At 36.1% G+C, this 121,896-nt stretch overlaps 3 protein-coding genes and 1 long non-coding RNA gene across 4 annotated transcripts; 1 reads left to right on the top strand and 3 right to left on the bottom strand.

Moving 5' to 3' along the window:
- The first annotated feature begins 22,414 nt into the window (after positions 1–22,414).
- LOC109104603 (prolactin-releasing peptide receptor-like) lies at positions 22,415–32,864 on the top strand. The gene is made up of 3 exons (XM_042762648.1): positions 22,415–22,544; positions 28,777–29,283; positions 32,120–32,864. Exons 2-3 carry the CDS (start codon positions 28,814–28,816, stop codon positions 32,760–32,762), a joined length of 1,113 nt encoding a protein of 370 aa, XP_042618582.1. The 5' UTR covers positions 22,415–22,544; positions 28,777–28,813; the 3' UTR covers positions 32,763–32,864.
- LOC122145944 lies at positions 32,617–35,048 on the bottom strand. The gene is made up of 3 exons (XR_006160675.1): positions 34,864–35,048; positions 32,863–33,012; positions 32,617–32,758 (listed from the first exon to the last, which is right to left on the bottom strand). It is a non-coding gene; the product is annotated as an uncharacterized LOC122145944 (long non-coding RNA).
- A 2,506-nt stretch (positions 35,049–37,554) lies between these two features.
- On the bottom strand, positions 37,555–57,988 carry LOC109095654 (rab11 family-interacting protein 1-like). Its single transcript, XM_042762649.1, has 6 exons — positions 56,923–57,988; positions 48,308–48,726; positions 46,737–47,592; positions 41,511–43,124; positions 40,116–40,224; positions 37,555–39,554 (listed from the first exon to the last, which is right to left on the bottom strand). Exons 1-6 carry the CDS (start codon positions 57,264–57,266, stop codon positions 39,366–39,368), a joined length of 3,531 nt encoding a protein of 1,176 aa, XP_042618583.1. The 5' UTR covers positions 57,267–57,988; the 3' UTR covers positions 37,555–39,365.
- Positions 57,989–58,307: 319 nt separating this feature from the next.
- Positions 58,308–119,550, bottom strand: LOC109095655 (adhesion G protein-coupled receptor A2-like). Its single transcript, XM_042762650.1, is given in 19 exon segments — positions 58,308–62,638; positions 63,414–63,503; positions 65,020–65,168; positions 65,350–65,473; positions 65,787–65,914; positions 66,616–66,824; positions 67,044–67,230; positions 67,696–67,896; positions 68,115–68,309; positions 68,386–68,535; positions 69,702–69,900; positions 69,995–70,159; positions 70,844–71,057; positions 72,636–72,799; positions 73,358–73,429; positions 73,671–73,742; positions 75,073–75,144; positions 93,370–93,441; positions 118,674–119,550. Coding segments are annotated over 19 exon segments (4,134 nt in total). The 5' UTR covers positions 118,904–119,550; the 3' UTR covers positions 58,308–61,197.
- Between the last annotated feature and the right edge of the window lie 2,346 nt (positions 119,551–121,896).

Genomic DNA, 121,896 nt, shown 5'->3' on the forward strand with positions numbered 1-121,896 from the left:
CATTGTTGGTGGTTAAATTATCACCAACATTAAAACATGTTACTACCGTTAGCAGCCAAAATAGTTTCACAGGATATGAATGTACCTGATGTGATGCACGGGCGCAGATGCGGGAATGGTGCATCATGTGGCACGTCACTGCATACTGCATTCACCGTAAGACACATTTTTTATAATTATATATATATATATGTTCATGTTTATATTTTTATTTGTATATGTATGTTAATTTCAATATTAATATAGAACGAAAGTTTTTTTAAACAACTGGGATGGTGCCGTCCCCCGGGAGTTGGTCCCCTATGCAAACTGCATACTCTGAATATAGGGAGCGGCGGTACTGCATTTGTTCTCTACTGATAATTTACTTTCTTTGAAAGTGACAGCAAGGACAGCAGCAGCAAGCCGCCCACACAGTGACAGTTCAATACAATCCAAATACATCTGGTGAAACCCAACAGTCTCTGCAGTTCTGACAGCTATTTCCTCCACATGAGTTTTACTTTCCTTGGTGGATGACTCACAGCACTTGACAAGCAAAAGCAAATCTTTTTCTGGTTAACCATATGATTTGCATTGAAAATCCAGTGTGAGAATCATAATGGCTTTGTCTTCCTGAATCAAATCTCTTTTGATCTAATATTTCACATTATACTACAGTTTATTATGATCTTTAATTTAAATTGGCTAAACGGTGCTCCAACAGTTATACAGTTCAGCAGCACTTGGATTTTGCAGTGAGTATTAACAATGGCATACGCTGCATAAAAATCACATTTTGCAATCACAAATTTGCAAAACTGTTTTATGTAGTTATTGCCAACTGAAAGTGTTTTGGAAAGATGTTTAGTTGAAAAACTGGCATGGTTTTAAACAACAGCACAACAATACATTGAACACACTGAACTTCTGTCCCTCACAGCCTCATTTTCATTCCTGTCAAAAATTAAATATGGAGATTCATGGCAGGGTTATGTTCATTAACTAAAACTAAAACCATAAAAAAGCATTTTTCATTTCATTGGATGAATGGATGGATGGATAGATAAACAATCTAATGACAAAAACTATGATAGTATATCAATAAAACTAGAATAATGCTGCTTCCCAGAGAGCAAAGGCAAAGGTATTTTTAATGAATCCTGAGAGGTTCCTATCCCTCTTGGACTAAATTAGCATCAAACTGGTTGATATGGATAAGGTTTACAATGTCTTTTTGAACTTTTTGACTGGGTGACTTTAATCTGAGGGACAGAAATCGGTCTTATTTTTTATCTACATTTGTGTTTCAAATATCAGTGAAAGTATTATGGGTTTAGGACAACATGAGGGTGAGTAATTGATGACAATTTGAATTTATGGGTCAACTAACCTAATAATAACCTTTTTTAGAATTGTTTTCTATTAAGAAATATCACACAATCACAATCATGTTCTAATTAGGTAAGAATTTAGAAATATGTTAGGTATACTTGAATCTTGCATGACATTGTTGATATGTTGACACAAACTAGTGTTAAATTAAATTTGACAACGTCAGGAAATATGACCAACATGCCTCTGCTTTTTTCTGATTTTTTTCCTCATCTGTGATAAGTTTGAAATGAACCCAATAATGTGACATAAAATGGACGGATATTAAATCGATAAGATGGTCAACAAAATAAAAGTGATGGAAAACGCTGTAGGGGGCACTAGCTTGACCTTGAGCAGAAGGACTCAGGTATTTCAATCATTTCTCTCCAGGCTGAGATATGAGTACAGAGCAACACGGTCAGGGCACTTAGAAGATCACAGAAACACTCTACTATAGTGGAAGAGCACTCTTTGCAAACCAGGCAACTAGAAACATCTACACATTTTAACCTGTGATCCATGTCTGGAGCAGAGAGGTAATATGCTTATGTCGTGAGTGGTTTATATATAAAAACATAGTGCATCATTTTCATTTTTCAGCATCAGTGTACCAGCTTTTTTGTAAAACTTAAATGAGAGTCAGTTGATATTTTGAGTCGACCTGTGTATTGAGTATTGAGTACTGAGTATTGTTTGCTCAGAATTAGATGTGTTTCATGAATGACTTGTCACAGATCTGTCAAAATGTTCCAGGCATTGTAAAGAGCATTCTGAGAACACGTTGAATTATTCAGTAGAATTGCAAGTGCAGGACCTTATTCATGGGATGATTAAACAACAAGAAATATTATTACATTGGTATACCAGTGATAATTTGTCCAAAAATAAATATTCTGTCATTATTTACGCACACTCGTGTTGTTTCAAACCTGTAAGAGTTTCTTTCTTCCATAGAACACAAAAGGGGATATTTTTAATATTGTGCTGATGGCTCTTTGCCATTCAATTATAATATTTGGGGACAGTGGCTTTCAAGGTTAAAAAAATGCACAAAACTACCATACAAGTAGTCCATTATGCATTATATTCCAAGTCTTTTGAAGCCATATGATAGTTTTGTGTAAGAAACAGACTGTACAGTACACTACTGTTCAAAAGAATGGGGATGGCAGGATATTTTTAATGCTTTTTCAAAGAAGGATCACCAAGGATTTATTTAACTAAAATATAGTTAAATCAGCAATATTGTGAAATATTATTACAATTTAAAATAACTATTTATTTGAAGTAGAAATCTTTTGTAACACTATAAATGTCTTTACTGTCCGTTTTGTTCAATGTAATGCATTTTGCTAAATAAACAACAAAAACAACAACAACAACAATAATAATAATAATTATATATATTAAAAAATAAATCCAAAACCCAGCAACCTACAGAAAGTCAAAATGTCTCTGACAACCTATTTTGACTGACAGAATATTAAAATATGACATTTACAAATACTTCACCAGTGACTAAAGAAAAGCTACAGGACGTTTAGTCAGATAGACTCCAGATCCCTGAACAGAGTAGTCTGCTCTGTGGTCTTTAACCCAGCTCTTTGACATACTGTCATACTCATGAGACTCTGTTTGTGATTCCCATACAGAGAGTGTAATTTTTGTAAAGGACAATCCAATAATCATCAGTTTGACAGAGCAAGGGGTCATTCACAGATTCACAGTCCATACAGGAAAACAAAAATCCAAAATAGAGTAATTACAATGTTTCGCTAATGGACACTCAGTTCTGCAGCCTGGCTGTTTTGAGCCAATCATCTGAGTCATGCATGTGACTAATCACTGTAGAGCAGCAGAAAAATTTCATCATGACAATGCTGATTGGCATATGGCAATACATAAATATATATATAGTCTTTATGGTGTTTTTTTAAGTTGCCTTGTTGATTTTCAATTTCAACTTTCATGGCCCCATGCATATTTTGTTTTATGAATGTTTAAACATGCAATATCTCAAAAGAAAGAACAGAGTGTGGCAAAAAAGGGACTCATTCATTAAAAAGACTAAGTCGGGTTCGGATTCAGAAAATGATCAAAACGTAGATGGAGTATATAGATCGCTTCCATAGATATGCTCTGGAGCTCTTCTTTGAAAGACATGAACACGCTGAAGAGCTCCTTTATAGTAGACAGTGAAGTTGTCATTTTAACTGAAAGCAACACTGACACTGTTTTTCGTGTCAATGTGACGTGACTTGACTGAAGTGCAGAACTGCAGAGCTCATGCAAACATTCACATCGCTATGATCTGCTGCTTGCTTAACTGCTGTTTTCCCATCACGTGTTTATTATGTGACACTGAGTAAAGTAGAATAGACATAAGTGAAGCAAAAATATTTAGCAGTCTACTAGCAGAAATGTCGGCTGGCTCTGTTACCATTAAAACTTGTCACTGAGGTGCATAATGCCTGGCAGTTCTTTTATAGCTATTTAAGGTCAGCTTTTATGGAAAAGAGCTGCCCTGACAATTCAGTCTTCACATGCGCAACAGCTGCTTGCCAGTCGATTCACACAGCTTGCACACAAAGAAAATATGAGCACTTGGACAACTTCTGCAGTTAAGAAGTTTCTAAACTGCTTCATTTAAACAGACTGAATAAATTTAACAATCTATATGGTGATATTAATGGCTTCTGATGCTCAGTGGTTTCTCAGTTCCAGACAAATTAGACACAGTGTATTAAACTTAACTCTATGATTATGTGCTGGGTGATTTATCACATCATTGTTCACCTATTACTGCACTTCTACATAAAATAAAATAATGAAGGAAAAAACAGAATAATAAAATATGTATGAATTTTTATATATGCAATCCCTCAGTGTTCAGTGTTGTCAGAAGTGGAATTACGTATTTTGGATTATTTGGATTATTTTTGTTTACCTGTTTTGACTGTTAATCTGCGAAAGATCCCTTACTCTGTCACTTTTTTTTCTTTTTTTAATTATTGGATTGTCAATTTCAAAATTAAACTCTCTGTGCATGGGTCACATACACAGTCCAAAAGAGCTGGGTTAAAAGGTTATAGTATATTACTTAATTTTATATATATACTGTATTTCCATAGTCTCCAATGGAGCAAAAAAATAAAAAAAAAAAAAAACCCTTCCACCATGAAGAAAATCAGCACATTTACTGCATATATCTGGTCATATCCAGACACTGGGCATTGCACAACACTTTACAGAGCCATTATTGAAATCATTATCATCTTCCTCTAGTATGACTACTGATGCACAGTCAAAAGCTGTGCTGAAAAATGATTGGCTGCAATATTCCAAATTTTATATTTTTAAGGCAGTGAACATGACCACCAACTTTATTCAGACACCTCCCACCCTGGTTGTTTAAAAAAAAATATATAATAATCTGCGCTCCAGAAAATTCAGTCCTAAATTAAACCTAACATATCCCACACAGCACACAGTGCTCAAACTGAGTCAGAGGTCCAGTTTCATTGCTGCAACAAATTAATTTATTCTTTTTTTAATAAATAAAGTATTATTGAACTCCATGCAAATAGCATGAGTGGGATCTCGTTTTGCTCTATTTTAAAATAAAACAATATGAAAAAGAAAGAAATTTTAGTATAAATGGTATAGTGTCCTAAGAATAAATTAAATATATGTAATTTCACTTTTATCTTGTTTTCCTTATCTCTGACTGTTGAAGAGGATTTTTCTTTTCAGATTTCCGATAAACCTGATCACCTAGATAATAGTGAGATATGAGTCATAATAGCTTCTGATTTTCCTGTCTCACCCACATTCTCTCCCTCTCTCTGTGTGTCCTGTAATTAGAGGAGCGCTAGCGGCGCTGTGTATCTGATAATACAGGCTGAGAGGGGATGTATTACGCTTCTGTGCTTCCATTTCACAGGTGCTCATTGACATGGTTAACAATGAAGAAAATTAATGACTGTCATAGTGCAAACCCATTAGAGATTTGCCCCAGCCCAACCCTTCACCTCCAGGTGCACAAAAACACAGACAGAATACGGCAGAATATGAATTGCTTGTGCAGCCCATTGTCTCTCCCGGAAGTATCTAGAGCAACAATCTGTGAACTTTAAAACCTAAGCAGAGCAAAGAACACCCTCATATGATAGTCAAAATACATTCAAAAACTTTTATTTTTCCTTCCATAGTTTAACCTAAAGCTAACAGGTGTGACTCTTGGATTGTCCTATTCAAACAACAGCTTACAGAAGCAGCCCTAATAGTCAAGACCCTCACAATATCCTTCAGTAACACCTGCAAGCAGAGCTGGGGGAAATTAATATTAAAAGTAAAGCATAACAATATTGCGTTACTCGCTAAAATGTATCAAATTGTGTTATATACGTAGTGTAGTTACTTTATGTAAAGTTACATTCATAAAACACTTTTGCATTACTTTTTCTCACCTGGGCTGGGCATGCTTGTTTCTTTTTATAATAAAAAATATATAATTTTTGGTAAATGTAAAGGCCCTTTCATTCCCTCAGGATGAATGAAATGTAAATTCACACTCAAATAAACCTTTCAGGTGTGCTGTCCTTCTGGATTGCATGAAGAATGGGATGCAGGAGAACAATGTTCATCACTTTTCAGCAATAAAAAAAACAACAACACAAATGTCATGTTTATTTATAGTAATTTTTGCTTCTTAGTATGGTTGAACTGGATCATTGAAGGTCAGCAGCAAAGACATTGGTTAATAAAATTGGATTAAATACATAAAGGATATTTGTGTTATTTAACATATTTTAAAAATGCAGGTTTGTGTCATTTTCTGAGTTTGTTTTTCACAGTTTTATTGATTTTGAGGAATTCTGAATCTGTTTTTGTGCAAATAAGTAAATGGATGTTCACATCTAGTATAGAACTATGCAACAGAGGCCAGCTGGTGAGAGCTGTGCAGGTAAACCTCTCTCTCCTCAAAACTGTTGTTTTGTTTTGTTTCGTTTCGTTTCGTTTTGCATGACCACTTTCTCTTGAGACTCAGTTCACCGACAGATGTCCTGACATTTTCTTTTAGAATTTGCTGGTATAATTCAGAGTTCATTGTTCCATCAATCGTGGCAAGCCGTCCTGGTCCAGATGCAGCACATCAGGCCCAAACTATGATACTACCACCACCATGTTTCACACATGGGATAAGGTTCTTATGCTGGATTGCAGTGTTGTCCTTATTGAAAGCAACGCTTCTCATTTAAACCAAAAATAAATGTTTTGGTCTCATCTGCCCACTAAACATTTCTCCAATAGCCCTCTGGCTTGCTACATGATCTTCAGCAAACTGCAGATGGGCAGCAATGTTCTTTTTGGAGAGCAGTGGGTTTCTTCTTGCAACTCTGCCATGCACACCACAGATGTTCAGTGTTTTCCTGATTGTAGACTCATGAACATCAGCCAATGTGAGAAAGGCCTTTAGTTGCTTAGAAGTTACCCTGGGCTCCTTTGCAAATGCACATTATCATTCTCTGCTTGAAATGTTATGAACAGCAGCTATTTACTTTTCGGTTTCTAGAGACTGTACAAGCTCCAGATTAAACACCAACTCTAAATAAATAGAAAAAAAAACTGCAAAAACTCCTTACATTATATTTATTATGATCACAACGTGCAATCATTGCCATTATCATGTTCATTGTTTATGCTTGAACATATAATATTAACTAACTGCATGATTCGTATTATCCTAAAACTGTACATTTCTGCCATATTGACATCATTTTGACATAGTCACCTCTGATTACAAATTCCTCAGTTCACTAGAGTATGTGGAAGTTGATTATGTAATACACCAAGTACCTGGACCTAAATATGCCCATGCCCTTTCTCAACATGTACCCCAAATTGCCCATCATTTTCCTCTCCGTGTCAGATTTTTATAATAACCAGATTTTTATGTCCAGTAGCTTCTCAATTTGTAGAAACATCATGAATATCCTGTAAAGCTGCTTTGAAACTATATGTATCATGAAATGCGTTATAGAAATAAACATGAATTGTATTTAATATTATGACATTTAGCTCTAGCTTCAGAGTGATAATGACAGAACTTAGTGTACAATTAAAATAAAATAAAATAGATATTATGTGCACAAATTAAGAATTAATTCCCAAGATTTATTAATTTGTGTAAAGAAGTGCACTTAATTGTATTAAATTGCATGTGTAGTGTACTTCTAATCTTAGAAGTTTATATTATATATATATATATATATATATATATATATATATATATATATATATATATATATATATATATATATAAAATATAAACTATACTTATATAACATAAGATAGATAATATTACATTAATGAAATGAAAGGACAATTTTTGTGTCAGACTAATATATATATATATTTAATGTCTTTGAAAATGCTTCAATTTGAAACTTTAATTTAATTTAATTTTTTTTTTTAATTAATCTATTTTTTTTTTCTATAATTATCTTGAAATGAAGCTAATATGAAAAACAAATCATTAATTGGGCTCTGTAATCTGGACTCGACAGCCTCAAGTCTCGCTGTCCACAGTTCACTATACAGGTTGCAGACAACAAGTCAAAGTTTTAACTGATTATCTAGAACACCAAGTGCCTGGACCTAAATGGACCTGTGCCTGTTCTCCAATTTTCCCATAATTTTCCTCTCTGTCAGATTTTTATAATATCAGCCACCAGCAGCTTTTCAACCATCATCCCAATAAATTATAATTGGAGAAGCATGCTGGAGGTGATCAAATGGCTTGATTGCGAACCAGATCTGTCCCGTCATAACCTAGTCTTTAGAAACACATGTTGGAAAGATACTCACCTAAACACAGCTACTTCTATATTGGCTTTAAAGCTAAAACCAGGAGGTAAATTGTTGGATATTGATTTGTGAAGAAGCAATCTCTCTTGTGGGAGTTCTGATTGAAATGGTCTGTGAAGCAGAAGCTAGCTATTAAAAACTGAAGGATAAACTAGAAAAAACAATGACACCTGACTATCAAACCCTACAGGGATTAAACTGCCACTCTGAGAGGGGCAAGAGCTGCACGAATCCAAGAAAAGCAACTCTTAATCCCACAAGTATCATCAAAACATTATTTAAGGGACTTTGTTCAAAGGATATTTCACTTTGATACTGGGGGTTTTCACAAAAGCCATGCAATGTATTCCTTTTGTAAGGACACGTATGAGTACAAACCATGAGAGCAAAGCAGCATTAGGGACATTAGTGATGTGCATAATAACATTTTCTGTGAGGACGTAGGACGAACCTCTGACAGAATACAGTAAATGAGGCTGGATTGCATCAGTGAATCACAGGATGGTTAAAAGGCCGATAGCAGAATATTGTCTCTTACATCCAAATGTCAAGCCACTAACCTTGGTGCTGGCTTTATCAGCGATGAATGTCAGTGAGATGAAGCGGATTTCAGTGTTTGAAATTTACAATGACAGACACCTTGTGACTAAATAAGCTTCTATCCTTAAAACAAGCAGAAACTATTGCGATTCCTTTGATCTTCTAGGTAGATTGTATCCGACATTTTCTAGGTCACATTTACCGCTGCACTTATACGCACAAACTCCATGTTCTCCATGTGTATTCACGGTTCACCGATGAAAGGTGCGCTGCTGTACAAATTCAGTTTGAACTCATGCTGAGAGGAGAATTGAACATGATGATCTTTGCACAAGAGTTTCCTGTGTAGGTGCGAAGCATATCAAACAGATGAAGCTGGTCAAATTGAGCACATACTTCAAAGAGCCAAACAGAAAAAAGGGGAAAACAACATACTCAGAGAAACACTCATCTACCAATGCACTTTGCAAATGTATTTCCCTTCCCAAGGTAAATTTGGCATTTTTCTAGCACATATGTGCTAAAAACGAACCAATGGATTATACTGGGGCTTGATGTCAGACAAAGCCATTTACAACATGAATTAGCTCTAAACAGTCATCTACATATTGATTAGCATTTCAGCCTAAGCCTGAATAAAGTAATTTTGCCAAATGAAATCATCCTTCATCCTTATCATTGCCTGTCATGGAAAACATTTACACATTTTGTTAGCGGTGAGGATTAATGGGTCTTCCGTACTTAAATCCTCAACAAAGCCCTGAGGACTGAAGCTAAGCTAATGCGCAGATTTATTCCAGTAGACTCATAAAATAATCCATTACAGTTATGTTCTCACGAACGAATAACATTTGATATTTCAGAAAGGAACTAGCTAATGATCTTTTCCAAACATTGCCCCAACTGAGATGCATTCGTTCCTTTTCAAACTTGTGCATAATTGATGACGACGGGACGTTCATTAGCAGAAAACAGCGTGGAAGCTGATTCTTTCACTGTGGGTTTGTACTGTGTTGATTAAACTGTGAGGCAAGCCGTCCGAATGTTCCTGGCACTGGCTGGACAAATTAATTAGCTCTCCTGACTCTAAACAGGGGTGAAAAAGTGAAATCTGGATAAATTATTGTGTACGTATAAGACTAAAATATATTTTACCCCACTAACTTACTAATTTATCAGTTTTGTTAATGCTATGAAGACAAAAACAATGGACTGACTATTGGAACAATTTTGATACTCTGGCAGATTGCCATGACAATAATAGACAGGAAGAACGTCATCCATCCAGACAATGAGCCTCATTCATGAAACTTATACAGGAAGAAAATTGTGTAAATAGTACCTTTTAGCAATTTGCGTGAGGACAATTCTATGAGCTGCTTCCATAGATATTCATTTTTCCTCTTTTTAATGCATGATGTCCAATATATGGGCGACTAAAGCAAGTTCAAAAAATAATATCTGAACTATTTCATATTTAAAGTATAATATCCTAAAACTTTACCCGATCTCATGAAAGTTCATATAAACAGTACACCAAATAAAAAGGAAAACTCGTGGCTCGACTTTGGCCTGCTATTTGATGGGTAGGTTTAGGGTTGTGGGGTAGATGCGTATCATATGTACGCGAAACCTGCGTATCATATGCACGCCAACAAATTTTGTATCATATACAAGCGAAAAATGCATATTATATGCACGCCAAACACCATGTGTATCATATTCACACCAAAGTCCATTTTTGCGTATCAATACAACATGATTTTGTTTTAATTTGTCCGGACGAGAACCGCACCCGTTACATGGCCATAGGGCCAGGATGCCGGGCCATCTAGTCCAGTCTAGTCAAGTGCCGTGGCCAGCAAGATGGATGCAGCCGCTGGAAGAAGCCGCCACCCCTCGCGCCCCGGACCGGAGAGGGGAGCGCGTGCAGCCACCGGATTTCACCCCTTACCTGGACCCTTCCTTCCTGAACACTACCTGCCCTTCACATACCCCGCAGCACGACGAGTACACCAGATACCATGTTTATTTTGGACATTCTTCCCCTTTGGACACTTTTATTTCCCTGTTTCCTTTTTTTCTGTTAATAAAAGCCTCTCTGAGGCCTGACGCCACACCCACTGTGTCTGTTGTTTGCTCCTCCTGCCACATGTGTTAATCATTTCATACTCTTGTGTGTATATGCTTGCACAAATCAACTGCATGTATTGAGTCCAAAACTTTTTTTTTCTTACTGGCACAAGGATATACTAAAACTATAATTTTATCTGCTTTGAGAAAGTCAGATTTATTATATTTAAACATATATATATACTGTATAATATGTATATATTTTGTGTTTTCACTTTAAATTTTAGTTAAGGTTATAGTCATTTTGTTGTGTTTTGGGCCTTTTCCTTTTATTTATTAGTTTTAGTTTATTTACTTTTATTTAGATACTTAGTACTTCAAGTTAAACTAAATTAAAATAGGAAATGGTGCTGCAACTAGCTAAAATAAAATAATTTTTTTCAGTCAACATTGATTTTGTTTCAAGTAAACTTATGGTTTTAGTTAATGATAATAACCCTGTGTTAAAGAAGATGTGCTGTTCAGATCTAGAAGTGCTCTTTGTTAACTGCAAGCCATTATATTCGCCGCGGGAGTTTTACTCGTTCATTCTGGTGAGTGTTTACATTCCTATGCAAGCGCACGTAAGCCTGGCTTTACAGAAACTCGCTGATCAGATCACAGAGACAGAACAACAACACCCGGACTCTGTTTTAATCATTCTTGGGGATATTAATAAAGCCAATCTCTCCCGTGAACTGCCAAAATACAGACAGCATGTTACATGTCCCACCAGAGACAGTAATATATTGGATCACTGTTACACCACAATAAAGAATGCATATCACTCTGTTCCATTAGCAGCTTTGGGGCTCTCTGATCACTGCCTGGTTCATCTTATACCAACCTACAAGCAGAAACTTAAATCTGCTAAACCTGTAGTAAAGACTGTGAAGAGATGGACCAATGAAACAGAGCAGGATTTACAAGCTTGTTTTGACCTCACTGATTGGAGTGTTTTTGAAGCTGCTACCACCAATCTGGACGAACTCACAGAGACTGTGACATCCTATATTAGTCTCTGTGAGGATATATCCATTCCTACCAGGACTTATTTAACATTCAACAATGATAAGCCATGGTTTACAGCAAAACTCAGACATCTTCGTCAGGCCAAAGAGGATGCCTACAGAAATGGGGACAGAGTCGTGTACATTTAGGCCAGGAACACACTGAACAAATAGATTATAGTGGCTAAAAGGACCTACGCTAAAAAGTTGGAAGATCAGTTTACTTTCAATGACTCAACTTCAGTGTGGAAAGGGCTGAGAGCCATCACAAACTACAAGAGACCATCCCCCTGCACTGAGGCAAATCAACGACTTGCTAACGACCTGAATGATTTTTATTGTAGATTTGAAACCCCACACCCATTCTGACCATCTCCCTACACAACCTTTAACACCTCAACATGGGATTGCACTTCATCCTGCAACATCTGGACAAAACAGGGACTTATGTGAGGATCCTGTTTGTGGACTTTAGTTCGGCTTTCAACACCATCATCCCAACTGCCCTCCAGACCAAACGGACCCAGCTCTCTGTTCCTAGCTCTATCTGTCAGTGGATCACCAGCTTTCTGACAGATAGGCAACAGCTAGTGGGACTGGGGAAATTCATGTCCAACAGCTGCTCCACCAACACTGGTGCCCCTCAGGGATGTGTTCTCTCCCCACTGCTCTTCTCCCTCTACACCAATGACTGCACCTCTAAAGACCCCTCTGTCAAGCTCCTGAAGTTTGCAGACGACACTACAGTCATCTGTCTCATCCAGGACGGTGACGAGTCTGCTTACGGAACCTGAAGTGGGACAATCACATTGACTCCATTGTTTAAAAGACCCAACAAAGGTTGTACTTCCTTCGCCAGCTGAGGAAGTTTAACCTGCCACAGGAGCTGCTGAAACAGTTCTACTAAGCTGTTAGAGTAGTGGCTTGGTTCAGCTACAAAATCAGAAGACTACAGAGAACGGTTCGGACTGCTGAAAGGATTATTGGTGCTCCCCTGCCCACCCTTCAAGAACTGTATACATCCAGAGTGAGGAAAAGAGCTCAGAAAATCACTCTGGATCCCTCACATCCAAGTTACACCATCTTAAAACTTTTGCCATCTGGCTGGCGCTTCAAAGCCGCAAATACCAGGACAGTCAGGCACACGAACAGTTTCTTCCCCCAGGCAATCTCCCTCATGAACAGTTAAATGTTCCCCACTTATGCAATAAAAATGTGTAATATCCTTATATTTATTTGTTACCATCCATCCTAGGACATCCCTGCATCTTACTCAATTCTATTCCATTATCATCTATAGAACAACTGTTTATACAATTTATTTATTTGCAATTTTCTTTTTTTTTTTTTCTTTTTTTGTCTGTGTTGTTGTTGTTGTTTCTGTGTACTGGAAGCTTATGCCACTAAAACAAATTCCTTGTATGCGCAAGCATACTTGGCAATAAAGCTCGTTCTGATTCTAATTCTAATTTAAACACAAAAGTTTTTATATAGTGTGCCATTGAACATGCCCATTTAGTAAATGAACCCTATGACTGCCTCAAACAGAGAAGGTATTGTCATCAAATTATGATTTTCACTCAGCTCACGACCACAAACACATTACATACAATCACTTCTCACCAATCACACATGTATCCAACTGTGTATGCAATAAGCATTGCTATTTTCTACATTATAATTTAGTTTGCCAACAATCAAGCTTTTGTTGCTGTGAGACTCGTTAGCAGCATGTAGCTTCACCTAAATGGCAACTTGATGAGAGATGTCAAATGTTTGACTGTATAATGTACCTCACGCAAAAACAAAAGTCTCCAATAAAATATAGTTGAATATTCAAGGTGAGCAACCCACATGGGGTTCTTGCAAAATAGGAACAGTTTGCACAAATATATATATAAATATCTTTAGTGTATATATCCTTTCTTTTTCAAATAATAATAAAATCTCTTTGCATGGTTTTCCTTTTTTTTCCACATAGCTGAAATTACTTTTCAAAAATTCCTTACGAGACAGTGACTCAAGTGTGCTTTCAGAGCGACAGTGTTTTGAGATTACAGCTGAGCTCTTCAAACACTTCTCAACTTCAAGCCGCAACTCAAATTATTAATTATTTTAATTATAAAAACAGCACATTTTCAAGGTAAAACAACATCATTTTGACTACCACAAATTAAGACTGTATAAAGGGAATATTGCGCAGATAAATATTTCAACAAACTCCACAGATTTGTCCAACTCTGTACAGTTCTATTGCACAGCTTCTGCAAATAGAGCCACCAAACAGAATTGCAAGAATATAGTACCACAAATTCTTAAATCCTTCCTGCATCTGCTGTTGGTCAGACAAACAGACAGCCCCCAGCTCATTCTGAAGAATGTTTTAACTGTTTTTGTTCATACAGTGAAAGTCAGTGGGGTCCAAAAAACAAAACAAAAAAACAGCCTTGACACATTTGGCAAACATGCCTTCTTTTGTGTTTCTCAGAAAAAAGGAAGTCATGCAGGTTTGGAATGACATGAGGAATGACACGACTTAAATGCTGACAGAATGTTAATTTCTGGCAGAACTATTGCATCAAGCTGGTATCTGAGAAAGCTTTGAACATTTATGTTAAATAATTGGCTATTTTTCTATAAATAAAAAGGGAAAGCAGGAATAAAAAGTAGGAATCTTTTAATTAGTATTCTCTTTCACATCTCTCCATCTGTGTTCTTTGGATAAAATCACCCACAGCGACAAAACGTTCCTGTGTGGCACTTACACAACATTTGTTCCCTTCCTCTTCAGATCATGCTTACACCAGCTGAACCTGTAATGGTCTTCTCTGATCTTTGGGAGGCTGATAGTGCTTCCTAGTCACTGACAGTATCTTAATTTTTTTCTTCTTTCAAATTAGACCTGTCTGAATGAAAGGGAAAAAAGCTCATTGTGACCCAGCCAGGAGCAAGGACATATAACGTCATGCATTTTTTACCAGCTGGGATGATCGGCTGATCAAATGCAGGCATGTACGTGATCACTGTAAAAGAGCACAAAACCCTCTTGTGTGTGAGAAAAGGACAGGACATTTTTGTAAAACATGAGGCAGGTGGTGTGTGTCCTGTGGCACGCATGGCACAACACGATCTGGAGTCTGGCTTGAAGTGCTTTCCGATACTGTCAGCACAAGTGATACAATACAATGCAATACAATTAAATTAAAAATACTGAAAATGAAACAAAATAAAACAAAATATAAAAAAAGAAAATTTAAATAAAAGGTTTAAATGAAAATGGAAATTCTAATAATTTCCAAACCTGTAACCCCAGGTGATTTCCAAACCTGGCTTTATTGTCCCTCAAATTAAAAAAATAATAAAAAATAAATAAATAAAAACACTACCCCATTGACTTTTATTGTATAGACATAAATCATAATATGGCTTCAGAAGACCTTTAATATGTTGTACAAGTATAAATATAAATATACTTTATAAATGGTGCTTTCTGGCTCCTTTTTTAAGCTTGACAGCTCCAGTCCCCAGTTATTATAATTATATGAAACCAAGCAACCACATTACTTAAATGTCTTCTTCATTGTTCCAGACATACAGTAATAGCATACTTGTTTGGACTAATATGAGGTTGGAAAAGAAAAAAAAAGGGGGGAAAAAATCAAAGAATTCTCATCTTTGAGTGAACTATCCCTTTCATTTAACTTTACTGTGCTTCAAAATATTGCAACAGATACTTACATTACGTCAATTGTAAGCTCATGGACTTTTTATTCTAGAGGTTCAAAAAGGGTCATTCTATTCTAGTGGTAGCTAAACAATATATTTGCAGCAAGAGACACTTCATACTCGTCATCCTGCTCTGAGAGCTAATGAATCACTTGGTAAAAGGTCTCATGCATGATAACCTAAGGCAGCAGCACTAGTGCACTAGTGCACTTCAGATAGAACATCAGATATGGTTAGTTTTCACCTCATTTGAGCTTTTTTTCTCTAGCTGTGCCCGTGAATTTGAATGCAAGATTTTCCAGCCAAAATCAACACACGATTTTGTCAGCGCAACAAAGGTCGACTGATAACTAATGCAGAATATTCAGAATTTGAAATTCATTCAAAAAGACAAACCCAAGACAGAAAGATGACTAGCTGCATACAATTTAGACTGAATTAATAACTGCTTTTCCCTTCCCAAGTTCTAGTTCCTTGGATGAATAGTTTTTTTGTTGTTGTTGTTGTTTTTTCAGTTTCATTTTTGAATGTTTACTTATTGGAAATGAATGTCCAACACATTATAAGAAGGAGAAAATGCATTGATAGAACTGCAATCATAGGCTCCAGATGATTGCATAAGAGTTGAGCATGCCAGCAGACTGGAACTGACATTGCACATTCATCCTACGTGCTGAATAAGGCTTTGAATTTACTTGAACAGCTCTGAGTAAATAGCTTTCAGACAAGCCCAGAACTTTTTCAGATGGTGAGCAATAGTGAAAAAAGTGGGCAAAGGGTTATGGCAAGGCATGGATAATCCACCTTGAGGATGTCATAAAAAGGAATATATTGACAGTTACTCACTATTATAACTTACCACAAATCATTACAATGAACTTAAACAGTATATAAAGTATTTCAATCAAAAAGCTAGAGTTTAACTACTTGAATAAGTTTATACCACTAAACCACCAACCAATCATCACTTGTAGGAACACTTTCCATTTTTATATGCATCATTTCCTGCTAAAAATCATTTTGGATTTACGTAAACTTACAAGAACACATTATCATTACATTAATCTAAGACAAAAATATGGGAAAAACTATTTATTATAAAGGAACCATATTGGCAGGTGCCTCGATGCCCATCACAGGCTGCCTTTTTGAGGTCAACACTGAAAGATACAGTATGCATTTATACCGAAATAATTGTTCTAAAAGAATCTAACTCTGAGAAATATTCAATGGCATGAAAAATAACCAATAGAAAATATCCCTGGTCGCTCTATTTATATACAGTATAAAACTATATAAACATTCTCATGAGACATTTAAGAAATTAATTGAACATCACAACTGGCTGACCTTCAGATGTACTCATGCCAATGTGAAATACATTTGCATCACAATGTTGCTCTCAAAAGATATTTTATATATATATCTATCTGGTCAGTGAGTGTTGAGGTCACTGAAGTCTAGATGGAAAAAGCACAGCGGTTGCCAGCTTTGTCTAGCGAGAGCTAAAGGTAGCCTTCAACAATGATGGGATTGGGTTTTTTCTGCATGAGAGACAGACCTGAGGGAAAACAAGCTGAACCATAGAGTTCACAAAAAGAGTTGAGAACGTTTGCTCCAGGCATTGCCTAAAGGATGTGTTGAAGGTGACATTCCAGTAGGTTTTCTTTATTTTTGCATCTTTATTCAAAAGACAGAGTGGGTACTGGGTAATTATTGGGAAAAGCGAAAGGGAACTGTTTTTGGGCATGTTGCAGGCTGAACTCGAATCTGCGACACCCACATGAGCACCCTGGCTCAAAGTGTCTGGAGCTTAAACATTATGTGAGAACTACTGTGCCAAGTTTTAATATATCTGTACTTCACAATAGAGAGGAGGGTCCAGATAACACAAAGGTTAAATGTTTAATACCATTTATCATTGTCAGGTGTAATTAGAAGGTCAGACTGATGGCATTTTAACACAGGAACTTTGATAATGGGGTTGTACAGTCTTCCTGTCTGCCTTGTTCTTCTACTAAAGGGGCATTACATCATCGTGTCATTTCTAACCAGTTTGACATTCTTACAGCCCTGAAAGACAAACAAAAAAGATCTGATGAATGTTCATGCTTCTCTTTTTAAATTATAGTGGGCAGTCTTCTGAAATCATACGATAACTGGTTAGGAACAGACTAATACTTTAAGTCATTATTCACTGAATATTCATCAATGAAAATCTTACTTGACAATTTGACAGCTACAATTTCATTGTACGGAAAAGAGCTAGTTTGGGCATTTTTCAAAACTATTTATTTTGTGTTCCAAAATGTGTACTGTTGGTTGAGCCTCCAGGAAAAGGGTTGGAAAATATTGCTTTAATTAATGAAACATTTTTGTGTGTGACCAGTTTAAGTGTACCCATAATTACACACATACTCTATTTCTGTCATATTAATGGCCCTTCAAATGTACCATGTATTTCCCAAAGGTAAAATAAAATTACTTAAAGCAAAACGGAAACAACCACTTTTAAATGCCTTAAAAGCCTTTGACTCATAAAATAATTATACTGTGATGCCATTCAAATAAAAACTTCCATTTTTTTTTCTTTAGGTCTTTTTTTAAGAAATCACTACAATTCAGCAAATATGCATTAAATTGAAGAAAAGTGACAGTAAAGACATTTCTAATGTTACAAAAGATTTCAAAAAAATGCCTGTTCTTCTGAACTTTCTATTATCATGAATCATGAAAAAACTGACACAGAAGAGCATATGCTGATTACATCCAGCAGATATTCTCCAAAATGGCACTATGGTGATCCGGAGAGACACAGAGGAGACGAATTGTTGAATAAAGTCATTATTTTTATTTTCTTCATGTACAAAAAGTATTCTCGTCGCTTCATAACGTTACGGTTGAAGCGCTGATGGCAGATGGACTGTTCTGACGATGTCTTTCATACTTTTCTGGACCTTGACAGTGCATTTTACTTGGCAGTCTATGGGACAGTCACAAGCCTCCCGGTTTTCATCCAAAATATCTTAAATTGTGTTCCGAAGACGAACAAAGCTTTTACAGGTTTGGAACGACATGGGGGTAAGTGATTAATGACAAAATTCTCATTTTGGGGTGGAATAACCCTTTAAGCCTGACATGGTCTCCTTTTCAGAATTTTCAAGGCAGGTGGTTCTAGTGGAATTGACAGTGTTGCGGGAAGATTGGATGCAAGAGGCGTTTGAACAGAAGAGGGCCAAATACGAGGAGTTGGCAGGTGAATGCTGTAGCAGGGGATGGAAGACCTCTTCATCAAGGTTGGCTGCCAATGATTTGCCAGCCAGTCGCTTGGCAGGGCCCTCAAGCTCTTGGGAATCAGGGGACTGCACAAGAAGAAAGCCATCAGGAACATCATGCCGCTGAGAAGGCATCTAGATGGCTGTGGATTAAAAGGGCCGATCTGTGGACCATGCAAGCTACCTAGACACAAGTTGGGGACTGATCAACCCTGGCTGAGTCACCTGGGAGAGGGTGTGCAATGTTGAAAGACCAGAAACACCCTATGACACCAGGTTACATCACCGTTGATGTGTCTAAGGTGCATATGTAAGGTGTGTGTCAAGAAAAAAAATACACTACTGTGCAAAAGTCTTAGGCACGTTCGGACAGTTATTTATATCTTTTGCTGTGGTGTGTCACTAGGAAATATCAGTTTACATTTCCAAATATTCCTTTTGCCATTAATTGTAATAATCCAATTATTATTATTTTTTCTATGCACAAGGAGTCAGTCAGTGCAGCCAGTGCTCCACACAGATGTCTGATCTCACCATCAGGCCTAATGGCCTAAGACTTTTGCACAGTACTGTATATATATTATGTAATATTTTAAAATACTGCTGCCTAAATGAACATGAGACTTCTTTTAAGAATATTTTTACTCTTTCTTTTTTTTTTAGCAGTAGTAGTTTTAATGTATTTTTTAATCAAATAAATGCATATATAAATATGTATGAAATAAGTGAAACTAATCATTTAAAAGAGAAGAGATGATATAAAATTGCACTTTAATTTTACAGAGATTAACGTGAAAGCCTTAACAGATGCCTTGCACTCCTCTCTTCTGAGTGTTAATATACTGGTCTTGCAAAGATACTTATTACCTACCAGAATAATGACAGTTTCACTCCCTCTGTATCTGTGAAGACCTTTCTAATTCTACACGCAACCAAAGCCAAAGCCAAAGCAGCAATTAATCACAGCTACATATATGTGTGAAAAGCCTTGGCAACACAGTCTGTTTCAAGAGACACACAGTCTACCTATCTATCTATCTACAGTTTCTATCTATCCCTTCATCTGTCTAGTCTGTATGATTCTGACATTGCTTGACTCGTTGAATAAACTGATCTAGTGAATCAACCTTACACTGAGAGAATCTGTGAATTCCCTCTGCAGAAGTGCATGAACTGAAACGCAGGGCATCGAACTGTGAGCTCTGACTGTTTGTTGAGTCAGGATTTAGTGGAAGGGACATGAATATTTATCCACAGCTGTCTTTTTTTCTGTATATGTTTATGTGGAATAATTAACCCCACTGTGCAGAATCATTTATTTCTTTATGGACTGTAGCATTGTGTATTCATTTTTCTCAAGGTTATAATTAATAACAATACAGTCATGAGAAAAATGTTATTTGTACTCACACAGCATGCTGCCCAAGAGACAAACACTGTATTTTTTATTTATTTATTTTTTAATGTGTGGCATTTTTATCTGCATGTGTTTGGTGTTTTCTTCTGGGTGTTTGCACATTGTAAACCCATTTATAGCCTAAATAAAAATGTCTCTGTGCTGTCTGATACTGTATGACACTATTATTTTAGTACTATTTAGCTTTAATATATTGTTATTATTACAATGTTTTGAATGTTTTTTTTTATTTTTATATTTTCCATTTAATTCTAGTTTTATTTGAAGCTTAATTAATCTTCAAAATGTCAAAAAAAAAATTGTTTTTTTAAAAAAGGTCATTTGAGTTTGTATTCATTTATATTTAAATTTTAGTTGTTTTGGTACTTAAAGTTAGACTAATATAAAATGAGAAATGTAATTAAAGTAAATAACTTCAGTTATTATTTATTTTATTTCAAGTGATGAATTTATGAATTTTTCATGATTTTAGTTTTACTTTTAGTTTATGGTAATAATCCCCTGCTGTATGTGAAAAATATTTTACGATTTGGTAAATTCATATGCTTTGAGTCATACAAAAACACATCTAATAGTAACCTGCATGAAAATGAATTAATAAGATTGTACAAATTCTCCAACAAAACATGAAATAATTACAAATTGCCATGAGAGTGTGCTGGTATCTACACCTTTGTTATTACATGAACATGTGGTACATCTCTTGTTCTGATTACTTTCTATTATATTTTTGTAGTTATATTACATAAACTATCCAATCGAACACAGTTTAACTACCACCGATCTCTCATCCAAGAGCAGTTTTACTAACCACAATAATCTTGTCACCACGGTTACCATCCTCCATAACAAGGTCTTTCTCCATTCATCCTTTGTGTAAATCACTATGATCCCAAATCAAAAGCCATAATTGCATGCCAAGCAACCAAGTCCTTCCAAATTGGTTGCAAACTGTTTGTTTATGGTATAAAAATAATTCAGTCAGCCTTTCCTAAAAACAGAGGTTATTTTTATGCTGTGATTGATTGGATTGCCTCCCACATTTATCAAGTGAAAGTCTAGCACATCAGTATAAAATCACGGAATGAAAGCCGCTTTGTGTTCCAATTCTAAGGCCTGCGAAAGTGACCACAGACTATGTATTATCTGTAGAAAGTTTTGCTTTCGCATACTTGAGCCAAACCTTGACCTCTTAACATCAGTCTGGACTACAATCAGCAGAGAAAAGTAATTTGGAGCGTGTAGAATTAGTTTTTTTTTTTCCTTTCCTGGTCTATTTGATTAAGCTTTGACCTGGTGAACTGGTAACTCAAAGACTACAGTGGAATTGCCGGTCAAATATTGCAGTAAACGAACTGTACAAGAGATCAAGTGCAAAGAAAGCATACTGTATTCTTCTAAATTACACTTTGAGCCCCTCTGAGTCACCTCTGAGTCTCTGAGCTGCAGCTCAGCTTGGGAGAGATGTGGTCAAACTGTAGAGCACTGCATGTGTTTGCATCCAATAAACCTTCCGATAAACCTACTTCACCCTGACTAAAGGAGACCAGCAGCACAGAAAACCAAATCTTTAGATATAGCAACTGTTCACAACAACATTGCTTGACCCTTACTGCACAGCAAATGTGCATTAATAGTGTTTAACTAACACTGATATTAAAATATATCCTACCACTCAACATACAGTACAATAATGCACAAACATGTACAGAAACACTTGAGTGAAATGAAAAGGAACCAGTTCCTTCAAAGAAAAATCTGAAGAAAATCACTCTAGATTTAATCATAATCTAAATGGGTCAAAAAACCCTTGAAATAAATAAAATAATAATAATAATAATCAATTACAATTTTTACAAATTCTTCCAGGAAAAATATCCACATAAGTTTGGAATATGAACAAGGAAGTGTAATGACAGAGTTTTAATTTTTGACGAAATATTCCTTTATGACATGGAAAAACAAGACTAGCTAGAATCACTTCTGGCTCATCGATACTGTGCACACATTTTCTGATACCCTTTTGACTTTAACTCAACTCAAAATCTCTCTCTCCCTCTCTCTCTCTCTCTCACACACACACACACTTGACCCCGCCTCTCTAGCGGGAAACACGAGCCTGACGGTCTCACTCAGGTCCGGTAGCGCATCTCATGATAAACGCACACGCGCGAGTCCGCTGATTGAGAAACTGCACATCCACGAGGAATCAACTAAACCGCATCCCTGTTTTAAAAGGTGAGACGTCTCAATTATCGTCTTATTCCTTAGAATAATTTAGTTCTTTCATGCATATCTCATGAGCTTCTGACTGGATATACAAAGTGGTGAAAAGGTTAAAATAGTAAAAATTTCAGACGCATTCGCAAAAACAGCAAATAATAAAAGCAAAATAGTACAATATATTAATATATAAATATCAGTGGCATTGACTATTGTATTCATAATAATTTCAGAAGTGGAGTTCTGCACTTATAGCTTAGTAATGACTTAAAGATTTTAATACAAATTTAACTTTGGATTAAAGTATGTTTAAAGCCTGCAATTGAATGGTTTCAGTGCTTTTTTCCCCCTGATGACTGGTAAAAGTCTACTTGACGCATATTGTGGTTAATATATTCTTTTACTCTGCAGGCTACTGTTATTCGGCTTATTCATGAAACAGAAAAACTGAATTTACTGTTGGTCTGTTAACTCCTGTATAAACGAATCCCTTCTCGTTATGCTTCACTTAACCATTTGTGAGCCGGTTCTTTTAAAACAGTGAGAAAAAAAAAAAAAAAAAACGATTTGAAAAATCGGTTCTTTTGAACAGTTCGTTTCAATCAACCGGTAATAAAATATTATATTATTTATTCACGTGTTCCCTTACGTCCCGCGAGGCATATTTTTAAATACTCTAACATTCCAATAAAGCCATATGTAACACATATTACCATTTATTCCTTTGCTTTAGATGAACTTTTATTAATACGATTGTTTATTGTAATTACGCATATACTGTTTGTTGCAGTTATAATTCAGCTCATTAAAAAAATAGAACCCAAATAAAATGTGCATATACATTAAACAATACTATAATTCATATACATACATACTTTGCTGAAAAGAATTTAGCATGTTTTAATACAATACTATCTATTAAATCCAACTCTATAATTAACCATTTTGTTGTTGTTGTTGTTGTAATATTTGTAAAAAAAAACACTAAAGCAGTGTGCAAAACTATATATATATTTATTTAAATATAAAATATATTTAGTACTGTACATCTATTTAAAGAAAAAAACGTACTGAAACAAATAGTAGGAAAAAGACAGTTGTCAAGGGAATGATTTAGTGTGCTTCATAAATTAATAATTTAGACTGTATAGGCTACTTGTGTACTGGTTCAACGGATTCATTGAAAGGTGTGTGTGTGTGTGTGTGTGTGTGTGTGTGTGTGTGTGTGTGTGTGTGTGTGTGTCAGAGAGGCAGTTTGACTGTGAACATGAATCATATGAAAAGCTTCACACCTGGCAGGATAGAGATTGCAGATTTCCGACCTGGATTCACAATATGTTTCATTGAGAGCGTTTGAGAGCAGTTGGCTTGTAGAGAAGTTGAAATGATTAAACACAATGCCAGAAAATCGACAGCTGAATTAAGTGACCTGTAGAGAGTTTAATCTTTGCTGTTTTTCAAATCCTTCTTCTCTAGGAGATAAGCAGTCTATTTTAAGGCATTACTGCAAGTAGACATCTGAGAAAAAAAGAGAAAAAAAAAACATATCTTATGCTTATTGTTTTGACAGGATATGGCATTATAAAGTTTTGTTTTTGTCCATCTGATTAATATCGGTTTACCAAACTTGTCGCTTTGTTGAGTAAAGTGACAATAACACCTTTGCTTTACTTCACTGCTTTGGTTATCAAAATAACTGCTGTTTTTAATTTCCTTCCTTCTGAAGCACAGCTGTAAGACTAATTCACGGCAAATAGGTGCTGCTGAAATGGAACTGAATGTGTTCAGCAAGACAAAAGGCTTTGAGAAGGTCTTTTCTGACACCAAATCAATTGATCAATTTAATTTGCATTTAAAGGGAAAACAAAAGTTGTTCTGAGGAGGGGAATTGTTGCATTAACAATGCATGTTGTCATATATTTGATCATTGGAAACTCATTTGTCTCACTTGCTGCTAGTGTTTGATTTATTGTGCAGCAGACGTGTCAGACTATAGGAAAGGTGTCACTTCAGGAAGACACTTTAGGAACAGCTTTGTCAGAGCTGTGCTACAGAGATTAAAGGAAGAGTTCCTAGAAAAATAAAAAAGTACTGTCATCATTTACACACTCATGCAATTTCAAACCATATCACTTTCTTATTTTTGACTGCAGGTTGTCTTTTACATCTGACTTGTATGTTTCCGTGTAGGACAGCAGCCCAGTGCTTGATACAAGTAATGAATTCACTGGGAAATCCAGCTGATGTAGGAATGGATTCTACACTTACAGCACTGCCTCCTGTGCTCCTGTGCATCATAAGAATGGAATACACTTGACTTCTGCAGAATTTTCAAAATAATCTCATGAATTTGGACAATCTCATCCATACGTTTTTTTACACACAATTAATTGATATATTTATTTGTGGGTGTTGAGGTTTAGGGTTTTTTTTTTTTTTTTTTTTTTTTTTTTATAGAAACGTTTTTATAGTTTTTATATGATTTACATTGTATGAAATCATATGAAATCACCACCTTGTAAAATACTTGTTTTCCAGTGGGATCAGGTTCAATTTTCAGTCTAGACTTAACACTTCTTAACTACTTGCTGAAAGTCAGAGCGAATCTGCAATTACAGTTGACAGATTTTGGTAGAAACTGCATATTGTACTGAATAAAAGGCATTGGCTACGATTTTTTAGCTTCAGAGCAGTGTCCCAAATCAGGAGCACCATCCATAGGGTGTTTTCACACCTGCCTTGTTTGGAGCGTTTGTTTCGGAACCTGTCCCGTTTTCTCCCTTAGTTTGGTTCGTTTAGGCATATGTAAACATGGCAATCATGCTCAGATCCACAACAAAATAATCAGTTCAAGATTGTCTGAAAAAGGTGGTCTTGGCCCGATTGCTTAAGTGGTTCACTTGTGGTGAGAATGCAATCCGATCCAAAAGACTAATGGATCATATGTTACCATATATTATATAAAAAGACACAGTGTCTAATTCTGAGAGTGAGTACATTAGTTATTGAAATTAAAAACCAAAGAGTGCCTTTCCATATTAAAATGCTCTGTGTGGGTCCTAGCTGATTGGGAAACTATACTGACAGAAAAGCACCGTCCTTTGGATGAGACGTTAAACTGAGGTCCTGACTCTCTGTGGTCATTAAAAATCCCAGGATGTCCTTTGAAAAGAATAGACGTGTGATCCTCGGCATCCTGGCCAAATTCGCCCATGGGCTTCTGACCATCATGGCCTCCTAATCATCCCCGTATATCTTCTGATTGGCTTCAATACTCAGTCTCCTCTCCACCAATAAACTGGTGTATGGAGGGCATTCTGGCATACTATGGCTGCCATCACATCATCAAATTGAATGGTGCACATTGATGGTGGTTGAGAAGATCCTTTTTAATATTATAAATTTTTATAAGCGTTTCGGAACAAAACAAATGATTTTCAGGTCTGAAAACACCCTTAGAGAGACAGACTTTGAAGGTTTAGCTGAGTCAGACCGAGCGTTGTTAAATGGGACAGGCTAACCTATAGAGGACTGTTCTTGTCGCCTAGCAACTGTGACAGCTGATGTTGACGAATGACAGTAACGTTTGTATTACTTTTTTGAAAGTGACATTCAACTGAACAAAACAGGGTTCACAACCAGTCTAAATAAAAAATTATTGACCATGGCCCATTTCTGTACATAATAAAATTAAGTCAACTATTCATAAAACTGCATGTATAAATGTAAGTTATAAATGGGAAATCAGGATTTTTATCTCTCTCTCTCAAAAAAAAAAAAAAAAAAAAATCATGTCACTGTAACGCAATGAATCTTAGGATAGTATGGGCTGTGTATGATCCATTTGTTGTATCCTTCATGCTCTGGGAAACGAAAGGATGGATTTCAAGCTCACATTTGAAGGAGGCTTTAAAATAGGACAGCGCCGCTGACGCATCGGTTCTCGTTGTGATTTCTAATGTTATAGGGCCTTGTTTTTTTTGTTTCATAGCATGCTACCAGAAATTTTATGCATAGTCATTACCCATCCCTAGTTATATTAGGTTGTTTCTGCAATTTTTTGTTTGTTTGAATTATTTTGCACAATAAAATCTGTTGGCAGCATTGTACAGCAAACCGCAGGGACACTGAGTCAGCTCTGTTCACCTGGACTCTCGCTCTAACGTGAGTGCTAAAGAGCACGTCAATGGTTCCATTAGTCTGTGTTTTTATCGGCTGAACATAACTGAAGCACCCACAGGGAGGGGACACTACCCAGAGTGATTTAAAGAAACTCACAGTATGCATGGAGGCTGAGAATAACACATACCTCATGTGCCTGTTTTACTCATAATATAGATACCAAGAGCTGTTTAGTCTGGGTGCAATTCAGAAGCAGACATTATTGCAAGTTTCTGCTCAGTGTATTATAATTAGACCTGAGAAATACAGATAAAAAAGAGAGCTCACAAATATTTTGCCAGCATTCAATACACATCTTGATATTAGGTCTAAAATAGCTTAAATGAATAGTTCACCCAAAAAAAATTACATTTGTTGAAAATGTAGTAACCCTCAGGCCATCCAGTATGTAGATGAGTGTTTCTTCATCTGAACAGATTTGGAGAAATTTAGCACGGCATCACTTGCTTTTCTAGATCATCTGCAGTGAATGGGTGCCATCAGAATGAGAGTTCAGCTGATAAAAACACCACAATAATCCACAAATTAACATCTTGTGAGAGGAAAAGTTGCATGTTTGTAATAAAGACATTACTTAGCTAAAATTCAAGATGTTTGGACTCTCATTCTGACGGCACCCATTCACTGCAGAGGATCCATTGGTGAGCAAGTGAGCAAAAACAAAACAAAACAAAAAAACCTTCAGTGAACAGTTATGAGTAATGATGCAAACTGGTGAATCTGTGCTTTAAAATATATGAAATTAATTACTGAAAATAAATAAACTTTCCAAAGCAATCCCCATTTTTGCTAAGTGTCTTAAACAAGAAAACCTCCATGATAACTTTTTTTAACACTGTCAAACAAGTGACAAGGCAACTAAGAAGAGTAAAACTATCACACTAACACAGCCTTTAGGAAATTTAAACTGTCACTTTAAGATTACTGTGATATTCATTTAATGCCACTTAATTTCAAATACTGAAAATGCATTGTAAATATTCCATATCTCATCCGGTAAGTGCTTGTTAAATTATTATATTCCCCAGTCGACACCCTGGGGATATTTATTCAATCTCACCTTTAAATGTGCTTAATGAAAATTTGTGCTAATGAAATAAGTTGTCTCTGACATTCGGGTCATCATGCTGTTCAAAATTAACCACGCCAAACATATGGCCATTTTAGTACTGTTTTGTCCATAAAAACAATTTAATCTGCAAAGAGAGATTGGTGCTTCATTTGTATGATGCATGTATTATTCAAGGACCACAACTGATCCTTGTCAAATGGGTATTTTTGAATATATGTCAAATGCGAAATAAATTGCGCGCACACACAAAAAAGAAAAATTAGAATACGGCAGTATCTTTTCCTTTTCAACAACTGACTGATTGGTAAAGAGACGAAAACAGAAAACACAATCACTGCTTTTGCAGTAGCTTGTTACAGGAAATACCAAAGAGCATTTATGCTTAATCTATGAACCATTTACTCACTTAATTAGAGGGCACGAGTGAATGAGGCTCATTTGCATTTCAACGACCATGTGTGATTGCAGCCGAGACGCATCTTTGACTCAAATCATGCTGGCTTTCATTAGTGTCCTTACAAGTTTCTGTTTGCTGCTGTTTGGATTGATAGAGCAAATACTGAAAGGGACACACAAATCACAAGTCTGCTTCTTTTGTACGAGTGACCTGCTTCAGAAACCAGCCATCCGAAAGGCTGTAATGAAGGGCTTTTAGATTTGACGCCTGCATCTCTAATGTTCAGAAGTACTGCTGTGCAGAAATTGGGTTCGGTATTGAGAACAGGAACTTTGAGACAAATTGTAGCTGTGCTCATTAAAGTTTAAAAAAAGTCACTTCATTATATGAGCCAAGCTAACTTTCAAGACAAACTAGCACCTATATGGTGCGAACTGCATGTTGGTACCACACGCCTCCACAGGTCGCACTCAACTGGCTTACTTACTCTTCACAGACATTTCAATCCATCTGTTAATGGTTTAAAACAGAGTTAAGTTATAAAGAAAGCTAACCAAAATGTATCTCTTTCTTTGTTAATATGCCAAAACAACCAGTCTTTAGGTCTCTTCAAGCGGTATTCCAGCTGTAAGCATGGATGGCGGCGGTGGCAAACGTCTCAGCACTCCTGTGCCCATGTGTTGCCTGGAAAATGTCACCATGGAGAACTCCAGCATGGGCCAAATCTACGAAGTCATGCTGCAGTCGACGAACGCATCTAAGCGCAGTCCTCAGTTTGTTGGCGTGGAGCTCCTTCAGTCTTTTAAACCTCTCATCATCCCCTGCTATGCTCTTGTGGTCCTGGTTGGAGTTTTTGGGAACTACCTGCTGCTTTATGTCATCTGCCACACTAAAAAAATGCACAACGTGACCAACTTCTTCATCGGTAACCTAGCGTTTTCCGACATGCTGATGTGTGCTACCTGCGTGCCCTTTACCCTGGCATATGCTTTTAATCCTCGCGGGTGGGTTTTTGGAAGATTCATGTGCTACCTGGTGTTCCTCATTCAGCCAGTGACTGTGTACGTGTCAGTTTTCACACTGACAGCTATTGGGGTGGACAGGTGAGTGATGCATGTGAGGGACGTGGCTCTTGACTGTGTGACTAATTCATTACTCCATCAATGTTTTACTATCATTCCGGGGCTTTTATAGAGCATGGTTATGTAACAGACTGATTCAGTGGATTAATCACGTATACTACTATTCAAAAGAACATTCTGAAAAGAAAAAAAAAGGATCTTGTGCGTACCCAGGCTGCATTTATTTAATTTAAATTAGAGTTGTTGAGTGTTGTGAAATATTACAATTTAAAAACATCTTTTTTAATTGATTTTTAAAATGAAATTTCTTATGTAAATCTTCTGCCACATGTCGATCAGTTCGAATAGAGCATAGGTGATCATAAAATGACTGGAATCTGAAAAATTAAGATAACTTCTTTAAATGTTCTGATCTACCAACAAATAGGCATTTCTTCAAACATGCCATTTTTAGAGTTGATTTTTAGTTTGAACAGATTTCAACTTTCTTTTTGCTGTAGCAAGGTCACAACCTTTTTAAAAAACCTTTTTACCATGCCTTCATTATTTATTTATTTTCAAATGGCTTAATAGCTTGTTCTTGTCCCAGACTCAGACAATGGCAGTCACAGACTAGTCACAGACTACTCAATTAATGCTTCATGGCAGCACTTACCATTGTATTGTATTTCTTTTAAAAAGTGAATTTTAAACAATAAATATTAAAATGCTTGATTTTTTTTACTCTATTATCATACTTAATTATTTAATTTCATTTGTATGTTGGATTGTCATACAGTATGACAATCCAACATACAAATGAATTAAATATATAAGTATGACTGTTGTATAGCGACACATTCTATAGACACAGAAAGCTGGAAGGCTAAAGTAATGTCCACATGCTGCGATATGTAAAATTTACCAAGGACACCTAAAATAAACCAGGACTTCTTACCCTCAATTTTAAAAATAAATTCATAGTGGATCTTCTCTGTTAAACTATGTGGCTTCGTACAGCCTTTACCCTTCACACTGCCCTCCCTGCATAGGCATGTGAGTCAGTGATGGATGATGTTGCTGCACAATAGTCAAGGAAAATGAAAAATTGTTGGTTTGTAGTATAACAGGTGCATTAAGAATCCATTTACCTTAGGACTAGGTCGTCATCTCCTGTACATGGTTTGGTGAACCCTACATGAATACTGTCTTTAAAAGCCCTTAATATTATCGGTGCGTTTGGATGCAGACTCATTCATCCAGGCTGGACCGGAGGCGAGAAAATGTGCATCCACTGAAGAGCTATATATATATATATATATATATAATATATATATATATATCTATATATATATATATATATATATATATATATATATATATATTCTATTTTTTTATTATTTAATGACTAAAAGTCATGAGGTGTAATCATCAAGTAAAATACCTAAAAAAAATGCTACAAATATTATTAATTAATTCATTTTGGAATCAAATAAAGAAGATACTAAAAACTAATTAAGAAATAATATTTTGTGATTCGAATGCAGTTTTTGTGTTTGTGTGTGCATAAATAAATATAATATACAGTACAGTAGTCAACATTTAAAGTGGATCAAAACCTTTCATCAAAGTTGTCCTAAAACCAAAATGTGTTCTTGTCTCAGTACAACTTTGATCCACTTTTTTGATCCACTTCAAATGTTGCTTACTGTAGACAAAGAGATTGTGTGTTTTTCCAACATTGCTGGGCAGTAATGTCACTATAAATACTGTTTAACAAGTACGTTTTGTACAAAAAAAAAAAAAACAAACAGGAGGAACTTCAAGTGATAGTGTTGATTATAACAATAAATCAGTCAGATAAAGAATAATTTTTAAGCCAAGCAAAACTCCCTAACTAATCAAATCTTTGAAACAAAACTGAATTGGGCTTGTTCTCACAGAATGCATTTTTTGCGTTCAATGGTGCTCTTTATAATTGTTTGTCTATCTAAACATTCCCCAGGCTAGACAGAGCGACGTCGCCACATTTTTAAAATGCCATGACAAACTTTTTAAAGATCAGTAAGACCTTTAATTTTTTGGCATTCCACTGTGCTGCAAACTAATGTCTTCATTACTCATTAGAATTATGGGGAGACTGAATTACATTTTAGGGCTGCAGTAGACTTGAATACAGCTCTTTTTAGGACTCGAGTCCCTTGTAACTGAAGAATCAATTCTTTGTGAAATTGAGTCTTAGCTCTAGGAGTCACACCACATGACATTATACCTGATATAAACTTGCCATGTCATAAAAAAAAAAAAAATCTGATATTTTGAAAGGCTTATCGACATACACACTTGACACACACATTAAGGTCTGCAGTGAAAGTTCTGATGCAGCCTTTTATTTATTTATTGCTGAGAATTACTGTGGCAAACTACTTACAAAGGTTTTCTTTTCAAGCATTTCCTCCATCAGTTTGTGTTTTAAAGATATACTCCACCCAAAAATGAAAATTCTCTCATCATTAATTTCTCAACCTCATGCTCAAAGTTAATGCTTTGAACAGTGACTAATGGATCATTGTCTTCTGAAGCAAAATGATAGATGTGTGTGAGTACAACACTAATATTTTAAACTTTTTAAACTGTGATCATTTGGCCTGAAACAAAGTACAGCATGAAGGTGAGTAAATAAGAGAATTTTCATTTTTTGAGTTGAGTAGGCCTATCCCTTTAATTCAGAAATTAAACATGCTAGTGGTAGAAGAGAAGTCATTGTTTATATTTTTAATGTACTTCTTAATAAATGAATATATAGAACCACCATTGCTGCATCAGATACAGATGTGAGATCACTGCTGTTGCCTAAAACTGTCATTTTAACTTCTAGATACTACGCTACTGTTCATCCACTGAAGAAGCGCATCTCAGTTCTGGCCTGCACGTATCTGCTCTCTGGGATCTGGATTCTGTCGTGTGGTCTGGTAGCCCCTGCTGTGGCCCACACATATCATGTGGAGTTCAAAGATGAAGGTTTTACCATCTGCGAGGAGTTCTGGATGGGTCAGGAGAAACAGCGGCTAGCCTACGCTTACAGCACACTCTTCATCACCTACGTTCTTCCTCTGTCCGCTCTTTGCATCTCCTACTTGTGCATTTCAGTGAAGCTTCGCAATTGCGTGGTGCCAGGTCACCGTACCCAGAGCCAAGCGGAAGCCCAGCGGGCTCGGAAGCGCAAGACGTTTCGCCTGGTGTCCTTGGTCGTCGCCGCTTTTGGGATCTGCTGGCTGCCGATAAGCGTCTTCAATGTGCTACGGGATATTGATATAGATCTGATCGACAAGCGCTACTTTCTTCTGATCCAGCTATTGTGTCACTTGTGTGGAATGAGTTCTTCTTGTTGTAACCCATTTTTATATGCATGGCTGCACGATCGTTTCAGGGCGGAACTGCGCAAGATGTTCACCTGTCATCGACGGATTGGCATCGGGATTCCTGCTAACAACTGTGCTACCGCTAGCGTGGTTCTCTGACAGAAAAAGAGCACATTGAGTTAGTTCATAGATCTCCGTGGCTAGCAGAACACTTGGGTTGCAAATTTGTGGAAAACAAAGTGTTCACATCGGTCCTGACCAGAACTCTACCATCTGTAAGGTTCCTCCACATGCATCTTGTTTTAGATGGACACAGATGGTATTTCTTGGCCGTACAAGCCATGTGAGAAAGCTGTTGGATTTAGCCACACGATTTCACCATGCTGTCTGTGATTTGAATATGGATTACCTAAGAAGGAAACTGGATGTTGGTCTCATTACAGAGAAATGGTCCCTAGAAATTCTGCAGTAGAAACATTCAGATATCCAGCTTTCAAAAAAGCAAATGCTTCAGCTTTAAAAGTGAATTACAGCTTATTTTAATGCCTTTCAGACGGTTGGATTATAATTGTTTAAACTGCATGTGTTTATACACGATGTCACTGAAGATATATTAACACCAAAACAGATCAAATATTTAAAAAGAACACATGGCCTAGAAATACTGTATGAAATATTCAGAACTTTTACTAATTAAATGTTTTGGTAACTTTTTAGGCCTTTATTGTTTTTTGTGCTGATAATAAAGTCTGGAAAAATACAAAACTTATTGTCTTTATATACAGAAAAAAAAATGCAATAAAATAAATTTGATAAAATTACAATCAATTACTTTACATGTGCTTTAGTATGTTAGTCGACACATGAAAATAAAAATGTGCACAAACAAAAATCCCTCAAATCTAGTTAACGGTATCATGCTACCGTTAACTTTCATTCAAAGCACTAAAGATTCCACCATTATGATTGCTAACTCAAAGGAATGCGTGTGAACAATAGGGAGATAAAGTGATGAAAAGATAAAGCGACTGCAGTCAGTAACCTTTGAAACGGTCTGAGCATGTTAATATCCTCAGCACAACAGCCGAAAATGAAAATGAACTACAGCAACAAAAGACAAAACAATAAAAAGGAGGAAGCATTTCCATGGTGACCCAATCAGTACATCTTTGAGTTTTCTCTTTCTGTGATAGATAGTGATGTTTTTAATGGTCTGCCATCCCAATACATCAAAGACAGCCTACTACACCAACACAGCTTCGATAATAGACCAGTGATTCTCAAGGAGGATGACAGAAAAATGTGAAAGACAAACAAGCTTCACCCTACAAATGAGTAACTAAGACACTTCCAGCTCTTCATCTCTCAAGCTGCAGGTTGCAGACCAGGCTGAGCAACAAGGTCTCAGATCTATTGTGCAAACATAATAGAATATGCTGCTCAGTGTGCAGACACGCTGCCATGGAAGTATTACACCTGGACTGACAGGATTTATTAAATGGAGAACTAGTATTGGCAACAGCAAATGTATGTCTTTTGGTGTGTGTGGGTCTTGAAAGTTTCTTTTAAGCCAAGAGGTGAAGCAGAGACCCCCGTTACACACTGAATAAAAATGAGTTCCTAACAGGGTTATTTTAACTAAAACTAAAACCATAAGAAACTTGAAGTAAGATTAAATATAATACAGTATTAAAAAAAATAAAAAAAAAATATTTTACTTCTCATTTTCATGTAGTTTGACTTGATGTACTCAAATAATTAACACTAAACCTGGAAAATAAATAAAAATACAGATATATATGCTCAACACGGAAACTCCGAAGCTTCTACCAAAAAAAAAAAAAAAAGGCATTTCACAGCAAGCACTGTATCGGTGCTTGATTCGTTTTGCCAAATGCACGTGATCTATGATGTTTGAAGCTTTTTATTTGAAGCAATTAATATTTCATTTATTTTCCTTATTTTAGTGCCAGTACATCGACACAAATGAATGACTTTGACAATGACCAATATTTATATAGGCTACAATAAAATAAAACAGAATCAGTTGATGTAAAAACCAGCGGCTGTAATGGAACACGGCGAGTTGGAAGATGTTATTAATTTTTATGACCACCAGATGGCCACAACATAAACCGTTATGAAAAGCTTCGAGTAATGAACCTTTTTCCGACACAATTGTGTTGAAAGCTTCACTCAGAACGTTTCACTTTGCCATCACTATAGATATATTCTGAAGGGATGTATGTAAGTTTTTTACCTTGAAATATCAGTTTTAAGAGCTTGTGTTTCTTTCTCTGGCTCCCCTCAAATGTTTGGTGAATGGATACAAAATGACACGAAATGCGCGGATTGCTTTACGGCAGCATCCAATGCACGTGACAGCTATCCACTGTAATTACGACAGCTTTTGTTCAAAGTCGCCAAAATGCAAAAAGCTACATTCATCAGCCTATGCATTCAGCTGCTCAAACAAAAAAAAATACATACTTTAAGTGTTTAATAATTAAATAATTAAAACAGAATATACATTTATATAGTATAGTATCTCAATGATAAAATAACGCTGGTTCATAACATGAATACGAATTAAATAATGCATTTTCATTTGTTGCAAATTCATTAAAATAATCATTTTTCAAAAGTTATTTTCAGTCCTCAAATCGAACAGTCTGAGTGGACATTTCTGAGTTTCTATCAGTGTGCTACTGCTGAATTCATTTCACTGTTTCTATCAGTGTGCTACTGCTGAATTGTCAGAATAACTTGACATGTTTAATGAGGGATGAGAGCTGATTTAGTTTTATTGTTCTCAATTTTTTTTTGATTGTTATTACTAAAATCAGGTAAATTGTATTTAGAATCGTACATACCTACATCACTTATTTCCAGTGTTGGGGGTAACGCATTACAAGTAACGCGGAGTTACCTAATCTGATTACTTTTTTCAAGTAACTAGTAAAGTAACGCCTTACTTTTAATTTACAAGAGAATATCTGAGTTAGCTTTTTCAAATAATGTAACGCAAGTTACTTTTTTTTGCATTGATTGACAGCTCTCCTGTCCCCCATGTTGAGAGAAATCTGTTTGTAGTTTAAAAAAAAAAAATGAATATGCATTATTCATCTCACTCACTCAAAAAATCAGATTCGGTATTCCTCAAAATGAATAAAAAATAATGCAACTCGGAATATGACGCAAAACGTGCAATAATTAAATTAAACAACACAAATGTCCACACTGTACTGAAAATTCCATTCTGACCTCTGACCTTTCCAGTTTCAACCGTTAATAAGCAAAATTACTCTAGACAAAAATTTGGTGTCTTTTTTATTTAGTTTTTTTGTTATAAGTGTGTTGCAATTTCTTCTTCTGCATTCTACTGTACGGACGTAACTTTACTTTCCCTTCAGCCTGAGGCATCACTTTTAGTGTAAAGCTTTTTAATTGCCAAAAATAGAATTTTTTATTTTCAAGCAGGCCCGGTTCATATTTAAAAAGTAACGCAAAAGTAAAACGCATTACTTTCTAAAACGTAACTAAGTACGTAAGTAGTTACTTTGTTATTGGAGTAACGCAATATGCGTAATGCATTACTTTTAAAAGTAACTTCTTCCCCAACACTGCTTATATTTTTAATTATTATTACTAAATCACACAAATCAGGTTTTAAATTGTATTTGGAATTTTAAATACATAAATCTACTATTTCACAGTATATTATATTTTAAGTCTGTTTGCATGGAGATAATTGAATTAAATCCATATTTTCTGCTCACTAATTCAATATGCATTCATTTTAAGCACCACTTTGACTGAATTTGGATTTACTGACGATAATCAGTCAATATCAGTTTTGTATTTCTGCTAATTATCCCTTGTTTCAAGCTGCTAATTAGCCAATCGTAGATACTCTCGACTGCATGACCTTTAAACAGTGAGGTGATGTAATTAGCTTAAGATGTTTTGATAGCTGTGCTGTGAGTGACACCAGGCTCATACCGTTTGCATATTTATCCATTTTAATCAATTAATATAGCAGCCAAGTATCCTTTCAACACAGCGCACTTGTAATGATGAAGGCTACATCCTCTCGAGCTGCCTGACTAGTAAGAGAATATAGTGCTGCATCCTACTGCCATCTAGTGGACAAAACTGTACTCAACAGACAGACTATTATCGTACTGTATCTTTACATCTTATTTATGAGAATTCATTCGTATAGCTTTTAACTCTATAAAGCCTACTGTATCATATTTGATATGCATATTTCTAAGACCTTAAAATTAATTATTTAAAAATCATGTTAAAATCTGAGTATCAAGCTTCAGGCTTTTGAGGAATGCTTAACTGTACATTAATTGTACATGCATTGCATTATATTTTTGTCAATTTATAGAGCTTTGATAATAAAACAGGAAATTACATATACATTTTTTCTAAAAGTTCATTAAAACGGTCAATCAATCAATCAATCAATAAAAATTCTGTAATTTACTCATTTCAATTCTGACATCTCCTTCTGAATCACCTTTTTTTGTTTGTTTGTTTGTTTGTTTTTTTCTCCGGAACATGAAATAAGATACTTTGATAAAGGATTAAATAAGGATAAAAAGGATAAAGTCTTTCTTTTCCCACAGAATGATGATCCAAAGGTTTTTATTTATTTATTTTGACTTGGACAAATGGACAAAGACTGTCAAAACAAAACAAAAAAAAATCCTCAAAATATTTTATTTTATTTTATGTTCCACAGAAGAAAGTCAGTCATACAGGTTTGGAACAACATAAGGTTGAGTGAATGATGACAAAAGGAATTTTATTATTATTATTATTATTATTATTATTATTATTATTGTCATTCAGCCTTGTGTATGAACTACTACTCATTAACAAATTTTTAACTAAACATTATATAAAAAATAAAAATTAAAATAAATAAAAAACAGGCTTTATGGGTTCAGCTAAGTTTTATTCGTTGAATTAAGGCATAATCAAAATTACATTTCTGCAAGTATTGAAGTAAAGGAACAAACCAATATATTCATGTCTTAAAAACATAGAACCTTGAATAAAAAGAGAAGGCACAGGTCTTGAGAAAAGATCTTGTGCATATATGCATAGCATCAGCAATAATTAATAAGGCTTCTCATTCAAATTCAGACATAAAGGATTAGAGTGTGCAGAGTCTGGTAACCGTGAAAATGCTGTGAATAGTTTAGTGAACTCACTCAAACGGATTGACAACACTTGAATGAACACAACAGATGAAGGTTCTCATGAGTGCATATATAACTGCAACACAGAAAACTGAGACTGACAACTGAATCAACTTAAGATTAATGACAAACAAATAAATACAAGACTTTAGTTATTTTCTCCATCCTTGTCAGAGGGACACTTCTCTCCCCACAAGGTTAAAACATAAGAAGAAGAAGTAAAAAAAAACTGGAAAAGGGAGTGGGAAGCAGAATTCGAGTACTGTAAGGTAAGACTTCAGATTTACATCACAGATCTTTGGTTTCACTACAGACAAGATCTCAACAACACTGTGCAGACAGTGACGTCTACAGGTTACATGATTCCTTGCAGAAGTTCCTGATTTGATGAAAGTATCACATTACCTGAAATTCAGGAAACAAAATCCTGCAGACACAGTTATTGCTTGTTCATTACAGAACCGCAGAATGTCACAGTGTGTACATTGTGCTCAAGATGTTGATTTCAAGCTTTCTTAAGACTGTCTTCAAGGAATGCTTAATAATCCCTGGTCAAAATCGCTACAAACATGCAGTTTGACTTGTAGCATAAAACATGCAGATTCTGGCTAATTCAACAGCTGACTGCCAGTTCAACTGAAAAAAATGCCAATATACAGTCAATATTGACCAGGGCAATGAAATTAATTATATATCCAGTGTAAGCACATCAGAAGAAGTGTTAGAACAGAAGCTTTCCATGTGCAGAAGTGTACATACAGGCAAGTAAAATAATCCTTCATTCAGGCTTTTCTACAGAGGTAATTCTACAGGGTATTGTAGAGAATTGCTTAATGTAAAAACACTATCCTTCATAAATTAAACACCCCGTTCAAATAAAAAGTGCTTATTGCCTTCATTTCTAAACAGCCAGAGGTTTATTACCTTAATTTGAGACCCAACAGACATAAGGCCGCATCAACACTAATGAAGCATTCTGATCAAGAATCAAGGCAGCGGTCAGATTCTAAATCACTTCAGGAGGAAGAAAAATCTTCAAATACAAGCTTAAGACTGTATTATTTTATGCATTAAGAAGCCCTCTCTCAAATGCAAAGATGCATAGAAAACGGAAATGTTAAAAAAAAAAAAAATGATGCATTTGTTTTTGTGAAGCTTTTCAGGAGGAGCTTGTACCATGATCAAAAAAAAAAAAAAAAAAAAAAAAAAAAAAAAAAAAAACAATACCCCAGCAATCCACTTATTAAAGTGTGATCTGACAGACTTCAGAATTCTGGCATTTTCCTGCTGGATTTGATATACTATACAAACCCACACTGTAAAAATAAGTTTTTTTTAAGATATTAGTGGTGAAATCACAATGCACTTATGCCAGTAACTCTACACGCATTAAATACTCAAGCAAATAAACTGATTATGAGATGAGCGTTCAAAATCCTTCTGGCTGTATCAGCCAAATCCCACAATATTAAATTTTCTCAGTGTTGTGATCTGGGCACAGTTACATCGAATAATAGGATCTAACATCAAAAATATTAGAACCCTAACATTTGGAATTAAGTGAAAGCAGGATGGCCGGTTTCTCCTCCATGACACGAACGAGCAGGTTGTCAATGTATTCCTCCAACTCGACGATCTTGTCGTTTTTCTTGGAGAGTTCGGTCTGTTGCTTTACCACCAGTGTGATCAGTTCCTCCTGTGTGAGCTGAGTGTATGCACCGCTATCTACATTCTGGATATGCAGTGAAATGAAGGTAGAGGGGAAACAAATGGTCAACTGATATACAGTACCAATGAAAAGTCTGTGTACACTTGACTGATGCTTTTTCATGATTTTAAAAACTATGGATTAGCTGATATTAAATACTAAAAAAAACAAAAAAAAAAAACACTAAAAGTAAACTAAATTATATATTTTTTAAAGCCAAGTAGGCATCACAACATTATATTGTACAGTATGTTGATTGTAATACGAACAAATATCCATTTCTCAATGTTAATAGATTATCATATTTAAAAATATATATATATTTAAACTTTGACTGTTAGATGATGACAAATCTAATCTAAATGTAAAATAGGGGGAAATAAGCATGTATGATTAAAAATCCAACATTAGTTGATACTTATGTTTAAAAATTAGAGTAGACATAAATTGTGCCTACATCTGATTTTATATACAGAACTTTTTATTCCCATATTTTAATTTGTGTTACTAGTTTATTTTTTTTTACAACTATGATTCTTCAATGTTCAAATAGTGAGCAGAAAATAATTAGGAAAATTACTGTACCTTTGACTTCCCAGCCATTTCCTTGATGGTGATAGACTTTGGGTCTTTGCCCACAGAGATAACACTGGAAGACTGGCTCTCGGTGCTCATGGGTTTCACTGGGTGAGGCCTGAGATAAAAGAGAGACGGACATATTACTGCAATGAACGTGAAGATGAAAACTTGACTGCTGACAACGGCATGTTCCTTCATCCAAGAGGAGGATGTACAATTTTAAGAAAAAATAAATAAATAAAAAAACAGTAGAAAAATGTTCAAATGAAGTGAAAAAGGGCCCTTGAAGATAGCATTCGATTAAAGAGACATGGGTATGTTTGGAAAGGCATAGTTTTTTTTAACTCATCTCAAATAACGAATTCAGTTCTGGGTATGTGAATTTTCTGTATGCACAGTGGATCTACATTTGCGAAAATGTGCAGTATACAACCAAAGCACACTGCATGTGATACTGCATTCCAAAATACAATGTGTTTGACCAGAAGAGATTATGAATGACTGCCAAAAAATGAAGACATTAAGAAATTCAAACCACTGCATCTAAAGTTATTTTTCCCCAATGATGACTAGACACCTCTTTCTGATGTAAACATGCAATGTAGTAATATAATTCATGCGTCAAGTGACAAATGTAGTATATGACGCATACTTTAAAATGTTTGTAGCAATGTATGCAGTATAATAAATAAACTCTCTCATATGCAGTAAGCAGGACTTGGCATGTGTTAGTAAACCATTCCAAACTCACCCATTGTGTAATTCCCAACAAAACCAAAAGATCAATAAAAGTACAGCAGAGAAATAACATGTAAAACCCAAACATAAGCACTTTTGTGGTAAAGCAATCAAGAATCATGCATGATGCAAATATCCCGCAAAACAATATGATCTCGGGAACAAACTCAAATTCATGCCACCACTCATGCCTCCATGCGAGTATATGAAACTTCATAGTCTTGTATAAATCATATTTATGTAAATGTAAATCTCACATCTACAGCCTCTCATATAGATCCAGTTTCAGCCAATGTACACATTGTAAAGACAATCTAATATGGCCTACAATAACAAAACAGAACACATAAACATAACAAAACAGAAACTGCCTTTGTTCCATTTACACAAGTTCTTCAAGACCATGACATTTTGAACGACCAATAGTAGCAAAACCCCAAGCCCACAATCCCAACCATCAAGATCCCATGAAGGAGTAACCAACCATTAAGCAACCAATCGAACAAATTTTGAAGAACCCTTTAATCGAGCAAGACCAGAAATTGATTCAGCTAGTTTCAGGGTAAGTAGCAGCTGTTGATTTGAAAGCCGATGGGTTTAGCACAACATGGACGACAGACTGTTAGAGGAGTTGTTAGTAGGGGTCGGGAGAACTTTTCTCACCTTCTTGAATTAGAAACTGAACTTCCACTACCATTCTGCAGAGCAACTGGCTGAGCCTCTGATGGCGAGACCCAAGCACGAAGAGAACTCTTGCCTCCTATAGAGGATTCAGATGTTACTACGGTGGGATCAGTTCTGATTGGTGGAGCAACACTGGTTACAGTCAGCTCAACATCTTCAGCATCTTGTGAAGACTGAGAAACTGATCTATTCAGATTAGTATTCTCTGTACCAGCTTTTTCAGTTATGTATTGGCGAGATGAATTTTTCTTCTTAAGTGAAAAACTTCTTTGAAATGTAGCTCTGGCTTGTTCAGTGAAGCTGGGGGATTGTTTTCCATGCTCTGATTTCGGTGCCATGCTTTTCTCTGAGAGCTTTGTGAATGGATCATTTGTAGCTTTGTTTGCAGACTTGTTATCTTTCTTATTAAAGGTTGATGTCTGATCTTCAAGATTTCCCATTTGCTTTGGACCCTTAGTGAACAGGCCATCTTCACTGGTCTGCAGATGCAGTTCGTTTGGATTCTCAGCAGTTCTGAGGAGGTCTACTTCAACAAACCCATCCGTGGAAATGCTTCCCTTCTGGCCCTTGTGTGTTTTCCCATCTATGTTGTTTTCTAATGTCAAGGCTTTAGTTGTTACCTGCTTGTCTGGTTGGACTTGTCTGACTGAATCCTTGACTAATGACTGTTGTCTGGGTTTGATTGAAGGCATCTCTTTAGCCACATCATCAGTCTTTGAATTAACATTTTGTATGGATCTGGCTGCTGGCGTAGGCTTCTCTTTTGACTGGAGGAGTTGATGGGTAATGGCATCAGGAGTTGGAGACTTCCTTTCCATCTCCTGAGGCACATGTCGACTACGGACAGGGGGAGGTGGATTGTTTTCCAAGTTCTTGTTAGCAGATTTTCCAGACTTATTGACAGTAGCATATAAAGACTCTTTGATATGACCATGTTGGACATTAGTCTCGACCGATGGTTCTGGTGTTGCAGGAGCAGCAGCTTTGGGTGGAATGAGTGCCTCTCTGTGCCTCGTGGGGGCCGGGGGAGGTGCCTCGTGATTTCTTTGGTGCTGGTTAAGGTTCACTGAGGTTCTGTCCCTTAAGACTGCAGTTTTATTTGGCATCGGCCTCTCAGGTCCATCTACATTTATCTCTTCAGAGAAATCCCAGTTTCTCTGGTTTACCTCTGCAACAAGATGGTCCCAACGTGTCTGACCCATCACCCCATGCCTCTTCTTAGGAAAGAGGGTTTCATAGTCCGGGAGAGGAAGATCTGGCCTCTGACTATCTTTGGAGTTCTGGGTATGCGCTTGTTCCCCAAAATCTGGATGGCTTTCAGTCTTAGACGAACCGGGGGGTAGAGGAGCCTTTCGCTTCTTGTCAGATTTGGGAGCTGAGAGGTTTTCCATGCTGGACTCACTGAAGGTTCTCGGAGGTTTAGCAGGTGCCAGAGAAGTATGAAGATCAGAAAACATACCAAAAGACTCAAACGGATCAGTAGAGAGGGATGGGGAAAGTGGAGAAGCGTGGATAGTGGTCTGGGTGTCTACAGAGTCTGAGGGGGATTGGGAATGGCTAATATCGGTTTCAGGCAGAACACTCAGAGCCAATCTGCCAAAGAGCAAAAAACATAAAATGGTCAACTTACGGCTAAAACAGCTCTTACAATCCAATATGTTTTCCGATTTGTTTCTGCTGGGGATTACTACTACAACTGAAATCCATTTAATACAAACAGCACATGACTCCCGTCTAAATATATTATCCTAACTCAATGCCTGACATTCACAATTTTTATGAACAACTGAAATTTCATCACATAATAGAAACAATGTCTTTCTTACTATTAAAGTACATCAAAAAGGTCACATTTTGTTTGGTTACTTTAAGTGGATTTCCTTAGATCCTGTGACACACATGTGTCTGTTAAAAACTGGCATTTATAAAACTATATATAAAATATAATATAATATAATATAATATAATATTTAAAGTAATATATATATATATATATATAATATATGTATATATATATATATATATATATATATATATATATATATATATATATATATATATATATATATATATACACACACACATACACACATACACATACACATTTTAACTAAAAATGTTATTATTAATGTAACAATTCAACTATTAAGCTTTCTTTCTTCAAAGTCTTTAAACACAGGAAAAGTACCCCACACTTCCGAATCTAAACGTTTCACACAAATAAACACAACTAAACCATATTCCTGTCTGTTTGAATTCTCAGCTTTTGGAAAAAGAGTTACTCACCATTTTAGTTAATCATACGACAGATTCCCTAAAATCCTAAAACTCCCAGTACAAAAAAAAAAAAAAAAAAAAGCAATCCTTGAGACTTTTTCCCTAAGACAATCTCACTTATTCACTGTCTGGGAGAGTACAAGCTCATCATCTTTTGCAGCTTGTTTCACTCCAAACCAGAAGATCAGCATTTGAGGAAGGAATCCAGTCCACATTCCTCCCTCCACTAACCAATCACATGCCTTTGGCCAAACGGGTTAGGTAAGTTGCTTAGGGTGAAACTTATGCAAATCATTCAATACAATAAAAACTATGCCGAGTACACTTCACGATCATAAAATCACTGCCATAAGAAAGTCAATTATACATTATGCTATATTTAGTGTGTATTCGAAGTAGTTGGATCAGGTGAAATTCTACACAATCTGTCTAATTTAGTCTATTTTCTGTCATTTTATAAACACTCTCAACTAAAGCCTGAAAGAAGAACTGTTTATTTGTAAGTTGAGTTTACGAATCAAAGAGGTATTAATTGCTGTTGAAAAAGTGAATAAATGATGTCCAGACTAATTTCACACTAAAAGCAGATTAAAATCACTGTGATTTAACATGTTCCACTGTCACCCAAGGGTATGAAACTCAGCGATACCTGAACACTCACATCTAATAGAGAAACAATGATCTCATCCCATCCTGACAGACACACCCACCCACCCTTTCACAATGGGACATTGTAGCAATGTTTGTGCACTTACTCTCTTGACCTGTAAGTGTGCGCAATTTATTTAACATTTTCTGTTATTAACCATCTGTTAAAGTAATTTTCACAAGGAGGCTTTGTCTAAATAAAGGTGTTTCAGTTTAAGAGCAGTGGAGCAGACAGAGGTGAGAGGAGTCGAGTTTCAGCCTGGGTTTTCCTCCGCTCTCAGGTGGCAAGATTCTAACTGCATTACAGAGCAGTCTGACTTATCATTCAGCATGCAGCCTCAGCATGAGTTGGGCTGAATTTAATACAGCTAACAAACCTCAACAGCTTTATTCCTTCAGCATCTTTCCTGAATAAGAATGCTTAAAAATTACAATGCTTAAAAGAAAAGCAACAAACTTGGATTTCAAGGATAGCTCACTGCCCAGACAGCTCCCTAGGGAAGCATTAGAGCTGGGTGATATAGCTAATATATACATGCACTGAAGGAAAGTCCCATCTCTCTAGTAACTAATTATGTTTCCACTAAAAACCACTTGCTTTATCAAAAGTAGCAAAAAAGACAAAACATTCAAGTATTTTGCTTAAAAATAAAATAAGAGCGTGTATCACACATATACATAGAAATATTACACATGCTCTTTTGTTGGAACCAAACAGTAATGTTACCCAAGTAGATTGATCATAATGTACACTATCATTGAAAAGTTTGGTGTCAGTAATATAGTTTTTAAAGAAGTCTCCTATGCTCATCAAGGCTGCATTTATTTGTTCAAAATTTACAGTAAAAAATTTTATATTGCTAAATATTATTACAATTTAAAATATCTGTTTTCTATTTGAATATAATTTAAAATGTAATTTATTCTTGTGATGCAATGATGAATTTTCAGCATTATTACTCCAGTGACAGGCTTCAGTGTCACATGAGCCTTCAGAAATCATTCTAATATGCTGATTTGATGTTTAAGAAACATTTCTTAAACAGTTGCTCAGTATTTTTTTTTTTTTTCAGGATTCTTTGATAAATAGAAAGTTCAAAAGAACAGCATTCATTTGAAATAAATATCTTTTGTAATATTATAATTAATTTTAATGTTTTTTTTGTATAATTTTTTTTATTGTTTTTGATTTAATTTTTTAATTTTTTTATATATGTTTTATTTACCCCAAAGTTTTGAACGGTAGTGCAAGAATGATGTATAATATAAATAAAGTATAACACAAGAATTAATACAGTAAAAATAGTACAATTGTTGTTAAACATTTAAGTTTTTTTTTTTTAACTGAATACAAGGTAAAATGTATATAATCCATTTAAATTTTAGGCACCAATATAATAATGGACAGTGATAAACAGAAATATTTATCTACTCCACTTGACTGAAATCAAACTTACCAGCTCTAATGCCTTTTTTGCTTCTGAACTCGCTATTAAAAAAACTGAATCAACAGATGCAGATGTACTGTAGGTTAAATAGCCAAAGCTATTCTTAAATGTCAAGGAATGTTAATTTTTTTACATATATTATTTTATGTAGGCCTACACATTTTATGCATTTCAAATGTTTTAAGTCACTTCTGTCTGTGATAATAACGCATAATGGCCACACACACAGTAGGCCTCCAAAACTTCCTTGCTGATATCAACTTTTAGATTTATTTTAATGCGGACGTGGTTTGGATTGCAGTCTTTGTGGTTTTAAAGGAGTTGGCTACAAAATTTAATTAAAGAGATGGATTACAGGTGATAATGTAGTAAATAATGATAATTTTCTTGCACAGACTGATCATTTCGCTTCATAAGATCTCAATATATCACCAGGAGCAATGGGTATTAATTTTGTGTTGCCTGATACACTTTTTTGACTCTCATAATGACGGCAGCCATTGACTTGCATTTTATGGATCACCAAGGAGCACAGTTTCAGACAAAAGTCACCTACGTCTTGGATGGACAAAGGGTGAGTAAACTATCAGAAATTTTCATTCTGGGGTGAATCATCCCTTTAATATCACTGTGGATTAACATGCTCTACAGGAAATGTATTGGTCAATTAATTGTGGATTAAAATCATCACAACATTGCTCAGCATTGCTAACAAAATCAGTTAATAATAGAGTGAATATGCAATGAATCACCCAGCCAAGAATAATACAGTCTTCCAGAGATTGTTAAGATACATGGACGGAGTAAGTTATTCAAGCATATGAGCACTCACCTTGGCTTGACCGCGGACACTTTTGCTGTGCGATTGGGGAAAGCACTGGCGGTTGGCGTCGGGCTGAGGATGGTCCTGACACCCCTCCGTGGGTCCGTGGACCTCTCTTCTGGGAGAGAGGCTGGAGTATCTGGGGTCAGGGGAATGTCTTCAAACGGGTTTGTGGAGGACGGCACATCTAGACGTTTGGGTTCATTCACAGCTTCCTCTCTTTTCTCCTCCTTCTTCTTTCCAATGCCAAAGAGAGAGGAGAGCCGTTCGGTTACTCTGGTCTCCTCCTGATGCCGCTGCTGCTCCTCCTCCTCACGCAGCTTCTTCTGCAGCTCTCCCTCTTCCTTGCACTTCCTCTCCTGCTCTTCAAGCCTGCTTTTCCTCTCTTCCTCTTGTTTTCTCTCTCGTTCTTGCTGCCTCCTCTGCTCTTGGTCTACCTGTTGGTCCAGCATCTCTTGCAGGCTTCTTCCTTCAGGTTTCCTACCCCTCTCCTCCACCTTTACATGACTCCTATCCTCTAGAGGGCGCTGTGGGACAAGAGAGGCTTTGTCTTGCACTTCAGGCTTATATGAGGGGATACTAAAGCCTTTAAGTGAGTCAATGGACATGTCAGAAGTATTTCGTTGGTGGTGTTTGCGAACATCCTCCACCGAACCCTTTCCTGAGCTGTTCAGACTGAGTGTGGAGCCAAAATTAGCTTTAGGTTCTTGATCCTCTGCATAAACGTGGCTGCCGTTGATACAGAGGTTATTCTGCTCCTGGATGTTTTGTTTAGAGCGGCTCAGAAGAGAAAAGGGGCCAAGAGACACTTTGCTATCTGAGCTCTCAGTGCGCTTGTGTCCGAGTATTTTAAACTTCTTTTTCACTGCAAGAGAAAATAAGAGGACAATATGTAACTGCAATGCAAATGAGGTCCCAAATGTACTTGCACAGTGTCAGAAACTTTAGCCACATTTAAAAGTGTCTGGATTATATATGTAAAAAAAAAACACATTTGCCGTGACTTTTTGAATGGTAGTGTATCACAGTTTACAGAAAATATGAAGCAGCAGAACTGTTAATAATAAGAAATGTCTCTTGAGCAGCAAATCAGCATATTATAATGATTTCTGAAGGATCATGTGACACTGAAGACTGGAGTAATGATGCTGAAAATTCAGCTTTTCATTACAGGAATAAATTACATTTAAAAAAATAATCGACTAGAAAACAATAAATTGCAATAATATTTTACAATATTCCTGTTTTTACTGTAGTTTTGATCAAATAAATGCAGCCTTGGTAAGCATACAAGACAAAGTAAATATTCCAAATTTTGCTTAAACTATTTATATTAATCAATGAAAAATATCTTGAAATGAATGATTTGAACTGATTCAAGTATGTATGATGTATATATAAACTGTGGATGAAATGTCTGAACACCTTTTATGCATGATGATGCAATTTTTTTTTTACGCAAACTAGTCAAAGCAGACATTATAAACCTTAATTCAATTTATCTAGTAAAAAAGCAGTATAATTTTTTTTTTCAAGGCAGGGAAAACATATTTGGACAAGCAGCATAACTTCGACCTTACCATCAGGAGAGTCCATATTAAGGCCGGAAGATCTGCTGCTGCTGAGTGAACTGTTCTTCTCAGGCAGGGTGCCCAGGGTTGACATGGACTGGGACACATTCCTTTGGAGGTTTGTCTTTGGTCCAAACAAGGATTTGAGTTTTGATTTCTTCTTAGGATTGTCTGAACTGCCTTCTCCTTCCCCTTCACTGTCTGTTCCCACTGAAGAGGGCACGATCGCAGAGGCGGAATCCGACAGGCCGTCTTTCTTCTTGCCACGAATTTTATCCTTGAGCTTGCCGATGCCGGAGCGAGGCTTGTCTGTCATGGAGAGGTCAAACATGCTGGCTGTCAGGTTATTCCGCATGAACTGAATGTCCAAAAGAACTTCCCCTCGGTCCTTCTCCTGTTTCCCATTCTTATCCACCAGTTTGTACCAGCTGCAAAGAGAATCAAACAAGGTCTTCATTAGATTGGATGACAGTTGTGCTCTGTTTTGTTAAGGATTTTCGTTTATTTTAGTATTATCATTTAATTTAAGTTTATGTAATGAATTTTTTTTTTTTTTATTCAAAGCCTTACTTTCAAACCATTTGAATTTTAATTTTAATTAATACTAAAAAGTTTTTTTTTTTTAAATTGAAATAAAGCTGAAAAAAATATAAATATTAGACATAAAAAAAAACTTTAAAAACTTTGTAAAATCTTATATTAAAAATATAATTTAAAAATAAATATATATAAAAATTTTAAAAAATAACTAAATTGAAATAAAGTAATAAAATTAATAGAAATATAAAAAATTTAAAAAGACAAAAGCACAAAACGATTACTAAAACTTGATTTAAATACTGAAAATATAAAACAGCTCATTCAAAATATTCATATAAATTATACAAATATTAATAAAACAATATATAAATAATACTAAAATAAAACTGCATGAAATGTAATTTGTGATTTAAGTGCCTTTTTGGGAATATTTCACACATGCCTTGCTTTCTTTCTTTTGTATTTTTAAAAGACAAAAATTATTTTTGTGCTGAAGAAAAAACCTGTAGAATAACCCTGTAATTCCTGGCTGGTTTGGTTGTTGTTTATTGGATGGTTACTTTATTTAGTAAATATATGTGTGTTAATTAGTTTTATTATATTTGTAATCATTTTATTATGTGAGAAGAACCTAGCAAAAAACAAAGAAAACAGAAAAAAGCTTAAAAAAAAAAAAAAAAAAAAATAGTTGATATCTCCTAGAGAGTCGTGTAATACATGAATTTAACATTCTCCCAAATGTGCACAAATGTGATTAAAGGGTTAAAGGGTATGATACCATTTGTACAATTTCAAAATGGTTTGCTATTTCAAAAAGCTACATTCTATGTTTCAAATGGCATAGTAGATTCAAAACTAAATTACCGTATGAATAGAAAGACTGGAATTTCACTTGGGAATTGAACCCTGTACCAGTAAATGATACAAAACACAGAAGCCTGTCTACTGATGAAATAAAGTAAAAACATCTTTGCTTAGCCTGCGCTTGTCCTCTCTTTTTCAGCAGAGCGGCAGGTGGGAGAGTTCTGGAGTTCAGTGTAATCATGAACATGCCATTATCTGCCCACGCTGTTGTCATAATAGACTCCTGAGCACAGGGACCATGTGTAGTCCACAGTCACACTGACACCAAACAGACCAATCTGATTAAACGTGGCATGTGCTGCAGCTGAATTCCAAGCATTTCTGTTTGGACCCCCACAGGATGAAAGTTTTGGACAGACTACTACTACAGTTTTAATGAAAAACTCATGAAAGCATTTTTAGCATCTTTAGAATGGTTGTGCATCATATGCAATCATTTTCAAGCATACCTGTGTTTATAAATTTAGGAGTTATATTATAGCCATATAATTACCAGCCTGTTGTTCTTTTTGTAAAGAATGTATTTTGTCAATTTTATATTAGCAATGAATACAATGGCTACCTAATGAATCACTGAATGACTTTTATGACAGTCAGTCATGGTTGAAGATTAGCGGACACGTTGTTAATTCACAAAGTTGGTTAGTAAAGTGATAAAGTTATATTGTTATTATGTTGTTCTGTTGGATGTGTTTTCAATCTTAAAAGTGCAGAAACACTTCATGGTTATGGATCATGGTTTTCTTGAAGAATAGCATTGACTGTAGTTCAAAAAATTCTCATTTAATAGGATGCTTGGAATCACCTCAAAATGGGAAAGACTAGAGAAGCCCAAGGCCAGGAAACACAGACTATCAGTCCGTTAGTGGACCTTACACTCAAAACCACAGCAGGAAACTCAAATCTGTACTTTCAGGGTGGAGAAAGATTAAGGGGAAACCATGCCTATCAGCAATCAAAGCTCAAGGGATTAGATAAGGAAAGTTCTTTCAAGATAAAAAAAAAAGTGAACAACAGAGGCCTGACAAACTCAGTACAGAACATCTCATCTAAAATAGAGATCTATGATTAGACCCGTCTCTTTAACCTAGAAGTAAAAGCCATTTTATAGTCACGTTCACATGCATTGATATCTAAAATAAGTCATTCTCTCACAGCTCTCAGGAACTGATCCAAACAGTCATGCCTGAAAGTTCTTGTTATCAGAGACAACATTCAGAAAACTTGACGAATGGACTTCATCCTACGCATTCCTGTGAGCTAAGCTAACACACACTGCAAAGCTTGAGGCTTTATCTCTTCACACAGCGAAAAACAAACAAGTGCTGCTCTTAATCTATTTTCAGCTGCAATCATTAACTCTGTCTGTGAAGGGAACCAGCAGGAACAGCCTGCTATCATTTTCAGAGATAAACACTGGTAACGTTTTCACAAAAATCCAGGAAGTAGATCTACCACATAATTTCATCTAGGCTTACATTATGAAGATAAAAAATGTTTTATTTGTCTGGTTTAAGTGATTAATCTAGCCTTCATCTACTTTCATACTTTTTCTGAGCCACTAAAACATGACTATCAGCAAGCTTACTAGGGGTCAGCATTCATTCCTGGCATTCACTAGGGTACCGACAGATTAAACCATTCAGTTTGATTGATTCATAAGCTTTTGATTCAATTCGATTCCAATATTGATTCAATATCGATTCATTTGTATATATAACAGGTACAGTATGTGTCCATTTATTTAAGGAAAGAAAATCTTTCAACTAAAGCTTTAAGCTACAGGAAACCATACATTAGTATAATATTAAAGATTCAAATTAACAACAGAGTCCAAATTAAATTACTATTTATTTTTAGATACAATAATCAACATAACAAACTGAGTTGTATACAAACATTTAAACTGTACACAACACAGTTTATTATATATTTAATGACTATGATAATTATGTTTCCAATTTGTTGTTGAAATATAGACATTTAAATAATGGTTGTCAGAAAAACTTGTTCAAAAAGATTTGTTCCAACATTACTAACCGGTTATAGTAAAAATATAAAATGAATATGCAATATATTCTCCCAAAACCAAATTATAAAACCTTTCAAATAGCACTTTAAACACACACACACACACACACACACACACACACACACACACACACACACACACACACACACACACACAGAGCTATGCAGAGCATTTAATCTTCACTGAAAACAAAATACATTGAAATTGAATAAAATTATATAAAAATTTAAATTTATAATACAATTTATAAGAACTTAATCAGCTCAGAATTAATGCTGATTTAATGTTAGTAACTTTAATGTAATTAATTTAAATGTAATTAAACTAGCCTAGCCTAACCTGGGTCTGAATGGAGCACATAAGGGTTAACAGGAACCATGAGTCCTCTCCGATTCCTTTTATTTGTATCAAGTACACAAAACCATGTTTACAGAGAAACACTAAACCATGGACCCGGCCACTGTGAAACTGTAAAACAAACTGGTGCTGCAAGTTTCATCTGCTCTTTTATTTATGGGATAACAAATGATTTTATAAAGGGTTTTAGAGGTCATATGACATGGGAGAAGTCGGCCTAGATAAAGGCACAGCAAAATAATTAGGAAATTGATCCATTGAGGCACCTCAGTGACAAAGCTGCCATACTGTATCAACATTACCCTGAAGTAGGACAGTAACATGACACCAGCAAGAGAGGAGGCAGAATTCAATCCCTCATGTGTAGACGTATATGAGAGGGAGAAAGAGGGAGAAAGACAGAGAGATGGCTTGTGTTTTATGGGCAAAAAATTACAAACTGCTTGCAGTGCATAATACTAAAATGCAGAGTCAGTACCAACATCTCAATATTATCTGATGTACTCACTCTCACACCATCCAAACGTAATCCATACTACAACTGTTTCTTACTTGTTTGTAAGAATTTGTTTTAAACTTCAAACTGTTGCTCTCAAAAAGTTTTCTAATATTACTTTCTACAGTGAAAAAGTGATCTTGTATGAATCAGGAGAGAAATCAGCACAGCATGCATAAAAATAGTCCAAAACAGTTGTGAACAAATATGCTGGTGGATTTTGATGTGAGGGGAGAACAGGGGGTGGACTTTTTTGACTGGAGGAACCGAATCATTGACTCATATTTTGACTAGAATTGACAGTTAAACAAGATGTTAATTGATTACTTGTGAATTATGGTGGTGTTTTTATCAGCTGTTTGGACTCTCATTCTGACGGCACCCATTCACTGCAGAGGATCCACTAATGAGCATGTGATGTCATGCTTAACTTCTATAAATCTGTTCCGATCAAGAAACAAACTCATTGACATCTTGGATGTCCTGAGGATGAGTAAATGTTCAACAAATATTCATTTTCAGCTGAACTATTCCTCATCAAGCCTCTCCAGCAACACACTAAAATCTTTCCTCATGAAACAGAATTAGAAAATGGTTTATTATAATAGTATCCACATATTTACTATTATATTATAATGTATATATGCTGTAGGGCTGGACGATATGACCTAAAAAAATCAAAATCTCGATTAATTGAACATTTTACCTCGATTTATGATTATTGAACAATTATTTATTTTTAATTCTGTGTACTCGTATTTGAAAAGTTTAGTTTGGATGACAAAGACAGACAGACACATAACAGGAAAAGAACGAGCAAAACCTTCAGGACACACAAGCGCTAAAAGATTACTGATAGTCTGATCAGATCTGTGAGAGACACAGCTAATTAAGTCATTCACTGATACTTAAGCAAAGCTATGCTTTAAAACACACATCCTTGAAATAATCACACATATTAAATGTTTACATTAATATCCCATTACGTCATAAGTAGCTTTGCATTCCAGTTTTACTTTCTTTGAGTGTATCCATGTAGGCTTAAAGTCACGTCACAACTATTTAAATACTTCACAATTACGTGAGTCTCAGGTACAGTACACACCCGCTTTAAATGACAACAATGTGAACTGGGACGAACCCAAGGCAAATAGACAGATCTTCTCTCTCTGTTCTGAACCATAATAGGAAGTCAAACTAAAAGGCAAATAATAGAAAATTCTTCTGCTCTCTGTATTTGAATAAAGATCAGCACTCATTTCCACTGGACAAGAACAAATACTGAAACATTTGTTTCTTAAAAAATATAATATAATAAATGTACTATTGTATTACTACTACATAATCAAAAATATTATATAAAAATCATCATGTGTGTATACATTATTACATGAAACACTGGATTTTTCATACTCTTACATATTTCTCTCATAATTTAATCACTCAAAGCTATGTACTTTTAAACAATTATCTGTTTTATTTTTTATTACGTGGTTGTTTTATTTTTTATTTTCTTTTTTTTTTTTTTTTGCTTTTTTTTTTTCTTTTTTTTTGCAGAAGGCCATAATATGCTTTTATTTTTAGTTTGTTTAGGTTTGTATATTTTGTTTTTATTGTTATTGTGCATGGTCCAGATCTACTGAAGGAAAAGAACATGGTGTTCTTATACACACACACACAAACACACACACACAACACACACACACAAACACACACACACTATTCTTACAGGTGGTGGAAAGTAAACACTAATGTACATAGTTACACACCATCAGCCCAACCTTGGGTCTCACTCATACCTGTCAGTTAGTGACTAAAGTTTTGTTATACAGGACTGGGATGGGTGGAGAGGAATGTAAACATGGCATTATTTTTAATACAGTTAGACTGGTTGTGTGAGATTGTGCTGGACCATTTTACTCTATTAGTCTCAATGACTTTCTTCAAAGCTGGAATGATAAACTATGATTTATCAGAGAAACACATCTGAAGAAAAAACATGAACTGACCTAAGAAAAATTAAAGGATCAGCTGATGAAGCTGCAACCAGTCACTCCTGATATTAATATTTGTTATGTGGTTGTTATTAGTAAAACTATAATGGCTCATGGGACACATATTTTTATTTCAGCCTAATTATGATACTATGAATAGTCGTGGCTTTTTTTTTTTTTTTTTTTTTTTTTTTTTTTAAAAGCACTTCACCACAGTCTGAGAGTGAAAAAGCTTTTCTGTTAAAAGTAATTCTACATGAAGTTAAGTTCGCTCTTGTGAATTCTTCCATTTTTAAAATCACACGACCATGAGGTGGCTTGTAATTCAAGTTATAGTAATAAAAACAAAAATAATAATTATAATAAACATTATTTTTTGTTTTAATCTTATTCTTTTCTTATTCCCAGGGAACACGTTAGGTAAAAGATGTTAGCCTGAATGCACTGTAAGTCACTTTGAATAAAAGTGTCTGCTAAATGCATAAATGTAAATGTACTGTAAATGTCATGGGGGCTTTACAAAGCATACAAATGCAAAACAAGTAAACCAAACATGGTCATGGTCAAGTCATGTGTGTGATCCACTAATCCAAACAGAATGAGCACGAATGGAAAGATAAAAAGTCCAAACAAGCAGACGCTGGTGGAGCAATGACTCAAACAGGATTGACGATCTGCAGCACCAGTGCCGCACAACAAGGACAAACAGCAGGACCTCGAACACCGAAGGCCACAGCTGTCAAACAGCAAAATGCCCCTATGACCAAACCCAAAAACACAGCCTTCACACTGTCTCTCTCTCAAAGGCCAGAACAGGAAGTCAACTGGACAAATCAGCAAGCTGGCCTAACATGCAAATCAAGTGAAACTCACACACCTTCTGTTTTTGAATATGAGCAGCCCTCATTTCCAAAGCGCTAAAGAAAAAGTAGGCTTAGCAAATCCTAAATTGAAACTATACCATTTAAAAAGGTGCCTATTTATACATTTCCCATGGAAATAGTTCTTGTCATTTAAGAATAACATAACTATTATTACTCAGGGTTGGGGACAATTCATTTTTTTTTCTAATAAATTAATAAACAAACATATCTTTTGTAAAATGTATATAAAGGAGATCTGGGTCATAGTTGCAACACCCTAGCAACCACACAGCAACACTCAGAACACCTTAACAACCTCATCACAACAAAATTCTGGTGGCAGCTCAAAACCTAAAAACATATGTGAGACTTTAATAGGCTTTGCTACACTAAAGCACCCCGAGAAAGTCGTCATGACAGCTCTGATCAGGCTAGACAGATGCCTCCAAAGCAGTCCAGTAGACCTGTGTAGTTTGTTCTTGGCAGAAAATTGAAGGACACAATAAAACACATTATAAATATGAAAGGACAGCATTGGGGATAATGCAAATGCATTAGCGAAACAAAGTACACATTCAGCTTCTGTAGCTATATCGATGGACGATTAAGTTGATTATGTTCAGACAAATTGACTGCTATTTCAACATAAATAGTTCATAAATAAAGTATATCCAATCACAGAAGAAAACAGTCTGAAATGTGTGAAAAGAACACAAAGTCCATGGAATATTATATATATATAATATTATAAATAATGTGTGTGTGTGTGTGTGTGTGTGTGTGTGTGTGTGTGTGTATTTCCCCATGCACTGATTCTTTAAACATGGGACAAAACATTTCAGGACTATACCTATCATTAATTTATTTATCTAAATAAATCTTAGCAAAATTGTCATTTATTTCATCACAACAACTATGTCACAGATATTCTAAACTAACTGTTTGTGTTTAGAAACATTTCTTTATAAGGTCCAGAAAAACAATAATATTAACATTTGTTAATTCAATACAAAAATGTTTGAAACCATCCTGATGTGTTACATCATTCATTCATTTAATTAAATGATTTGTAAGGATATACAATCCATATATGGCCATATTCTTTATGACCCTAATCATGTTGATTTATACTGAGTGGCTAAAACACTTTTGTTAAAAAAAAAACCTTGCTTTGAACTTGTGGAACAGCTAATTAAAAACAACATTTTATACTTCCTTCACTCAGTTTTACTAAACACTATCAGTGATCACTGTGAATAATTATTATTGAATAATGAGGCGAAGTTGCTTGCCCAACATTGTTTTACAAGGGTGGCGTACTGAAACCTGTCCATGCAAAAAAATCCAAAACAAACTAGCTGTTTGGTAGCATATCACTTTAAACTTTTAAAATCCTTTACTCGTAATGGAATATTTTTGACACAACTCGAACACCCACACAACAAAATTATTTCCCCATAGAACACAAAGACACTCACTCGGTCTTTTTGCGTGATCTGTTGGCGTGGAGGTCCAGTAAGTTGATGACAGCCTGTCCCAAAAACTTGTCCAGCCCCACTAGGGCTCGGTGCATGGCGATGATGTAGAGCGTGCACCGCTCCGCGTCCCCCTGATGGATCAGCGGCAGATCGAACGTCGCTTCTTCCTTCCATTCAGGAGAGACGCATTTCTCCGCGACCGAGGTGGAAAACTTGTCTTTGCCCACCTGCATGATGGCATAGGCGTCGTTCGTGCCATTCTTGCCCTTGATCCGCAGGTTCCGCGCTTTAAGCACCGTTACCTGAACGCTGGTGGGATACCACTGCTGGTCACCCAAAGACATTCTCAGTTAAACTTCGGGTTCAACCGGGACGGAGAGTTGCGCTTCGCTCGCTGGAGCCCGCTTGGTGTTTGCGGGCGTCGCTCTGGCTCCTGTGTGTGTAACTGTTCGGGAGCTCTTCATAAGCCCCGCCCCTCATGCGTGACGTACGCTGTGTACCCAGCGCTCAGGTGATGCAGGTATCACTTCATCCTTGCCTTAAACTATTTAAAGAAGAGCTTTTGATAGTGAGCACACTGTGATAACGTCTTTTAAATCTCGGGTTAAGAAGATCACCAATGTGTTCGCGCAGCTTTTAACCTTTGGTCATAATTTAACCCCATGCGAAAGGTGTACTACAGTAAACGACGTGGTTGTTAAAATGTATCGGCGAGATGTTTAGCAACAGACAACCAATCAGAAACTGACTCGGCGATTAAATATCCGTGCATTTGTCGTAGCCAAACAGAAACCTTCAGGTCAGATTACCTTTATGGAGATAAAAAAAAACTGTTCTCAGAATATCTCAGAATTTCCTCATTAGCGTTTCCTCAGTTTACTTCCTCAGACTTTATTAGATCAAGTGTATCACTGTAGAGCTCAGATAAAGGCTATACAGCAAGACAAAAATAGAAACCGACAGTGTAGGCAGCCTAGTTGTTTTGAAGCCGATTATTCATCTTTCAGACTGACTCGGACTCCTGCTATCTGTAAATCACTGTAATCGTTTATTTGGTAAATAAACCGCCTCCACTGCGCTACCGAGGTCAGTGTTATCAGTGTCTTACTAGCGTGATGCTCATTCCTTCTCAGTGTTTGTCCCGCCCAATCTCTAGAGTACCGCACTCTGATAGGATGATGCATGTGTCAATAATGCAAGGCTCACTTCTGATTGGCTTCATTTCTTGTGGAGGATGTCGATTTACATATTACATAGAAACAGGAGTTACGTGCCTAATGCAAAACATGGGCTGGGATTTTTCTCTTTAAATCACATATGATACATTCTAGAAAACATTAAAATACGATAGAAGTCATTTTGATTTTATGGCATTTTTCCAAACCTTTATTTTGCATCAGGTCATAGTTAAGGCACCTTCTTAACATCTATATATTACTGAAATCGATACAAAAATGCTGCTATCATTTTCATATTGAAGTGAGTGACAAAAATATAAATATTCATGTTATTATTGAAATCTCCCTTTTAAACTTCGTGATAACAGTCAAAACATTATTTAGGATAACACTGAAATTATACTGACCCTCAGAAGCTCTAGGCCTACCCAGAGGCAAGGAAAATTGTTCATGCAAATATCACAATGTCACCTGAAACCATTATGCACAAGCAAGCCATTTAAAATTGTAATCTTTTTCTAAAGGAAAAAAATAAAAGTAATACATACACATGGCAACCTTTGAGCAGGCCACAAAATCCATGTATTATTTGACTACATTCTTTGTTGTTGGCGTTTGAAATGAAAACTTACCCCGAAAACTACTGAAATCATATACAACCAAAATTAAATAGAATATGTGTAATCTGTAATGACATGATGGTGATTATAAGCGTTCATAATCGATAGATTAACTTACATTAATCACGAAATTATCACACATGATGTTAAATGCTTTTTGATCTGGGAAAAGGGAGGACTGGTTCTTTAGCAGTATGTGGTCTTTGAATGATTAACAATTTTGAGGGAGATTTCTGGCTTGAAGGGGTAAAAGACAAACGGGAGGCTACACAATATCAAATAAGCTCATACTTACAGTAAGCTTTCTTTGGCATACAAATATCCCTGAACACACTTTAAAATAATTTTATTTTAATCAAAGTGTAGCTAAAGCTAAAGACGGGCAACACTTGTGACTTCATCATGATGTGATCTAAAAATAATGGCACTACAGCCAGTATCTGATAGCTTGTGGGCCTTGGAAAAAAAACAGTCAGTGCAAAGATCTGAATTCCCCTTTTTCAGGCAGTTGGGATTGTCCATTCTTTGCATTTGTGAGAAAAAGACACTTGGACACTTGAAAAACAAAAGACCTATTGAAAATAATTATTTGTTATCACAAATTCCTTGTTCCTCACAACTTTGCATAAGCTTAAGAAGGAGGACTAACAATTCCAGGGAGATTAGTAGTTCTCCTTGCTGACCATTTGTAGGATGAACAGTGCTTGATAGTAAACAAAACCTGCTCTACGTATGGTAATAATCTGCAGAAGAAAAAAAAAAAAAGCATGGGAGGTCAAGCTTTGATTGTTGGTGTGCTTTTAGACTAAAAACAGAGAGTTTATAAAACTGATTAGGCCAATCCTCTGTAAAATACTGATATCATAAAATTGCATAATGACAATTACAATTACATCAATATTAATACTGATATGTATAATATAAATGTGTTATTATTTATAAGAATATGCCAAATGCTCTCTTCATAACCCGAACCAAGTGCTAAAAAAAGCCCATGTCACACATGGTACTACAACAGAATATGTACTGTATGGACAAACACTTGCCCTTCATTATCAAATCCCTTAGTAACTCATCTGAAACAACTGTCACTTTGTTGATATCATTTGTCCATCAACATTATTCATTTTCAGTGCATTTGATCAATGGCAGAAATGGCCCAATAGAGGGAACTGTTAAGCAACATTTTCCAAATAGTTCCTATTCACTAAACTTTCTGCTGAACAACATCAGAAGAACAAGAAGACATTCCCAGCACCAGTTAAGCATTGGATGGAAATGTTGGGGATGGATGGATCAATGGCCAGTCTTTGTTTTCTGTGGGACTGATGTCAAAAGCTGCTTATTAGTGCCAGAGAATTGAATAAACACTGTAATGGTCAAACAATACATACATAACACAATGTACATTCTTACAGACATTTAAATGAAATAGCGGGAATAAAAACATGAACACACAAGAGACAAAGACATAAAGGGACTGAACAAGAAAACTTAGGTAACAAGCGAACAGGTTCTCCATCCTGATCGATATGCATAGTCAGAAAGATAAAGAACAACACAGCTAAACAGCTGAACTTTAGGTTCAGATCCCTTGGCACATTCCATATTAAAAGATTCATTATGTTCCAACAGTTTGTTAGATTAAGTGGTATTACAGGCAAACAAAAGCAATCAAAATGATTTTGCATATTTTATCAAACCAACTCTCCCGATGTCTTTTTAGAGGAGTCAGGTTTTGCATACACACCCTTTCTTTTCCTTCATATAAAACAGCCTCACACAGCTTCTCCTTATTAGCATGCTTAGCATTAGCTCTTAGCATGTTGGACGGTTCAGAGATCACAGAACACCTTCAAAGCTTACAAGTATAGGTGGTTCATCATAAAAGGAGCCAAATGTTTCTCTTCCCTGCTGAAAAACCCTGCTTGAACCAGCCTAAGCTGCAGTGTTGTAGTACCTGAAACTGGACGAAACAGGACTCTGTCTGAAGTCTGTCTTGACGAGTCTTAGTCCGAGTCAAGACAGTGACTTGAAGAGGGTTTGAATGAGGCTTGGTTTCATGACAGTGTCACATGAACCTTGTGCTCCAGTCCTGAGACAGAGCAGACATGCGAGAGTTGGCACAGACTACAAAACATATCCACAGCGTTGCAGCACTCAAGACCGGAATCGGTGTCTGTGTCAAGACCAAATGCCCAGAAAAACCATGAAAATAATATGACGGCTGTCGTCCAGTCTTGAGTTCTACAACACTGTTTGACAGGTTTCCTGGCCTTAGCTGGTTTAGCCGGTCTCCCTGACTATCCAAGCTGATGTTTAGCTTGGCTGAAAAGTGTTCAAAACCATCTTAGGCTGGTTTAAACTAGTCTTTTCAGCAAGGTTGTGGAGAAAGAAATCCATGCTTTGGCTTCTAGCATACAAGTTACAAGTTCAAGAAACCTTCAAAGTCTTTAAACTCTACCTGCAGCTCATTATTATACAGTTGTCTCGCTCTTCCATACCCTGCTCTTCATACCAACCGAACCCTGTGATTGGTCAGTTCCGCTAGTGTCCAATTCCACCACGGATCCCTTTAGTGTTCCATTAGGTGCTGAAACTGTCGTCAACAAGGCCGTCGCAGTGACATTTGATGTCACATTTAGAGGGAACGAGCTCTGCTTTGACTCTCTCTCAGCCGCGGCGGCTAGTTTAAGATTGTCTTTGCTAGTGCTGCGATGTTGAGCGTTCTGTTGCATGGTGGACCTACTTGCCACCGAAGGCAACAGGGGAAAAGGTTTTCTACTTCCGCTGCTACCTCCATCACTACCTTCCGAAGGGCTTGTCGCTAGTCCCTCCCCTCTGTGCCGCCCATTGGACAGAAGGCCATTCTGACCCTCTGAATGGCTATTCCGTAGACTTCCATTGTCACTGGAAGCGTGTTTGTGTAGATGGTGGATGTTTGATTGCTCTGTCCCAGAAGGTCCCAAAGCACCCATGCTACCTCCTCCACCTGCCCTGAGAGCTTTGAGGCGGTAATGCCCTCTGCCGTCCCCCCGGTGATGGTACTGGGTGTTGCCACCTCTGGTTCTACTACAAGCCTTCCTCCTTTGAGGCTGCTGGACAGGCAGTAGACCGGGCAACAGATTGTTTGCTGGCTTGTTGTTCTCCGTGCTTGTACTTGTGTTGGTATTAGTTCCCGTTGGCGCTCGGGTGGCGTTGTTCACGTTATCTTGTGTCACTTGAAGGAGGTTGGTGAGTTTGCAAGGCCCAGCGGCGATGCTCGTCGTTCCACTTTGAGTTGATGATGACCTGGCAGAAGAAGAGTAATTGTTGGTGTCCGTCGGTGGATGGCATCCTACAAAAAGTTGTGAGCCCCTTTCCGAGGCACTCTGAATGCCTACTGTTGCAGTGCAGGGGTGGGAATAAGCTGCCATGGGCTGGGAGCGATGGTAACCTGGGCAACAACTTATCCACGCTGCCTGGACATCCAAACGCTTGAAACAGTGATGAAGCATCAAGAAGATCCCTAATCCAGTAGCCGTTCCTCCGTACAGGCAGCTAAAGAGTTTCCGCTCTCTATCCACGTTCCAAACGGCCATAGCGCCACAACACCACAGCCCCACAAACACGAACTGTGTTGCCACCAGCGCCAAACACTGGACCTTCAATGAGTACTGGTCCTCCACTGTCGTCCCAGCATGCACTGGGCCCACCACAGAGTCTGTCGAGAGCAGGCTGGTGCTGCCGCTGATTGCCGGTTGGCTCTCAGGCGAGGTTGAGGGGATGGAGGTGGAGCAAGGAGGATCTTTGGACTCCTGGATGTTTCGGCGCCTCAGGCAGAAAGCAGTGCACAGGAAGTAGATCCAGGTCACAAGAATGATCAATCCAGCTGGAATGAAGAATGCTCCGAAACTGGGTTGCCATACCAACCAGCAACTGGGAAAGGTCAAGAGCAGTGAAAAAGGTCAGAGAGGGCAAAGGCGGCAATTAGTCAAATAACAGAAACACAAAGCAAGCTCTGTATGAAACAAACACTTTTTAAAGAGCCTGTAAAGAAGCGGCCCAGCATGTGTAATAAATCTGCAGCAAGTATCAGGCAGTTAGAGAAAGAACAGAAGCTAATAAAAAACTCTGTATGACCTCAGACAATTTCATTTTATATTAAGTGTCGCCAGTCTATCTGTAAGACTGTAATGTGACAAAAGTGCCATAAAATTCCTAACAAAAATATCATTAAGCCTAATTCTGATTTGCAGTATTGTCTCATAAATGACATAACAACTGAAATGAAATATTTTGTTGGGAGGGGGGTGGATTTGGGTTAATCTTTTCAACATGTTTCTCATAAAATGCATTTATTCTTTGTTTTTTTTTTATGTTTTGAATGAGTATGAATGTATGTAGTTTTATGTAGTTTATGTATTATATAAAAAAATCAATCTATAATTTATATATCATGGTTGTGACAGACAATACAAATATTAAATATTTAAAAAATATTATATATATGTATAGTGTATAGTGTAGTTATATGTGGATATATAATATGAATAGCAATCTAATGGTAGGTAAACTTGTGGAATATTTTTTGACCTATATATCAAGAATTAGCATTTTAATGTTAACATTATGTAGGTTGTTGATTATAGAAACATGTAAAACTATACATGAGCAAACTAGTTTTCCTAAAGTTTTAAAACCCAGTACTCACTAAGGAATGTTGTCTCCGTAGTTACTGATGTTTACAGCTGCAGTGATACCACATATGATGAGTGGGACACCGCCGGCTATCAAATAAAACCTGTTGAGGGAAACAGAGATAGAGGACAGAAGACTGTTAGTGGTCATTTTCAAGAGCTAACCATGTTAACATAATTAATCATATAAAAAAGCTAAGTATTGCATTGATGGAAATAAAGGATAGCCTATCCTTTTAGTGTTGTGTTGTCAAGGTGGATACAAAAAAAAAAAATATATATATATATATATATATATATATAAATAAATATACAAGAAATTGCTCAAAAATTTTAATGGGTGTAATGCTACTCTCTGTAATATTTCCTACAGATGTTCCCTTTTGGCCTTTGCCCTTTGCCTGGTGTAAAAAAAAGTTTGTGTGGTCTATCTGTCTGTCATTTAAGAGCAGACAGTGTAGGAGAGAGGGGAAACATAGCAGGATTTATCCCAGGAGGCAGGCGTGGGATCTGGCCAGACCTCCCCAGGGGATGTGGAGAGCACGGAGGTCTAGGGTAAAAACAGAGAACACAGACTAGAGGGAATGAATATATTTGCATGCATGTCTCTGAGATATGTGAAAGTTAGCCTTAACTAGTCATATCCCTCATTTGATTTACAATTTCTCGTTTTCCATTCACCCATTTGCTCTCTTTTTTCTCTCTGTCTGACTCTCCATAACAGCAGATGGGAATCAGCTTTTATCTGGACAATGGTGGTCTTTGATGAGTTTTTACATCATGGTGGTCCATTCAGTTGCTCTCAAAAGCCCATTTTGCTTCTGTAAACGTCTATCAATAGTTTCTACTCAGGAAGTGCTAATTCAATATGACATCTGCCCATAAAAAATGTCACTTTCATGACCATTTTTTAGATATGACTCTGAATACTGCAAGAGTTCCATACACTTCCTTTGATGATGACATGAAATGTTTAATGTTGTCATCAAATGTAATGTGCACGCTGTTACAATTTATAGACTTTCAAACAGTGTTGTTTCTTAAGAATGAAATCTGAATTTAAAAGAGATATTTGCATGACCTGTCTGTCATAAAACTCATGTATTCACATGCAGGGACAAGGGATTATGTTGTGTGGCGAAACCAGTTTCAAGATCCCATCCCCCACTGAATCATATCCACCTTCCTCAATGCCTCAAAGAACGTTTTAAGCATTTAGCGCTTATGCTAAGCTAGTATCCTAAACTGTTACCTTTGCTAATCGAAGGATAACTGAAACTTCTGACTGCAATGGTTTTTATTAAAAGTAGCTAATCCAGCCTAGAACTATCCCATATGTGTTTGGACAAAAACACTGACATTTCCTAATTTGGACGGCAATAAAAAGGGCTTTAAATGATAAAATTACCTCATGTCCCTATGTAAAACAAATACAGTCCAAATAGGCCTATTGATCGGATTACAAAGAATTTTTGTTCTGTGAGGGTTTTATGGACACTGGGGCCTAAATATAGAGAAAAAAACACAGGTATCTGATAGTTTGAGTGTGCATGTGAACGATACATTTACAAAAACAAGCCGTTATTAACCATCTAACGCTTCCAGCCCTCCTTCACTGACCTGAGCATGGGCCGCTGGGTTGGTTGTACAGCAGTTTCTCCTTCTAGCTGCTGTGGAGTCCTTACTAAGGCTTCTTTATAGATGACTCTGGCGCTCACACCGATCCATAACAAAGTGGACAGAGAAGAGTAGTGAAGAACAATCCCCACCTGACACAAACATACATGAGTAAAACAAGTAACACAAGTAGAGTAACAATACATTAGCACATAAAAAAGATATCTTTTTTTTTTCAGTTATCATTTTTGTAGAAGTAATGTGTAGTGATTTTATTTTTTTCAGTACAGTGCCAAATAAAAGCTGATATGTGATATAGAAATGGGGACTTACTGCTTGGCATATAATTGGGTAGCCGGTCAGAGTGATGCCTCCAGCAAATACCGCAGAGGTCATTGCGATGTGGAAACTAGTGTTCAGGAGTGTGTGCCAACTCTTCCTTGTGATTCTGATAGAGCTGATGGCAAAAAAAAAAAAAAAGACAGAAAGAAAGAAAGAAAGAAAGAAACTGTTGAGAAATTTCACAGTTTGGCCAAAAGTATCTTGACATCCAGTTCTAATTCTAATTTAACAAGTTTGGCTATTCCAGTAATAACAAATCATGCAATGACATTAAAGAATTGTGTTACCTTGTAGCAACAGTTTGCAGGACCGGTTTCTTTTAGTTTTTGAGTTTTTAGGTGTATCGACAAAATTTTGGCCATGTATAGAGTATGTTTTCGGTCTCAGAATTGTTACATATACTGAATGTACAAAGTGAGACAAATAACCTGTGATGCAGTATATAGGTGATGATGATGGTGAAGAGACAGAGGAGCAGCACTGCAGTACAGGTGTAGATCACTGGATGGAGCACTTCCACTGGAATCGAAGGTGAACTCGGGAAATCTGGCATCTCCTGAAACATTGACAGGGAAAATGGAGAGAATATTTTAAAACATTCATACATATGACTTCGTAGCCGAGCTATAACTCTAGAACACCTAAAAAAAAGAATAGGTGTAAGAAATGCCGCTTTTTTTTCGGTCTGATGCCATCTTCAAGACAAATACTGCTGATATCGATAGTAACAAATGGAATGAAACATTTAACTAAACGGAACATTTTTGTGAGGAGAAATGGATAAATATAGCTATTTAAATACAGCCATTTCTTCTCATAAAAAAAGTTCAGAGAAATTGCTCTGATGTCAGTACAGGGTTCTTCAGTGCCAAGAAGTTTCAACCAATGGCCATCTATTACCAAATTACCTCAATAACAAAAACAGTGTAGAACCTAGATGAACATTAAAATCCAGTGGTGTTTGGTGTTAGCATATAGCTAAGCTACTGATATGTGAAAATATATGGTACACACAAAGAATGGATAACAATTCATTTTTAAATTGATGTAACATTTTTTGACAATTATGAATGAAATATAACATTAAAATTTGAAATATGCAATTGACATTTCTCTTGCATTGTTTTTTCACAGAGCTCAGCGCAATGCATTTTTGGGATCATCCATGAAGTATGTGTAGATATCAAGGAAAGACAGCAAAATTACAATGCCATATAGTAGAACAAAGGACATATCAGTATTTTATAAAGGCGTCACCTGAAGTACAGCGTAATTGCTCAGCACAGAGCAGCGCAGTGTAGAGGTGGACGCATCACTATAGGCCAGCTGACAGCCATCTAGACTCCAGCTCCCATGATGCTCCAGGGCCTGCAAGCTCCAGTGGGCAGCAACAGGGTCATTTCCAGGTGATGTGTGTCGTAGTGACACAATAATGGGATCAGACTGATTCCACATGCTACATCCATCTGACAGATAAGAACAGAGAGAAGCGGGAAAGTTTCCATCTGTGCTGTGGTAAAAGTTATTTCTGAAAATGAATGGATTTACTATCCTGAATTGAATATTTTACGAGTCTTTTCCCAAAGTGCCTGTACTGCATCAGTATACAACCAGCTACTTAGAGCACTGTTAAAATTTTATGAATGTTTTCAATCCCTTGACTGTTAGAGCTGAAGGCAACCCACCTAGGCCAACGTAGATAACTGGAGTGTTGACACCACGTCTGCGGGCAAGGTCCAAATGTCCTGTAAAATTGCTGGTAAATGGAAAGAATCTTCCATTGCGGAATGCCACAAACTGCAGCTTACAGTCAGGAGCATTCGGTGGAAAAAGAGATGCAGGGAGAGACACTGAAGCAAGAGCCACTGCGTTCTAGAGAGAGAAAAACACAAGACAAAGCAAGGGCCAACCAAAAATGTTAACTAAAGCAAAAACCGGTAGGTTTCAGTGATTATACCATGGCTAAAAGGCTTGTTTTTACATGTATAAAATAACAAAAGTAGCAATATGATAAGATACCAATGATTATGACAATAAACAATTTTTTTCTGCAACACAAAATCAAGTGCTGATAAGATACCAATGATTATCTAAACTGCATGCTAATTGCAATTAGATAAAAATTGCAATCAGTTGATATATATATATATATATATATATATATATATATATATATATATTTATATATAGGGCCAAAATCATTTTATATATATATATATATATATATATAATAAACAATTTTTTTCTGCAACACAAAATCAAGTGCATATGTGTGTGTGTATACATATTTACTGGAGGCAAAATGACATGTATGATTTGTAACAATTGATGACAAACCTTGAGATGAAAAGCGTTCAGTGAGGTGTTGTGTGTTCCTGTGGTGCAGCGAAAACGCAGTTGCTGCTCAAAGGAAGATTCAATCCCATCATGCCCCTGGCTCCCTCCTGCCCCCTCTCGTCTCTGATAAACCGTGCAGCTCATGCCAGTAAAATAAGCAGGACGAATCATGTGAGCCTCCATCACAATGTTACGTGAACTCTAAGAAAGAGAGGAAATTTGCTGATTGGTATTCAAGTTTCATTTCTTATTATTGATGTTGAAAACAGTTGTGCTGCTTCATATTCTTGTGGAAACCATGATACATCTTTTATCAGAATTCTTTGGTTAAGAATTCTTTGGAATTGAAATGTAAAAATTACTGACACTTTTTAATGCAATTTAATGCAAAAAAGTGATAATATATAAAAGTATGATACAAGATATGTGTTCTTTGGTGAATAGAAAGTTTATTTGGAGTAGTAATGTGGGTATTTATTGAGCTGAGGCCAGGCGAGATTCTCCAGTGTGTAGACGATTGAACTGCAGGCTCTCTCCTCTCTCTGAGCTCGAACCAGAATCTGATCATCTGCCTGCATCAGGTTACTGCCCATTTCAACCAGGACCTCGGACAGCTGAAGGAGTGCATGCTTATGTAAGGACACAAATGCACTGCAATATATGCACTGCTGAATAATATGTTCTACAAACCTCACGCAGTTCTGTCACGTAGTCCATGAATTTGTGCATCATCTGAGCCACATAAAGAACATCCACCGTGTCTGTGAAACCGGTGGCTTCCAGAGTGTGTGATCGCACCTGGTGTGCCAGAGTCACAGCATTGGAGGCGTTGATGGGCATCTGAGTGAGAAGGACAGAATTAACAATGAATATAAAATTAACAAAAACATATTAGAATGATTTATGAAGGATCATGTGACAATGAAGACTGAAGTAATGATGCTGAAAATTCAGATTTGCATCACAGAACTAAATTACATTTTCAAATATATTTAAATAGAATACAGTTATTTTAAATTGTAAAAAAATATTTCACAGTATTACTGTTCTCACTGTATTTTTGACCGAATAAATGCAGCCTTAATGAGCATAAAAGACTTCTTTCAAAACCATAAAAAAATCGTATTTTTATTGTGGAATATTCAGCAGAAATTAAACTGATAATATATTTTCTCCCTTTTCTTGTTTCACTCAGGAACAAGTGGAAGAAGAAAAAAAGGAAAAGAAAAGTGCTTAACAGTATTGTATGTACACTGTTATTGAATACACAATATTGAAAAACTGTACTTGCAAATATTATAATTTTAATTAAATAAAAGGCCACTTAAGTGTACAACCGTATGTTTCTTAACATACTTTTTAAAAGTGCATTTTGTAATAATGTCAAATTGAAAAAAATACATGCATTTTAAATCATTATGTTTTAATGATTTAAAATGTGCATTAAACTACACTTATTTTGATGTGTTGCCTAAGATACTAAAGGACATGTAAAGTACTTTATTAATATTTTAAGTGTAGTGTGTTGTTTGATTTAAAACCAATGTATTATAAATGCACTAAATTGCAATTTCATCATTTTAAATGTGTAATTACAAATACATTTAAATACATAACTTACATGTTTCAATGGAAATGACATTAAAGTATTTTTGTTTACAATAATGCTTGTCAGTACATTTGGCAGTACACTTTAACTATATTTCAAAAACAATATAAGTAATAATTATTTACAACTTGTAACTTATATCTTCATTCAATTTCATTCAATATAAAATTAAACTATAAACTTTTTTTTTAATTGCAATGCACATTCAGCATTAACATTACACTTAGTTCATCCTTAAGTACATTCTTGTAAAGTATATCATTTCTGTAATATGCACTCATTTGAAAAGAATGCTAGAGTGTACTTCTTTTTTTCACAAGGGGGAGATTTAAAGGCCTTACATATTAGTAGGAAAAAAAAAATGTTTTAAAAACCAAGACCCTAGACTGTCACTAACCAGTATGAAGGTATGCAGGACCCGTGTGATGTCATTAGTATAGAGGCACTGAGAGTAGTCCCCCTCCTCCCAGTGTCCAGAGCGGTCACAGTTACGTGAAGCCTTCTTCTGCTCCACACCGCCCCCTATAGTTAAGGAGGGGTAGCGCAGCTGCAGACAGTGCTGGTAGGAGGTGATGCCAGCCAGAGTTCTAGGCCACCTGAAGCCAAAGAGGGGAACAGATGACATATTGCCAGACTTTTCTAGATAAGCGTTATTAAGCCACAGGTAAATCTGTAGGACAAATCACTTACCTGAACTCCCCTCGGTTGTTAGTCACTCTCTGCTCCGGACAGAAGGAGGCGCTGTTCTCCAGTACCACTATCTCCACACTCCGCGAGGCATTCCCACGGCCCGTTGACACCACACACTCCCACTCACCACTCGCCTCAACGTGGACATTTGACAGGATCAGCTCACTAAAAAAATTAACATAATGGTATACGAGGAATAATATACTATCAAAGAGCGTTTTTTCTGACTTATTAACTATAATGTTAACCTGTTCTTTCACAGCACGATCGCAAATCATACGATCCTTCTCTGCGCGTCTCTCAGAAACCAAACAGCTGTAGCCTAATAATCAACTAAGATACATACATACACATTCTACTGCTTGATATGTCTATTTAAATGTTTATAACTTTGTATGATGGGCTACATATTTCTCTGTCTCACTCTCTCTCGGAGACGGCATTTATGCAGGTATATTCTTTATAATTTGTTCAGATTTGCATTTGTGCATAGTAAAAGGTTTTTCTTTTTTATTTGTTTCAACATCCATGTTCTCTAGTCAGCTACTTATATTCCTTTGCGCATAGCAAAAACATTAAGCAGCACAACTGTTTTCAACATTGATAATAATAAGAAATGTTTCTTCAGCTGCAAATCAGCATATTAGAATGGTTTCTGAAGGATCATGTGACACTGAAGACTGGAGTAACGATGCTGAAAATTCAGCATTGCATCACAGGAATACACAACATTTTAAAATATATTAAAATAGTAAAAAATCACAATAACAATCAAATGTATTCAAGACCAGCAGTGGACAGTATATATAAATATATAGCTAAGTGATGGTTAGTCTCTGTATGTGTTACCTGGTGATGAAGGTGCAGTCATGCTGTACACTCTCTTCCAGATGAACTCCACTGCTAGGGTCAGCGGTGACAGGCTGACCGTTGTGTCGCCAGTGAAGAGCAGTGACTTTGTCCACCAGTGAAGCAGTGCAATGGAAAGGCAGCCTGTCCCCCTTAAACACGACCTGCCGCAGCGAGGGCAACAGAGACAGCGTGTGCAGCTCCAGCGGACCCTCTGAGGAGCAAAATCATTTAAAAGATAAACATTAGATTCACAGAAATAAAAAAAGAAAATCTGACTACTAAAAAAAAGATTTATTGTATATTTCTTACTTTAAACCGAATCTTAGTCTGATACATTATTACTGTTTTTACTGTATTTTAGATCAAATGAATATGGCCCATATTTGTTGTGGGCATAATGTGTAAGAAGATTAGACTTTAAGTTTTCTATGGATCAGAAATAATTTATGTTATTTATTTATCTGTATTCATCTTTAATCCTAATAGACTGCACTGTTAGACATATCCTCTGTTAATAACTAAAGCAAATTCATTGTATTACTTGTTGTAAGTGTAAGAAAGCTCTTTGTGTGTTTTGTTGCTGTGTAATCATTCAAAATCAGCTTTGCTTGTGAAACAGCTTTGGTGAATCAGTCCCTTGTTGAGGCCTGAGGACATGTATTCACAAATGCAAACCTACAGAGGGGTCTTTCCTGGTCAGTCACAGCTATGTGCTTCTGGCCAACATAAATATGTTTAAGGGCAGCGGAGGAAGAGATGGTGAAATGAGCTGATATAAAAACAGTAACAGAAGCCCCGGTTTGAGGCCCAAGACTCGGAAAAATGCAGTATATGTCGAACAGAAAGATGAGATGAGGTTTAACAGAAAGTCCCTGAGAAATATAATCAGACCCCTGCGGCAAAAGTCAGAGAAATAGGGATTTTTAAGCAAATATACTTGATCTTAGCTGGCTAAGATACAAAGATTGAGCAACACTGCGATTCAGCCAAAACAGCAAAACTGATCAAAGACTAAGAAGATGCTGTCACTGATAAATTATGCAGATTTTAAGATATTTCTGTTCCTGGAAGTTGCCACAAGGGCTATCATAATAAGGGTTTGAGTTTATTAAAACCCTTTTAATAATAAATAATAATAATCTGAGTTAAATAATAACAATAATAATAATTAATAATAATAAAATAATAATAAATATTACAACAATAATGTGTTAATAATAATAATAATAATAATAATAATGTTTATCCTCCATAGTAAAATTTTAAAGTCATATTCAAATTGTTACATGTACATAACATATATTAAGATTTTTTGTTCAAAACAAAGCTATACCTGAGTTTAAAAAATAATTTTCAATACTAGAAATTTGTAGTTTATTTATTTATTATTATTTCAATACTAGAAATAATAATAATAATAATTATTATTATTAAAAGTAAAAATAATAAATATTGAAGGAATAATTTGAAAAATAAAATAATGTAAATATATTTAATAATAATATAATGTAAACATATTTCATAATAATAATAATAATAATAATAATGTATTTTAAATATTTTCTGTCCAAAACAATGGTTTAGCTTTTTAATTATTATTTTTATTTTATTAATGTTTTTGTTGTTGTTTAGTTTTGATATAAAACTACCCTGACAAATATTCAATGGAATAAAAAAAAAATGTGACAACTATCCCCAGTCCCTTGTATGTACATTAAAATACAGTATATATGGAGCATATGTTTAACTGAACATGATTTTGTATAAGATTGATATTAATTTTGCTCACCACAGCTGAGTTCACTCTCTTTCAGGAGACGCAGGGGTTTGTTCAGATGTCTTCTGGGATACGCACAGAGTGTTTCGTCCCCAAGCCGAGCAGAACTGCTGCGGAAAAAGCCTGGCACCCAGCGCAGACCGCAGTCACATGACAGGAACTCAGAATGAAAGTTTCTATTGAGTTCACATTTGGGGGTAAGAATTAGATAAACCTTGTTCTTCAGAAGAAGACGGTCCATTTATTTGTGTATTAAAAGAAATTTAGTATCTCCTAAATCCTAAACAGAAACTAACTAAAAATGGACAGTTTTGGTTTCATGACATACTGTTAATAACCCTACAGCATTTCGTGTATTTTATTTATTTAATACAAAGACATTTACACACTTTAAGTGTGACTTCAGAAATATGTTTTTAGGTCTGTGTCATGCTAAAGTGTTAATCATGACACTAATGGTTATGGGAACAGAGTGAGATCAGATATATTCATTCCAGCTGCATTATGGGATTATACTGTCATACCTGATAAAGAACTAGTCTTCATTTAATAGCAGTTAAACCACTTCTAGGGAATATAGTTGTGAAATATAGACAGATATGCACAATCTTAGCTTTGTGCTAAATGATCAAACAATCACTGATGATTGGCATGCCAGAAATCACTGGAATATCTCTTTCTATACAAAACAAAAAATGAGCATGTGCACCATGAGAGCAATGACTTTAACTCACACCAGCTTTAGAGAGTGTAACTCCAAAAACAAATGCGGGTCCAGAGAGGAAAAAATGTTTCCAGAGATGTTTCTATTATATAAGAACACAAAACATTTTACAATAATTAAAATATGACAAGACCATTATAAAATGCATCATTTGCAATAGATACTGTGTATATCAACTTAATACACAGTATTACATTCATCTTAAAAGATGAAACTATCAAATATATTTTAACCTCTGCAGCACAGCAACAGTTTCAAGAGCAGTAGTGTTCTTCTGTGTTTTTGCATTCCAATAAATATTTGTTTCAGAAATAATGACTTACAATTTCGTGAGGTTGGTAAGTCCCTGGAACACTTCTGAAGTCAGGCAGCCAATTCGGTTACTGGATAGGTCGCTGTAAAGATTACAGTAAATCAGATACTCTGTTATTTTGTGTTCCAGTTCTAGCAGGCATAGATCTGTGCTTCAGAAAACTTCAAAAACTACTTCATCGTACGACAATCATTATACAGTGATCAATGATTCAAACTTTGAAACTAGCCAAGCTACTCTTATTAGTTCAATTACAGTCAAGGTATTATATACCAGCTATACACCACAGTCTATAAATATAAAACATGCTCACCAAGGCTATATTTATTTGATAAAAAAAAAACAGTCTCTCCACTCTCCATGAAAAATATAGTTAAAACAGTAATATTGCAAAAATATTATCACTATTTAAAATAACTGTTTTTTATTGCAATATATTTTAAAATGTTGTTTATTTCTGTGATCAAAGCTGAATTTTCAGCATCATTACTCCAGTCTTCAGTGTCACACGATCCTTCAGAAATCATTCTAATATGCTAATTTGATGCTCAAGAAACATTTCTTATAATTAGCAATGATGAAAACAGTTTTTGCTTACGAAATGTAGCCTTTGTGACCATAAGAAACTTCTTTCAAACACATTAAAAACTTCTTTATTCCACATTTTGACTGGTAGTATGATTGATTGATTTTTCAAAATGACTTTTACTCAATTGGTTTCAATGTGTTGAAGAGTAGGAAAATAATTATAACAGGTATTATAACATGCTCCACTATCAATGTCTTTAATTGAATTAATTATTTTGAACCAAACACACTTCTTCCTGCTTAAAAAGTACATTTGTACTGTTACGTGCAGATTAAGTGTCCACATATGTATGCTCTATTAGTAATTGTCATGCTACACGTTGGAAAATTTAGATTTGATTTACATCTGCACCAAATCACACTCCATGAATTGACACTCAGTTTGAAGGAAAAAGAAAGAAAGTGCTTCCTCCGCCATGTTGCCATGTTGCTGTCTAATAAAACAGTTGCCATGCCAAAATGCTACTGTAAACAAAATCTCACAAAGCTTGCCCTGCCTCCAGGGTCTTCTGATTGGTCCACGGTTCTAGAAATGACATTGAAGAGCGGCGCTGCGTGTAAAAGTTTGAATACTTTTATCTTGACACTGTGTCCTAATACCTAATAATGCGCCACTCATTTGCGAGATGCTTAGACTGTGTCCTACATAAAAGTATCAAAATTGTATGTGTGTCAAAATGTGTTCTGTGTGAATGGCCCCCAACGGTTAAGCAGTTCTGTAAGTGAAAGTTAATGCAATTACTGTCATACAGTATATTATTGGTAAAAGTGTGTAAACTGGTGTCCTGTTATAATAACAAATTATGATTTTAAGGTGTACTTACAGTTTCCGAAGAGCTGTGAGACCCAGAAAGGCTCCAGGCATGATGGTGCTGATCAAGTTATTCCTGAGATCCCTGAGAAACAGACAAATACAGAGACCTTTGAGCAGATCAACTTACATGTATTCTAATCTAATATTTGTGTAGATTTCCCATGGATTACACTTTTATGTGTAGCAATAGCCTTTTACTTCCTTTGAGCATTCCTTTTTTTTTTTTTACTGCACTTAATATACTAAAATAAAAGAGATAAGGTGAATAAATATGTATATGTGCTTTGAAAGAAAAGGAAGTTACGTGTTTGTATATGTCAACCTTTACTGGAGACCAAAAACCAGTACATATAAGCATAAAATAACATGAAATTAAATATTAAACACATTTGATGTGCCATTGACCACAAGACCCTTTTTCTGCCTTCAACATAGTTTTCTTTGTCCTGTCTCTGTTTCATTTTTAAAGCCATACCTAAAACCACACCTGGTCCTCAGGCTTAAAAAGGAGTCAGATCCCCCAAGCAGAGAAAATAGACAGACATCAGAGGAGAAAGTGGAGATGCTCTCTTTAAACAGTGGAGGCTTTTAAAGTGACTCTTCCCACAGTGAAGTTACATCTTCACGAGCCAAACCGTAAATATTTGTTTCCAGTACAAGCTTTGAAGGTAGTGTTTCATGCCGCCTCTGTCCTGGCCCGGATCTCTATGTTTGCTTTTGTCCATCTGTTAAAGCACTTATCAGCAAATTCGGCCATCAAAATATGGATTCACACACTTAATACTGATAAATTAACCATGTTTTTAAAACCAGGGAATTATAAGGATGATAAAGGTCACCTCAAGTTTAATAATGGTCATGTAAAACAACACCCTTTTTACCTTGTCAAAAACAGCTCTGATCACAGTCACCCATTATTTCGGTTGTTGTGTATTTAGTTTTTCTTTTGATAATGCTGTTTTTTTGCATCTCTTCCTAATCCATTGCATCCTCAGTGCCTCTGATGTCGGGAGAAAATAAAGACTCTTATGTTTGCTTTTACATCCAACTACAAAACACCTGAATTGCTTACGAGACGTTGTCGCTACAGCTGCTCAAGTGCGGAGAACATGACAGAGAGCGTACATCTAACTGAGGGTGGAAATATGCTAATACGGAACAGTACGTCAACGGTCGTGGGTGGAGCCTGAGCAGTATGACGTCATATTGCTCAAAAATCAAAACGGCTTGATAATTGAGACTTTCTTTCGATTTCTTTGGGATAAAGAAAAAAGAGTGAATGAATTTTTATCATTGCAGGGTGGTTGTGTTCACACACTGCTAAAATATTGCTCAAAAATCAAAACGGCTTAACACATTTATATAAGAGTCAATGTCCCGTTTAATGTCCCCTTTAAATCAAACCATATAAAACACTTATTCCCTGCAGTTCAACATCACAGTTCATTAATTCTGAGAAATTAGATTACATTACATTAAGTATAGACAGTATATTAGATTACAAAACATTAATTTGTATTATTTTATATTATGTATTATGTTATAATAGTAAGATTATAAATAATATTTGTGTGTATATATAATGAACATACACACACATATATATATACATAATAATTATATTTTATATAAAATAAATATCTATGCATTTTCTAAGCATTATAGAGTGTGTTGTGTTGTTTGTTTTATATGATAATTTAATTTGAATTTAAATTATTTTTTTATTTATATTTTATTTTAATTTTATATTGTCATTAATATTAATATTATTACAAATAATACCTCTATATCTAATAATATTTATTATTTTTACTATTGTATTGTATCACAGACAGTATATTACAATTAACATTTAAATAAAATATGTATCTGTATATATGTATTACAGTATGTGTGTGTGTGTGTGTGTGTGTGTGTGTGTGTGTGTGTGTGTGTATACACACTGTAACATTTTGCTAATATTGAATGAAAATGTCCTACACGTAGATCAAACAAGCAATCCACCAATCAATGATCCTCTCTTTCCTAATGTCCTTCATCCATAAAGCTCTATCGGTGCTGAAACTACAGCAAACAACGACGCAGCATGATATCATGATATCATATAAACATGAACATTGCACAGCTTGATAACAGATATGCTGTATATATTTGCAGGGAACCAAGACATTAACACCGGCATGACAGAATACAGTAAAGCGCTGGCCTGTCACATCTGTATGGCCCACTGAGGGCTGCATGATTGACACATTAATAGCTATCAGAGCCAATATACGGAGAGAAGCGGAGGGGTAGAAGGTGAGAAAGTGACCACAGGAGAAAGTTATGCACTATTAAATACACGTGTTTGAATTCCATTGACTACAAAAGAGTGCGACAGCAGGGTAAATAGGACATATTGTAGAGTATTTCAATCTATGAATGTTAATTGTTGAATGAACCTGCTCACAAATGCGTGTGTGTGCCAGTAGCAGTGCTCTTGGACGGGGAACAATAGCTGTTTCCTGGCTAGCGTGTCCTAACCCTCATTAGCACTGTGATGAAAAGAGAGACTCTACCCACAGTTTCCTCACACACACACCGCTAGAGTAAAGGTCAGAGCAAAGTGTGCTCTCTGTGTGTGAAGATCAACACAACGGCTCACTGACACTCTCTTATCGCTCAGATGGGGAATGTTTAACAGGGAGAGATCTCTTCCTAAAGTCTGGAGAGCTCTCTCTGTCACACACACACACACACACTGCAGAACCGCAATGTCAGCATGGCTGGAGTGATTAAAGACCTCATGAAATCTGAAGTTGTATGACTCTAAATCTGTTTGTTAGTACGGTAGTATATTCCTAAAGCTCACAAAATGACATTTAACATTTACTGTCTTACTTTTCTGGATAAAAATGTTGCTGATTTAGATTGAAGAAATTATGAAATTACAATACATATGTGAATCACAAAGCACTCTTAACTTCAGCTGATTTTTAAACTATAACACATTTTCATTTAATTACAAATAACATGCAGTTAAGCATCTGAAAACATTTGCACTTAAGTATATTCTTTTAAAGTATATTATTTCCATTATACATACTCTTTTTAAAAGTGTGCTAAAGTGGGCTTTTCTCACAGCAAACAGCAAATCATGTTCATGTCTTTGGATTTCTATGAAAAAAGGCAAAAGCCATTTGATACGTCCAGGCCCAACGTCCTGTTTCAACAGGAAATGCGTTCACACAGGACAGAAAACTGCACTCATTAAATGTTTTCCTAGGATCTTTAAAACTCTGGAGCAGTTACACACAGTTGGGATCCACAAACCTTGAACTTCACAAAGGATTTATAAAGAACGATTTTTGATCCGTGTCTTTAAATCACTTACAATCTAAGCCAGAGTCTGCTGAATACTTTCCCCAGCACATGGTTTATGACTGTCTTAGTAAGACCTTATGTAAGAACATGATGATAGGTATTCAAATATGCAGATGTTTGGACGGGAAACCTATGACACACTTCAGTCACTGACCTGAAACAGCATTTTGCTGTATTTTAACTCTTCATAGAGATTTGGGGTGCACACTTTCATGGCAATTCATAAGTATTTTACCTTTTGCAAATTGATGGATAATTCAAATGAATTTGTACAATCTCTTTCTCATATTTTTATACAATTTGCTTACATCCCACTGACGGTTAGCTTCACAGCTGCTTTCTTTCCAATAATTGTACTGTACAAATCACATGTACAAATTCATACAAAATCCCCACCTCATAAAACAGGTTACGCGTTTCCTGAGATTGGTTTGCACTTTTTCAGCGGTCGTGCTGGGATTTCAAAACATTCTTCAATAAAGATCCCTCAACTAAACCAAGCAGCTCTGAGATTAAATCACAGTATTAAAAAGACTGGAAAAAACAGAGGAAAACAAGACAAGACTGTGTTCTCATTTATGAGGGAATGAACTACTTGTCCCATTAAGCACTGCAAACAACATAATCAAATAAAGAACAATGGTACAATATAATACAAACATGTAACTTTAAATCCACTGATTGTGAGTTAAAAACAAAAATTTCTGGGTCCAGACTGTTAAGCTCTATGTGTTCTATTTACAATTTCGGTAAATAAATAAATAAATTCTGACAAGTTATATAGTTCATTAGGCTGGTTTCTAGGCAATGTAGCAATCTGGCACATTGATACACGGAGGAATATGATGAGGTGTGTTTCTTTGTAGATTTAGGTGAAAATAGCGGAAGCCATTTTGGTGGCGCATGTCATTTCCCGTCCCTGCACAGAGGTTGTTTCTCGTTTATTTTTACAGTTTCCTTTCTCTCTCTATTTTTTTAAACACTGTTTTTTCCCCTACCGCTGGAGTCCTGAGTGGGGGGAGCAGAAGTGACCCCGTAATGGCCACTAACACACACATTGGGCTTGTTACACAATGGGGTCCTTATACCGCTGCCTTGAAATTAACATCGACCCACTCCTACCCAAACAGGAAATCTGGATCGGCCTGCATCTTATTTTTCCAACTCATTTCCTGCTTTTCCTCTCCTTCCTCAGATTATTGGAATAGTTTTGCTTTATCCAGTCTATCCTGAGTCAAAGGCAACATTTCACTTTTATTTGTACTGAAATAATTGCAAATGATCATCCATTTGAAAACCAATGCACACACAACAAACCTAATCTGAGAATATATGTCAATGTCATTATTTTATAAATATATAATAAATGGAATCAATATAGATTTATATCTAATTCAGGAATGGCCCTTTTACTGTAGATGGAAATATCAAATTTTCAATATCATGAAATATTCAAGAGCTTGTTGATCCACATGTAATGTTTCCTTTATTATTTTTTCAGTAAACCTATGAAGAAGAAGTGCACTTTTGAAAGTTGCATTTCTGTGGTTGATGTTGATTATATATTTGTTTAATGGCAGAAGGAAGGTACTACACCAAGATAAACATTGGGACCGGAATTGTGGAAAATTGCTCGACCCTGTGCTTGAAGAGTATGCACTTCCAGAAATAAATTAGTCACATGTATTAAAAAAGGACCATTAGTGCTTTTAGGATGTTGCTTCAGTTGGACTTTGGAAAGTGGTTTGCTATCAAATCATTTGAAGGGACCCAAATGTAGAAGAAAACTAATGCCAAAATCCAGTTTTACTTCATTTCATTATCTGAGCATGAAAAATCTGAGCATATGTGTTTCATCTGTTAGCCACAGACTAACACACACACAGAATACACTGTACACACACATTTACATGATATGTATTTACATTCATTCATTCATTCATTCATTTAGCAGACCGTTTATACAAAGCAACTTATAAATCATTATAAATAAGGAATACAACATGCAACATATATACAAGAAAATTAAAATAAAAGAGAAAATAATACAAAAATAAAACAAAATAATTATTACAAAATATGCCCAGGCAGATCAACCTGTCAATGCAATAATGGCCACCTATTATGAGGACAAACTGAAAACCTAATCACAAAATAAACATTTCACCAACTCAGATAGCATCACTTTCAGTCATGACCAAAATAAAATAAAATAAAATAAAATAAAATAAAATAAAATGTAATTGAATAAAATAAAAACTTAAGTGCACATTATTTATTTATTCTATTTCTATATCTATTTATTTATTTATTAATATCTGCAAGTAAAGTTTTTGTTTTGTTTTAAATAAGGTACACTTAAGATCCTTTTCACAAGGGTATGTATAGAAACATTTTAAATTTATTACAAAACATGCTTATATATACAAATACTTAAGTATTTTGATAGCTGACTCTATCAGGTCATTTGCAGTGCATCATGGGAGTAGAGATTCGCTGAGAGCTCTTTCAGCATGTATTTGCTGGAGATTCATTGCAGAATCATGGGGAATGTAAGATTTTTACAATGAGGCATCACAATAAGCATATACCATCAATTAACAATCTAGTACCTCACAGTAGGTCTTCAAATGGTTTATATGGTAAAATTTAAAAATCAGTTCCCCAGTGGAGAAAATGAATGGGATTTTTACTTCAGGAAACCATCACTTGAACACAATTAAAGAAATTCTACAGCAATTTACATAAGTTCAACTATTAATGTGTTGGGAAAAAATGCAATTGTCAATCGAAAGCCCTGCATGTTGGGCCGGCACACAATATTTTAAGAGTAGAGCACTGAAGGGCTGTCACTAGGCCAGTGTGAGCACAAAGAAACAGCTGTCTGACAGCACAGAGCACAATATGACTGAATGAACACAGGACAATGACATGCTATGTGTGAACACGGCTGCATGTGGGTGGACTTTGAGATCCAGTCAGTCTGGGCTTTAGGCGGGCAAAATGAAAAGGATTTCTTGTGGATGTGAAAGAAGGAAACAGAGCACAAATACAGAAAGCTTTAAATTCAGTTCAGCTGTGCATTTCACAGACACAGTAAAAATGCCCTCCCAAAACTACTCTCGTCTGCTCTTTCAGCGATTTTTCAGTGTGAATGTACGCTCTGTCACACCATCCTGCTTTTGCATTTCGTGAAAAGCCCAGACGCTTTCGGGTCCCGCTAGCAACATAAACACACCCACACTAACACACATACACACACTCACAACACACCCCTTGCCTTGAGTTTATCTAATAGTCACATCTGGAGTCTATCAACTCCAGCGGTCTGCCCCCCTTCTTCTTCCTCACACACTCCTCTGGTCCTGCTCTGTCCCATTCCTTTAACACTTTCTTCACCACATCGCTACTGGATATGAAGCCTGAGACGGCAACTGAACATTCAGTCCCTGCTGTTAGGCGTGCTCATCGGCTCAACATCTCAACAAGAACTCAAAATGAACTCTGGAAGAAGAACTTGGACTGTTGTTGTGCTGCGGAGGAGTTTTAAGGAGTATATGTGTAAACAGTGAGGCCAAGATAATCTAGTCCGGTCAAACCATGTCTAGTCAAACTTCTGTCAAACTTGTATTATGATATAAAAGCTGAAGTGTGTAATTTTTTTTTTTTCAGTTTTGAGGAACGTTCTTCTTTTTCAGTTTTATATACAGAGATAAGATTTCCCTGAAGTGTGTAAATACTGTGGTACTTTCAAAACGTTCTGTTTGTTTGAGCATCTTGAACAATCTGACATAGCAACAGCTCAACCAGTGGGATGAGTTTGGGGGTGGGGCTATCCGTTTGGCTGACCAGTGAAAGAATAGGGGAGAGTTCATGTAGCATTCACGTTTCAAAATTTCACATTTTATTTTTGCAAGTTAATTAGTAATTTGTTGAAAGTAATGCTAATGAATTTGCACAATTCAGCTTTAGATTCAAGATCAAATTTAAATTTACCTTTAATTAATTTCTACTGAAATTCAGATTTCTGGTTTTATTATGCATTAGTTTATTTGCATACCAGCAAACCAACGCAGGCCTCTCCTCCTGCCCTCCGGCACTACTGTAATACTACCAGACTGCTGTCCTTATAGATGCGCATACTGAAGGAAATTAATTTCAGAATGTCTGCAGAGACAACATGCTAGTTGTCACACCTGTGGGATGTGCAGTTGAAGGTCAAGATGGCACATTATGATGAAGCAGACTCAATAAAAACAATAATAATACTTTTTTCACTATGATTATTTTACCTTAAGTTTAATTATAGTGTTAATCAAGGGGCAGCATTGATATATAAATATATATAATTTAAATTTATCTTTAATTAATTTCTACTGAAATTCACATTCCTAGTTTATGCATTAGTTTATTTGCATGGTATCCCAAGCACAGACACACAAAAAGTTGTTTCTTGTAATATTTGATTGAAATGTAATGGCATCATAATATGTAACGCCCACTTTTTACAACCCAATCATAAAATTAAGTCCACCCTACATTATTTCTCAGTGAGTGTCCTTTTAATTTGAAAATACCCTTGTGCAAAAGAAACATACTTTAGCATACTTTTAAAATGTATATGGCTCTATCACAGCATTTGCCATCTTGAGTATCAAAACACACAACGTGCTAAATTTAGCCAATCACAGCACTGGGAATTTACTTTCGTTTCTGTGAGACGAAACTCCCCTTGAAATTGAGAGTGTTTTTCAGAGTGTGAAATTCAGGACGTAAAATAGTTTTCCTTTCTTTTTTTTACAACTATTGGACCTTTTTTGGTGCAAAAAAGCAGTACACTTAAAGGGATAGCTCACCCAAAAATGAAAATTATTAACTCATTCACTACGTCATTCACTGGAACGTCACTCTTTCGTGATTCATGAACACGTATACAACAGTTACAAAAGCTATAGATTACGGTTAATAAAGTTTTAAATATGGATATTTTTCTTACACAAATGCATCGATTCACTTCAGAAGGCCTTTATTAACCCCTTGGAGTCATGTGGAGTACTTTTTATGATGGATGGATGCACTTTTTTGGCCTTCAAAATCTCAAACCTCATTCACTCCCATTATAAAGCTTGGAAGAGTCAGGACATTTTTAATAAAACTCTGACTGTATTCGTCTGAAAGAAGAAAGTCATATACACCTAGGATGGCTTGAGGGTGAGTAAATAATGGGGTAATTCTCATTTTTGGGTGAACTATACCTTTAAGTGGCCTTTTATTTCAATATTTTATTTTAAATTTTATTTTAATATTATACTTTCTATAAGTGTACATTCAGAACAACTAAACACACTTTTTCACAAGGGGACTGTATGTCAGATTATAGAAGTAAAATGGGTTGTGAACCATATTTGAATTTTAAACACATCACCAACACAGAAATGAACATACTGTATGTCCTTAATCTTTGAATTTTAAACACATCACCTATTTTATTTATTTCTTATTTATTTATTTCTCTTTAAAGTATTATTCTTGAGTTAATCAGTGCAGGATTGCTGGACTTTTAATCGCATAAGAAGCTAATTGAATCCACATCTGTCTTTCTCGAGCTTTGTTTATTAAGGGGAAAGATGGTTAAATTCACTGCCACTGCCACTGCCCTTCAGATTTTATGAGAGGGCCATGAGCTTAGCAATGGCCAGCACACACACACACACACACCAGAGTTGCCAAGTCCATGTATTATATGCGACGTTGGGCTTCTTTTTTTATAAAGTTGCGTGAAAAAATCCTGGGTCACTGGTTGCGTTTTTTTGGACTTATTTTAGAAATATGGTTACTTTTTAAGAAATATTGTTGCTTGTTAAGGGATTCTCCATCTGACAATGACACTCTCTATCCTGGGTCGCGGTTTTTTAGACTTATTTTAAGAAATATGGTTGCTTGTTAAGGGAAATCTGACAAGATCTATCTATAGTTTTTTATTTTTTTTTTCTTTATTTATGAAACCACATTTTGCACCTACTATTTCCAATCCTTTTTACTCTATCAGCTTGTAAATCTTCATTCTCTCTCTCTCATTATTCTCATTAGCTCTGCTCAAATCAGTGCTGGACAGGCCGCTGTGATCTGTTCACACACTCGTTAGGGTCGCCGCTCGTTAGTAGAGCTCAGCCTCATTACAGGATGTGTGTGTGTACGTGTCTATGTGGCTGTGTGCCGTTTTAAGGGACGGCGCTGGCTGGAAAATTTAATTTAGCAGATCAAGGGTAGAAGCGTGGGTTTGGCTGAGTGTGTGTATTTGGGTTCAGGTGAAAATTGCTCTTTTCATATAACGTGCTTGTGAGTATGTGAAAGAAAGCCAAGACACCACAAAGACACACTCACACACATATACTAACATGTGGCCTTCACGACATCCTGCATCAGCCTGCTGTGTTCTATAAGGGTATAAAACAAACATGGCTAAACATCGCTCTCGTTGGGTGGTTTGGCGAGCTATGAAGGACTTCTTTTCTTTGAGGAGGTCTGCTTTAATGAAAGGGAGGACTTTGTGAGAAGCTACCAGAGAACCAACGCAGGCCTCTCCTCCTGCCCTCCGGCACTACTGTAATACTACCAGACTGCTGTCCTTATAGAGGCGCATACTGAAGGAAATGTCTAAGAGTGTGAAAACTGCAGAGACAACATGCTAGTTGTCACACCTGTGGGATGTGCGGTTGAAGGTCAAGATGGCACATTATGATGAAGTAGACTCAATAAAAATATTAATAATACTTTTTTCACTGTAATTATTTTACCTCAAGTTCAATTATAGTGTTAATGAAGATGCAGCATTGATATATAAATATATTTGGACCTGTGTAAACATGTCATAACTGTGATATGTTCCAAATGACCTGTTTTTACAGCTTACTTAATGATCAGAGTAGATTGGGAAGGAACTTTGCATTTGTTTTGCAACTGTTTAAAAGTTTGTGGTAAGTAGGATTTTTAAAAATAAATTATTACTTTTATACATTTATTCATAAATGGATCATGAAAGAAAAATCATCACCATATCACTGTTTCCACAAAAATATTAACCAGCACAAACATTTTCAACATAATATATAATATTACTACATAATATATGATAATAAACAGAAATGTTCCTTGAGGATCAAATTAGCATATTAGAATGATTTCTGAAAGATCATGTGACACTGAAAATTGGAGTAATGATGCTGAAAATTCTAATTTAATATATATATATTAAATATATATTAAATATAAATCAGTGCGAATTGTAATTTCACAATATTACTGTTTTATTTGTTATCTAATAAATGCAGCCCTGGTGAAAATAAGAGAACTCTTAAAATAATAAAAATAATAATAATAATAAATAAATAAATAAAAATTCTTACCAACCCTGAAAAATAAATATGACACAAAACATAATCAGATTTTCAAATCATCAAAACATAAGACAAAGAGAATCCAATCAAATAATTGAGACAAAAAATATTTTCTTTGTCATATATTTATTGAGAAAAATTATCCAGTGTTACATATCTGTGAGTGGCAAAAGTATGTGAATCTTTGCTTTCAGAATCTGGTCTGACCCACTTTTGCAGCAAATACTGCAGCTAAACGTTTCTTATAACTGATCAGTCCTGTACAACATCTCGTAGGACTTTTAGCCCATTGCTCAGTACAGAACCACTTCAACTCTGTGATGGTGGTGGTTTACTCCTATGAACTGCTTGCTTCAAGTCCTTCCACAACATTTCATTTGGATTCAGGTCTGGATTTTGACTTGACCATTCCAAAACATTAATTTTGTTCTTCTTTAACCATTCTTTTGTAGAGTGACTTGTGTGCTTTGGGTAGTTGTCTTGCTGCATGACACACTTTCTCTACAGAATCCGTTCACTTACAGATGTCCTAACATTTTCTTTTAGTATTTGCTGGTATAACTCAGAATTCATTGTTCCATCAATGACAATGAAAGAAGTCCAGGCCCAAATGCAGCAAAACACTACCACCACCATGTTTCATAGATGGGTTAAAGTTCTTATGCTGGAATGCAGTGTTTTCCTTTCTCTAAACATAACGCTTCTAATTTAAACCCAAAAGTTCTGTTTTGGTCTCATCCATCCACTAAACATTTCTCCAATAGCCCCCTGGTTTGTCCACATGATCTTTAGCAAACTGCAGATGGGCAGCAATGTTCTTTTTGAAGAGCAGTGGTATTCTTCTTGTAACTCTGTTATGCACACCATGGATGTTCATGAACATTAACATCAGCCAATGTGAGAAAGGCCTTCAGTTGCTCGGAAGTTATCCTGGGTTCCTTTGCTACCTTGTGGACTATTACAAGTCTTGCTTTTGGAGTGATCTTTGTTGGTTGACCACTTCTGGGGAGCTGCATTTGTACACAGTGTCTCTGGCTTTGGATTTGTGGAGTCCAAACACTTTAGATCTGGTTTTATAACCTTATCCAGCTTGATGAGCAACTAAAACTCTTTTTCAGAGGTCCTCAGAGATCTCCTTTGTTTGTGCCTTGATACACTTGCACAAACATGATCAGACTTTGATAGATCCCTGTTCTCTAAATAAAACAGGGCAGACACTGACACCTGAGAGTCATCTCACTGATTGAAAACACCTCTGAACAGATGGATTCTGATTTCACCTTCAAATTAACAGCTAATCCTAAAGATTCACATACTTTTGCCACTTGCAGATATGTAATATTTTCCTGAATAAATAACTGTCAAAGAAATATTTCTCAGTCTCATTTGTTTGATTGGATTCTTTTTGTCTACTTTCATATTTATGCAGAAATATAGAAAATTCTAAAGGGTTCAAAAACTTTCAAGCAGCACTGTAATCTAAAACGAGAAAAATTATTCCATGTGCTTCCCTGTTGTCTCCCTCAAAATAAGATATTAAAACAGCAGTTGATTCAGGACTTCATAAGGAGAATGTATTGTACGTGTTTTCTCCATCGGTTCACAAAGGTATAACACATCAAATCTGGCCTGTGACCTAAAATGAGTTTGACACAATTAAATTAAATAATCTGGGGGATTCTTTTCCATCATTTCAATCTGTTATGTGTGAATTCACAGGGACGCACGACTTAATAGCATACAGTATACAGAGAAGAAGACGGCTGTTTAGACGATATTTAGAGCCTTGAAGTGATGCCAGAACAGTTTGAGAGAGATTTCCATAATAGGATGTACAGCACACAACACATGGGATGAGAAAACACAGCCAGACAGAAAGATGAAGTGCTGCAGTTTTCTTTCGTGTCATATCAATAACATATGTGTCATGATAAAGAATGCTTTGACATCACTTCAGTGAAATACTGCTTCACTGATAACACATCCTTTGAATTGAGAGGGAAGAAAAAAGAAGAAAGTTACAGTAAATGTGTCAGCAGTCAGATCTGTGATTGATATTAATATAACAACACTCCTAGACATTAATTTGACATAGGCAGCAGTTTTTGGGCTATAGAGAGAGCAGTAAGATCACCTGTCCTGGGAAGACTGCTGCACAGATAAGATAAACTCCCGGCAGCATGTTACGCTACACACACACACACACACACACACACACACACACACACAAACTCACAAGCTGGAAACAATGAACAGAGATATGCACACACACACACACACACACACACACACACACACACACACCAATCTGTTGAATTAAAACAAGAATAAACAATGAAACAATAGTACACACATAAACATTACACAGACCTGTCACGCCTCAGGAGGCTGAGGCCCAGGGCATGCTGGGAATTTTGTTTGTTACAAATTACACAATCAACTATAATCAAGTTCTCATGAGCAAACTAATCTGATTTACCAGTACTTCAAACTTTACATCCCTTGTGAACTGAATGTAACGTTTTCGAAAAATTAACTGTCTGTTAAATAAAATATTACAGATTACATTGTAATACATGCAATTAGCTGAACTTTTAGAGTGCTAGAGAGCCACACTTAATTTGGACTTCAGTACATTTTTTATATGTAATTTCATAATGACTTCTATTGTCTTTGAAATATGATTAAAGTGTACTGCTGAATGTACTGACAAGCATTTGTGGTAAACTAAAATCTATTTTAAAGTCCAGTATGTGTCATATATTTGTAATGATGTACATTTAAAATATATTAACTACAAATGTAATAGTGCGTGACACACTACTTCAGTGCTTCAGTATGTCAATCAAAACATCAAAATAGGCTAAGTGTACTGTTTTATAGCATGATAAAATATTATTAAACCAATTATTTAAAATGCAACTTTGAATTTGACATTATTACAAAGTGCACTTTTTACAAGTATACTTAAGTGTGTTAAGAAACAGTATCTTTAAATACACTTTAAGTACATTTAAGTGGCCTCTCGTTTTCGATATGAAATCATTATATTAACTACGGATATGGTTTTCTTAAAAATAAACTTTTCAGCCTCCTATCACTTTAAAAAAATTATATAACCCTTTTGCGGTCCCGGGTCAATTCTGACCTGGTAAAACGTAAATTTATAAACCAGTCACAACCTTTATATAACTTAAAATATCTGTATAATTATCAGTATTAACTCCATTGGAATGAATGGAATTTTATTAAACTCTTTTTTTTTTTTTTTTTTTTTTTACTAAAAACTATGGATGTCTTAGACAATTATTTTTTTTGACTTTCATGTCAAAACTGACCTGAATGTGATAGGAGGGTCAAGATTTATGCATACTACAAGAGCATATTCAGTAATATTAAGCAAAATTTTTCCCACAATGGATTATGACATGATATATAATTATTGTCGTTCATTATATTGGTTCTCATGCTGCATTCCAATCAACGGTAAAAGTTGGAACTGACCACCTGGAAATGTGTAATAAAATGCTATTAAAATCAGATTTGGAAATCAACTTGGAAAGTCTGAATTTTCTCATTCAGAAATGTGACTGTGGTTGTGTGATATCACATGAACACGGGATAATGTATAGGAGAGTAAAACCTAGTAAATGAACTATTCCCTTCATAATCATACGCCTGCAAAACAAATACCATCACCGTATAACATCGTTTATACTCTGCAATTTGGTTGCTAGGAAACACTTTTCCAAAGCAAATGATTGCATTGCAATTTGTTTCTTTATAAATCATCTTCAGAATGCCTGGCAATGGAAAGTCTTTACAGAGGGAAGTCAGTGATATCTACTAGGAAAGAATATTCCACATCTGACATCGAATGGAATGCATCATCAGAACTGTAGTAGCCAAGGATGTTTTAGTCTTCCTAAAAAGGAAGACTAAAGAGCTGTAAAGCTACATGTTTTCTTAACGTTCCGTGCCATACCATTTTTGTGTAATTTTTATTACAGACCTAGTGCATAAGGAATGTGTTTTCAGTTTTGGGTATATACAGTATACAAATATTATAAGTACATGGTGCAAAAATGTGCATACCTATTACTTCCTCACTTTTAACTCTCTATAGTAGACAACAAGCTTTTTTTTTTTTTTTTTTTTACATATACAGTTATTCACATTGTTTTCAGATTATTGTGTAGAGTGATCAGATGCATTTTAAATAATTGCTAAAAGCTTCATTGGCCAAAAAAATTAACTTTTCACAAAAAACAAAAAAAACAGCTATCAGCAGCAAATGTGAAAGTGTGAATGAGTACTAGTCAGGTAAAATCACTATCATACTTATTAGATTGTAAGAACAGTCTGATTGCTATAAAAGAAGAGGAGAAGTGCTTCCAATCATTGTGTTCTTGTTAGCAATGGTTACCTCCAAAGAAACACATGCAGCCATAGTCGGTTTGCATCAAAATGGCCTCACATGCAAGAAAATTGCTACAAAGAATATTGCACCTGAAAGAACCATTTACCGGATAATCAAGAATTTTAAGGAGAGAGGTTCGACTGCAGTGAAGAAGTCTTCAGGACATCCCAGAGTGTCCAGCGAGCACCAGGACCGTCTCCTCCTGAGGAGTCCGCTACAGAACCGTGTCACCAGCAGTGCAGAGCTTGCTCAGGAATGGCAGCAGGTTGGTGTGAGAGTATCTGCACACACAGTGAGGCCAAGACTTTTGGACAATGGCCTGGTGTCAAGAAGGGCAGCAAAAAAGCCACTTCCCTCCAAGATACAACATCATGGACAGACTGAAATTCTGCAGGAAGTACAAGGATTTGATAGCAAAAGACTGATGCACAGTTATTTTCTCTGATGAAGCTCCCTTCCGACTGTTTGGGACATCTGGAAAATCAATTGTTCGGAGAAGAAAAGGTGAACACTACCTAGTGTCCTGTGTTGTGCCAAAAGTGAAGCATCCTGAGACCATCCATGTGTGGAGGTGCTTTTCAACCAAGGGACTCTCATAATTCTGCCCAAAAACACTGCCACAAATAAAGAATGGTATCAAAACATCCTGCAAGAGCAACTTTTTACAACAATCCATGAGCAGTTTGGAGCACCATGTCACAGAGCAAGAGTGATAAAGAAGTGGCTCGAACATCATTACATTGAAATTTTGGATCTGTGGCCAGGCAACTCCCCGGATCTCAATCTCATAGAGAACCTGCGGTCAGTCCTCAAAAGGCGAGTGAACAAGCAGAAGCCCACAAATTGTGATCAACTCAGAGAGTTAATAAGGCCAGAATGGATCGCTATCAGTCAGGATTTGGCCCAGAAGCTTATATCCAGCAGGCCAGAGCCAACTGCAGAGGTTATGAAGAACAAGGGTCAACACTGTAAATATTGACTTTTATATATATATATATATATATATATTGCCAATAAAAGCCTTTAAAACTTATGATATGCTTAATGTTTTTCAGTGCACCATAGAAACGTGTGGAAAAATAATCTACAAATACTGGAGCAGCAAACTTTGCAAAACACAAAATTGATGTCACTGCCAAAACATTTGGCCATGACTGTACAATTATAAACTCTACAAACCCTGAAGAGTGAATCATCATATTTTTCATCCTGACTTTGAGCCTTTTTAAACCTGTTTTTCTAATTGTGTGCATTTCTCCACAACATGTCATAATTGTTTTATTAATACATAAACATAGTTTTAAAACTATGTTAGTTTTACTGCTGTGTATACATACTACTGTATATTATATATTATAATTGTATACTATTACAAATACTTCCAAATAAATAAATTGTTTCAACAATATAAGTCACAAAAAAGGCCAATAATGAAACTGCATTATGTAACAGTACAAAATTGCCACATTAATATAATCTTTAAAAAAAATAGTCTCAGTAAATCTTAGGCAAAGTTGATCTAGGAATAGCAACATCTAATTTACTAATCAAATATGCAGCAAAAAAAACAGCCCTTCCCCCTCAACCTAGCTCGGTTTAACTACAATCCCAGGTACGAGCGCCTGTTTGCAGGCACAGCTCCAGTTTCTCTGACCTTTGACCTCCGCAGCTCCCCGGGGGTCTTGTCTGCACTTGCAAAAACAACCAAATCGGATCCTTTTACCCCAAACAAACACCTACATACAGAGAACAGCCCTGTCTTACACACACATGGCTAATCACTGCACACGTGCACACATGAACACGAGCGCACACATGTGCACACAATAATGACCACACACACACACATCAAACACACGTGTTGCCACATACATTCACAATAAACCATATTTAGAGTTAGAAGATATGTCTACTAAAATTATGTTTTTGGGGTTTTTTTTTTTTAGCCAAGATACCATATTACCATTTTTATATATGCATGCTACAAAGGAGGTACAAAACAATTTTATAAGAAAATAATATGGCCTACTGTAGCTGTCAGTATCATACACCAATACTGCTGGTCAATCAGCAACACAACATAATTCTTCCTCCTTCATTCCCTGGCAGCCTCCTCTATTATCTCTCCAGACTGAGCAGTTCTTCACAGAGTGATATATGGAGGTGTAATGAGACTCCTTCTGTGATAGTCTCGTGTACCGGCTCATCCTCCCTACCGAGCATCACACTCACAGACAGCAGCAAACAGCTCCCTGTCAGCATTAACTTCAATATTCAGTATGAAATGTTCCTGATTATTTTCTAAATAAAGTAGAACGTTTTTGTTTTTGACTATAATTTGAACTTGTATTTAAAGCTGCAGTTTGAAACTTTGTGTACATAACTGTACATAAGACATCAGTGTTCAAAACTGTCTCCTTACCTTACATCAATTAGCAACTGTAAGCTTATAATAATGATTTATAATTTGAGGTGTCAGGTACGATTTTATGGAAAATTGACATCATTCGTCTCTTTGACAGCATTCGACACTGCATGGACATCACGTCCGTAAACAGACAGAGGAAGACCCGGCTACTGTATTTATTTATTTATTTATTTATTTATTTATTATACTTGATCTGTCAGTGTCTCAAATTTTCTAATCAGATGTACTTTTGTTTATGCATCAATGCCCTAGTGGAAAATACATATACAAAAATGCATTTGAAATAAATTGATTTCATGCTAAGTATACTACAAAAATACATTTACATATTTATGTGCTTAATAAAAATACCCTGCAATTGTACTTTTAGTATACTAAACTGGCATACTTCAAGTCTGCTTAATTGGAACAACTAATTTTGTACTTAATGCACTTTAATTGTGCGTAAGTAGTGCTAAAGTCCAACTAAAAAGTAACTGAAGTTTTTGTGCTAAAGTGGAACTATTGTAAGTATACTGCAGGTACACTTTAAATCCCTTGCATTTTAAGACCAATATAAAGACCAGACTCATTGTAATGTTTTAGCATTTGACTCCGTAATGAATCAAAACGGCCAACCCTTGACACACATCAAAGAAACCACTAAGCCTTGCAATGGTGATGAAGATGATGATGATGATGAGAAAGAGGTTGACTTACAGCTTCTCAAGGGAGTACAAGCCAGTGAAGGAGCCATTTTTCAGGACGCGGATACGATTGTTGCTCAGATTTCTGTGAAGAAATGCAAAAGCAGAGATGAAATGAGTCATTGTAATGACAGTCACTAATCACACATTCACAGACAGCCATACAAAACGAAATCCACTCGTGCATCCAATGAAAACAGCCCTCACTCACACACTCTGTCACACACACCCTCGCCAACACACACCCTGAACCAAAACACACACGTGCATGTCCAACAAAAACACGCATGTACAGTAAACACCCTGACACAAGCATGCTTATATGGCCAGGCATCTCAGACACATACGCTCGCCAACTCTCACACATATTCTTCATTTACTGCCTACAAACCCCAAGACCGCATGTAGATGTATTAACAATTTTATTCATCCTGTAGAATTTGAATTTGTATTATTGTTTATTTGGGTGTTGAATTATGTTTGTGCTTTTTTTATTATTATTTGTAACCAGTATTTTGAATTCTATATTGACGGCATAATTGGTGGCTTTTGTCGTTATTTTGATCTGTAAATACTCTTAATGATTTCTTATTACATTTTCAAACACTTTTGGATTCCTGAGGAGGGTAGACTGACCGAACATTGCTAATAAGTTTCATAATTATGTAAGTTTGAGTAGTTTGCAGGATTTATCCTTTTTTTTTTTGAGTTCATATACTGAACTCAAATCTAGCGCACCTACAAATCATTCGGGAGGACAAGGCAATTTCTTTTTATCTTCTTTAAAAACACTTAAGAATAAAATTTGTGACATTGGACCAGAATTGAGATATATTCATCATCTGAAAGCTCAATAAATAAGCTTTCCATTGATGTATGGTTTGTTAGGATAGGAGAATATCTGGTTGAAAATCTGGAATCTGAGGGTGCAGAAAAATTTAAATATTGAGAGAATCGCCTTTAAAGTTGTCCAAATGAAGTTCTTTGCAATACATATTACTAATCAAAAATTAAGTTTTTATATATTTACAGTAGGAAATTTACAAAATATCTTCATGGAACATGATATTTACTTAATGATTTTTGGCATAAAAGAAAAATCAATAATTTTGACCCATACAACGTTTTTTTGGCTATTGCTACAAATATACCCCAGCGACTTAAGGTTTTGTGCTCCAGGGTCACATACTGTATAATGTAATACATTAAATATACATATAAGTGATCCACACCCAAAGATTGCCCACAGATCCATTCATAAGAATTGTGGACAGCAAAAATGGGTGATCAATGTACTTTTGATCAATGTAATGTGTACTGAACAAAAGTACTAATTTCTTTAAAATAAATAAACAGAAATGCCCATAGAAACACTGATATAACATGTACTCTGTATACAGTATCTGTGAAGACAAGGTGTTTCAGCAACAAAAGAGAGAGGAGGAGGGAGAGTATGTGAGAAAGGATGCTGCCCAAACACTACTTCATCGACCCGACAGCCATGAAGACTTCAGTCATCAGACCGGGCTGTTTCCAATTAATCTTCACGGCTTAATAGAGGGATGGAAAGGGCGAGGGAATGAGGAAGAAGAGGGGGAGGAAGCCATAATCTTGATAATCACAGTGGATTCATTTTTACATCAAAAGGAAGTCAAGGTCCACATCAAACGTACACCCGGCTCTTTCCACGACAATTATCCCTTTTGCCATTGGGTAATGGGCCTGAGACCAGAGAGAGTCTTATCAGAAGGAAGAGAGGAAAGAGAAGAGGAAGAGAGAGGGGGCTTTGGACGGTGGTATGGATAAAGCTCAGGAGGAAAACAGGTTTGGATTAGGTGTATGGCTGATATGGACAAATAAAAATACACAAATGCCATAAACTGGGCTGTTATGTATATGTCAGATCTATTTCTATCCTTAAAACATATGGAATTAACATCACAAGAGGCCATATATTACAGTGATTTTCTCAGGCAAGTTAGGCAAGTTTTTATAAAATAGCAGCCACAGCAACATGAAAAAGACACTTATGTTCAATAACTGAATAGTTGACAAACAGCATGCACATTCACTTTACTTTTTCAACATCAAGATTAGAACTAGAATATAAGAAATTAGATTTTAAAATGTAGACAAAGTGAGGACAAAACATCTGAGATGACTTTGTAGAAGTAGAATTCAAAATCTGATTCAAAATTCAAAGTTTTAGAATAAAAAAGAAAAGAAAATGGTAAATGTTGGATTAATAATAAGAATAAGAAAAATAAAAGAATGTGTGAAGTAAAAATAAAAATAAAAAATATAAAACAATTTATCAAATAACTTTCCACTCATATTGTGGTAAAACCACATTGATATATATATATATATATATATATATATATTATATATATATATATATATATATATATATATATATATATATATATATATACTCAAACACCCCAGGCTTGTGCTTGTCATAGAGTGACACACAGTCAACATCATGACCGAAATCACAGACATCAGTCTAAAAGACTGGTGATGTTCCACAGTCTGCTTTGACTCATTACATTCATACTGTATTGTACAATCTGACATGCATCAATTGTAAAGTAGTTTAAACAAGCATAGCGTACACCTGGCTTTACCCAATCAGATTTTAGAGCTGCAATTATCCGTTGTATAATTGCATGACATTACTGGTACTTTCTAAAGTGTGCATTTGTGACTCATGTTACTCTTTCGACTGTCTCAGTGTGTCACAGCCTAATAGAGCATAACTGGCTGTATATCCATTTATTGGCAGGAAGTGTGTAACCAGTCAGGACTGAAGAACGTGTTTGCAGTATGCGAGTGTGTGTATATGTGTATATGAAAGTGTGTGTCTGCTTCCTTTAGCAAACCAGCAGCTGGTTCATCTTATTTCCTGCCTTGTCACAAAAGTTAATGAGCAGATTTAATCAAAACAGACAGTCTTTTTATTTAGTGCAAATATACTTTTTATGTAAAATGCAATATAGCATGGTGCTAGTCAAAATCATGGGTTAGATTCCCAGAATGCATGAACATAAAAAATACACCTTAAATGCAAATAAAATGCTTTAAATTAAAGTCTGTCATGTAAATTAATTCACAATACAGTACAAAGTCAAAACATTCAGAACATTATATTAGTGCTTGTCCGGGACAAGTGGATTTTTAAAGTGTTTCACGAACACCAGCATGATTGAAAATGTGACGTTTCATTTTTTTAAACAGTTCAATAAACAAGTAGTTAATATTAAGTGAAAATGACATTTCAGATACAGTATTGACTAACGAAAATAGTTCCAAACAAAGATCACAGCAAAAAATCCGCTCATCTCAGAGCAATGAACAGTGGTGTTTTGCTACTGAATTATTCAGTGTTTTTGAATGAATCGGGTAAGTCAATGATTCAGTGACTCATTTATAAAGACAACTGTTTGCTTAATTTGTGAATTAATCAACAGTTTGAACAAACTGAATGAATAAATGACTCAATGACTCACTCTTTAAGGCAGTCACATGCCGCCACCTACTGGCGGTTTAGTTAAGAAAAATTTTGCATTTGGTAATAGCAAAAAAAAAAAAAAAAAAAAAAAAAAAAAAAAACTGCAAATCGATCTCACAAACAGGCAAATATAAATAAGAGCTGATAGAACACTGATGAGAAAATTGCTTCAGACGAGGTTACATTTACACCATTTTTCTTTCTGGACAACATTTTTACTTGGAAAAATGAATGACTGAATTACTTGTCCAAAGCATGTCAAGGCTTAATGTTGAGCCCTGAACAAATTTTGTCAGAACTACGTTAAGACTTTGAAAACTCATCTCAAATCAATTAAAATACATGCCATTTTTGTCAGTGTTGGAATAGTTACTATGTTTGCCACCTTTGTAGCTCAGCATAGTTTGTGCTTTGTTCACAAAATGCACTATTTACTAAGTTACTGCATAACATTGTGCTACACCCAAAGTCAATCAACAGATTTTGACAGCTGTTTTTGTATGATTAATGCTAACGCTAGCAACCACGCTAATGACTTCCCGCAAATGCTCACACGTGTGGATAAACACACAGCTAAACTACATCCTGCCATGTAATTAAAGAAAATTAAAGAGGACATTTCAGAACTAACACAAGTGCCCCAAAAGTGAGTTTCTGTGTTTTGGTTTAAAATGAATGAAAATGACATCTTGCCTTTGTCAGGTCATTACTGAGGGTGACTACTCCAAACCACTAACCCACTGCAGTCATCCTGCTGCTGCAGGATGTAGGGAGGATCAGGACACATAGTACTGGGACACGGCCAGCTGAACAGATCTTCAAATAGCTGTTTGACCCTGATCTACCCCGCCTGATGCTCCGGTCGGGCACATGAACCGTCAGCTAACTCAAGCCAGACACAAGATAAAAGCTGAAAACCAGACCAGATCTACAGCATAATTTAATACAGAGAGAGACTGAGAGATATCACTGGCAAAAACACAAACTGGTTAATTGGACCCAGAGACTATAGAGCTATAGATAGTAATGAGTCAGAAACTATTTAGAAGGCGAGTATGTGTGGAGGTTAGGAGTCACATAAGGACTTGGGTTGCTGTGAGTTGCCGGTGTCGTGTGAGTGTGTATGTATATGCTTGAGCATCATTAATACAGCATCATATGATACATATAGTACATGGTTATATTTTTACATGTCGTCAAACTAAACCTTTGTTGTGTGAAGCCATATATGAAGTCACATTGTGAGTAAGGCTAGTAATTAGGTTGCAATTACAATCTAAAGTTACAAATGTGAGATTTAAAGTTGCAATTGTAAAATATAATGCCAGAATTGTGAGAAATAATGTCACAGTTTTGAGTCATTTTGTAAGTTATGTCACAATTGTGCAATATAAAGTACCAATTATCATAAGATATAGTCAATTATGAAATACGAAGTCAAATTTGATATTTATAAAGTCATGATTGTGAGCTATAAAGCTGCAATTGTGTGAAATAATGTCACAGTTGGGAGATTTGAAGTCTCATTTACATTTTTTTTTTAAATACACTGTATTTTTTCTACTTTGAGGTGAAAACGGACTTCCATAGGATCTTATATAAGGAAACAAACTGTATTGTTCTCAATAGAACAGCAGGCAGGGATCAGCACACACTGACACCCTCATACGAAAATACACACTGAAAAACATGCTGCGTACACACACACACACCAGAACTTGAAGCGGCCCGCTCTGTAAACAAACTAAAACAGGCGGTGCTCCCGTTCAGCTAAACAGGAAGTGAAGAAAATTAGCTGTTTATACAGAGCTTGGCTGACTGAGGTCAGAGGTCAACCCCAGAGCGCTTCCTGTTCTGCTGTGTGATGGACAGGACACAGAGCAAGAGCAGGTGGACGACAGAATGAGGGGAAGAGATAAGGACAATACGACAAGAGAAAGATAAAAGTTAGCAAGGAAACAAGGAAAACAGGACAGGAATCCGGTTAAAGAATGAGAATTATATATAAAAAGAGCGAGAAAGAGAGTGGAACTGAAGGTGGGAATAGTAAAAAAAAAACAGGACTAATGCTATTTAAAGACAACATGAAATCCTATATGAAACCATATTTAGTTTAGATAATGCTGCATTCATGTTATGTTGGAGTAACATAATTAGAAGCTGGAAACTCAAAAAAAATTATAAAGCTCTGATTGTTTCTTAACAGTTGTGATGTTGTGTAAAAACAGCAAGACTGGCATAATCAACGGTACTTACACATATTTCATATTTTTCTAGTTTCACTATATACCTAGTGCTTTTATTATTGTTACCTAGTGCACTTTTCTATTTTATAACAAGAGAAAAAGTTCAAATAAAGATGTTTACTGTCTAATGAAGCATTTTAATGTCACCAATAACAAATGATTTAATGGATAAGATTATTGGCATCAAGAGTTTTGAAATATGAATGAATCTGAGAACATGGAACATCTTTTTCCCACCTGAATTAGATTATCTTCTTTGAAAAAGGGATAGTTCACCCAAAACAAAAGTCTGTCATTATTTACTCACTTTTAAGTTGTTACAAACCTTAATGACTTTCTTTCTTCTGCATGTGGAACACAAAACAAGATATTTTGAAAAAACGTCTCTGTCTTTTTTGTCCATAAATTTTAAGTCAAAGGGGACCAATATTTTTATGGTCCATTTTTGAGCTTGACAGCCCTAGATCTTATTCCATTATGGGAAAATAATAACAAAATAACTCGTTATTGTGTTCCTTGGAAGAAAGAAAGTCACATGGGTTTAGTTCCACATTTATGACAGAATCAAAAAACTATTAGGATTGAAAATAAGTAAACAGAGCATTTAGACTATATTGTTACTCTTAAAAGTAAACAATATAAGAGGATTCAAAAATAAAGAAATGAATCAAGTAAGAGGAATGGGGGAGGGAAATGTGACAAAAAGCAGACACACATTAACTGGTCATTTCCAGTAGCGGCTTTGTCCTTCAAACAGCAGACTTCACAGAACCAGCTAATCTACACAAATCAGACCACAGTCTAAAACTCCTTACTGTCAAGCTTATAAACAAAATCTAAAGTGACATGAAAGACATACACCATCAGTCATCAGAGCACTGATCCCACTCAGTGTGCTTTATTAATTATAGAAATTAAGGCATAAGGGACAAAAGCATCTTCTTGGGTCCCTTCATGCATTATGAGAGACCTTGTGAACCATGTCAAGTGTCATCGTGAGTGAGACTCAGAATCCAGATGAGCTTGAAAATGTACCGAAAACTTAAGATTACACCCTGCTGCTGTGGTGTGGCAGCACAACGTGAAGCAGTCTGGCAAGGACAAGTGTTTCCTCAGTGACAGCAGTTCCTCCCCATTCTGTGCCACTCGCTGGTGCGGTTTGGCTCAGTTTGTCTCCTCGAACCTCAAGGCCTCTGAGACAAAACAACAGACCATATCAGTTTGTCCTTCGGACAGCTAAATGGCCTTCACTTCTGCCACTCAGACTAAGGAAAATAACTTATTCTGGGACATCCTGAACATGATCAGAGGACATCCTGCAAGACATCCTACATTTTCAAACTTATAAATCATAAAAACACCAACAAGTCAATTGGCACAATATTATCGCCAATTGACAATAAGTGCATTTTAGCATACTTTCAAAATTAGTATTTATAAAAATAAAATACTTTAAAAATATATACTTTTGTGGAAATGAAATGTAATGTTTTTGGACACTTAATTGCATGTTATAAAATGTATTATATTTGAAATACATTTTAAATGCAGTTAGTTAAACTATTAAGGAGTGTTTTTGTACCGCTTAAATGTAAAATTTAATCATATTACAGTTGAAATTATAATTTTAGATGTACTTTAGTATGTCAGTTAACATATCAACATGTTTATTTCTTTAATGCATGACCAAAGATTATTAAAACAATGGTTTAAATTTTACTGAACAGTAAAACCTTTTATTGGACATTATTACAAAGTTTATATACACTCATTACTTAAAGGGACAGTTCACCAAAAATTAAAATTCTGTCATTAATTACTCACCAGAAAATTCTGTCATTCCAAACCCATAAGACCTTCTTTTATCTTCGGAACAAAAATTAAGAAACTTTTGATGAAATCCGAGAGCTTTCTGACCCTGCATAGACAGCAATGCAACTGAAACGTTCAAATCCCAGAAAGCTAGTAAGGACATCATTAAAATAGCCCATGTGACGTGACTTAATTTTATGAAGCTACGAGAATACTTTTTGTGCGCATAGAAAACAAAAATAACAACTTTATTTTATTCAACATTTTTTTCTTTTAGGTGTGTGTGTTTTTTGTTTTGAGGATGTGAAATGTTGTTTCGGGTTTGGAACGACATGAGGATGAGTAATTAATGACAGAATTTTCATTTTTGGGTGAACTGTCCTTTTAAGTGTGTTAAGAAACATAGTCATTAAAGTGTCTCTCTTTGAAGATCTGAAGTACACTACAAATGCATACTCTCCACAATTACGTGCACTTCTTTTTCTCAAGGGACCCAGAATGTCATCTATCTTCTTCCTTACGAAGAGTCACTAAGGCCCCATTTACACTGCATGGTTCAAGTGACCCAATTCCGATTTTTTCCTCTCATGTGGCACAGATCGGATATGACCGGTGAACGTGTAAGCAGGAAAAAACCGCATGGATTCCGATTTTCTCAGATCGGATTCAGGCCTCATTCATATGTGGTAATAAATCGGATATGAATCGGATACGTGCATTTGCGTGTGCCATGTAAGCAGACAAATCGGATATTCCCCAGTAAATGCGAGTCTTTAGTACGTCATTAAAAAAGTGACGTCAACTCAGGTGGACACCACCAACTGAGATCACATGACTTAATATTGGCGTGATAGAGTACGAAGGATACACACAGTGGAGCAATGCGGAGGTTTCATGTCTTTTAAGTTTTTGGGGCGAAGAGACGGTGCAGGCAAAAATGCAGGGTTGTTACAGAAAACAAATAAGTTTGAAGACATTTCACGAGAAATGGGGAGGCACGGTTTAAGCGCTTTTTCTCCGCCGAAACGAGACCAATGTTTTGCTGATTTTTTTTTTGTTGACTTTTCAATATATTATGGAAAGCAAAACAACTGTATAATTTTATTTGCATCTGCATCCATTGTATTTCGTGCTGTTTTACTTCCTTTTCCGAGTCAGAATGTCTACGTTTGGTAGTTTCAGCAGTGTATAGTGTAAATGCAAAAATCGGATACGGGTCACTTTTAAAAGATGATGTAAGCGGGTCGTCAAAAAAATCGGATATAGTCAGAAAATCGGATTTGGGCATAAAGACCTGCAGTGTAAATGCAGCCTAAGAGACCAACTAAATTAACCAAGATTGTTCCCCAACGGACAACTATTAAGGACATTAGCAGCCAACCCGACATTCGACATGCCTTTATTAGTTTACATGAGAGTTCTCTGTGATTCTCAGTACAGGAGTTGAGTTTAACTGTACTTCAGCATCATTCTGAGACCGTCTCGTAATATGACTTCATTTTCTCTCCTTATGGAGCCAAATAGAAGTACCGCAGTCTGTATAAGTGTTACACAGTAGGAATTAAATGTAATAATACTGCACTGAATTTAGCCAACAAGCTCCCATTAAAGACCTCCACTTTGCCCAGGACGCCTACAGCACATTACTAACTACTGCTATAGGCCTCAGAGGAGACGCCATGTTTAATTTGACACAACTGTTCTACTATCTTAAGATCATAGATCCAGTCTAATAAATATATCCTTGATTTTTTGGGAAAAGACATATTTACATATAGAAGGCTAATTACTACTACATCAATTATTGTGCAAACTATGTAATTTTGTGGACTTAGTCCAATATATATTCATGTTTCAGTTTCAGTGTTTACATGTTAACATGGTATTCAGTTTAAAGGCATGTGAAACTGACTATTACTAAATGGATAGAAAAATGACAATTTTGTCATCATCTACTGATCCTCAAGTTGTTCCAAACCTGTAAGAGTTTCTTTCTTCTGTTAAGCATAAAAAAGATATTTTGAATAGTGTGGGTATAACTAAACACTTTGTTTTGTTTTGTTTTTCCAGAGAGCTGTTCTAATCTCTTTTCCACAGCACTGTGAAGAAAACTGGCCAGCCAATAAGATTTGTGCCTTTGGTCACATGCCCAGAGATGCTGCTATTACATAAAATTACGAATCTGTGGCTCACAAACAGCCTATTCTGCTAAGCATCAGTGATAGCAGAGGAAGAATCCAGAACTGGCTCTCTGGTCATTGCACTTTTGTTTTTGATGTCATATAAAGAACTTCACAGTTCAATCTAAAAACCAGAACTACTTTTTAAAACCATGAAAGTACAATCTACACGACTTCCTTTTCCATGTGAGTGCCAGAAACGCAGTGACAGAGAGTTATATTGAATTTTCATTGGAATTTTTTTTTTTTTTACATTGATCTTAACAGACATAATTGCATGCAAAATTCAGACCCAATTTGTGTTAGTGTAAACAGGCCTTTATTCCATAAATATTAATTACATTACATTCACTTCACATTTGCGTAGCTCCGACCCAATGAGAATAAATGAGCTCAAGAGAGACATTGCCTCCATCTGGAAATATATGTTGTCATCGGTTACTTTGGTTTTAGACACTACTTTTGCCAAATAATCTTTGTGATATTGTTGTACCGCTGATTATTTTCTCTTGCCATACGATGACAATGATGAGAGCTAATACTGATCTCCAAAACCATGCTCTGTACATTAGAATGAATGTGCAAATTATAAAAAATTATGCTACATCAGAAGGAAGGGGAGAGGAGGGCTGAGGAGGTGAGGAGGGATGAAACGGTGCAGACAGATGAGTGTGTTTAGGGAGTGAGAGTTGAGGAGGATGATAGAGAACCTGCATCTCTCTTGTCTGACTGAGGGTTTCTAAGCTCAAGTGGGGCCACTAGTCTCTGCACTACACAATGTGTGTGTGTGTGTGTGTGTGTGTGTGTGTGTGTGTGTGTGTGTGTGTGTGTGTGTGTGTGTGTGTGTGTGTGTGTGTGTGTGTGTGTGTGTGTGTCCTATCACAGGCCCCACGCTGAAGTGGAGGTTATCAGAAAATAGAAAGTACTCTGTCTAGCAAATGTGGCATGTTGAAATACCCTTAACCTCAAAGAACCTTCTGTCTCCCTCACGTCCTCCTGCTGTAATGCTCTCGTATCAACACAGGCTTATTCAGCAACTGTCAAAGACTGTGGACATCATATACCAACTTTGTCAACAGTTACTTTTAGATCTCAAAACTATTAAACAGAAAAGATTCTCTATGACATTAAATTGTGATAAATCACTGTAAAGAAAGGCTTTTTTTTAAAGAGCAATGTGATAAATCACAACAATAGTCAATAAATAGCTACATTTATTATTAATAACCATAGCCAATTTTTCTAATATATTTTAGAATAAGTGCAGTTGTGACTCTGATTTTAGAGTCAGAACTATGTTTCATAATCTGAATCTTTGCGGCCTCCTCCAGAGGAAGTCTTAAAGGTACAGTAGCAAAAACAGCCTATTTAATTCTAAGGGTCAGGAGAAAGGAGGAAAAACAGTAATGAACAAACAACATTACTATGTTACAAAATTGAACAATGTGGCCTCTTTAAGCTAGCGAGGATTTTTAAAAAAAAGATGCTGTTTTTGCTCTGTTACTTGATTTTCTCATTATCTGTTGGCTATTAAAGTAACTTCTTCCACTCCAAGTGCTATTACTATCCGTGCACACTGTATAGGTGTCATAACAAACTCTAAAAGAGGTGCTTTTTTTTCCTTAAAGATGCTGTTCTCTGTTCAACAAGTCAGTCATTTTTGTTGACTCAAAAAAATACTCAATTTGTGAGTATTATTGTAGTAGTATTTATATTATATCACAGGTTTTATTTAGACTTTGAATTAGCTTTTATTTCTATATTTTTAGTTTTCATTTTAAATTCAGTTTAATTTTTAGTATTTAGCTTTTGACAGTTAATTAGCTTTGTTTTTTTTATATTACTATTTAAATTTAATTTATTTGTATTTCAGCTTCAGTCTTTATTTCTATTTAGTAATTTCAGTGCTGTAAATTAAACATTTCATTTAGTTGCCTAGGCAACATTTTTTATCTATTATTCATATTTTAATTTCAGCTTTATTACAATTAACAAAAAATGTTATTTTAGTTAACAATAGTACTTTAACAATTAGTTCTTTCAGCTAGTGAGCGATAAAAACAGTGACAGCCAATAAGAATCCATCTTGCTTTAAAGAGCTTGAGCATTTAAAGCAGGAGACAACAGAACTGCAGCATGTGCTTATAGTAGTAATTAGCACACGCTAATATAGTTATCATTATAAACATGGTCCTTAACACCTGCGTATTGATACAGAAATTAAACATAAATGAGAAGTCCAAGGTTATGAAAGAGCAACCTGAGAAATATAAAATTATGAATTTATCAGAGACTTGAACTTCTGCGAAATCAAAATGATTCAAATGTTTTGTTGGAGAATTCAGACAGCTTCTCAGAAAACAAGAGGTGAGAAAAGAGAAAGAAGGGTACCAGCCAGAACAGAAAAAAATCCATATATGACAGAGAGAGAGAGAGAGAGAGAGAGAGAGAGAGAGATAGGGAGAGGTCCCTTCAGCTTTGCCACTAATGAAGCCTAAGAGCCCAATCACACAGCCTCAACCACAGGAGCAGCTAAGAGAGAAAGTGTGTGTGTGTGTGTGTGTGTGTGTGTGTGTGTGTGTGTGTGTGTGTGTGTGTGTGTGTGTGTGTGTGTGTGTGTGTGTGTGTGTGTGCGCGCGCTTTTGTCAGTGCCTCTTTGTGTGTATAAATTCGTTCAGATGAATGTGTTTTGGGTGTGTTTATGTCTGTTATTCACACATGTCTTTTACTCTCCCTCATTCTTGCGTGTTTGTAAAGTGTGTGTCAGCGTGACACTGAGCGTTTGTGTGTGTTTGAACAGAAGCTGGGCCGCTCTGCTCTTTGTTAAAGGGAAGCTATTCTCTCTCGAGTTCTTTAAGTACCACGGCTGCTGCCTGACAGTTCACTGCCTCCAGAGGTCCAGCCGATCCCCATCCTGCTCCAGCATCCAGCCCGGCTCCCCTCAGCTGCGCTGGGGCTTGAGTGCTGCTGGAGGCTGGCTGTCTGGACAAGCACTTTGCAGCAAAAAGCCACTCAAGAAAAGTAGAGATGTGTGCCTGAGAGCCTTGTATCTGCCCTCAATATGGAAGGTCAAATATATGTGTCTATGTACACATGAGTGTGTAGCTGCTCAAGTCAATGTAAACAGTGAACAATTTACGATAATACTCAGATTAGGAAAAATGTATCCACTAAAAGCACAACTTTGATACACAACCTACATTAGGCCGAGCTCCACTTTTACAGTTACACAACAAAGTTAACATACACTTTAAAAAAATCTTTCTATTTAATCTTGATAAACTGTACATATACAGTATATATATATATATATATCACTCTTTTGCAGCAGAAATGCTTCAGCAAGAACATCTTAATTTATGTCAGAAGTACACAAAAGACTAAATAAAAATGGGTTATGAATCAACATAATATTATTTTTTAATTGCTTGATGATTAATGGTTGTTTATTTGTTGTTTATTTGTATTTAGTGTTGTTTTTATTTAGAATAGCATCCTGAAGAACCCTTTTATGCTGAAATGCTCTTTGTGTTAGAGTTAAGGGTTGTTTATTTAAATACAAATTTAACTTTAAAATTGTAACTGGCTTCCAAACAAATATGTTATTTTCTCTTTTTAGTTTTTTGGTCATATGTAAGTGTGATCAGCTCTGTTAAGCTAAGGATATTTCTCTCCTATTCTCCAACAAGTAAGTAACAGAGACATTGAATTTATAATTCATATTGTTAGAATTTTTATTTTTATTTAATTTAACACTAGAACTAGTCACAAAAAAATATTAAAGCTATCCTATGACATTATATCACTTTTTTTCTTTTAACATTGTGAAGGGTTTACATTACGTCCATTTTTAAGGATACTTCTTTCCCACTTCTTTCTCCACTAAGTAACAAATATATTGAATTTATAGTCCATATTTTTAGATTTATTTATTTAATTATTTTCTTTCTTTTTTATTTATTACATGGGTTTATGCATAAACATAACATTGTGAAGTGCTCACATACTACTTTTGGTTTTCATAAGCATAACTGTTTTTACATACAGTAAACAAATGGAAGGAGGCACATTGTAACTCTAAACTCAATTGTGTATTTCAGATAATGTCACATACAACCTCGTCATCTGCAGAGAGAAACTGCCTCTCAATCACACCAAAATACACATAATGATGGAATTGTGATGGAAGAGGATTGTGAAAATACTGTATTTCACTGGAACTTGGTCTTCATTGCACTATTTTATGTTTTACATCTTTAAGTATTTATTTATGTTCAGTGTCAATTGTCATTTATTAATGTATTCTGCTAATAACGGTTGTTAGATTACTGTCATTTTTGCTACAATTTCACACCATTAAATAAAATAAAAATACCTAATTGACACAACATGCTGTTGTAGTTGTTGTTTTTATGAAAACATTAATAGATGCTGTAAGATATTATAAGACCAGGCAGATAGAGGGGTAATCAAGATTAAAGATTTAAAATTGAAAATCAATAGTAATAAATAATTTATTCAAATAATATTAATAAAACTAATATTGGTGATATAAATATATTAATATACTAATATTAATGAAAATAAACTATCATTGAAAAGGTTATTTATAGCACCTTCAAAGCATGGATCTTTATGGAACCCTATAAAAAGGGGTTTATTTAGCACCAAAAATGGTTCCTGCTATTGTTACAAACTGAGGAACCCTTTTCTGGTACTGTTTAGAACCATTTTTCATTAGAGTGTACTATTCGACCAAGTTAAGATAGAATGATTTGAAAATAAAGATTTATTTTGGTTGTTTATTTATTTATTTTTTGTCCTTTTTTTCAACTTTAGTTTAGATTTTGCATTATTGTAAGGGCTGTTACCTTAATGCATTAGCACAAGCAATTAAAAATGTTTATGGCATTATTTATTTATTATTTATATATTATGCTATTTATTAGTTATTTAATTCATTTATTTATGACAATTTAAATGCAATTTGACATTTTTCTCAGCACCTATTTCAGTGATATCTGTACTGCAGTACGTTATAAGTATTAAATATCACCAATAAGCAAAACAAAAACATGGTCATGAGAATGGAAGATTAAGTCCATAAAGTTTTAATTATTGTAGATTTGTTTTGAGGTATTTTATTATAGTCTGTTAAATCACTGGTTTTCATCTTAGTGTTAGTATGATAACAACCTTGTCTCACAAACACATACACAGGCACACACATGGTTTGCCCGAAAGCCTTGAGCACAATGAGCACTTAGTGCTTAAATGCATCTTGAGATGTGAATGCGTGTCTTTGTGCAGCCAGCCTGCAGGAACAGGGAGAGAAAGAGACAAAGAAAGAGAAAGACACGGATTTTGCCAAGTCCTCCCCATCCATCTGTAAATCTGTCTGCGGTTAAGTGGACGCATGTAATTGTACAGCAACTGTTTGCTGATTGAGCTCTGAAGAATCATGAGACGATCAGAAATCCTTCTCAGATATGGACACATAAAGCATGTACTGTCCTCATCGCTACGCAAACAGCACATCAGATGCTGTAGATCCAGCCAGGGGCATGCAAATAATGGGGGACACAATATAAAACATAACAGCTCTGCTCAAAATGCAAGTAATGGGTGTTTGTGTTTTGATTAAAATTATTTTTCTCAAAATTATTATTATATATAATAAAAAACAATTACTTATTTATGAATAATTGTTTTCAATTAGCCACAAAATATATTATCAAATGATTGCCACTCCAATTAAAGATCTCACAATCAAAGCACAGAAAACAGTCTTCACTTTCAAAGCTGCTGGGAATCGCAGACAGAATGAAGACGTCAAATATCTGTTTGTGAGAGTGAGTGTGTTTAAGAGTGACCCTTGAAGGCCAGAAAACCCAGTGGTCCACAAGCTGCTGCTTATTTCAAAATTACAGACTGTGTTTGGGACACGTGTATGTGTGTGTGTGTGTGTGTGTGTGTGTGTGTTTGAGAAAGAGCAAGTGGGTGCATGTATGTATGTGTGCGTGTGTTTGTGTGCATATGTTGGGCTTTTCCACAGCCTAAAATTAAAATCTAGGTTTTATAAACACTCTCTAATTATGGAGAAGAAGATGATGCACTATTTTTGGGAACTGTGGCCATGAACGCCCTTCTCGTACACACAAACACACACTCTCTCTTTAACAGAAAATACATATGTGTGCATAAACACAGTTCATACAAGACACTGCAGAGTACAAGATATCACCATATGTAACCATTAAAAGACAGCGTGCATTTAAAATTAGAGCAATGTTAGTGGATCGGTTGAATGAGAGGCTACTAGAAATGCTACTAGCTACTTCAGTATTATAGTGAATGTTAATTGCTGTCTTTGGAATGCGCAATTATTTCTAAACAATGTTAACCACGCAAGGCCACCATCACAGTCATATCGCAGATGAAAAAGCGCTGTACTCCTGGGAACTGGTCTGTGTGTTAGTGTGCGTTCATGGTTTGACCCAGATAACAAGACGATGTTGGTTTGGATGCTGGACGAGCTCATTGTAAACACAAAGGACCTGGACTTTTGCTTATGATTATGTACAGGCCACTGGTCAAGAGGAGGACAACAAACAATTGCTGCTCTGTGGTGTGTTTTCGTGCATAATATTGAATAAACAATGTAAGAGAAAAAAAAAAAGTGTGCTAAAGAAATATTCTGGGTTAAATATGATGTGAACTCTATTAACAGCACCTATCGACAGCCAGAAATGCAACGGGACACTCTGATGACATTTGTTTTCTGCCCACATGTTTCGCCCTAACCACTGTGAATAGACATGACATAAAAGTATATTTTAGTTTGCCATAAATGCTTAGCAGTACACTATAGCCATATTTCAAAGGCATTAGAATTATGCAATTACATGTACTATTACATATACAAGTCCTAATTAAGTGGGTCAAAACGCTCTCAAATAATTGCATTTAATGTAATTTGAACTATAATACCTTGTTAATTGTAAATACCATGCAATTAAGCATCTAAAAACAAAACATAGGTTTATATATATATATATATATATATATATATATATATATATATATATATATATATAAGCGCATTTTAATTCCAAAAAATATACTTTTTAAAAGTATGCTGAAGTGTAATTATTTTGTGTGTGTGTGTGTGTGTGTGTGTGTGTGTGTGTGTGTGTGTGTGTGTGTGTGTGTGTGTGTGTGTGTGTGTGTGTGTGATCACACTGAATAAACTAAACATCTTGTGAACAAATAATTTGTTTTGCTTCTTATTGTTTTTACACATAATATTGAAATTGACAATAGTACTGCCTAGTAGTTGACAAAATGCATAAAATAAAACTTGTTTTTGGTTGAGTGAATGATTTAATGATTCACTCAAAACACATTTGTCACTTCTACTGGCAAAACAACGTAACCTGCTAAAATGGGCCACTGAACGAATCAGTGAACAAATCTTTTTGGTGAATGGACTCAAAAGATTTGAGTCAGTGAGATGAGTCAAAATCATAATCACAACACCAATTCAATAACACACATCCTTGCAATACAAGCCACCATTGGCACTATGATGAGACAGCTGAAGACAGAGCTATACACAAATTAAAAAAAGAAATGAGATCAGAATGAAAGTCTGTGGACAGGGAAAGAGGAAGAGAGAGTTCAACAATTCTTGGAGTCAGTTAAGACAAGTAGAGTGAAAGGAAAAACTATCCAAACAGAGATTCCCACTGTGCGCCGGGAGGAGATTCTCTCTCTCGCTCGCTCTCAGCCGAACACAACACTGCTGGGGGATTTTCGTCCGCAAATTCCCATCCGAAGCGGTCATACAAATAAACACAGCACACATAATAGCTTAATGATTCCACAGAGAACATTTTTCCTCAGAAACTGCACCGACTTCTACCTAGACGCTCGGGATGGAGGTCAGAGGTCAAAGCGTGTGTGGCAGGGGCAGGTGTGATGGGTTAGGCTCATGGTATCCAGTGTCTGGGTCTTTGTTTGCTTTTTTGATTTATTGCGGACCGCCGCCCCTTCTCTGAACACGTGCAGTCTTTCCCTCCCTTCCCCTCCTCTACTCTCGTCGCCGTTTCCCACAAAAATAAACCCTTCAGGAATGCCGGCGCTTCGAGGACGCCCCTCCACACAATTCCCCGGATGTCTGTCATGAAGGTTTTTCAAAACACACTCCCCTCTCGTCACACTCTTACCTCAAGGAGACCCGCTAGCATACATCCATACAGATGCTGAGTTATGATTGCACAACACAATAAAGTTCCCATTTTCCAAAGTTCATCATGTCAGTTTGGAAAAATAGACATAGTGGGACACAGACGGACAGATGAACATAAACTTGTTGCAGCTGTCTGAGGGGGGGCTTCAGATCAAGGTCACCAGTGTAGTTGGAATCGTTGGCATCCCAAAACAGCTTTATAAAAACTCACACTCTTACACACACACACACACACTCTCACACACACACACACACACATATATATATATATATATATATATATATATATATATATATATATATATACATATATATATATATATATACACACAACAGCCAATTCAGCTCACACCCACATTCTTACAGCCAGTGAAAACACAAATGCATGCTAGCGCTTAAATCTGAGCATGAGAATGCTGAAACGTTGAACAAACATTGATTTTACGACTGTTGAGTCAGTGGATCAACATTGAGTCAAGAAAGTGCTATATGGCGCGTAACTGTCAAAACATTATCACAGTTTTACGGGTAAAGATGAAGAGCAATAATGTGTGCTCTTTGGCCGTGTGGGAGAGATTAGCGTCAGCTAAATTTAAAGAAATGAGCACACCGAACCGCCAGCAAAATACCACTGTGTCAATAACACTTACACCCATTGTTACTGAAAAAAAGATGTCCTTGATCATTGAACACTGGTCTGTGGAATAAACATTTATTTTAATATTAATTATAAAAGACAAAATTATCTTTCAGTAGTAAATGTTTAAAGATTGCACCTTTTTTTTTTCAAGGAAAACACACTAAAAATATTTATGACTCATCTTGTTCACAGGGGCGTGTATTCAATTTTGCCCAATCAAATACAATCTAGAACGAGGATGCCCCTCCCCCAGTACCATGATTAGCAATAGAAAAGTTGGTCATAGTTTTATAAGCCTGTTATAAGCATAAAGGACTCTGTTAGTTAAATTATTTTATTTACATAAACTTCAGCAGGAAATTTAAAGCAAACAATGGCACGACAATCTATATTAAACACAAAAGAAATTAGTTGGAGATGCATGTAAAGTCTCTTCTCAGAATTTTAATCCATCTAATACGAATAAGCGCAGATTTGTTTTATGGTAAACACTTCATCAACAGATACAGTATCAGACGTTCATTTTACGTGTCTGTTTGGAGCATGTCTTTCCACTTTTTAGTGTCCATCAGCAATTTGGGTGATCCGAACACAATATTAAACAGCTATGATGTCAGTGTGTGAATTTACCCACATATATTACATTATCAGTAAGGTAACTGATCTTCCATTATAGATGTGAGAGGACATGTAGCTGATAAAAAGAGATCACTTTGGAATAGGGATGGGTACCAAAACTGTATGAACCGGACCGAATCAGAACACAGATTTTGGTTCCTCATTTCTTAAATGCCTAAGCTGCCAACTGAAATATTTGCCCTCAGGTGCTTCAAAACGGATGTAAGAAGCATCATCACCACAAGTGATCGTTAATTAAATTATACTGCATTCATTTGGTGTCAGAATAATCAGAAAAATTATTTTCCGACTGAGAAAATTCCTACCTGGTCTCACTGCATAAATGTACCTGGGTGCAGTTTTAAGCGAGATGCGAAATGCGTAACAATAAGTACATATCACTGCAGTTTCCTAAATAAATGAACACTAGAGGCAGTAAAACTCAGACACGTTGTAGTCCTTTTCACACAAATTTAGAGTTTCGATTTTAATACATATCACTGCAGTTTCCTAAATAAATGAACACTAGAGGTTATGACTTGAAAAAATTTTGATATGCTGAGAGATTTGAAAACTGAAATTTTTGAATGTCAGCACTGTTGCATCAACAAATGCGTATTTATATCAGTTTTGCATTTGTTAACACTATCTGGTAGGTTTAGGGTTGGGTTTGGTGTAGGGCATACTTCCAACACGATAGAGCATCAACTTTTAGCGACAGTCCCTGGATATTTTAATTCTGAACCGCCGCAATACGTACTAGAAACAACATAATAAAAACACAGGAATACGTTCCTATATCAACATCATAAAAACGTGCCAGTGTTCACAAATTGAAGCAGTTTTTTAGCACCACTCAGTGGACATTTCTCTTTGAAACTGCGGAGAAACGTGCAGTAAGGTACGTAAAAACGGTGTTTCACAAAAAGTGCACAGAGGTAGGTATTTTTATGAGACCAGGTTGGAAAATTCACATGAATGCAAGTCGGAAAGCACTAAAAATACAAACAAACACATCTTTGTAGTAACGTAAGTGTCCATCTTGTTTTCACATTCTGAATTAAAATGAGACCATTAGAGGAGCACGTGAATGCAGCAATTAATCTTATACTTGCACAAAAAAAGCGTCTGCCGAATGCATAAATGTAAATGCAAATGCATAAATGTACTCCACAACATCAGTCAAATGCTTCCTTTTGTGATCTGATGTGGCTTCCTATCACAGAATGAGGCAGAAAAAATGTTCTATTCTGTAAAGAAGGCTATGTCGATTAACGATGGATTATAAATATACATAATTATTATGAAAATACCTGAGATGGCTTGAAGAACACAGTTTTAAAGTTAAAGTTTTTTTTTAAGGTTATGTTTTAGGTGGATGTTTTGTCCTTATTAGGGATTTCCTGGAGCATCATCAGTTCTATTCCAGTATGAATGAAACAGATAATGGCCAATCCATCATTTTTGGGGGGTTAAATAATCCATGTTTTACTTCAGTGTTTAGGATTTTTATTTTTTAGTTACTTTGTTTTAAAATTCACATTTGTGCACAAAATGCACACTCATGAAGCAATACTCAGACTGTCTCGGCTCTTATTACACTCTCTCACTCATTCCCATCTCATTCTCGCTCAACAGATAAACAAACATTCAACCAAAATTACTTTCCTTCACCCCCTTGATTCCATCTCTTTCTCTCGTCTTCTTTCCTTTCCTTGATTGCTACCTCTATTTCACACTTTCCACTTCTTTACCTCCTCTCTCTCCCTTCTTTCTCTCTCTCTCTGTCTCCCTCCCCCTCTATCAACTCAGTCACTGTGCAGCCGCACATAATTAGCTCTAAACAGCGCACTACTCTCCCCCACATCTGGAAAGAGTTTAGGCATGGCAGTTTCCTACCAGGACAGCTAAATATTTAGGTTCAGACTCACTGTGTATGGATGAACTCATGATAGAGGGGTGGAGAAAGAGAGCGAGAGGAAAGAGAGGGCGCGTTTGCACAGAGAGGGGCAGAAAGTGGAAAAATAGCCGTTTATGGTAAATATATTGGGCTTTATACCACAAAGTAGCACCAAATGACTTGTATATGCCAACGGTACACACTAATGCCGAGTGGATTTATGAGTAATTTGGGATGTAATGGAAACCTGGAGAAGGCTGATGTGTGGAATGGCATCAAACAACACAAACGCACACACTCACAAAGAGCGATCAGTTACCCGCAGAGGTCAAAGCAGTTAAACTCTAATACAGAGGTGTAGCCACAAATCCTCTGCTGCGCTGCTTGACAAACAGCCAATGAAATGCTCTCGCTGAACAAACCGCATCTCTCCTGCTCCTAACAGAGCACTTCAGGTGATTTACAGTTTAAAATATATTTGAAAGAAGGGCAGAGGCGAAGCATGGGGAGTAAAGAAACAGAAGAATCAGTCGGAGCTGTGGCCTAGCGGTTAGCACACATGCTCCGACACATTGAGCTCTGGGGCTCAAGTTTAAATCCAGTTCATGTTATGTCCCAATACCTCCTCAATACGATGTGCTCTCTCATTACAATTATTACTGATCCCAAATATTTAAACGATTACTAAAGCATGATTTGGGCTTAAGTGTGTAATCTGCACTGCCACTATTCACTGATTCATTGAGGCTACGTTCTATGGATGAACAATAAGGACGGAGAATACGATTTGGGGTAATTACTGAGGTCACTCCCCACGTTTTCCATCTCCACCAATCAGATTAAAGAATGCAATCTGCTTATCTAACTTAATCAGCTGAGGAATGCCAGATGCTGTGTTGCAGGCCTGCAGCTGGTCCAAAAGATAACCTTTACCAAAATGACTGACCCCAGAAATCACATTCTGACCTCTTGAGGCTGTCTGTTTAACTAGAGTTGGTCAGATCAGAGAACACACGATCACTTATTTACGGTTAGAGCTAAAACGATTGTAACAATGATTTTCTCAGTGTCAAATTACTCTGAAACAAGAATGCATATGATATACAGTACTGAGATATCCATGGATATTCTTTTGTATGACTACCTAAACACTGATTGCACTATCCATAATTAGTCTTCTCTGCCTGGCACAGTACTGACAGAGACTGTATAACGTGAAAGAAGCAGACAACTCATAGAAACATTAATGGGATAAATCATATTGCTTAATATGCTGGTCTCATAAAAACCACTTTCTCTCAAAAACTGACATACAGTACATCATGAAATAATTCTGTAGTATTTCTAATAGAGTGCTGCATGCAGTGACATAACTCTGGTTCTCTTCGACAAAAACCCAATAAGTTTTTTTTGGTATTATTGCGGAAAATAAGCTCTGTGTCCAACAAAAGTTTATGACTCACATGTTTTGTTCATCATGACAGTCCTCACAAATTAACTAAACTTTGATGAATTTTGAAGCCTAAAAACAATCACCAAAAGTAAACTCTACTACAACTATTTTATACCAACATTGAACAATTTATCCTGGTGAGAAAAAGTAGCAGGAGAGATGAGCGAGAAAGAGGCAGATGATGATATCCCAGAGTGTACCTGTGATGTTGTTGGGACAATCACAAGGAATGTCTGTGAAAACAACAGCATCAATGCAACTTCAAATATACAGTACAATCCTGAGAAACAGTCAGATAAACTTGAAAAACACCCAACTAAACTAGTGCTGAGTGCAGCATTTTCATTAACCGTTGCTCATTTTCCCTTCAGGGGCCAGGAGACTATGAATACTTTACTTCTAACACACAAAGCCTCATAAAAGCGCCACAAGGTGTGCTTTCCACATATTCGGAAAACAAATAAACGATATTAAGAGGTGCAAAAGCTCATGTGAGCTTGTCTCTAGCCGCCTCTGTCGCCTGCAACCCAGCCTACTTTTGCTCCTTTCCTCTGATTTCGCAGAGGCAATGTGTTGAGCAGATGTGAGCGGTTATTAAGCAGAACCACTAGTCTCTTTAAATGGAGTCTACCCTGGGCCTCCTCCTCTGAGGGGACCAATCCCCTGGCTGCATACTCCTCTCCTGGGCTTGTTCGCAGCGTTTCGAGCGCTTTTTATGTTTATGTTTTTATGACAGCCATGTGCAGGCGGATTCTGCTCCCGCTGGGAAAGGGGTGCTGAAGGGCATCACGGGAAGACAAGAGTTCTGAAGCGGCGAGTGTTTAATTCTTGCTTTTCCGCACCAATTTTCAGCCGGATACTACTAGAGACGCTGGACGGCTGCACAGGCATCCATGTCAAGAAACAGATGAAAAATAGCGCTCTCCTCACCAAAACAAATACACGTAGCTAGACTGATCTCTCTTGTCTCACACCGGGATTAAGTGCATACTTTGTCCGACAAGTATTTCGTACGGGCGCCCAAACACCCACAGACCTTCTCTCAAGTACTATAATAGTCATCAAGATTAACAGGTAATAACACAATAAGTCATAACTAGATAAAGCCACACTTTGGAGTGGGTTTAGCTTCCTTCCTGCTCAGACAACACAAATATGGTCCATTTTGAACAGACTAGGATATTACAGCACTGGGAAAGGAAGGAGACAGACGGCCATTAAAGTGCACAGGGGGGCGGGGAGGTGAAATGTGTTTCTTTTTAATTCTCCTTTAGCATGGCCAAGTCAGCTGAAAGCTTGAGGGTGTGTGTGTACGGGGTGGGAGGGATGCATGCGTGAAGCACATCTCCTTTGCTTTTGAATGAAAGGCATGTGTAAAATGACAGGGTTTTGACAATACGTCATTTCTGCAATAAGCTCCTCTTCTTCTGCAATAATTCTCACATCATCTCTTATCTTTTGCTGAAGGAAAATACAGGTAAAGAAGCAATGAGCTGGGAGTACAGTATGTAAACAATGTGTCTCAGTAGAGTGTGATAGCTCCACTTATTCAAAACCAAAAAATAAATAAATGATTTTGACATTAAATGTCAATTTTTTTGTGTGTGTCTAAAGTTTTGAATTCCACCTATATCTTTACTTCATCCTATACTTTATCTTTTGATGTCAATCAAATGTTGTATCAGCACATACTGTAGCTACCATAAAATACTTTATTATGGCTGTGAGGTTGGCCAACTGTAAAACTAGTTATGAAATAGAAACTGTATGAATGATGATTTCTGGATGATTATTTCGTCAAAGAATCAGTTGTGCTTTAAACAAATACTGTATTATTATTGACATTTAAAAGAATCAGTGCACAATGAATGCATTACAGCAACTGTATTGCACTGAGTGTGCTCTTATTTGACAGAACAGTTAATCATTCATTAGATTATAAAAATATGGGCTACAACTGTTACTAATCTAAATGCCTGAATAAAACGTGATATTATGATCTAGTCTTTCTCATTGTAAGAATATTCATTTTACTGTAAATGTTTCTTATACCAAAAGATGGTGCATATATTTGTAATAATCAATGAGTTGCAAAGAGAAATGGTTACAGTTAACCCTGGACTATAACCCATATAGAGTTACATTTTGACAGCTGCTCAAAGCTGCTGTCCATTAAAATCTTGTAGTCACCGAAAAGTGTCTGAACTTTGTCTTTATCAGTCTTGTAATGCCAGTTTAAATCATTATGCCCACTGTTGCTGTCACAGCTACTGATCTTATGGTAGATGCTAGACATACACTTTCTGATCAATGCCATATCAGTGATTCATGTTATTGTACAACATTGCGCTATCAATCATTCATGCACTCTCATTTATTAAAATCCCGCATCTTCAAAAAGTTGGCTGAAATCAGTTACTTGAAACTTGTTTCTTTGGAGAATTTTAGTTATATATTTTTAGTTATAAGATGATATTCTCAAACAACCACACACATCCTACTACAAACCCAGGTATAATTTGCTGCATAAACCATGTCATGAAGATTTGGGTCACAAATGTAACACAAACATGAGCTTAATATATTTATATTGACTTGGTAACATAATTGTAGTTGAGTAGCCAATTTGTTGTTTTCATGAAATATGTAGGCTATAACATCGATAAAGTGTTGCTAAAGAGTGAAAACGAATGAAATACTCACAGAGAGATGGTCCTGTTGGGAAGCAGACTGATTTCGGGAGTTTCAGTCAGCTCCTTCCCAACGCAGCTTACTTTCCTCCGCGCCCCGGGCGCAGTGTGAGCTTTACCGCGGTCCTCTGCGCAACTGCAGCCGCTGGAAAGGAGCTCCGGACAGCCCGCAGAGACTCTGTGAAGCAGCAGCAGGAGAAACACACGAACCCAAAACGGGATGTGGACCCAGGGTCGCGACATTGTCCCCCACACTATCAACTGCGCGGTCCCAGGTCAGCCCATGACATTAGGGCACAATTTAATCTAGCTGATAAAAACTTAAAGTATCAATGATGAGAAAGACAGTAATGAAGACGAGTTACTCCTTTCCAAGTATGAATAGATAGGTCACCACGTTAGACAGGTTAGAACACTCTCACTTCTGTTAAAACATGACAGCACTCCTGTCACTCATGCAGTAAAATACATCCATCATGTCATATTTTTTTCCATCATGAATTTTCTTTCCTCCATGTCCCAAATGAAAGCGAAGAATTTTGTAGCACTTTAAAAACTTTACGCAAACGAACGACGCGCAAAAATGTCACTTTGTCGCCTTTCTAAAGGAAAGTTAAGTCGTTACTCGTGTGCTTTTCAGCGCACCGTAATTACGAATCCTCAAAGCAGCTGTTGTCCATACTTTCCCCCGGAGTAATTCACAAAACGCAATGTGATTTGTCATAAAGTTCCGGTCGCGCATCAGCAAACGTGACGCGCTGCGGCTCCGGGGCGCTCCGGGGTCCGTTTGGTGTCAGTCGCAGTCTGCCTTTGAATAACGGTCCCGATCTTAATTCCAGGACTCTGGCGCTTTTCCTCTGCCATCCTGTCACACTCACATACAGCTCCAGCTTCAGTGCGCACATTCCTGTCCCGGGGACGCGCGGTCCTAGCGCAGCCAATTTAATGTCACAAATGTTAATCTATTTATGGTAGCGCTATCATTTTACATGATCGTATCCAAGTTATGCTGGTCAAAATTATTAATATAGTAGTAAAGTATTATGAGCAAGAGAATTTAGAATAGATCACACACACACGCACACATAGATACATGTATGTATGTGTGTGCGCGTGCGTGCGTGCGTATATATATATATATATATATATATATATATATATATATATATATATATATATATATATATATATATACACTCACCTAAAGGATTATTAGGAACACCATACTAATACTGTGTTTGACCCCATTTCGCCTTCAGAACTGCCTTAATTCTACGTGGCATTGATTCAACAAGGTGCTGAAAGCATTCTTTAGAAATGTTGGCCCATATTGATAGGATAGCATCTTGCAGTTGATGGAGATTTTTGGGATGCACATCCAGGGCACGAAGCTCCCGTTCCACCACATCCCAAAGATGCTCTATTGGGTTGAGATCTGGTGACTGTGGGGGCCATTTTAGTACAGTGAACTCATTGTCATGTTCAAGAAACCAATTTAAAATGATTCGAGCTTTGTGACATGGTGCATTATCCTGCTGGAAGTAGCCATCAGAGGATGGGTACATGGTGGTCATAAAGGGATGGACATGGTCAGAAACAATGCTCAGGTAGGGCGTGGCATTTAAACAATGCCCAATTGGCACTAAGGGACCTAAAGTGAGCCAAGAAAACCATTACACCACCACCACCAGCCTGCACAGTGGTAACAAGGCATGATGGATCCATGTTCTCATTCTGTTTACGCCAAATTCTGACTAATGTCTCAACAGAAATCGAGACTCAGACCAGGCAACATTTTTCCAGTCTTCAACTGTCCAATTTTGGTGAGCTTGTGCAAATTGTAGCCTCTTTTTCCTATTTGTAGTGGAGATGAGTGGTACCCGGTGGGGTCTTCTGCTGTTGTAGCCCATCCGCCTCAAGGTTGTGCGTGTTGTGGCTTCACAAATGCTTTGCTGCAGACCTCGGTTGTAACGAGTGGTTATTTGAGTCAAAGTTGCTCTTCTATCAGCTTGAATCAGTCGGCCCATTCTTCTCTGACCTCTAGCATCAACAAGGCATTTTCGCCCACAGGACTGCCGCATACTAGATGTTTTTCCCTTTTCACACCATTCTTTGTAAACCCTAGAAAGGGTTGTGCGTGGAAATCCCAGTAACTGAGCAGATTGTGAAATACTCAGACCGGCCCGTCTGGCACCAACAACCATGCCACACTCAAAATTGCTTAAATCACCTTTCTTTCCCATTCTGACATTCAGTTTGGAGTTCAGGAGATTGTCTTGACCAGGACCACACCCCTAAATGCATTGAAGCAACTGCCATGTGATTGGTTGATTAGATAATTGCATTAATGAGAAATTGAACAGGGGTTCCTAGTAATCCTTTATATATATATATATATATATATATATATATATATATATATATATATATATATATATATATATATATATATATATATAGAATTAAAAAAATCTAAATAAAGGAAAGAAAAAGGAAAACCTCACCAATCTATATCCACAGAAAATCCTATATTATAATAATTATAATAATAATAAAGTTATTACAGCGTGTAGGCTCAAATAAATAAATACATACACAAACAAATAAATATAATAAGTAATATAATGTAATAATATAAATCACAATGTAATCTTTTTTAAACTGCAACTGAATTCAATATTTTCATAAAAATATATATGTACATTTAGATTTATGCATTTAGTGGACGCTTTTAGCCAAAGCAACTTACAAAAGAGGAATGAAAGCAATTTGTAAAAGAGCCAACAATATTTGTAATATACAAAGCCAGGTTTATTAGACAACTAGATTAGAAGTATTTATTAGTTTTAGTATTGCATTTATCAGTTATTTATATACATTTATATACATTATATACATTTTTAATAGCAGTGGTGTAGATGAAAATGAACAACTAACGTAAAACTAAAGCAACTTTGAAAAGGTTTAACTATATGACCAATATGTGAGCAATGTCTAGCGTCAGAGTCCCCCAGGAACAGCAGCATTTGGCATTTGTCTTTAATAACTATTAAAACTCTTTTCATCTGTCTTTCTATCTCTCTTCATAATACTAATAGATATCCTTTTAGACTTGGCCATAGTCATGTCATTAATGCTGCATACATATCAGGCACTATGACCCAGTTGGTCAGTCCTTGCGGCTGTCAATGCCTCCTTGAATCTTTGCGTGCGACTGGACCATAGGAGCCTGAATG

This window comes from Cyprinus carpio, chromosome A8, assembly GCF_018340385.1.
Source record: "Cyprinus carpio isolate SPL01 chromosome A8, ASM1834038v1, whole genome shotgun sequence".
Taxonomy (NCBI): Eukaryota; Metazoa; Chordata; class Actinopteri; order Cypriniformes; family Cyprinidae; genus Cyprinus; species Cyprinus carpio.

What these genes read in the sequence shown, in the direction of transcription:
- LOC109104603 (XM_042762648.1), top strand. Translation starts at nt 28,814, where the DNA reads ATGGATGGCGGCGGTGGCAAACGTCTCAGCACTCCTGTGCCCATGTGT. An exon ending in ACAGCTATTGGGGTGGACAG is followed by an intron (nt 29,284 to 32,119) that starts GTGAGTGATGCA and finishes TTTAACTTCTAG; the next exon opens with ATACTACGCTACTGTTCATC.
- LOC109095654 (XM_042762649.1), bottom strand. Translation starts at nt 57,266, where the DNA reads ATGTCTTTGGGTGACCAGCAGTGGTATCCCACCAGCGTTCAGGTAACG. An exon ending in GTGTCCGCGGTCAAGCCAAG is followed by an intron (nt 43,125 to 46,736) that starts GTGAGTGCTCAT and finishes GCTCTTTGGCAG; the next exon opens with ATTGGCTCTGAGTGTTCTGC. An exon ending in TCAGTTTCTAATTCAAGAAG is followed by an intron (nt 40,225 to 41,510) that starts GTGAGAAAAGTT and finishes CTTTTATCTCAG; the next exon opens with GCCTCACCCAGTGAAACCCA.